We start from the raw sequence: 121,896 nt of genomic DNA, 5'->3' as shown, positions 1-121,896 counted from the left end.
ATCTAACGGTAGGCCCAGGCAACGCGCTGTTTCGATAGAATCGGACTAAAGGGAAAGCGGTGTTAGATGAGTGGAGTTTAGGGGGCATGAAAAGAAGTGGTTAGAGTCATGCGTGGACTCTTTGCATGCGAAACATATATTGAGTACGTCGGGGCTCAGTCTGAATTGATAGTAGTTTAACCTGCTACAGTATCCAGAATAAATTTGCGGGAGGATCACTCTAGTTTCGCGTAACTCGAGCTCTGTGTCTGCGATGGGTGGTGTTTTATCGACAAGCCCTCCCTATTCATCTGTCAATAGCGTTTAGTGCTTGTTGAAAGTCTGTCGCTTCCGAAGTTCTGTCGGTATATTCCTGTATATCGTCGACGTATTTCAGGAAGGTATTCTTGATTGGCTATGGAAGGCGGCTCGGCTTCCAATAAGTGACAGCGGGGGTGGTTTCTGTGAAAACATCCCAAAAGAAACTGTCTGGAGAGCATTACGTTATGCTCCTTCACAGGTAACATACGGGTCTCATTGTGTAAGTACTCCACCGGAGAGATCAAGAGACAATCTGAGGCTATCCGGAGAGCGGTATTTTACCAAGTCTGAAGCTTCCCCAACTTCGTCCTGCTGAAGCCAGGGGCTGCGTAGTTTATGACCGGCCGGCCGATAGCCTGCTAAATTGCCAACAACGTTTATTTGTCTTTACCCCTTGTGCTCCGCTAGCAACTTAAGGATTTGGTTGCGGTTCTGTACCTTAGTAACAATCCCGGTCGTATGGGGAGTGGCAAAGTACAGTTTATCCAGTATAACACCCAAATTTTTCGGGATATTATAATATTAATAGTCGGAATTTTGATACCATCGACAGAAATGTTCAAGTCTTGACTGTACTGCTTCATCCTGTTGATGAATAAAGTCGCTATGGATTTGATAGGGAAGAGTGTTAGGCTCCTAGCAGTTGAGGACCGATAATGTCATCGATTCCTTTGCTCGACGTCATTATCATACAATCATCGGCGTAAGAGGTTTATTGAGGATTACTTTGGTGGTAGAGGAAGATATAGAAGTTAAATAATAAAGGGGAGAGGACACCACCCTGTGGCACCTCTTGTTGGATTCTTCTTTGTTTAAATGTTTGAACTCAAAATTTACACATGATTCATGGTCCAAATCTGTGCGAATTAGAAATTTTTTGTAAAAAACGAAAAAATGAAATAAGTATTAATCTCATATTTACTTTAGTGTTATAATTTTATGTCAAATTATAACTTCTCTAAACTCAAATATCTATATTTAATGCAATTCAAGCCTTGTTCTCATTTAATACTGGCAATGCTGTATGCTGTTCCACTTTCCAATTGAAAAGAGGGCGCCACTCGCAGTTTATCTTTAAACAAGAAATAAAGCTGCCACCCTCTTAACAAAACTACAATATTAGTAAATTCAACATGTGTTGCCTACATTTCAACACATTTCGATGGTAAAATTAAGAAGTCAGATATTATTTCATTTAAAGAATTAAAATATTCAATGATTTTATGCTTATAACTTTGCGTTTCTAGAATAGGCACAATCAGATTGTTTCGCATTTTCCATGCGTTCCGCACTAATAGCAGCTTTTTGGCAACACCACCAGTGCAGACAGCAGCAGTGAAAGAAAACGAAAACGAAAACGTCAACGCGTACGGAAAGAATTTAGCTGCTCTTTTCGTTTTTTATTTATTTATTTGCTTTAAATGCATTTTAAAATAAACAAATTGGATGAGAATCGTTGCGTTTTCGCATAATGCAATACAATCAATTGAAGTGAAATTGTGCAAAATTGTGTGTAGCTATTTTCAAGTGAATTTTTACTTGCGTTTCCTTGCCCATTGTCTCGTCGCATAGTCCGTCTCGTTCGGTTGATTGCAGTGGCAGCGAAGCAGAAGCGCAGCAGAGATAGCGACAAATTGTGCTCCGAAAATTATTTTAATCCAAACTCCGCAAAGATATCAAATAAAATATGCAATTGAGCAACGGTACGTGTAATATTGAATAAATAATCGTAAATAGTTAAAAAGAAAATGTTTAGTTCGTTTAAAAACTTGTGTTAAATTTACACTTGGTATAGTGTGTTGGCAGAGTTTTCATTGCTTATTGGAGTGGGTACGAACAACAACAACAACAACATGGAATACATCTACCTGCGTACGGTGAAGTTTTCCGATTTTATTCGTTGCATGCCTTCGTCATTATTAACCCATTGTGCGTGAAACAAATTGTCACAAACACATTGCATTGCACACAAATAGAGAAAACTCAAAATGTTTGAATAATTGTTTTGTGCTTTTGGTTTTTATTATTCGCACAAAGTTCATCAACTATTTGTTACTGACGACTTAGCTGCCTTATCTTTTGTGTACAATTAACAAAAAGACTTTGAAAACAAACATGTGTGTTGTTGAAATTTACATTTGAATAGTAATTAATTTATGCACAGAGAAACTTAATTACTTCCGTTTTCTCTTAAAAAAAAGAGGTGCCTATTCACCAATCGTAAATTTTGTACGAATAAAGTAATTTCCTTTATTGAGTTTATGTTTTGTGTTTGAATGTTTTTGAAATTTAATGCCTATGTTGCTAAAGAAAAAATTGCATTTTAACCAATTCAAATAAAGCGGATGCAGTGACGCTATGGTTGTAAAATCAGTTCTCCAACTAAACACGGTCAATTGCAAAAAAGTGCAAAATGTTGTGAAAATGGCAAAGGTGTATAAAAAAATTTATCGTGATCTACTTAAAATATATACCCTGTACGAGTCAATGAATTGAATACTTCCATTTTAAGTATCATTACAAAGACATTTTATATTAAATATTACCAAAAAGGTTATTTAACATATATTATGTACCTTTATTCTAAGAATGGCTTATGACATTTAACCAATACATATAATATAATAAAGTTATATGTATAAACAAATTGTTATGGAATATAGTTTAAAGTAAATGTCAGTTCGCCCACTTGTTTTCCCATCAAACAACGATATACATACATACATAAATACTTACAAAAGCATACAAACAACGCCCTCGTTCTGTTCCCCTTTGGACAAGATTTTTATAGCTGTAGTGTTTGGTTCCGCCCGTACCGCACCACATACTGTTCACATGTTGCGCAGTGCGCAAGCCAGTCAGCCAAACTACCAACCAATCCATCGCCTCATTCCATTCATTCATACATTCGGTAGCGCAGCACCAACGCCAGTGTTGCTGCTGTACAATTTAACTCCCACTTCATCTCACATGCTACAAGTTGTTTCTGCTGCCGAGCGGCAGCTGTAACGAATTGCCTGTTGAAATAACATTTTTTTCTTTACACTTATATTGTTCTCTGCTAGCTTTAACGACGAAATAGTGGCACAAAAAAAAAACAAACTTCAATTGCATTAAAATGGAAACCAAAAATTAATTGCACCAAAAGAAATATTTTATTGAGCGCACAATGTGACGTCAGTAAGTTGTAGTTGTGTGAAAAAAAAATTAAATTTATTAGAGTTGCCAATTTGAAAGTGGGTGTAATGACAAAGGTCAAATGTCTTTTTTTCGTTTCATTTTACTGGTGATTAATGTTATTATGCTATTAAATGATATACATGATAATACAAATAATACAATTTGGTTAAATGTTAGTATGTTTTTAAATAAGATGTGGAAATGTAAAATTAATTTTTTCTTTGCTTTAAAAAAAATAAATAAATGACAACTCTGAATTAGAGTGCATTAGATTTTTTTTATAAAATCATAATAAAAATTCAAGTTTAATGCTGATATTATTAATTTTTGTGATTAATATAAAATTAAAACTACATTTTATAAACTGTATATTTCTCATAATAGAAAATAGGCAAACGCGTAATGTTATGAAGCTTGATTTGCTTTGAGAAAATGAAAGTGACAGTGAGTTTGTTGATCAAAGACTTGTATATAAATAATAACGCAAAAACTAAATAAACTCACACAGGACATTTAAATTTTATATTAAAAACAAACCATAGCAAATTCAAGCAAAGTATGCAATCAATGACCAATAAGAAAAACCCCGTATGGCAAAATACAATTAAACCAGCAAGAAATTGTCAACATTTTTTTGATAAATAAGAAATAAAACGAACCACTTAATATAACTAACAATGCAAAAAAATGGAAAGTACATTAGTGATTGTCAGCTTATGACGTAGCTGGTTGTTACTCGTACCATAGCCGCCTCGCATATGTATAGATAATCTGACTATAATTAACACTACCACCACCCCTTTCATGTTGCCTATACACATCAGGTGCACACTGGACGTCCTACTGTTGTCATTGCCACCACGCTGGTACCACTTGTTCATATTGCTTATATGGTGCTGCATGCAGTCAGTCACACTGCGCGCAGAGAGCGTTCAACTGGTACAACTTAGTGGAGGGTACCACATCAAACGAACAGGCTAAACTTGAAAAAATATAGTGATTTTATTTGTAATTTTCTCCGCTGCTTTACACTTGTCTATATGCAGTAGTTGTGAGTTTGGTAAGCTATTTGCCTATTTGGGCGGCAAGTCAAGTGGAATGCCTTGGAATATGTTGATAATAATGCACAATGTGTATAAGCAAAAGCGGAGAGAAAGATTTTTTTTTTAACAATTAAGTATGTGTGTACATACATATGTATGTGTGCTTTGAAATTAGTTTTCAATAACTGCACTTGGAGTAACAAATTCTTGTTAATGCTTTGACGGGCATTAATAAAAGTCTTATGAAAATATAAAAGATGTATATGTGATAAATGTATCAATTGAATAATATAAAGTTCTAGCTTTCAATTTTGATTCCAAATTACATTATATTTTTTATATTTCTTGAAACTACTTGAATACATTTCGCTCATAGTACATATCATTTCAATTGGTATATTATATACAGTGGAACTTCCATAACACGAACTTTTGAATTGGCAAAAGCGTTTAGAAATAAAATTTCATACAAATTTCCTTCCATAACTCGAATTTCTCCATAACTCGAACTCTTGAATTGGCAATAGAAGTCAAATTTCATACAAATTCGTTCCATAAATCGAACTTTTCGAAAAGGGACATAAAACAAGATTTAAAATTGTACTATCAGATGCAGAATTTTAAAAGGGGTTTCCATACCTTATGAAAGTGAAGAACAAATATGATATAATACTTATAGATTGCATAAATCAGATCCAGAAGTCAAGTGCCAAACAATAGGAAACTGCCACAAATAAAATTAAAGAAGACATGTTTTAACGTATTTAAATAAAACGTTATGCAAAGTAAATAATGAAAACTGTGTAAAAAAAATCTATATTTTACACAATTTTGAAAAATTTATTCTCTAACTCGAAGTTTTTTTATGGATTATGGTGACTCAGTTTAGGGGTTTAAAAACAACAACAGCGACCGATATTCTGAGTTTGCTTTTAAAATATTTGAAAAATTAATTTCTCATACTTGAGTAATGTTGATTTTGTTTTGCGAAATGTCGTCATTACGCCCTACATAATTTTAACTGCAATATTTCCATTATAAATCCACATATTCTCGGAAATAAAAATGTGTAATATGTTGTATAATGAATTACCTTAATTAAAGAGGGTCCCTACAAACATGAATACTTATACATACATATTTAAAAAGTAAATATACGACAATGTGTTATGCAGAATATTTAAGCTCATCACGCTAAAAAAACAAGTCATGTTTTACTGCGACACCCAATCAGTGATTGTGCGTTATCAGTGGAGAAAAACAAGGAAACTGAATATTTAAATTGTTTGCATATTGCTGGCATGTTGAACTATATATTTACAAATGTCACACATTTTATACATATATTACCTACATATACATACATTTTTTATGAGTATATGAATATTTCTAAACAGATTTTTTTATTTGTATTTGTATTTGTAATTTTTTTTTTTTTTTTCAATTTCATATTTTATCTCCCCCTATATTTTCCATACATGTCTGACTAAAGAGCCTTGCTTGTCAGTCTGTCAATGTTGTATAAAACTCAGTTGTACAAAGAATCCGATTGAATACAAGCGCGAGCGGTTAATTTTCGCGTGCTGATACATGTGATCCGATATAATATTGTACTAGTTAGTACTAGCGTAATATAAAGTGATTACTTTAAGTACAACATGCACATGTAGATAACCGAAGTATGTGCTTACAAGTGTACAATCGAGTATATGTATATGTGTGTGTATAAAATAGTATTGCACAAGCTATCTAATAAGCTATAAAGTGCTCAAAGTTGAAGCTGGTGTCAGTCAATGTACAATGACCGTTTTTAACATCTATAAGTTATACTTATATATATATACTCGTAGACATACATATGTATGTGTATCATATAATTTGTGTATCGCAATTTAGTCGTTGTGCTTAAAAAATTCAAAAGGAAAGAAAGAAAGCTGTCTAAATGTCTGTTGTTCGCAATTTTTATTTGGCACTGCCTGCCCAAATACACAAAGTCGAGCTTATTAGCGCCCACTCGTATGTCATAATAAATAAACAACGAAGAGTTGCGCTGTTGTATGGTCTTATTACATATTTTTTCATGTGATATGCTTAAAATTTCAAAAGTTTTGTTGCTATTTAGGTATATACGTAATGTATATATTATATACTCTATGATAAATGTCTGAATGGGCGTTTCGTTTTCGTTGTGACAATGAAGGTTAAATAGTGATTTTAAGACATCCATTTACTGTTTAACAAAGTACAGATTATACCAAATTATTATATAAATTGTGTAACCCATTTTATTATTGAAGCTTGTATATTGCGCCATATTTAGCGTCCACTTAAATTTAGCCGGAAATGTTACAAAAAAAATCTTTATTGTTTTCAAATTAAGGTAAATTCAATTTTCCACATTCGTATAGATTCCTGACTCTTTCTCTGACGTCAATATCTTAGTTTCAGCGAAGAGAGAAAGAAAAGATATTTAATTACAGTTGAACTTCCACAACTCGAGCTCTTGAATTGACAATAGAAGTCAAATTTCATATAAATTACCTTCCGGAACTCGGAAGTCCCTCTAACTCGGAACATTTTCAACAAGTCTATTGCAGAATCTTTATTTATTAAAGCATTAAATCATAATTTCGCTTAGTAACTTTATTCATAATTAAATATTATAATATAATAAATACATCGCTCAGAGGTACAATTTTTCACAATTCTATAAGAAGCAAAACATTTTATTTTTTTTTTTTTAAATCAATCAACCTTTGTATATCAGAGTTTTATTTAAACTTCACTCCTTAACGCATTACTGCAAAATATTTATATATCTATTTATAATTTTTCTATTTTTCACTTGTCATCATCTACATATATGAAGCACGCTTCTTGCGTACTATTATTCAAATTTAGCTCAGTGAAATATCAGCTTGCAAAGAATTTCACCTAAATCATTAGAACAGTTACTGAAACCGCAAAACCGCAACAATGTAGTATAAAAATAGTATTATATATTTTATAATCATTTGAATATTTCTCCAATGGTTTGTCACTCCTTTTTAAAATATTTTATTTGCACATATGCATATTTGCCTTATCAAAGTTTGCATTTCTTATGAATTATTGCTAAATTGAATTTCCCACATATTATTATTATTATAATTATCAATACAAATACATAACAACAATTATAGGTAATTAATAGGCAATAATTACTACTTTACACAATATCTTATGTATTCTCATTCGAGGCGAATCACGCAAACCTGTTACGTAAATTGCAGTTAAATAAATCACGTGCTGTTGACTGTTATTATTTTGAATGTGTGGACAAGTTAATGACACATTTAAAGTATTTATTTTTATTTTTTTTTTCAAATTTATTAAGTAAAAAAATTAAATTATAATTAACAAAATGTACAATATCATTAATATCAAGTTTTAAATATTATAAATTACAAATATGTATTGCAAAATATACAACAAAATTGAGGCAGAGATTTTTACTTTTGTCCCTATAAATTTGAAGCATTAAAAATTAATAAAAATATAATATTTTTAATATTTAATATACTCTGAATATTGTCACCGTGATTTGAAAATGCGGCTGAATTGTCGGTCCTTCATCCAGCAACACACTTAAAGGTACTGGAACAGTCTGACCGGCAGAACTGCCAACTCAGCAGCATGTCTCATATTTAGGAAAATTGTTCTATACAATGTAACAACGGTTTCGTCCTAATTACGATTTTTCGTTAGAATATATTTTGTTATTGTTTATTATAAAGGGTTTTTCAAAAGGGACGCTAGAAAAGTAGACCGATAGGGTCTGCAAACGACGCCATATTTTTCCCACTATTTTGACATTTCTCTTCAATAAGGTTTGCCATTTCATCTTTCTACGATGACGATACGATCTTATAACGAGTTGAATACATTAAAATTTACTACCGAAATTCGGAGTCAGTGGCCTCAACTTTAAGGGCGCTACGTCCAATTTATTGTTGTCATAATCGTTCTGTCAGACCAGCAATTAGGCGTTTAGTGGAAAAATTTGAATGCAAAGATCAGTCTCTCACACGTCGTTCTCAAGCGTTGAGCATCTCTGTGACGTCGTTGTGGCGAATTTTGCGAAAAAATCTTGGCCTTCAACCTTAAAAGATCAAATTGACACAAGAACTGAAGTCGCTTGACCATCCAGTTCGTATGTTCATGAATTGGGCTCAACGTCATTGCGCCGTAATTCTGCCGTGATGATCAAGTGTGGCACGTTACTGTGAATGGGAATCGCTACCGCTCAATGATAACCGAATATTTTTGGCCCAAATTAGATGATATAGACTTGGAGAATATGTGGTTCCAACAGGACGGTGCCACAAGTCACACAGCGATTATCACAATCGATTTATTGAAAACCAAGTTTGGTGAACGTGTTATCGCACGAAATGGCCCAGTCAATTGGCCGCCAGGGGTGTGCAATTTGACGCCGTTAGACTATTTCCCGTGGGACTACGTCAAGTCTATGATCTATGCCAACAAGTCAGCGACGATTTTTGAATTTGGTACGAATAACGAACGTGAAATTCCAGCAGTATCTGTCGATTTATGCTTGAAAACCGTCGAAAATTGGGTTCAACGTCTGGTCTTCTGCCAGCGTGCCCATGGTGGCCATGCAAAAGAAATCGAGTTCCATACACAATGGTGTCAAATGTACTTCCACAGAAATAAAAAATTTCATTGAAGTGCTCTCATTGAAAAACCCTTAACATATTAAAAAATATAATAGTATACATTTTTTTGATCCTCTGAAGCAGAACTGCCTCCTTTGATATTCAAAAGGGACTTTTTAAAGTTTACTGAAGATTTTCCACCCTATGTACAACGTCATTCCTCAAAATAATACCGGTAATGATATATGCAACTACAACAACAACCACAAAACAAGATAAATTTATGACAACGACTGAAAGGCAGTTAATATAATTGACATAGGGTCCATCGACAACTTCAATAACAGATTAAATATTCGAATAACTCGCAAAATCCTATCAGAATTGTATTCTGTATTTTGTATTAAACTAGATTTCTTCTTGTTCTTGTCGCTTCTTTGGATCTAACAACCTGTTTCGTAGATAACTTTGATGATGAGACAAAGTACCGAATGACATTACAACAACAGCACCGTAGTGTCTTTGATTTAATATTCAATCTAAATGTCTCTGAGAAGCATTTTTAAAACTTCACAATTCGCAAAGTTGTTGTTATTGTCCGGTATTTTGCTATGCCCTAATTGTCACTGACCGACAACAATACACACTTGGCGCGCTGTGCTTCCTGTGATCTTATGCTCCAGTCAACTGCGCGACAAGCGAAGTACATACACTATGTAATATAGTATATATTGTACTTTACATACATATATGGCGCGCTATATAAATATAAGTACCTATATGTATGTATGTATATTTTTGCTATTTGGTATTACAAGAATGTTGCTTTTGTGATAAAACGGGGAAAATGCAAATCAATGTTGACGCTCCCGATATAGGCGAGAGGAGGTGGTAAACGTGTACACTGCATAGCATCACTCTGCAGGCAGTCAAGTGGCACCAGACAAAAAAGCAATATAGGGTCTGACAAATCTGTAGCTGTATGTGTGTGTGTGTTTGGGTGTAGAGGGATATGTTAAGCGAGTGATGCACATTGGATACCGCAGCAGTAGCTAGACATACTCACTTTGGCACGCAAGTAAAGTATGTACGTATGTACCGTAAGCTCCAGTGTGGGTGGTACTGTTACGGCTGCACAGCCACAAGTGGGCACACACAATATTGCTTTATTTAAGCGCTATTATGATATTGCTCATCACTAACGCACTCTTCCTCAATCGGTGGTATTGTAAATTATGCATTGCAATTTGTCGGCGCTGTCTGTATCATGCGCCTAAATAAGTGTATTATACAATAATCATATTATATCTAGCTATTTACCAAATTAATGTGTTGAATATCTGTATTATTTGTTAATTTGTATGTGTGTTTATTAATTGAAAGCAATTTAATTCGTATTTTTCGCAGTGCTTCAAATAAACAGTCGACGGTCAGATGCATTGCTGACTGACTGCTGAATGCCGCCCTAGAAAGTAAACAATATAAACTAACAACAATAACAACAAAAATTACGACTATAAGTGGAAATTAAAACTGACAATGATGGCCGTAACAGCAGCAGCAGCAGCTGAGGCGGCAGCTTAATAAGAAATACATACATCATACATATGTGAAGTGCAAGAACTGCTGAAGAAAGTCGCGAGTCTCAACAGCAGTCGTAGTCAACTGCATACTAACTGCAACATACATTGAAACATATGTACAAATATACAAATAATCAAGCGTAAAAAAAGTGCGACAAAAGCGCTGTGTAGCTATTTTTTCAAGCCACCGTAGGTGTGTTTAAGTGAAATACATATCAGACACAATTTTAATGTATACGCGTTATCAACGTGGCCAAGAACAACAACAGCAACATAATCACCTTAATTTAACTGCATTAGAAAACGCATAAATTTTAGAAAGAAAAACCAAAAACAGTAAATATTTACATTGTTGGCACCGCAAGTGTGCCAAGTTTGCGACAATATTAAACAGCTAGCGTAATATTGTTGTTGGCAACTAATGGAGCCATATCATCATCATATTAGACAACATGTAAGTAGTTTTATTGTGAATAAAAAAAATCTAAAATCATTAAACTATATTTTATTATATGTGTCACAGTATCCACCCACGCGACCAGAGTTGCAACAAAAATGCAATCGCGGTTCACATTCGAGTGACACAAGCTCAGCGTACAGTGGCAGCGATACAATGGCGTCCGTGTACGGCTCCTCAATGGACGCGGAGGAAATTGATCTGTCCGGTTTGGTGGAGTCGGTGGTGGATTCCGATGAGGAGGATTTGGCGGAGAGCATGGATGTAAGTTGCATGTGTTCCCATCAAATAACTGTATAAGCTAATATTTTCAATTTCATGTACAGAGTTTAAATGTGCGCGATGCAGTGCGTGATTGCCTGGAGAAAGATCCCTCCGAACGCACAGAGGAAGATGTCGAAATACTGCTCGAATTCACACAAGGCTTGAAGGCCTTCACCAATATTACATTGGCGGTGCGCCGCGCGCTCTGCGCTGTCATGGTGTTTGCTGTGGTAGACAAAGCCGGCACAGTGGTGATGTCAGATGGCGAAGAGCTCGATTCATGGTCGGTGCTTATTAATGGCGCCGTGGAGATTGAGCATGCGAATGGCACGCGTGAAGAGCTGCAAATGGGTGATTCCTTTGGCATACTACCAACTATGGATAAATTGTATCATCGTGGCGTAATGCGCACCAAATGTGACGATTGTCAGTTTGTTTGCATCACACAAACCGATTACTATCGCATACAGCATCAGGGTGAGGAGAATACGCGTCGGCATGAAGATGAGGATGGACGCATTGTGATGGTCACCGAGTTGCGTCAAATCGGCAGCAATGAAAACGGTACGGCTAGTAGTAATGCGAGCGCCGCAAGTGCGGCGGGCATGAAGCGTGGCCATGTAGTGATACGTGGCTCACCCGAACGTTTGCTGCAACAGTTGGTGGAGGAGAATTCGATGACTGATCCCACATATGTGGAGGATTTTCTGCTCACACAACGCATTTTCATCAAAAATCCACAAGAGGTAACGCAAAAGTTGCTTGCCTGGTTCGAGTGTGATGCCGAACCGCCCAAAGGTAGCAGCGCGTCGCCGCAAGAGATACGCGATCGTGTGACACGCGTTGTGCTGCTGTGGGTGAACAATCATTTTACCGATTTTGAGGCTGATCATGAAATGATGGAGTTCCTGGAGGTATTCGAGGCTGGTTTGGAGCATACGCGACTGTTGAGTCAATTGCGTTTGCTGCACATAGCGTGTGCGGCCAAAGCGCGCATGCGTAGTTGTACACTGACGCGTTCGTCACGTGATGAACCGTTAAATTTCAATATAATCGGCGGTTATGAGATGCGCGGCATTACGGCGGCCACAGGCGGTGGCGGTTGTGGCATATACATAGCGCATGTAGTGCCCGGTTCGAAGTCACAAGATGTCGGACTAAAACGTGGCGATCAAATACACGAGGTAAACGGTCAGTCGTTCGAACATGTGACGAGTAAACGTGCAATGGAAATACTAATGGGTAGCACACATCTGAGCATAACGGTGAAAAGCAATCTGCTGGGCTTCAAAGAAATGATGTTGGCCATTGAACAAGGTGGCAATGGTAGCAGCGGTGGCAGCAATGGCGCTGGCACACCCATCGGAAGTGGTAGCGGTAGCAGCGGCGGCTCGTTAGGCAGCAAATCACTGCGTAGTCCACGTCGTATATGCGCCAACGACATTGCCAAGTTACATGGACGTTGCATGTTGGATGATATGACCACCACAAATCGTTCGCATATGTTGCGACTCAGCTCAGTTGATATGCTATTGCCCACAGACCAAACGGACTGTTGTCCGCCAGCGACGCCACCACCAATAATGCCGCAACAACCGAGCAGCGGCGGTGGCAATATGGCCAGTAATTTTATGTCGAATCTCCTGCAGAGCGTCAGCAATGCATCCGCGCGCAAGGACACGCAGGGCAATTGCAATGAGGGTGGTTCCAAAGGTGGCGGTTTTATGACGTTGGCACCGAGGCGACGCATACAAAAAGCGTTGGCTAAAATGAATTTGTTGCAGCACAAGAGTATCGGTGGCGCAGGTTTGAATGATTCTGTCGATATAGCTACACCCACGGAAACGATGTCACAAAAAGCCGGCAAATTGACAACTTCCTCATCCAGTTCCTCATCTACATGCGGTGGTGTTGGCGGCGGTAATCGTCTCTACCAATCGCAATCCAATCCGGATTTGAGTTCATCATTGCTCTATGAAGACTCTACTTCTTTAACAACTAGCACTGCTACGGCGCCTGCGCCAACACCCAACTATCTGACTGCCTCTATGCATCGTCCCTCAGCCGTTTCGACCACCAGCTCCGCTATGCTGCCTGATTACCCCGAGCATGTGTTGAAAGTCTTCAAGGCCGATCAGTCATGCAAGTATTTGCTCATCAATAAGGAGACGACGGCGCACGAAGTTGTTATGTTGGCGCTGCAAGAGTTTGGCATACACGATCCCAGCTCGAATTATTCGTTGTGTGAGGTGAGCGTCGGTGAAGGTGGCATGGTGAAACAACGTCGCTTGCCCGATCAACTGCAGAACCTAGCCGAGCGTATAGGTTTTGCCGCGCGTTACTATTTGAAAACAAATGGCAGTACCGAGACACTGGTGCCCGACGAATTGGCACTCGAGTTGGTGCGTGAGTCGAGTGTACATTTTCTGCAATTGAACGCCTATGAATTGGCCATACAATTGACACTGCAAGACTTCGCCATCTTCCGGCAAATCGAGTCGACTGAGTATATCGATGATCTGTTCAATCTGAAGACGAAATATGGCGTGCCAATGTTAACAAAATTCGCCGAACTCGTCAATCGTGAAATGTTTTGGGTTGTCACAGAGATCTGCAGTGAACATAATATTGTGCGACGCATGAAGATTGTGAAACAATTCATAAAAATCGCCCGCCACTGCAAAGAGTGCCGCAATTTTAATTCTATGTTCGCCATTATATCTGGTCTCGGACATGCGGCTGTGTCGCGACTGCGTCTTACCTGGGAAAAACTGCCTTCTAAATATCAACGGGTCTTCTCCGACTTGCAGGATCTCATGGACCCCTCACGCAATATGTCGAAATATCGTCAATTGGTCTCTTTAGAACTGTTCAACCAACATCCCATCATACCGTTCTATCCGATTGTGAAGAAGGATCTCACCTTCATACATCTTGGCAATGACACGCGCATAGAAGGTCTAATCAACTTTGAAAAGCTGCGTATGCTCGCCAAAGAGGTGCGTCTGCTGACGCATATGTGCTCATCACCGTACGATCTGCTCGCCATACTGGAACTTAAAGGTCAATCGCCCTCGAATGCGCTCTTCTCGCTCAATCAGCTGTCCACTTCGCAAAATGCTGGTGGCACCCACAGTACCGTTATCGCCGCAAATGCTGGCCAGTCGACTATAAAGCGTCGCAAAAAATCCACAGCGGCACCAAATCCAAAGAAAATGTTCGAAGAGGCACAAATGGTGCGTCGCGTCAAGGCATACCTGAATAATTTGAAGATCATCAGTGACGAAGATGCACTGCACAAATTTTCGCTCGAATGCGAACCGGCATCCAACTCACAGACGCATGGTGGTAGCAATAGCAGTACACGCGGTGAAAGCGGTTTGGGTCGAGATGGCACTGGCAACTCATCGATACGCAGCGGTGATCAGTTGAGCATCTATTCGCACACGTCATCCTCATCGGCGCCAAACTCATCATTGTCCCTGCGCAAACGTCATCCTTCATCGCCAACACTCTCCACTACCAGCTCAACATCGTCAACCAGTGATCATCATAATCGCCGCAATTTGGCGCACAATAACAACTCAAAATTTGGCATCGCCTCACCTCAAGCCGTCAAAAAAATACTAGCGCTATCTGATCCGACGAAAGTGCGTCCACATCAACCGTTTACAGCGCGTCATTCGGGCATGCCACCACCACCACCACCGCTACTGGTTAATACACCGCATCATATACTTGCGCATGCGTACAGCACCACACCGGCGGGTATGCCTTTAACTGCCGCTACGGCCACTTCCACCACGCCAAGTCCGTGTTCGCATAGACGTCTGGCCTCGGGCAGCAATTCAATGCCAGCAGGTGAGTGTGAAAGCTGGGATCTTTTTTCTCCTTTTACTTTTTATGCTAACAAATTTGCAATTCACACACAGGCAATATGGTACCCGTTCGGGCCATACATGAACGTTCAAATTCGGATACGCCAACGCCACCACTACCCTCGGTCGATCTCTCAGTCGAAAGCAGCAGCGTTACAACATTTCGAGACTTGCCTTTGCGCAAATCGGTGACTTCTGGTAAGCAAAAGTTCTTTTGCGTTTTGTATATTTTTTGGTTGAGTGGAATTTTATTATTACAACTCGTATTGCTTAACTTACTTTCTTGCTTACTAACAACAACATAGTATAGAAAGGCATTAGTGGCTTGAGATTTAAGTAATCGAAAGTAGTTGGCATTTTTGACGGTTGAGGTTTGGGTTGAGGTAGCATCTGTTAAGATTGTTTGCAGTGAAAATGGAATAAAGTGATAATTGATTTGTGTATAATTTTGAATAAGGTGTATTACAATATTTGTATGTTTTTGAACTGCGTACATAATTAAACATATTTTTTTACAATAATAAAATATAAAATAATTTTAGAACTAGTATATATTATTATAATTATTCTTGAAGTGAAGTCTATAGAATTAATGAACTAATCGATCGTTTTGCATGTTCTGGTGTTGGTCGCCCCCTTTATAAAGTAATCAGTACAGTTGCGAGATTATTTAAAACTAAATTCGCAATAAAAAAGATAATTCTTTAAATACAAAGGCCTTGAGATAGGAAACTTCATCCGTCTAACGAAAACCTCTAAATGTTATAATTATAATTATATTATAACAAATGAAAACTATTGGCCCTCATCAAAATATTTGGTTTTAGTCTCTCCTGCTTTACAAATATATGTCAGATCCATGTATAGTTGGAAAGGAAGTCAAATCCCAATTTTTTTAAAGAAAATCAGATTTTCAAACAATAAGTATCTAAAGGCAGTAGTCTGCTTTAGAATCCGAAAAAAACGTTTTTTTAGCAATTTTTTTTTTTTGAAAGGGAAGGAAATGATTACGGTAAACGGAATTTTAAGACGTGTACTATATTTAAGGCTTAAACAACAATTTTTATTATTAAAAAATATTGAAATTTTTTCAAAGTTGTAAGTATTTTTCTGGAGCGCCTGGAGTCTGCACTTGTAAATCGATGCCGGTGATGTAAATCGTGCGATGCATTTGAAACAGTTGAACCAAATTTTTTTTTTAATTCTTATAAGTTTCTCTTCTTTATGAACTAAAAAAAATACCGAAGAAGTTATAAAATTCCAAATTTTTTCGAAGTTTGAAAAAAAAAATCACTTTTTTAAGAAAAAAAAAATTACTTTAAGTTGCAAAACAAGTAGTTTAAATAATACTTTTGTCCAACTTTTTTAGTTCAAATAGAAGATAATTTAAGACTGAAGCTAGATCCCTTTGGTTTTTTCGATCGGACCGGCACCGTTTTCTAACACTTGTAAAAATGAAAACTCGAGAAAACGCGCACCTGCTCAACGCTCGGCCACTAAAACTGCTTTAGCTTCGATAATATGTTGAATTGGCCTCTGGAATTTTAAAGACATATTCTTGGAAGAGATTAAAAAAAAAAATCGATTTTCTGAAGCCTGTAAAGCAGACTACTGCCTTAATACCAACTTGTTTTGTTAACTAATTTTTACCGAGAGTTTGAGTCTGAAGTAAAAAACCTGTGTTCCTCGATTTTCGAAGTTAGCCTCTAAAAACGATATATTTTCCTTCGATGTTCGAAAAAAGACTACAAAATATTAATTACAGGATATACTGTTGAACTTCCATAACTCGGAAGTCTCTCTAACTCGAAGGTTTTTTTTTGTAGATCATGGTGATTCGAGTTAGTGAAGTTCAACTGTAGTTACAAAATAATTCAAAATATGGATATAATCCGAGCTTTCTTCTTAATTCAATGGTGTACAGATGTTATGAGGGGTTAAAGTTGTATGTTCGAAAAAATAAAAGCTCAATATTTCGAAAATACTGGTCCAATTTTTGAAAATTTTACTTTTGAAATTTTGTTTAATTAATAATGTAATACCCAGAAAAAAGTAGATTTTGCGGTACAGTGTAATTGTTCTAGAAGTTTGTAGAGTCAAAAAATAAATATTTGATCAATCCTTAGATGGAACGGAAACCAATCTTAACAAAAATTTAGTTCAGCAGGGGACACTCATAATTACATCTAGCGCCAAAAGTACTAAAATCGCAACACTCGTATAGATAAACTCGTATATAAAAGTCTGTGGAAAAGCTTAAGTAATAAAAAAAAAATGAAATATAATAGGAACTGCTTAAAAATATTTCAGATATTAGTAATCAAAAAAGCCATGTTAAAATGGTCAAAATCTTAAAAATTATTACAGTTAAAACAATAAATACCTTAACCGCCTAAAGAAACTGCTACATTGATAATTTGACAATTTTAAATGTGTCCCTAACGCTGTTCCAAAAATTTAAAATAATTAATAATTTACTTTTTCTGAGGGATACAGGGTAACCAAGATTTTATTTCTCCAAAAAATAATTTAAAAGAATATGAGGGTTATATTAAATAGGGTTACCACCTTTTGATATCTCCAGAAATTTTTAGAGGAATATAATAAATAGAGTTATCAGCTTCGATTTTCGATTTAGAAAAATGTAAGGGTTATAATAAATAGGGTTACCACCTTTCGATGTCTCTCAAATTTTTTTAGAATAATATATTACCATCTTTCGACGATTTCTCCAAATTTTCTGTTTTTTTTCAAAATGCAGTTATTAGTAAACATTTTATTTAAGAAGTGCCCTCATTGAAATTATTAAAATTCCATCCAAAATTGCTATGCTACTATCGAAGTTTTGCATTACTAACTACGCTACATTGCCGCCCATAAATAACCACATAGTATAATAAACTCGTATTGTAGGTGTGTGATTATTATTATTTGCTCGTATTTTTTATTATTTACTATTCTTTTGTTTATTTTGGCTTTTTCCCTCCCATTCCCGAAACGTATGTAGAAGCTGATCACCTAATTTAATATGTATAACAGCGTGTCGGCTTACACACAACCACTACGTATACTCGTAAACTCGTTTACATAAATACATTCATACACACAGTAGTTTTGCAAAAATTGAGACGCAACTGTAGTTGGGTATTTGAACAATTTTTAACTTTTTTTAGTTTACAATACATAATTTTCTGTTGTCTCATCATTATTTCACACCGTTCACCAAAAAAAACCAACCAACCAACCACCAAACAAAAACAAACCAACGAAAAAACGCCAAAAAATTCAAAACAAAAACAAATGCAATGGACAAAATAACACGCCACAATCAAACACAATGCCGCTAACGTGCCAAAAACAACGACAACAACACAACACATACACTGCACTTGCACATATTATCACAACATCAACCATCCATCATAGGCTCGGTGTCATCCAGCGACAGCGGACACGGCTCATATGCGCAACAACATGACACCAGTAGCTCGGTTTACACCGCCGCCGATTGTCGACTGCTACAACAAATCTCCAATACGGCTGCACGCAATTTGAGCGGAAGCGGCAGCGCTAGCAGCAATAGTAGTAGCGGCAGTAGTGGCATTATTAGCCAATGCAGCAACAATAGTACACCTACAACTACACCGATACCACCACCGCCACCGTATCATATGTTGCGCAGTGCCGCTCACAACGCCGCCAATAGCATGTATCACGCGAACGCGACAAGTGCAACGCCATTGCCGCCACCGCCGTACCCGCGTTTGCATTGCGGTGAGACCATGGTTGCGCCGCTGATGCATCCAGCGCACACACGACATTCCAATATGCATGGTAAGTGGCCAGTTGTGGCAGGGGTAGAGTGGGTGACGAAGTGAAAGGACAAAGAAATTTGTTTTTAAAACAACAAGTCATTAACAGTTAGTAAGCAAGTGAGAAAGTCAAGTCAATTAAAGTGAAAAAATTTAATATTTTTTGTTTTGTTTTTTGGCAACTTAGTAACTACTATTTCAATTTAATTTCATTTTACTTCATATCTCTCTAATTAATTTTTATATATACTGTTATGAATTGTTTTTAATGCTCATTTCATTTTATAGGTGGCACTCCGAATTTCGTTGATGGCAACAATAAATGCCCAATGTGCCCGACAATGTCGCCACCATCAAATCTGAATCAGTAAAATGTTTGAAAAACATGTTTGAGATTATGTGTAATTTTTAGAGTGAGTATGCAATCGTTAACTAATATTTATTAAATTTGAAATGTAACTGATAATCTGGGGTAGAGCGACCGTTGCTAAGTTATCTAGATATCGCCATAAGTAATTGTAAAGGATTTTTCAATAAGAACGCTACAAAAGAATATCAATGAAACTCTTTATTCCTGTGAAAGTACATTCGATGCCATTGGAACTCAATTTCTTTTGCATGGCCACCACGGGCACGGTGCTTGGCATACACCATAGACTTGACGTAGCTCCACAGGAAATAGCCTTACGGCGTCAAAACGCAAGACCGATGCGGTCTATTGACTGGGCCATTGTGTGAGATAACACGTTCACCAAACTTGGTTTTCAATAAATCGATTGTGACATTCGCTGTGTGGCTTGTGGCGGCGTCCGGTTGGAACTACATATTGCATGTCCATATCATCCGATTTCCTTTCACAGTAACGTGCCGGTCTTAAAGTTGTGGTCACTGATTCCGAATTTAAAAAATGTCGACTTATTTTTGGATTGCATATCTTTCCATGATGAAATGCCAAACCTTACTGAAGAGAAATGTCAAAAGAGCGGGAAAAAATATGTCGGTGTTTGCTGTCCCTATTCGTTAACTTTTGTAGCGTCCTTTTCGAAAAATCCTTTATATAAAAATGAATTATTCAGTTTAACTTCCACCAGAACACTGTTTCACAGTTCGAATATAGCCAACATAACATATACTGCTAGTCATAGGTTAGACACACCAATTTTTTCCCTTAAAGAATGTGTTATATTTACTATCAGGTATGTTTAAAACATATTTTAGTCGTACTTAACCTTTTTTTTGTCTAAGAAAGATCAATTATTTTCATTAATAAAAAACGGAATCAATTGTTTTTTAGCAATATTTTATATAAAAAAATAAGAAAAGCTAATATTTAAAGCATATTGAACACTTCTTTCACTCACAAGGACTATTGAATCGAAATATTGCCTAACAAATAAAGTGCTTCTCCTGAACTGTTGATAGATATTTAAAAGATCCAAAGGAATATGAAAAAACTTTATACGGCGAAAAACAGCACGATCGGATCATAAAATTGTTAGAATTGATTACAATTCTACTAAGTCAGTATTTAGCATCCGAGAATTAGCCAGAGTAAACGCCAATTTTTCAACCGTTCCGCGTACAATTAAAAATACAAAATATCTGATTTAAAAAAAAAAAAAAAATTGAAAAATTCACTTCTGAATGCCATTCGGAAAATGCATAAAGAAAAACGCCTTCAATTTTGCCTTGACACTCGACTGAATGATTGGCGTTCAGTTGTTTTTATAATTTAGAAGTACCCGATGGCTCTCAATGCTATTTTCATGATTTACGCAAAGAAGAAGTATGTTTAAGCTGCCATTATATGTGGGTAATGGTACGGGGCGTTTTATAGAACACTTGATTTTATTATTATTGATTAGAAAATGAACGGTGAGTACTTCAAAACTACATTGGAGTCAGTTTTTCTATTATTAAAAGTTGTCTGCAGATCTATCACATGAATTGCGTCTAACCTATTGACAAGAAGTGTATTTATGAAGTATACTAATAAAGATTATTTTTTTATAAAATTCTAAGTAAATAATATTTTGTTAAAAAGTTTTTAAAAAAATATGAACGTTATTTATTAAATAATATATATGTTGTGATATTCATTTATTAAAATTTTCTTTTCATCATTTTTTTTTTACTCACTTTCCTCTACTTTCTCTTTTCAGCTTAAGAGTAAAAAACCAAAAATGCCAAAACTACTTTTTTTTTGGTTGTGTTTAATAAAGCAAATAAGTGACAACCAAACTATTTTAGAACAACAAAAACAAAAACAAAAAAAGGAACACACTAAAAACCAAATTGACTGCAAATTATTTATACCCACAAATATAAACCAAACTGTTCTTCCTATTCGGTAATGAGATGCTAAATATGAAACTTTGTCGTCCATTGAAAGTGAAATGCAAACAACAAGAAAAAAAGCCTACTCCGCAAGATGCCACCACCGTTTTTGAACGTAATATACACAAATATTTATTTTCGTACATATTTAACTGAGACTAAAGCAAAGTAGCCAAATGAGAGTAAGTAATATATATAGAAATATATATACATATATGTATGTATATGCTGACAGCAAATTAAAAAAAAAATAATGTTTCAAAATTAATAAAAAAAACATTGCTTGTTAAAGTATATAAGAGGAGTATATAGCTAAAGTAAAAAAGTGAAATGAAAGGAAAAACTACAAAATTTACACACATGCACACACTTACCTTTATAGACACACCCACATAATCAATGGCAATTTTTGCGATTTTTTTATAAAATATATTATATAATATATTTATATTTACAAAAAAAAACTATTTTTGATTTTTAAGTTTTATTACTATGAAAAGTAATATTTTTATACTTTCTACTATAACTTTTTACCTTTTTGAAAGTAAACCCCTAAAAAAACAAAAAAAAAATATTTAATTTGAGAAAAAAAATTCCAAAACTATTTTATTAATAATAAAAACAAGTTAGTTGTAAGTTAAGCAAATAAATAAAAGTGATTTTAATTCTTGATTTACGTACTAGTTTTGGCTTATAATACAAATGAAATATTGCGCTACTTTTAATATAATTAAACTAATTAATTGTCTTTTTGTCGCATTGTATTTTAGGTATATAAGACAAAAACAACAAAAATAAAATACAAATGAAAAACAAAAAATATTTATAGTTGCTAACAGAAAAAAGTGCATATTGTGCAAATATTAAATTATTTAAATAATATATAAATACAATGTATGCAAGTTTCAAACCAAAATAAAGCGTCCCTTACACTTGTATGTGTAAGTAAGCGGTTTTCGCTCAACGGCATTAAATAAACTCACCTAATGCCTAAATGTTGTTTAACGCTCTGGTAACTCATGCATTATTTTTTTTTTTTTTTTTACTCAAAATACACAAAACTATAATTTTACAACTAAGCTGACTGACAATTTATAACTATTTATAATCCCAAAAGCAAATAAGTAAGCTCTGACGCGCACATTTTCATGTCGAAAACCGAAAACAAAAACAACTACAAAATCTTCATAGCATTTACAACGTTTCATAAATAATTTTATTACAAGAACAAAAAATATATTCATTTTTTTTTCAAACATTAAATATTTATAAAAACAAAAAATAAATATTTAAAAATAACATATTTTAATATTTATGTGTGTGTTTATGGTTGCGCAAAAGAAAAAAAGAAGAAATTTGCCTACATATGGGCTATAAAGTACAAGTGTATAGCTTAATATTTATGTGAAGTCAATCAAGCGTGTTTATTTGTTTGTGTGGGCCAGGCCAGTAGTTGTGCGCATCGCCAGCAGCATGTGCGCTGATGATGATTTTTCGTAATGTAACTGTAGCGCCAGTAGCGCTGTCGCATATCAAGCAAGCAAAGAAGAAGCTCTCAATAATACATACATACATTTTACAAGTTAGTATAGTTGGGTGTAAAGCCAGCAGGAAAAGCATGAAATGAGTTTATGAATTTTAATATTTTTTTGAAATAATCTCAAACTTAAAAAAAAATTCGGAAGAAAAATTATTATTTTTTCATTGAGTTTTATATTACTCATTATTTTTTCGTTTACATATTTTTTCCTTAATATTTATTGATATAATTTTAGCCTTCAAAAACTTTTTGAATTTTTTTTTTTCATTATTGTGTGCAGTATATTTATGTGGTTTCTGTTTCTTATTATTTTATTGTTCAATTTATTTTTTTTTTGGCACGCAATATTTTTTAAATATAGTTAATTTAAATTTCAATAATTTCAAAACCGTTTTCGAGAAAAATATTCAAATTATTTTTTTTCCAATAAAGTTTTATAATATTTATTTCATTTATAACTAAAAAATATGTTTAGTGTGAACAAAACATTTGTTTTTTTTTTTTAAAGCACCTAAAAGTATGTAATAAAAGGTACTAAAAAAATCTAATCAAAAATAAAGTTGAATATTATTAATATGTTTATTATTATTTATAACTATTTTCGAAATCTTAAACTTTCATACATACATTTATTCATATTTTTTGTAAAACGAATTCAATTATGATTAACAAAAAAATATATATTTTTTTTCGATTTAATATAGTGTTATACGCGTTTTTCAAAGTCCCTTAATTTAATAAATTTCTAAACTGTACTAATTGAAAACCAAATAGCTAATTGACTCAATTAAGGATTATAAATTATTACTCATTAATTTGGTAAATTACCAATAAAATACTAAATGAAAATCAAATCGCTAATTGACTCAATTAAGGAGCTATCTGAAATTATTTCTGCATTCTGTAGACTTCTACCATAAACCTAACTGGTATTTAATAATCGTAATGAATTTGGTTTCCATTCGTCTTTTTGTTCCATTAAATTTTAATGAATACCTTTTTTTATTTATAATGAGTTTTAAAAAAAATATTTTTTCTCATGACCTCAAATATACTAAAATTTAATTCTTCATAAATCTGTCTAAATTTTATTTTCATGTTTAAATTAAAAATAAATAAATATCAATATTTATAAAGCGAAGCTAAATTCAATTAAAATGTCTAGATGTATTTTCTAACTTTCTAACAAATAATAAAAAAAATAAGTTAGAAGAAAGAGAGAGAACGAAATAAGTGGAACAAACCAACTTCATGCATTTATAATAGAAAGAGGCAGTGAAGCATCCATCTAAATATTTTTGTTTTAAATTCAATTAAATATTTGGTTTAGAGAGCAGAAAAGTGGCGAATCGAAGACAACCATTATTTACGATATGAAAAATTAAAAAAAAGATAAAATTTTTTTTACAAAACGTTTAAATCCTCTTTAATCGACAACGTTATTTCAACAACAAAAACAATTGAATAAAATAAACGTGATAAAGCTGATTATAGTTGATCGCGAAAATATATATAAATATGTATGTATGAAATTTAAGTAATTCTTGTTTTCAAAAACATTCAGAATATTGAAAAATATTATAATTAAAAAATCAGAAGAAATATTAGTGTTCATGATTTTTGTATAGATTTTTTTTAGACAATCCCCTATATAATTTTTATATCTTTTTTATTTTTTTTATTTAATAATTTTATTATTTATTTATTTTTTTTTTTTTTTTAATTTTTTTTCTTTTTTATTTTTTTTATAAAACCCAAAGTTTTTTATTTATTTTATTTTATTTATTATTATTATTTTTTTATAAAATCAAAAAATTCACATATCTTCTCGCTGACTTTACATCCAATGTATACACAAAACAAATAAACATATTTTTAATAAAAAATCATATAAAACTATAAGCGTTAATATAAAAACATGAAAAACAAATCAAAAGTTATTGTGTCGTTCGAATTAAAAAAAAAAAGAAAATAAAATATTTATCGAGTTTATTGAAATTCAATTTTCTTTCGAACAAAATTATACCTGTAAATATTTAAATGTAATGAATTTATTGTTCAGTTAGTTAATTGTCGCACAGCAAATACAAATAACGGAGCATAAAATATTAAAAAAAATCAAAACAAATGCATATATGTATAATAATGTTGAAAAACGTTAAATCATGACTCAAATATTAGCAAGAATCTATATTTTACACATTTATGAAACTCTCAAAAAATCAAAAACAAAAAAAAAACAAGCAAAAGAATTTAAAAATGAATGCAACATATTATTATGTTAAAGTATATATATACATAAAATATAAATATTTATGAAAGTACATATGTAATTTATTAACATTACACACATTTTTTGCCTTTTGTCACTATTATCACTACATACAAAAAAATATTTTTTTTAACAAAATATTATTTTATAAAACTTTTATTTTCAACGCTCGCATGTGAGTTTATTTCCAATGAGAATTTATTTAAAAAATTTTCATTTAATTATTTTCTGTTTCATGCATTATAGTCATTTGCCCTTCATGTGAAAATTCATTTTAAATTAGCTAATTTGTTTAATGAAATTAATTAAAATTTTTAATTATTTTAGTTTAATTTAATTTAATTTAGTGTTTATAAGCATAAGATACAAAAAAGACCTAAGTATATGTACGTCTGTAATATTTTGCTAAACGCGCTCTCTCTCGCCTTCAAACCGCTATCCATTTCGTTTGTAATAGCAATAAGTAAGTTAATCTTTTCAATTCGCTCTCGCTATTTAATTAATTATAATATTGAATAAATCAATAAAAACAATCAATATACAAATATCATAAATGTATTTTCAATTGTGTTTTTATTTAATAACACTGTACAGCATTAGAATGGGTATTAGACAAAGTTGATTTTTTCCAAGAGCATATGTCATAAGTAAAAAAAGTGTATTCTCCGATTTTCGAAGTTAGCCTCCAAAAACGAAGTATTCGGCTCCGAAGAAAATTATTATTAATTACAGCATATAGTTACCAAAAATCCAAAATGTGGATATAATCTACACTTTCCTCTTAATTTAATGGTGTGTAAAACTTTTCGATCAAGCTTATATGACAGATACTATAAGTGTCCAATATTTTTCGATATATAATTTTCTTACTTTTTCGAAGACCTAACTTAGACACTTCATACCAAAACGTTTTGTCGCCCTTTTCTGCAAATCGGATTTCATATTCGGCAAGATAAAAACTATAGCGATTTTGAATCCAAATCAACGGTTTGTTTAAGCAACATTTATTACAATATATGTATTTATTAGAAGAAAAAAAACAAGTAAGGAAAGGCTAAGTTCGGTTGTAACCAAACATTTTATAATTTCGCAATTTATTGATGTAATTTACAACACAATAGAAATCATCATATAGCATATGAGGGCTGAGGTAATTTCTGAACCACGAGGATACACTATATCCAAGACTATACGCTTACTAAATTTTGCAAAGATATCTCACACATTAACCAATTTATAAGGTTTAAGCCCACCGTATTTTTGATTATCCTATAATTAGGTAAATGGGAGCTAGTTGCAGTTATGATCCGATTTTAACCATTTTTGGTACAGAGGCATACTATTAGAAGAAAACGATTTCCTCTGAATATCTGAAAACACCTGAGAGATTTGCCGATATTTTCAGTAAGTAATTACCCTTAGGCACTGAGTTCTTCATGTTCGATATCCGAGGCATTGAAAAGTTATGGTCCGATTTCGACAACTTTTAAATGAGTGATGCCAGTACAAATACAGTATTTGTGTAAAGTTTTATTTCACTATCTTTATTGGTTCCTGATGTATATATTATAAAGTGAACGAATCAGATTAAATTCAAAATTGAACCAAAAATGGACGACGCCACGTTCATTTTCATTTTATTTTTAAGTATGAGTACAGCTTTTTTGGAAAATTGAGTGTTTCTGATAATTTTCATTAGTGAGTTAATGGGTTAGGGGTAGTCAGAGACACGAAAAAATTAGTATTTTCAGTAATTTTTTTGCCATTAGATCATGTCATTTTACAAAAGTAATAATATGGTATTATTCCAGAATGTTTTGACTTGAAGTTACGAAAATTTGAAAACAAAATATAATTTCGAGAGTTATAGCTGCTTGTGTTGACCCAGTTCCAAAAACAGGTCTTTGAGGTGACAATCGTAAGTCCTTGGAGAAAAATTAGTTTTGTATGTAAATAGATAATCCTGGGCCTGATCGAATATTTTTTTATTAACAAAATGACGGTCTCAGGAAATTTTGTTTCTATATTTTCGGAAAAAAATAAACAGTTAATTGGGCTAATAAAATTTAAATTACAAAAAAAAGCTTTAATCAGGCCCAGAATAATTATGTACTCTAAAAGCTGTAGAAATTTTATTAAAACATACTGTGCGGTTTTCGAGTTACAGTTGTGACCAATTAAACGCTTGGGACGATGTCCTGCATAAACTCCCATTTTCAAGAGGTTTCTTCTTCAATGTATGGTTTCATAGTCTACTGCACACATTCCATCTCTTATACAGGAAATAGTTCTGACACCAGATTATGAGAAACATCCGCATGCCATAATCTTACCACCGCCGACTTAACTCTCTTAATAGTGTCTGTAGGCTTACACAATTGTTTTTCAAGACGCCTATTATTACGTTTTCCGTAAGATCCTAGCAAGTTTGGTTCGTTTTACCTTGGTTTCGTCTGACCCACGCATGTTCCTTTCAATTTTGGTGAACCAAGTGCATACTCGCAAATGTTAGCTTTTGCTGTACATTAAGTTTGCTCAAATAGGGTACTCTTCTAGCATTGCTTCCAACTAATCATTTTTTTAAATAGTCCTGGACCGTACGAATTCGAATTGAAGCATTAGATTATTTTTTCAAGACATTGTAAGTTTTAAATGGATATTCCTGGACGTGGTATGCCAACATCTTGTTGAAAAGGGCTAACATTTTGTTCTTCCTTCCTCTAATTGTGGGTGTTATTCATGTGGAGAAAGCCGTTAAATAACTTTGTTTTTACAGTAGTCCATGATGTAAGCGATTTACATCATATTTTTCATTTCATGTATTGTTTCGCCATTATTTTCCAATCAAAAAAGTCGACACATGGGGTGCGGCCCATATTCTATTATTATTCCTTTAATTTTCAAATTCCAAATACAAAATTATTACTTATTTATTTATAATTAATTTATCATTCAACCGACATATTAATAGCCCCCTTTATTTCTATATTTTATTTTTTAAGCAAATTTACGTAGAGCGTCCCTATTATTTTTGCCACCAGTGTATACAAGCACTTTATTTAGGAGCGAGGCCACGCCCAGTTTTCAAAAAATATTACATTCAAATATGCCCTCCCAGTTGAAATGCTCCACACCAATTTTCATTTTCATAGCTTAGATATGACACTTTATATGTTTTGGTTTTCGCTATTTTGTGGGCGTGACAATAATCCCACTTCGCCCATTTGCAATAGCAAGCCTCCCACAGTGCCAAAGAATATATGTACCAAGTTTTATCAGTAATTTTGGTAATATCACTCTCATTCAGTAAATTTCCGCGCAATCAATAGTAAATGTTCAAATATCCCGAAGAATTGCTCTAACCCATCTGCAAAACTAAAAAGCCAGTATTTTTTCGCTATTACAAATTGTATTTATTAAATAATATAAGTATGTATGTATGACGTATGCGCAACACAATATTGCTTTGAATTACATATATGTATATAAAACTGACTGACTATAATGATACGTAACTTTTCATTGAAAAACAAAAAAAAAACAATAATTTTTCTAATGAGCTGCCAAAACAAAAAAAAACGCTTTACTTAATTAATTTTAATATTTTCAAATTTCTCGTCTACGTATGTGTACAGGCACTTAATGCACTTAAACTAAACGTACGCTAACTAAATACATACATATATATATTTGTACATACATACATACAGAAAATACACGTCATACATGGAAAACTATATAACTTTAACAATTACACAAATCATACAATTGCAATTAAGTTTATGTTAATTATGTTGTTGTTTAGGCTTTTTAAAAGCGCACAAGTAAACACTTTATATGTGAGACATAATTTATATTTCTTTATTTTTTTGTATGAAATAATGCAATGATATGCGATTTGTTTCGTATAATTTGTATAAATGTGTAAAGTGATTGCGTTTAATGATATCAATTTGTATATTATATATATAATTATTTGTAAAATGTTGTGATATGCTATAATTAACACACGTTTCGCAATTTAACGTCTGCAGTGAAACAGTAATAACAAGCTATAAATTCCAAATACAATTGATTATCAAAATTTCAACATTTTTTTAACAAAAATTCTATCGACATAATGTGTGTATGTGTTTTAGGGGTGTGCAGTGTATTATCGGTCAGTCACTTTTTTTAGATGGAAGCACCATATATATAACATGTTTGTATATTATAAAAAAATGTGTATTGTATACAATGTTACTTAAAATATTATTACTTTATCGCATATACTTAATTGTTCGTTCACATTGTGTTCTAATTTGTTTTTGTTTCGGTTCTCTTTTCTTTGCTTACATTTGCGTATTTCTTTTTTTTTTTGTATAAATATAAATATCGTTTGTTGCTTAAGCTTAACGGGCTTAACTGTAAATTAAAAAAAAAAAGTTTTTTTTTTCGTTAGCTTTTTGTTTTAAAACTAATGCGATTTAGAATCGCTTAAATTTCGTAATAATGGCCACAAGTGTGTGTGGGGAGTGATTTTTTGTGTGTGTTTTGGAGGGTTTTAGGTTTTGTATTACATATAAGGCACATATTGGCGCTCAAATTAAACGCGTACGCTTTAAATATGTTATGAGTAGACTATAAATAAATTTATACTGCGCTAAGGACGGTATTATGCTATCACGCTGATCACGTAGTTGACCTATAACGCGTGGTATATCCAAATCCTGTAAAAGAAAAACAATGCAAATTTGTATTAAACTATATTTTAAATATATATTAGCATTAAAGGGTTAGGTGGGTTTCAAAATTTCAAAATTTTAAAAGAAATGTATAGACTAATTAAATATTGCAATATGTTTAAAATATTATCCAAAAATATCAAATCAATCCGAGTAATATTCTAAGAGCTATATCCTTTGAAAGTTTCATACATCAGACCACGTCAGTACAAATGTAAACTTCAAACCCATTTATCTCAAAACTCAATTTTTCAAGTCCGTGGGTACGATAACTCAAAAAGTTATGAAGCGATTTGGTTAAAATTTTCCACACATCTTCGGAAGAACATTATCTAGTTAATGAACGTAGGATTTTTTCATATAGTTATTATAACTTTTTTTTTTGACCCAATAAATGCCAAAACTTTACCAAAACAGTTATTTTTTTGGTTAAAAATTCAAATTTCAATATTTTTTTTATCCTTAGATTTACCCATATACTATCGAAATATTTTTGTTTTATTGATTTTGGATTCACCAATAATGAGTTATGATTTTTTGGACACGTCATGGGAGATGAGGTGCCAACGGCTGAGTTTTCGGAATTTTTAAATTTCAAGATTTTCAAAAAATCAATTTTTTGGTTTTTGCATTTTCGTTAAATATAATGTCTTAAAAATATTCTCTGTATATTTGAAGTTGATCCGATAATTGCTTTTCTAGTTATTCAATCAATAGCAAATGGCGCTCGGGCACTCCAAAACGCTCCGGTGAAACTTTAAATGCGTTTTTTTTTTCAAAACTATGTTTTTTGAACTGTAACTCGAAAACCGATCAGAAGATTTTAATGAACTGCTTTTAGAATACATAATAATCCTGGGCCTGATGGAAGATTTTTGTTTTTTTTTTCAAAATTTCGATTTGCTAAGATTTTGATTTTTTCCCAAAAAATTAGAAAAAAAAAATTCCGGAAGCCGGGATTAAGTTAACTCTTGAAAAAATACAAAAAAGCTTCGATCAGCCCGAGAATTATCTATTTATAAAACTAATTTTTCTTGTCCGAATGATTTTAGAAGAATCACCAAGGACTTATGATTGTCATCGCAAGCACCATTTTTGAAACTGGGTCTACACAAACAGCTATAACTTTGGAAATTACAAATTTCTTTTTCAAATTTTCGTGATTTCAAGTAAGATTATTGTGTAATAATGCCATATTATTACTTTTGTAAAATAACATGATTAAAAAGCAAAAAAAAAAATACTGAAAATTCACATTTTTTCGAGTTTCTCCCTAACCACTTAAATGTAGAGTGAATTCCACCAAAACCCACCTCATTATGATCCAGCGTATAGAGTAACAAATCAGCGGTCAACGTAACGCCCGAGCGTCCACCACCCTCGAGACAATGTATCAGCACTGGTGGATTTGTATTATGACCCGGTGGCACTTCATTTGCCGAAGCCATACGCACAGAGTTAAGCTCTTCGAGAAAATCCAAAAAGTGATTCACCTCCAACGGGCAGTTTTGTTCACCCCAATTGGTGTAGTTCAAATGCCAAACGGAGCGATAACGACGCGATGGTATGTGAAAGAGACGCAACTTGCTGGTAATGCAACGATCTGTGGTTTGTGAGAATTCCTGGTATACTTGGAACTGTAAGAAGAGTGGATGTGTGAAAAAGAGTGTGGTGAGAAAGTGAAGCATAATAGTATTTTAACCAAACTCACTTGATCAAACTCGAGCCGCTGATTGCTATTCGGTGGCATGTAATTCAGTCCCTCCGATAGCTTTACAATCAAATAAACGTCTGCTTCCCAGACACATTGCCAGAAAATGTTAGTGGTCAACTTGTCCTGTGGTGATTGTGCAATTATATAGAAGCGTTGATTGGTGCCAACTGTGGCCTGGAATGAGAAAGTAGATTAAATAAATAATTAAAAGTAGGAACATACAGTTTTCAAAGCACAGTTTTAGACGCAATTATAAAATATATTTTTTAGCTTCGCGATATGAAAACAATATAAAAATAGTTATGCTACTATATGATGATTTCTAGTGTCCCGATGGGGAATGTATTGTTCGGATATGGGTGTCTATTGAACTCTAAACCCGCTAAAGGCGCTCTGAATGCTCTGTGTAACGGCCTTTATTGCAGAGCAGCAATACTGGCCTTGGATTCAATGACAGTACGCTCTAAGGTAGTAAAGAAGTGTGTAACATCCTTATCAGCAGCTTTGAACTACTTTGTAATTAGACTTGTGTGGTTACCAGGTCACCGCGGAATCGCTGGAAACTGCAAAGCATGCAAGAGAGGGTACCCTAGCAACATTGACGTTGGTGTGGAATCGGGTGGGTAGTCCGTAGTCCACTTGTGCTAGAGCGCTGCACTCGCTGACTTCGATTGAGCTCGCCAAACGCTACACAACAACCAGCACCTGTGCAGTAACGAGGTATTTCTGACCTGCTGCTTTCGCTTAGGAAAGCTCATCTCTCCGCTTTTATTGGTGTGCTTACTGGTCACTGTCTAATAAGCACACATGCGCTGAGGTTAGGGATCAAGCCAGACGGTAGTTGCCTAAATTACTTTGAAGAAGGCGAAGCGCTTTCTCCTTCAATGTCCATTAACCTAGTACCTTAGTCGGCGCACCCAGCAAAGTGTTTGGAATCGACATTAGTCTACTTAACATTTTTTTAACAGAGTCCAAGGACTTTGTCGAATCATATGGGTCTTGGCGATCCGTCAGGCGTATTTGGGTGTCACAATGAACAGTCGGAGCTGTCAAAATTAGATTCTCTGCAGTTGCGGAGTTCTACCCCTTGACCTAACCTATCCTACCAAATTTGAATATCTATCGAAATGAGACTCTCTGCAGTTGCAGAGATCTACCGCTTGACCTAACCTAACCTACCAAATTTTAATATCTTGTATTTTTAATTGCTTACCGATATGCGAGACGCATTAACATAGCCCGTTTTATTCTCCCACGTCGGCGTTATGCTAACACGATTATAGTCGTATGGCAAAAAGTTTGGATCGGAATTTTTCTTGGCATTCTCTTCCATTAGCGCCCAGTCGTAGCTGGCATTTTCGCAACGTTTTGGTATACTTTCGAATTCCATAAAGAGTTGCGGATCATTCAATTTCTCAGTGAGTATGGGGCACTGAAATTACGGAGAATGGTTAGAAAAAATTATATTAAATAAATTGTTTATTTACTGACCAGTTTATCCTTTGAATACTGTCCGGAAATGGGCTGCAGCCGCGACACACCGGTCGACCAACGATGCATCAAATTCAGATCGTCTTGTGCGAGTTTTATTTTCGCCGCTGTCTTTGCCGCATTCGAAGAGGAGGCCTTCTCCCGTCCGAGTGTGGCGGATTTCTGCTTATCCGGCGTTTTACTGCGCCCCAAAATATGCCATAACTTTTTGCGTTTACCCTCCTTGCCGGTGGTGTTGGACGAATTCGTGGTGTTCGAGCTGTTGGTGGTGTTGCTGGAATTGGCAGTGGTGTCGAGTAACGATGAGTTGTGTGAGCGATGATGATGATGTTGGTGATGCGACGCAGAATGCTTCATTGTGGCTGCTGCGGATACGGAGACATTAGATGAAATCGTAGATATATTCATGGCACTGAATTGTTGCTGCGCTGCATGCAGCATTGAGTCGGTTGAGTCGTCGTGCAGAGACGAAGTTGTGTGAGCACGTGCGCCCGTATTTGTCGGCGACGCGGCCGTTGCGTCTACAGAAGAGGCGACGGACGCTGTGCTCTGCATTAGCTGTGCGGTCTTATGCGCGTTATGATGCTGTCTTGGTGGCGGCGTTTGCATCATAGGTTGTTGATTGCTACTGCTATTATGGCCAACGGCCGGTGCTGCAGAGGCTGCGCGTACAGCGCGTTGCGGCGGCGTTGGCTCTAAGAATTGCAGTTCAGTGCTAGCAGCACGCTCAGCGTATTTATGCATATTGAGAGCAGCAGCTGCTGCGGCAGCCGCCGCTGCCGCTTCTGCTTCAGCTTGTTGCTGCTGCGCATGTGCCTGCTGTTGTTGCAGCAGCGCTTGTTGCTGTTGTTGTAGCGCTTGTTGTTGTTGCTGTTGCAGCTGTTGTTGCTGTTGCTGGTGCTGTTGATGATGATGATGCCGCACTGCAGGCACCGGCGGCATTTGTTGTTGCGGCTGCGTATGCGTACCGCCCGGCGCCGATTGTATTGAAGCTGTACGATTGCGCATTGCTTCACTGGTTGCCGAAGAGCCGGAGGAGCGTTGCTCCATATTCCTTTGCACCACTACTGGCTCTGCAGCAATGTAACGCGCATGTGGCACATTCTCATAAATCGGTTCGACCGAACCGTTTAAAGTGTTGCGTTGCAATGAAGCGTTGGAGGCGTTCGCTTGCAACTGCTGCTGATGGTGTGCTTGTGACTGTGGCACTTGTGGCAGTGGCGCTTGATGCTGCGCTTGCACCGGTGGCGATGTTTGACGGTACATGTTGTTAGCGTTGCTGGCGTTGTTACTTAGCGCATTTTGTTCTGCATAGCTGGGCGGCAAAAAGAGGCAATCCTGCCGCAGTTGCGACAATATGGACGGTTGTTCCTCAATCATATTTAAGTTTTCAAAAGTACCATGCGGCAAATATGGTTGTGAATGCCCTATATGCCCACCACTCATGTAAGCGGAATGAGGATGTATCAGCGCATGATTGGCAGCGGCAACACCGCCCACTGCTTGCGCTGCGCCGACGCTACTGCTATGCACATACGGATACTGCGCATTGGGTAAATTACGATTTGACACCAGATCTGGTGATGAACCCGACACATACGAGCGAAAACCCATGAGCGGCCGATGTGAAGCGACCGCCAAATCGGGTGTGGACGACGAATTCAAGCGGTTCACCGGGTACGGTGGCGGTGGCTTACTGCGCACCATTTGCAGGCGATGTCCCAAATCAATATATGCACCACCACCACTCACACTATTGCTATGGCCACCCGGCGCCATTGTTACGCCCGCCGCTGTTAGATGATGATGCTGCGCATGCATGGCGGCCGCTGGTTGCGCCACATCGGGGTAACGGTGCGGCGCTAATTGACTTAGCAACACACCTTCACCGTAAATGGCGGCCGCATTGTGTACGTCAGGCTGCGAGCCGGCATAATAGATAGCGCCACTAGCGGCAGGCGTGCCAGCCATAGCGACAGCGGACGCGCTTGCTGTCAACTGCGGTTGATAGTTGGCATAACTGTTCATTTGCGGATGATGTAATTCGCTGGATGGTGTATGATATTTCAACTGTACGGCAGTTTCATAGTCGGGCGCTGGGCGATATGTGGGCAACATTGCCTTCAGTCGTTCACGCTCGTGCGCGTCCACACCGTGCAATGCGACAGTGCTGCCGTTGTTCGTGACGCTGCCACCCAAATGTCCATGCACAATATTATTGCTGCTACTGTGGAATGCGCTGCCACCAATGCCGATATTATTGCCATTGTTATTGCTTAGATCCAGACAGGAGCTGCTTTGCTGCAAGCGTGTATCCAACATGCTATTCGATAAGTGCTGCGTCGATGCGTAATCGTGACCATACTCCTACAAATACAATTAAGTAATAAAGAAATATTTATTGAAAATACACAAAACTGTATAGATGTATGTATGTATGACTCACTTTAGCCAGCCAACCGGGCGCTATAGCACCCACACTATGCGAATGCATAGCGCCATTCGGACCGCCACCAGACTGATGACTGGCCGCTAGCGATATGTTCGATGACATTAAAGCATTGGACGCGTTTGTGGAGGCGAGTAAGCCGTGATGTAAGGCGGGCGCTGACATGAATTCTGGATTAACCGCTGATAGTGCGCCACCAATACCGACACCACCACCAACGCCGCCGCTCGTTAACGCATTCGGATTGTAAATGGCACGTTGTTGTTGCTCCAATAGTAAATCTTCACGTGAATCATTAAAGTCGCCATAAGCATAGGCATCCATACCGCCAGCTAACACACCACCACCAGTTACGCTCATCGAATTGTCATTCGCGCTCTCCGTATCGCCCACAGATGACGCCGCTTCCTCATCTATATAGCGTTTAAAGAATTTATGCTGTGTTATACACAATTTCCAAAAGTAACGTGCCGTTTCGGCATCTGGAAAAATGAATGAGCCCACAATCGAGCCATCCGTTTTGTTTTGTTCGATTTTAATGGTACGCTTGTCAATGGACACCGTTTGTGACTCTTTCCAGGGGAAATATTGACGCCCATTGTCAGCCATCACAACCATGCCGTTTATAGCTAGCCCGAGCAGCAGATCGTTACCCAGTGTGTCTTTTGCGGGGAAACGCTCCTCACCGTAGCCATCCAATTGCTGACAACATTGTATGTACATCTCTTCGGCCTTGGATTGCTGCAGATGCTGTATGCCGGCGTTCTGCTGTAACACTTCCATAATGAGACTGTCGAGCAGATTGTCATCGTTGGCGAGTCCTAGAAAATATTTACACAAAATGAAATGAAATAAAGCAAAATCTATGATTAACTGCTGCACCTACCTTGTAAATTCTTCGGCAACACCAGCGACTTCTTAAGATTATCCTTTGTTTGTTTGTCACTTTGATGACTATCGTATTCGGCTTGTCGGCAGTACAGCGCTAGCAGTATGGCAGTGCGTATATCGCAGATAATTTTGCCCTCATAAATATCACTTTTCAATTGCAGAAAGTAATAGGAACGTATCAGGTCATCACTGCGCAATGGATCGACATAATGACGTACACGTAAATATATTTTCGTACTCGCTGCATATTTTTCTAGCTGTCTGCTGAGAGAGCGTTCTAAATCCACCCATTTCATTTCATCCTCTTTACCCTTCACCACATAGCGTAGACCGAAAAATTCGGGTTTTTGTAGATTTAGTCGCTGGCAGACATTGTCTAAACACTCTTGGCCCTTACTCTCTGAACTGATCGTACAATCGACTGTTGTGGAGGTTTCTGCGAAGTAAGAAATTAAAAAAATGTTGAGAATTAAAGAAAATTCTTATTTATTTCTCATGTAGGACGCCCAGAGATGATCTAGCGCTTGATGCCCAGAGTATACTGAGCACTTCTCCCACCTGCTGAATGGCAGTGAAAGTACAACACTTGAAGATGGCGGACCCGATTCCCCATCCGATGACCATGGAACATATGTTCTATTGCCATACCACCTCGAAGAAATTGGAATAGCAATTACCCGCTTGAGAAACAACAGAGGGGCGGGGTCTGATTGATTGCCGGCCGAGATATTCAAATACGAATACAATTTGCAGAATATGGACGGACGAAAGCATGACCGACGATAGGAATCTACGTGGGCTCTGCCCAATTCACAAAAAGAGAGACCCGACAATATGGGCCAATTACCGTGGGATAAATCTCCTCAACAAAGTGATTGGACCTTATCAGTGTGGCATTAGACCTGGAAAATCTACAACTGACCATATCTTCATATCCATAATCTTGTAAAAGACTTGTGAAAAAAGGATCGACACACACCATCTCTTTGTCGATTTTAAAGCTGCTTTTGACATCACGAAAAGGAGATAACTCTATACCGCTGGTTATGCGGAAGATATATGGTCCTTTGAACATTGGCAGCGGTGAATACGATGAGCTGTACCAGTTGATGGAAGCAGAGGAAGAGGAAGACCTACACTCCGTAGTTAAGATCAGGTGAATAGCGACCTGGTTACACTTAGGAGTTCCAACTGGCGCCGAGGGAGAAGAATGACGCGTTTCATTGAATAGGTCAAAGGTTAAAATCATAACTTCAGAATTTCATAATGATTTGAAAAAATTTTGAAAATTCCTGGAAAACATTCCATAGTAATAAATGAATAAACACAACTCATCACAACTGCCTAATAGCTTTTAATGCATTTTTACTGACAGATGGATTGCTGAAGGTGATTTCAATTAAATTCGCAGCTGATAGAAACAACAGAAATGGAAATTGCAATGAAAATGCCGTAATTCGAATTAAGAATTTTCAATAAATCGATTAGCAGTGAATAACGATTACCAAGTTGTACACAAACAAAGACTATATATAGAGATCATATATGATATTAACACTAATTAAATATAATATAATTTAAATTCAATTAAAAGTGTACAATTAAACAAAAAAAGGTTTTCTTTTAACTCTAATCGAATCGTTTATAACTAACCACAGTCATAGATATATTTTTATAGGTCGACCAAAGCACGACAGCTGTTGCGTGAATTGTCTGTCATTCCACGCTGTTGTTGCGCCACTGTCATTCTTTCGCGTTTTGTTTATAACAATAATTGTCATAACCAAAATCGAAAAAAAATAAAATAAATGTTGTTAATATTCCATAAATACTAAAACAATTGCTGACGGTTATTGGCAAATAAACAAATTATACATACATATACTGAAAATAGAGAACTGAATTTTTATATAAAAGAATGTTAGAGCAATAAAAAGTTGACGGCAAAATTATCATTGCATACCAATGAGCAAAGTTCCAAAGCAAAGACGAATGATACTGAATAAATATGGGTGTGCAAAATTATTAGAAAATTGTTTAAGCGCAATTCTTTTAATGGTCTATGACAAAGTGAAAAATTATAAAAAAATAAAAAGCAACAATTTAAAAATAATAAAAAAAATATATAAGAAATTAAAATAATAAAAACAAAAATTAAAAAATAATAAAAAAAATATAAAAAAATTAAATAATAAAAATAAAAATAAAAAAAATATATAAAGATGATTGTTATGTAATGTATTTTTTTACTTTTATTTAATTTATAAATATATTTAATATAAGTATTTTATTTTAAGGGGTTAAGGGGGGTAGTCAGGATTAAAAATATTTTTTTTTTGTTTTTTTGCATTTTTGTTAAGTATAATATTTTAAAAACATTCTCTGACAATTTGAAGTTGATCCGATAATTACTTTTTGAGTTATTCGACAAATAATAAAGAGCACTCGGTCAATCGAATACGTTTAGGTGAAACTTTAAATACGTTTTTCTCAAAACTATGTTTTTTGAACCGGTGACAGATAACTGTAACTCGAAAACAGCTCAGTAGATTTCAATGAACTGCTTTTAGAATACATAATAATCCCAGGCCTGATGAAGATTTTTCTTTTTTTCAAAAATTTTGATTTTTTTAGACCAATTAACTGTTCCCGAAAATCTAAAAAAAAATTCCTGAGGCCGCCATTTTGTTAATTTTTGAAGAAAAAAACAAAGATCAGGCCCAGGTTTATCTATTTATAAAACTATTTTTTTATCCGATTGATTTTAGATGAATCTCCGGACTTATGATTATCACCGCAAGTACCTTTTCAATGAACTGGGACAACACAAGCAGCTATAACTTTGGGAATTTAAAACCTTGTGTAATAATGCCTAACCTTTTCTTGTCACACAGATGTAGTCAGTTTTATGAAAGACATTGTGGTATTTAGGTGTACAGCGTTTTAGAACTGTACATATAAGATAAAAATTATTAATCACGAAATCTAAATAGCACCAAAATCAACAAAAAAAGAGGAAAGAAAAAATAAACAAATGTGACGACAAACAATGTGTGGCGCAAAAATAAAGATACAGATTATTTATGCAAATAAACGCTATAACACTTGACGACACAAAAATGGTAACGGGAAATGACTGCCTAAAATGGCAAAACAATTTGAAATCATTATAAAATATCGAGATTATCTTTTCGTTGTGAGTAATGAGCTCATATAGTACAAATTGGGACTGATGTGATCACTTAGTTATAAATTTTACTTCTATTGTCAATTCAAGAGTTCGAGTTATAGAAGTTCAAGTTATGGCAGGAAATTTTTGAGAAATTTGATTTCTAAACGCTATTGCCAATTCCAAAGTTCGAGTTATAGAGATCTTCGAGTTCCACTGTATTTAAAAATTTCATTTGAAATGCGAATGGCAGGAACCTTGACGTGGCTCAGTCTTGGCTTAGTCGCTCTCAGCCAGCCTTCTAATCGTCGTGCTAGCTCCTATGGGTACTACATGGGGCATCTGACGTCGGCTGTGGGAGGGACGTCGAAATGCCAGGGTGGCGCTGTTGACCTACGCAGGTTTGGCATGAGTGGTGCTACGGTGAAGTGGTACCTAAGGCATCTTGAAGTGGGAAAATCGCCTGAAGCAGCAAAGGAGCTTGTTCTTGGCAGAGTTAGAAGGGACAGCAAGATGTCTCCAGCGGCTGTCTCACCCCATGAGAGGCGTTCCTCTGAGTGGACAGAGCTGGGAACGGAAACAGCAGACATGTATCACCGCAAGAGATGCCCAATTCCAATCGGTTAATGCAAAGAGTGGGCATGCTCAGGTCCAGAAGCCAACGCGGGTAGCAGACAGCCAGCGCAGGTATGCTGATGCTCTAAGAAGCATACGCATAGCGTTACTTTGAATGGGAGTCGCTACCGCACAATGATAACTGAATATTATTGGCCCGAATTAGACTATTTCCTGTGGGGCAGCGTCTTTGGTCGATGCCAACAAGTAAGCGACGATGTCTAGGCTCGCAAAAAATAATTGTATATCTTATACCAGTTGCTTATTCGGTTCGCCAAAAAGGAGTGGAAGAGACGGAACATGCACTCTAAAAAAAAACAGCATTTAGTGAACCTCTTTGTGACACACAGTGTAAAGCGTCATTTATTAAAGGTAAAAATAAATTTCAAAAGAATACCCACTGAAAGCGCAAGATATTCAAAAATATATTTATGAATAAATGTTGGCAAAAACGCATTGCCAAATGTAGCGAACAATGAATAAATTAAATTACTAGCTAATAAATATAATAAAAATAAATATTAGAATTTTAATTAGACATATATGGTGAATTGCTATTGGTGCATAAAAATTTAGATTAGTAGAAAGAGAAACGGCAAGATAAGAGTGTAATATGTTAACATTATGAATTAAATAACAAATTAAAGATAAGTTAAGACACTTGTTTACTTCATAAGAAAATGAAAAAAACAAACTTAAGTACACAGACAGGAAATAGCGGAAGGTAATAATAAAGTTAGGAAACAAGTTGTGGGCCATAAATTCATTGAAATAACACACGCAAAGATTATTAGATTTTGTGTTTTGATATCAAATTGGTTATTAATAGGGCTTAAAGCCATTTTGCTTGCAGCTTAATCATCAACATGTACACACGCACACAATTTTATTACGGTTCTTATCAAGTGCTTTACGCGAATTCCAAGCGTGTGCAAGATAACTGCAAATATTCGTTAGAAGACTTGTAAATTATTTCAATTTAGTGAAGAATTTTGGGAAGCAAGAGATATTTTTAAGTTTTAAGTTTAAAAATACTCGGACATACAATTTTTGTAGCAGCAAGGAAATTTGGAAAATATTTTTTTAACTAATGCTTCCAAACTATCAATACTTGAGCGGCCTGACTCTCAAAATATCGAACTAAAATATCTTTAAGGGATCCTATATAGCACCTTGACAGTTCTTGGCCGGAAAAGAATCCGTGAGAGTAAATCAAAAAAGGTTAACTTGGGATTAACTTGAACATCTTAACCTAAGTAATTACAAGTAAGCTGTAATTTAAGAACTACCAACAGTACTCATGAAAAAAACATAAAGCCAGCTTGAAATAATGTCAAGAAAAACAATAAAACTCAAAACCTATAAAATCAACGTGCCAAAAAATATAACACAATTTGCCAAACAAGTGGCGCTACGCACTAACGCGCACATAAACACGCATACTTGGGTAGATAATAAACTAAATACATAACAATTAAAACGATAAAGGAATTTTCGTTGTCTTATCAATAATAATAATACATGCGTACGAAACCAAGCAACACACACCTCAATAACTGAATTAACCATGTTGCTGTTAATAACTGAATAACAATTGCGTGCAGCAGACCTAAACGACGAATGTCAGCGTCACAGTTGACGTCAACATCCGCAGTTGACGGCGCCTACAATGGCGTTAATGAAGACAGAACACCACAGCACGAATAAACCTAATAATAAACTTCGCTGAGAAAGTGGGAGCATAAAACAATTTTTATCTTAAATTGATTAGCAAATAAAATGCATACAGCGTTAAATGAACGTGCAAAATACAATAACAAACAATTCAAATAAATACAACTGCTATTGTGTATTGGTGTTATAACATCAAACAGTATAAGATGGTACTTATTTTTATTATGCATATGGGTATGCTTAACTAGATGTGACGAAAAGAGTTATAAAACAGAGAATAGTTGAAGTGGAATGCTGCAGAAAAACAAATTGTTGTAAAAATATAAGCGCAAAGAGAATTGAGAGCGTAGTTTTAATGAAACCGAGAAATAATGTGGGTGCAGATATAAAAACAAATAAATAATTTTAATATAAAAGGAGAGATATATAAAAGTTTTTTTCAATAGGGTTACAAAAGTAGAACGATAGGGACAGCAAACGATGCCATATTTATCCCCGCTCTTTTGACATTTCTCTGCAGTAAGGTTTGCCATTTCATCATGGAAAGATATACGATCCAACAACGAGTCGAAATTATTAAAATTTACTACCGAAATTCGGAGTCAGTGGCCTCAACTTAAAGAGTGCTACGTCCAATTTATGGTCGACATAATAATCATGTCAAATCAACAATTGGGCGTCTAGTGGATAAAATTTAAACCCACAGGCATAGTACAAAATGTTCCCTTGCCAGTGAATAAAATCAGTTTCTCATACGTCTTCCTCAAGCGTTGGGCATATCTGTGACGTCGTTGTGATGAATTTTGCAAAAAGATCTTGACCAATATCATTACAAGATCAAATTGGGCAAAAACTGAAGCCGCTTGTCGTGAATTGGGTTGAGCAATGATTCAGATTTTCATCGAAAAATCGTTTCCCACGATGAGACCAATTTCTGGCTGAGGGGCTTCGTCAATAAGCAAAAATGCTTTATTGGTCAGGCAGCAATCCACATGAACTCCATGAGTCAGCATTGTATCCCGAAACAATTACGGTTTGCTGCGGCCGCCGGCGTCATTGGGCCGTATTTCTTCCCTGATGATCAAGGGCGGCACGATAACGGAATATTTTTGACCCGAATTTGATGATATGGTCATGGACATGATGTGGTTCCAACAGGACGTCGCCAGAAGCCACATAGCGAATGTCACAATCGATTTATTGAAAACCAAGTTTGGTGAACATGTTAACTCACGAAATGGCCCAGTAAATTGGAACCTTCGAACAAGTGATTTGACGCCGTTAGACTATTTCCAAGTGTGCCTTTGGTTGCCATGCAATGGAAAATCGAATTCCATACATGATTGCAACGAATGTACTTTTCACAGGAATAAGGAATTTCACTGATATCCCAAACTATTTTTATTTAAACTTTTTAGCGCACTTATTGAAAACCCCTTTATATGTACATATATTTAGTATTTATTATAAAATAATACAAATTGTGGCTTCTAAGCAGCTTAATTTAAATATTATATTTACTATTTATGCATATTGAATCATTCTGAATATGAATGATGTAAATAAAGTACAATTTATATACGTAAAATGTGTAAATGATGTATTAATAGAGACACTTGTGCATCGGCGTAAGCATTGCGTCGCGTCGACAGCGTATTGACGTTAAACTACAAAAGGGGCGTATGAGCATGTATCATCCAATTGGAATAAAAACACATGCGAATGTACACACGTATATGTATGTACATATGTATCAATATTTATCGCACACCTTTCAATCAATCGTCAACACTTAAGCCACTTGCTTTCGCCAAATAAAGGCAAAGAATTTTTATATGATTTTTACGAGTTACGTGAAATTGTGTTTTATCAGCAGTTGAATAGCAAGAAAAAATCCTTTCAACAAGCATGTATGTAGTTACTTGTAAAATAGTGTACACATATAAAGCTTTAGAGATTATTTTTGAAACGTTTTAAACGGATTATGCATAGCTATATGTGTGCATTTGGTTGACACCCCCACAAAGATTTATTATGTACGTACGAGAACATAAATAACTACAAAAATAAAATATAAAAAACTCACCTAATAAATGATGCACTGAGATGACAAACAAGCTCTTCGATGTCACGTTATATTGACGACACTTTTTCAAAAATTTCAGCGGCATTATCATCTACTAATTAGTATTGCTTTACACGAGCACTTTGTTGCTCTACGTTACTTCGTTGCGTCGGTAGCGCAGTCAGCGTCGCAGCTGGAGTTATGTTATTTTGTTTTTTCTTTATAGTCGTTGCTTTTTCACACTGTAGCAGTTGACGTTTTCTTTTGCTATCGGCCACCTTTCACGTTAGCTACTAGGCACATTCAACCCACAATTGGACTTGTTGCGCTCTCGTACTCAGTCACCAACTAAGGTATGACGTTTCTGCCCGTTTGGAGCAGCATTAGCACAAACAATCACAAGCACTTTTTCGACGTATCGTTAGCCATTTGCATATAAATTACACAATTTATATATTTTATTATTTTTTCGCTTGATGTTAGCTTTGGACGTAGAATATGTAAAATTTAAGGCGTTTAGAACTTAAATTAACAGTTGTACACGTACACTTATTTACCGCCACACAAGAACTCAAAACCACAATTCTTATTGCTTTCTTATAAGACACAATTTACCACTTTTTGTTTTATTTAAAAGTGGCAAACCAATTGTATAAGGCTATAACTTCAATCCGCACACGTTAATTTAGCGAAAACTTTACGCACTAACAAAGCGGCTAACAAATATTTGTTGGTAACTAAATTATAAGTAACTTTCGCAAATTTTCCACGCTTTCGCAGTTATCCGACTGTTCTCGTTTCGATTTTTACCGACATTCACGTATTTTTTCGTAGCAAAATATATTCGCTTTCGTTATCCGTTAATATTAGTTGAAAAATAAATAGACACATATAAAAAATGTTAACAAGAAACTTAAATTAATTTTAAGAAAAGAAGAAAGAATTTCGTTGCGTGTTGTGTCGATGACTGAAACCTTTGATAATTTTGACAGTCTACAAATTTTTTAAACGAGCGTATGTCATATCTACTTTATCACATTTTTGCTTTGTCTCAGTATTTTGGTGACCAATTGGAATGGTTGGCAAGTTGGATATAAATAAACTGTTCCCAATTTGATTAGAACTTAAGCTAGATATACATAATATGCATAAAGTATAATAAAGAGTTAAAAAATTTACACAAATTACTTATAGTTGAACATTTCATGTCTTTTTTATTACCAACAATGAATATTATTAATAATATGCACAATGTTATACAATTTTGTTTTGTAGTACTAAATTATTTTTCATATTTTTATAAAACGCCTAAAATATGTAGCATTAACCAAAAAATTAAACCCTTTTTCTTTAAATAAATTCTTGTAAAATATATATTTATTAAAAAGTTAATAAACAATTTTTACAATATTTTTATTTTAATACGTAAATTTGCACAAAAAATAAATGTAATTATTGCACGTATAGTTGGCAATGCAGACAATCTCCACAGTGTTGCCAATGATATCAAAAAGGTTTACATTTGTATATACATTTTTCCAATAAGAAAGAAAGAAAAACAACAACGAATTAGACCAAAAGCAAGTGCATAATATAAAAATATAAAATGTACACAAAAAGAAACGACGAGTAATCGAACGCCAAACCAAAGGGGATCTTCAGAAACAAAAGCGTTTGAATGCAAAGCGTTTTGTACATTCTCTGAGCAAAGTAGTAACTAATATTTCGTCGTATAAAACGCAATAGTGTATAATAAAAACAAAACTATCCAGCAGACATTTCAAATAGCAATAACAAAGCTGTTGCGAACTGAGACGAAATAGAAATACGATAGAAGTGGGCGAAGAAGCAATTGCTGCAGTACACTCAAATACAGAAAAAATTCTAGCTGTGCAAAGAATAAACAAATAGATATTTACTAAAAAAGGTCAATTGCGGTAATTTCGCTAAATAAAAAAAAAGTGTGTTAAATAGTGAAAGTGTACAAGTGTATATTTATAAAACTACCGAAAACAACTAAATAACAGTAATTTCGTGTGTTGTTACAGTTTCGAAGGAAAAGCGCAAAAAAAAGAATAATTATGGCTACCTCAGGATATCAACTAAATTTCAATCAGGATTTTACGTAAGTGCATAAATTATTACAAACAAAAATAAAAGTTACATCAAATTTCTAATTGCAAAACACCATAGAAATTGCGTGCAAACGTATTTGGATATGAACATATGACGCTTGCAAGTGAAACCTTGAAAAACGTAAATAAAAAAAAAATTGCAAATAACAAGGTAAATGAGTGGAACAAAGAGATTAGGAAAAAATTGAAATGGAAGGCTTGTTAGCTTTAGCAAATGGTTTGAAAGTTGAGTTGCTGCTTAATAAACTTTAGCACTGAAAACGAAATGCAGTGGACATTCTTGTTTTATACGTAGATATAAACAAACAAGTGCAAACATAACAATCTCCTTGGTATAACATATTCTTTTCTGAAATGTGATTTTTACTGTTTTAAAGAACAAGTTCTATTTGTTGTGCTTTGTCGGTTGTTTTTTACTTAAGTAATTATTTTTGTTAAACATCTTGTAGGAATAACAATTTCCAGCACAAAAGTGTTTACGTCAAGAGACAAGAAAAACAAAGACAGTCTTCTTTTTGGTAGTAATTTGGATTTATTGTTGCTGTTTCATAGCAGATGGGCCTGGCTTTTATTGCACCTAATTATCAAATATTAGTAAATAATTTGAGTCACCTTCGATCAAACAAAACGATGTATTGTCATTATTGTACAGCTGATCAGTAATTTCATTACATATATATGTTGTTTGGTCTGATTGTTTGACAGTGACTTATTAAAGAATGACCTTGATGTATATATGTAGGTTTCCTCAAAATACATATGCACATATATTGGACAGGGTGCGTTATAGTAATAAATTAACTAAACTTTAGATTATCTTTCAATACAAAAATTTTAGAAAATAATATTTATATTTTTTCTGTGAGACCATTAAAGTGTTTCCAATTGCCAAATTTGTATCTTGCATGAAATAAATAAATATGAAATGCAAAAGCAACCTCAAAAAACACATTAATTAAAGTTTAATTAAGAATTTGACAGAAAAAAAGTATGCTAATGCATAATAGAAAAAAATTACTAAATTTACAGACATTTTAGTTATATTTCTTAATATGTTTTTGCTACTAATTAATAGGCAGTGCCATAAATTAAAAAAAAAATAAACTTCTAAAAACTCTCACTCAGTTGACTAGCAAGTTATCGCCTTTCTACAGCGAATGCACTTCTATAATTAACATTGAAGAGTTCAAGGTTTGCTTTATCTCAAACATACAAACAATTGTTGTTGTTTTGTTTTTAAAATGTACACCTTTTTTGTTTTTAAGCTTAATTATTTATCACTAAAGGCATTATCATTTGTTGGTTGTTAGATGACGGCATTTGGAAACAGAAATTGATTAAAATTAAAAAGTAAAATAAAAAGTAACTTTAATAAAATTTAAAGGGTACGTGATGGCAGTTGAATATTTCTATCATTCTAGTGGGTATATAGTCATAATCAGATCATGATATTACCATTCATTCAACGAATGTTTAAATACATATACATACGTACATAAATAATTAGTGTATATGTTTGTATATATCTGCAATTATTTGCATTGACTGACATACATATTTATTGTAAAAATATAGTTTAATCAGCAAAATATTATTTTTAATAAGTACAAATATATTGTTGATTGCACGTGATTCTTATACCTCACACTGGTGTTCGCTGCAAAGTTTTAAATCATTTAACAGTATGCGTGTACAAAGCGATATCAGTTTTATATTATAAATTTTAGTATCACTCCACATATTTATATAATTTAAGTACTGGGAGCAATGTCCTTTTACCTGCAAAATGATAAGTTTTTACGTATGTGCATTCATAAATGTTTATGTATAAGTATATATGTACATATTTTTGTACATATATGCATTTAATTGGCAATTTTTCACTCACAGCGCACTTTCAACAATCTTGATTTATTGCATTCGAAACATTATCAAATGTTTAAAAATACGATTTCATTTAATTAAATTAATTAAAAGATTATATGTGCATTTATAATATAGGGTGTCACAATGAGATGAAACTGTTACAGAAATGTGATCTTCATCTATAGCTTGAATAAGTTGAATTAAATTGGCGATTTGTTTACATTTCCTTTATTCTTATGGATTATTCACTTCTATTTTTCTAAAAAAAAAACTCAAAATATATTTTTAATTATTAATTTTTTAACATAGTATTTTTAATGAAATCAACATTTTAATAAGAATACTTGCTATTATTGTTTATTTACATAGATGATGAGATTTAGGCTAATATTATCTTTGTAGCATATTATGGAAATAGTTATAAAGAATATTGCTAACGTTAGCTGGTTGATATCCAGATATCAATTCGTCACTCTGTCCTATACATACAGATATATGTATATGCAGTCATGACTATTGTAGGGCTGATCTTGTTCTTATTCCAAGAGATGCTGTTCTTTTAAAATACATATATACTTTCATCTCCAATGACCTCAGTTTTCTACAATTTTAACAACAAGAACGAATATTTTTTAATTAAAATTTAGGAAAACATCATTTCATCTAAAATAATTTTGTTCTGAAAAACATTTTGGTTTTAAGTTTAATTCGAATTTGAAGGAAACCAATTTTTATTCAATATAGCTACATATGGGCATTTCCGCCATATCGAACGGGACAATCGTACACCTTTCAACTAAAATAAAATATGAACTAAAATGTTTTTTAATTTTGACAGTAGGATTTTTAATATCTCTTCATTAGCTCTACATTTAGTGTTAAGGTTGATTTTGGAACGGTTTTCATTTTCAAGATAATTGCAAAAAACCAAGGCATTCGCACAGGACAAAAAATGGAAGTCGTTTTTGGGGTCAACGATTCAAACGGCGATTTCAGCGAATTGTGAGGCAATATTCAAATGTTTTTTATTGTACAATGTTGCGCATTGATGGCCTTTAAAGATGGTATGAATTTCATCCAAAATTAATTTATAGTTTTTTTTAATTAATTATTAATCACATTCGCACGGTACATGTCGCACGGGACATTTTTGCCATCATAATCTTTATGTTGATTTTGTTGTTATAATACGTAATTATTTAAATACAAGTCCAATAAAATGGCTTAAAAAAGTAGTAAATGTATTTATTTATTTATTTTAACCAACATCCAACGAGAAACACAACAAAAATTCTATAGTATGAAATGAAAATAGTATTATGAATGTGAAATACAGTTCCTCGGATATAAAAATTTTTGGATTTCGTTATCTGCTAGACTTTTCATTTGATAACTGCTCCCACTCCATCGACGGCTCCTTGCAAAAAAATTATATTCTAATGAACACTATTTTAATTATTTTATAAAATCAACCAGTATTGATAATATAAATTTGATTTTAAACTGAGAGCAGTTACCTTAAAAAAAAAATAAATATTTTAGAAAAGCAACTAAATGATTTATTAATTTTAGTTAAGAGATTTATCAAGAAAATAATATGTCGTGCGTTAACTTCTCACTTTTAAAGGCAAACGATTTTCTTCTGACAACCTTATCATATAATTTTGCTTGCCTATAATTTTCGCCAAAATCTATTTGAATAGCTATTTCAGTGGAATTTAAAGTGCGGTTTTTGCTCATATGTAAAATATTAATGTAAATGTATATATTTACATACTTAAGTCAATTTTATAAGACAAAAAATAAATTTTAATTTTTAAATTCCACACCTACGATGTCGCACGGGACCAATTTTAAGTAGTTACCAAAACCACAAATCTTCTGATTTTTGAACAATTTTTTTTTATTTTAATTGTATATAAATTTACTGTTTATACCCAAAACGCAGTGGGAACAAGTGTTGTTTTTTGATGTCGCACGGGACATTAAAATATAGGATAATAAGAGAGCAAAAACTTACAGTTATTTGCAATCGCATGGTTTCTTATGCATTTTATTTTGCTCTTTGTACCGTTATAAAGGTTTTACACAAAGCAAAAAATTTTACATGATATGTTTCTTTAACAATTTTGACGAAAAAACAAATGCAGTAGAAAAATCGAAATTAGAAAAGTAGCTCCTATTCGACTTGGCTTTCGTATATCTCGTAATTGGTTATGAATTAATTTAAAATTAATTTAATATAAATAAATTAAAATATTTTCCTATGAAAATATGCAATAACTTTGTAATTCCAATAATGTTTAATATTTTGTCTGTGGTGAACCTTCTGGCGGAAATGCTCATATGTATGTATGTACATATGTATATCCATTTCATAAGCATGTATTTAGTAAATCCATAAAATTTCATCACGGCTGCCGTCTTCATGTCTCATAGCTACTGACATTCAAATGGAAATAGTGACAGATGTATCTGTAAATGTATTTATATTTGTCAGTAAATGCTAAAAATATGTATATAGAATTTACACACACCCTTGTATGTATATTATATACATATATGTATTTGCAAGCACATGTATATTAAAAAAAAAAAATAATTGAACCTTAAAAGTTACACTCAATTGCATCTCCTCACCGCTTTAACCGCATATTCATTAAAAGCTTCTAACGTTTGTCTAAAGTTACCTGAAGACAAGTCATCATTGCTGATTTATACCACTCAACGTGCCTTAATAAATTGAGTGTCATACTTATAAATATAAAGCTACATATACATATACATATGTACAAACAAACACATTTATATTAAAAGAGACTGTGCAAACTTGCGAAATTAAATATTAGACTGTATGACTAGCGGTCTAACTGGCCTAACCACAATGCTATTTCATTAGAAGTGGCAATCAGCTGATTGTTAAAGAACAAAAACTTGTATTGCATGAGATAAAGAACTCGTACATATGTATGTACATATCTACATATGTATCTAACTGTTCATACGTATAAATGTATTTTTATGTAAATGAATTATATACACTTTTTGTGTACATTGTTATCGCTGTTAAGTTAATAATATTTTTTTTTCTAAGTAACTGTATAATTTCGTTTTCAGTCTTCAGCAGTAACATTTTATTCGAACCTAGCTCGCATTTTTTTTCTTTTTTTTAATTATTTGTTTTTATTTTAAAAGTTTTTAAATTTTTTTCTTATATATTTTTTATATTTCTAAATATATTTTTTTTTAATTTTTATTTTTTTTTTATTTCTTTTTGAATTTTTATTTTTTCAATATTTTTTCTATAATTTTTTTTAATATTTTCTTTTATAATTATTTTTTATTTGTTTGTTTGTATTTTGCTTTGACTTCGTGTCAATTATTAATATAATTTTTCTGTTTTCGTTTTTGTTATCACAATTGCATTTTCTATCTCGCTGACACACTGTTTTGACGTACTTTCTAATAATTGCGAACTTATTTGCTTTATTTTACTACACTATTTACTATTTGCTAGTTGTCTATTTATTTACTGTCCATATAATTTTATACAATCGAGCAACGAACTGCGAAATTGATTAAACAATCAAAATATATACAAACGTACAGATATTTTGCACATATGTAATTGTATTTGTTGTTCTTTGATTGGTGATTTCATTGCGTCTAGCAATAAAAAAAGAGAGAGATCCGCTTAATTAAAGCGATAAACAAGTACCAAGTATCATTCGACTTGTTGAAGAGTCGAGTTATTATTAAAATCTCATAAGTATTTCTTTGCTAGAAAGTTATCTAATCAAAAATATTTATATATAATTGCTATTCAAATTAGCAATCAAGTAATATAATTAAAATTATTTAAATATTAAATATTTAAATATAGAAATGACAATTTTTGGCAAGCTCGCAAGCACTTTATAATAAATAAAATGAAAGTTTGTGCGCCACTTTTGTAAACGATTTATTTATTTAAAACGTCACTGTTGTAAACGATTTATGTATTTATTTAAAACGTAGCTCTGCCTTTATTTATTTATTTTAAAGTGATGCAAAAACATATTTTGTTTATCTCCATTGTAATTGTCGCTGTGGTAAACAACAGGTCGTTGTTAACTTACATCAATAAGGCGATAAGTTCATTTTTATTAATTTTGAAATGTTTTTATAAAATATTTGAAGAGTGAGTTTGAAAATAGAGCACCAAAAATATTAAGTTCCTTTTTTGTTGTAATTTATCGCTAAACTAATTTGGAATTAAAAAACTGAATTTTGTCGCTTGATATTTGTCAATCTTTGTTAATTTGAAAATTTTTTTCCGTACCGTATTGTACATATATTTTCATAACTACGACAAGTCATTTAACGTCGCAATCTTTACCAATATAAAAAGACTATACTCAAAGGAAAGTTCGAAGCTAAAGAAGTTCTCATTCCGATTACTCCGATGGCATTTCAGTTTAAACGATTTCAATATCCGATTCGTCTTGTATTCGCTATAAATATTAACAAATTGCAAAGCCATCCATATAAAATTAACTTAATAACATCCAAAATCAGCTCATTTATTCTCTTTAAGGCAGAAGAAAGTTTGACAAATTCAAAAATGACAAATTGCCAATATAAGTTAAGTGAGCGCTCTGTGGCAATATTGCTATAAGTCTACGATTTTATCATAAAATCTTTGTGCTGTTGGTTTCTGAAACAAAATCGTAAAATGTAAAATGAAGTAATAAGACATAACTATATCTCAAATTATCTCAAATTGGTCCAGATTATATGTTAAACCAAATAAATGCTTTGTATTATCAGCTGATTGTGAATTGCGAAAACTTGACATGGTTGCCACTGAAAATGCTCACACATATATGCAAAATTGTCGTAAAATAAAATGAACAGCTGTTTTACGATATTGCTATTTCGCGATATTGCCATACTAATCGTATATAGGTTATTTCATGACTTTTTAAGTACGCAATAAAAAAACTATAACATACACATGTACATGAAAACATTCCATCGTACTTATCTCAAGTGCATTTTAAAATACAGTAAAACTTCAATAATTTATCCCAACAGAATTTAATAAAAAATATAATTCTAAATTAATGGCAACTGGAACGTTTACAAAAATCGAAAGTGTTGCCAAAAATTGTCACCTTTTTTAGTTGCGTAAATGCATGAGATCATTCAAAAAACAAAAAAAAAAACAAAAAACTATTTCACCAAAACACCACTTGTTTACCTATGTGCTGTGTTTTTTTATTTTTTTTTAATGTTTTTTTATCGACGGTTTCGCTTTTTTTGCGAATAACAACTACTGTGAAATAGTAAACAGTAAATATAAACAAAGCGCAAAGGCCATTTCAAATGCCACTGCGATATCCCCAATGGGTATCACAAAACGACGTATATTTGTTGAGTCATGCATAATAAAAAAAAACATAAATAAATTAGTTGTTAATGGGCGTTGTAGTTAGCACTGGGTGATGGCCAAGTCAGAGATAAAGAGATGTACAACTCTCATATCACTGGAAGTGAGAGCGCAATTGTAAACGTCAAAACCACCTAAACTTTGACAGTTTGTCGAGATGAGGAGGTTTTGACGTTTCGCAATTGGGAAACTGGAAAGGCCAGATTGAAATGTTGCAAAAAAAATAATGCGATGGAAACATTTTTAGCCGCCTTGCAAGATCACTAATAAGAACTTAAAACAATAAATATCAATGAAAACGCGTAATTTAAAAGTGGTTTAAGAATATTTTTGTGAATTGCAGCATCGAGAAACTAATTTTTCATGGAAAATTATAAAAGAAATTGATTTATTTTCAGTTGACACATAATAATTGACCATATTTATTACTGAAACTTCGAAAACCGGCTATTTTAATATACCATTTTATCGCTAAATGAAATTGAAATAAGTTATTTTATATTAAACATTCAGTATATAATAATTTTTAACCATAATAAATGTTGGGTATTTTTATTAAAATGCCCAAAAATTAGTATTTTGTCTGATCTGGTAATAATGCAAAATGTTATAAAAAACGCAAATTTTGAGGCGCTCTCACACTGGAATAAGTTGGACATCCCTTTATCCCTGGCCAAGTGTTGAGTGCCGTAAATGGGGGGCCACGCGTAAGCATTTGTAGATTTAAGTGGCGGTTTGCGCGGATGTATTTCAGCTAATTTCCATTTTGCTATGAAAAAAAATGCTTTTTTGTGCGAAACTATAATTTTTTTATACTACGTAGTTATTTATTAGGGTGATCCCAAAGTTGTACGCTGCAATTTTTAAAATAAAAAAAAACTGAAACTGTACTGATGTTGTAAAAGCGATAATCTACATTGCAAAACGAACTGTAAAACTTTCATTGTAAATAAAACCTTCATGACATCACGAAATATATTTTTCTATCATTCGCTCACCAAAAAATGTGACAAAACTGTGGTCATCTCGATTTCATGATTCGCACCAAAGACATTAGTTGTTGCTTGCTTTATCCTCTTTAAGATATTTGTGGAGGAAAGAAAGATATCTGTTGGCCCCAGAAACGTTCAACAAAGACTTGTTAGTAGACAAAAAAAAATTATACAAAATATCCAGGCTGAAATTCACTGATAATGACTGTTTTGTTGTAATAAAGAATTACGAAATCGAAGAAAATCGAACTTTCATAAAATTTTCCTTCAAATGTTGTTCAAATAGGCTATTTTAATCAGTTTCAGAATACTTTTTGGTTTATAATCTCAGGTATTAGATTAATCAATAACATAATCATAACATCAATGAAATAATTTTACTATTATTTTATATCTTGGAGCTCTCTCTTTTAGGTGATTTGGACTTAATATTTATTAGTCAGATCAATGTGAAAAGTTGAAATTCTATAAATCTCGCTTTTTGTCAACATCTTCCATGTGATTTCCCGAAGATTATTTTATCAAACAGTTTAAGTCCCACCCTAATACATACATATATGTATGCATATTTACTCTGTCTGTATTTAGTATGGAGATTTAAACCAGTCTGCCTGTCAGCCATAATCTGTTTATACTGCTAATATACTTTTTAAATATGCACAATGCACAGCTGACGATTGGACTTCAACGAAACAGGGTCACGTGAGATTAACGTGCCCGCGCATTTTTAACTCACACGTTAAACACGTTTGACTTTGTACGTTTACAGGGTCAGTGGTGTTAGTTTCGATGCAAAAATCACTTATAAATACAATATTTAGCAGCTATAGCTTATATAAATACATACATACAAACATATGAAATTCAATATGGAAAACAAAGCAAAACTAATACAGGGTTATTTGACATATAATATGGTATATACATACACACAAATACATATGTACATATATAAAATAGATAGACAACTGTACTTTTGTATATTCATACATTTAAATGTGTTATCGCTTGCGACTGCATCGCTTTTTGGCTGGTTTCAACTTTTTTTAAATACTTCTACGTTTTAAACTTGGAAGCTATCATTCATAACAGGAAGTAGCATAATTATTTATATTTCGCTATATACATATGTAAATATTTATGTGTGTCTATATAATCATATGCGTACTCAAATTTCTCTGCCCTTCGTATCTCAACTTCTTTGTTGTGTATGTAATATATAGTATACATTCAGGTGCAAAATAGAAGCAACACAAAAAATTTGACTTCACTTATAGTTGAAATTACAAATAATAAATAACATAAATGTATCGGGTGATCCTAGAAAAGATATTTTGTTCAATTGCCTATCACCCATTTTGAGACCCTGCGTTAATTATTAGATAATGGTGTGGTTTTTAGGCCAGTGGAATCATCGATCCATATTTATTCAAAAATAATGCCGGAGAGAACGTAACCGCCAATGGCGATTAGCTTACCGATCCAAACAGACATAGATCGTCGCCCTTGGTCGGATAAAATCAGGTCAATTTCGGCAGCGTAGAACCGGCTGCGTTGGGAATTGTACTACTAAGTACTACGAACTTCAATTTTAAGCTTCGATTATCATGATCGCGCTATTATAATCGACTCTTTGACGCCAGAAATTGAAGCTCATGATCTCGGTGACATTGGATCAGTGTATTTTTTCTTCGGTGAGCAATAATTATTCATATTTTGGGCCGGTCGATTAGCCACCAAAAAAGTGTGATATCTTTTCGACTTTTTCCTGTGGTGATTTACATCAAAAACATCACGCGTCTCATTCGCCAGTTACCAATCGAAAATTGGACTAAACAGATGTACCATCTGAGATGTAGCCGCGGCCAACATTCAAAAGAGATAATTAAATGCCAAATAATGTTATTTCGAATAATAATAAACATACCCCATTAAATTTAAATTTTCTTTTTTTTTTCTTTTAAAAAGTAGGGGACCTCGAAATGAATTACTCTTTATATCCAAACAATTTAAATGTATTTAAAAACCAATTTTTTTCGAGGTATTTACAATCTTAAATTTTTACCAATTTAATTTTTTTGGTCTAATCACCCACTCAATTAAAGATTTAATTTTGTCCTACCATTGTTTTGCCCACAACTGTATCCACTTTATATATGCAAATGCTACACTGTGCTCGTCTGTACTTTATTGTTTGTTTACAATTTCGCTCACGTTTTGTTCACGATTCGATATAGGTGATGCACATACTTATATACACACATACATACATATATACTATATATTTATATGCATAGATATATAATTATGTATTCTTACACACGCCTTCAATGTTATTGCAATGAATTACTTTATTCTAAATTGGTTTAGCTAATTACTTGCATTCACGCTATGACTATTGAAGTACATACATCTATCTTTGTGGGTTTAATTAAAAATAAATATTTGTTGTTAGTATGGATGTACATATGTATATGTATATCATACGTACATATACGTATGTATATCAACTCTCATGTTCGTTTATAAATGTCAATATAAATTATAGTATATAATATTATTAGGTCAATCAATTTTAGCTTAACATCGAATATATTAAATAAAAATGTACATATGTATGTTCGAATATAGTCATTTTTGAATTTAGCACAGTTTACTTTAGTACTAACCTATAGCTACATACATATGTACATGTAGCTGTTGAATATTATTTCGTATACATACAGTGACTCACAAAAGTATTTTGCAAATACGGGATAATTAAATAAATTTATGATTTTTATAATTTATTAAATTAAGAATAAATAAAAATTTATTCTTTATTGATGTGTTGCAAAAATTAAAAAATATAATATATTTCAAAAAAAAACTGCAAAATATAATGAAATTCAATATTTATGATTCACAATAGACTTTTGTGCTTACTTTGAGCAGTTCCGCTTGTAATCAACCATTAAGGGATTAGATGGGTTTTCAAATTTCCAAAATTTAAAAAAGAATGTGTCTTATATGCTTAGAATATTCTCACAAAAATTTAATTGTAGCAAAATTCTGAGAGTTAAACCCATTGGGAGTGCGCCTATCAGGCCGCTTTAGTTTCAATTTATAACATTAAAAGCATATATCTCAAAACTTAATTATATAAGTTGGTGAACACGATTTTTCGAAAAATTCAACAAGTTTATTACAACTATTTCCAGCCAATATACATACATATGTCCAAAATTTAGCAAAAATGTGATTTTTTTGTCAAAAATTAAAATTAGTAATAGTATTATCTTTTTTCCTTTAACTAGATTTATCCATGTACTATCGAAATATTTTTGGTTTATTGATTTTTGATGAACCAAAATAGCACCGAAGTTGATTTTACATACATATTTAAAAAAAAATATATAAAAACAACCTCTGAAAAGTTAGGTGGGCCCTTAAGCAAATTAGTATAGAACTTCAACAAAATTATCTAGTTAATGAGCGTTACTTCCATATCTCGAGCAAAACTTTTTCGATTGAACATTTAAATACGAAAAGTAGTCTAATCTATTGTAGTTTCTTCAGATTGCATCATTCCTTAGTTGTACTGTACACTTTAGTAACAGATTGTACCGACGTTATTTAGTTCTGCTTCCCGAAAAAATTTTTACGAGATTAGAATCTTGAATTGTTTTTAATGAGTTGTTTAGTCTGCGGAATGTTCTTTCTAAAGCTTATCGAGGTTTTCTCACATAACTTTACGAGTAAATCTTTTCGATTTTGAAATGTCATCTACAGAAACTTGATGCAACAGCCATTATGTAGGTACTTAAATCCCCGACTTCGGTTTTTCAAAATTTAAAATTTTATTGTGAATCCACTCAGCGGGGAATACAGTAGCTAAAGAACTATTTAGAAAAAATAAACTAACCACTGTCAAATCAGAAATATCGATAGATTCAGACCAAAGTAAAGTTGAACTTCTCCAACTCGAATCACCATAATCCCCAAAACACTTCAAGTTAGAGAGACTTCGAGTTGTGGAAGGTAATTTGTATAAAATTTGACTTCTATTGCCAATTAAAGAGTTCGAGTTATGGGAATTATAAATTTTAAGAAAATATATACGATTTACAATAGTGTTTGTCATCGTAGAAAAATTAAATAGCTGATTTCATCATCGCTTAGCATTTGAGGCCCCATCTACCTACTACCAAAAATCCATACTTTGCTATGTCACTGTTGGTAAACACACACACACTTTTGTATTGTTCTGCCGTTGTACATCAGCCACCACTAAATTATAGTGTACTGCTTGTGTGTAGTTTTTTTTTGTGCTTGATTTTCACATACATACATATGTATATGTATATAGATATTTTGTTGTTGTTTAATGTACATTTATAGCACACTGTCATGTATCAACATTTTGTTCATTTTCTAGTTTTGAAAGTGTACACTTTAGTTCTCAACCACTTTATCAGCAGTTGACATTAAGAGTTTACCTCTGTGGCTGTTAAAGTTAAGACTATACTTCACAGGATCATTTCTGTAGTCAGTCTTCATTTACTTTCTTTGCAAATCGAAAGTATTCGAACCCGCGATGAGGAGGTATATCGTTTTATCTGACAGCGTGAGGTTTATGAACTTCATCACTAATTTTGTCTTATGGCATATTTGCGATGATGTTTCTTCGATGATCGCTCGGTTTACACGGATAAAACGACTTCTGAGTGGTCGAAACAAATTTTAAATTAATAAATATCAAGGGAACGGAAATAAAATTGGATGATCATCATGGTTGCATCATCATATCATGCGGTTTGGCATATTTAATGTCTTGCCCAAATAAAAGCGGCAGCGGTAAATGACTGTCAAAAAATTCTCATGCCCATACCAAAGTGTTTTTTTAAATGAATAAAAGAAAATGTCGAATACTTTCTGCTTAGGAAGCAATTTACTAAGGTTTTGTGCTCCAACTGACAAATTGCAAACAATTTTATCAATAAATATTATATTGTTTAAGATAAAAAAGACGGGTTAATGTAAACAAATACATGAATTGTTTACTATTTTATTGTCAAAAACGGGTATGTCAAATACTTATTTCACTTTGTTGAATACACTTTAATCGTACCCAAATCTACATATAACGGCCTTCCCAAAATAAAAGCGTTGGCGGAACGTTTTTTAACGCTCAGCGTTAACGTCGATGCGCCATCCCTAAATAAAAGCGGCAATTTTACGTCAAATATCAAAATGTTTACTTGAATTGTTGTTGTGAAATTTTATTGTACAGAGAAACTTCGTTTTTTGCAGCCAACTTTACTTCGGAACGCTCTGTCAAAATAGAAAATTTCAACCGCTCAGCGTCGCCGTCGCGTTATTTCGGTATGCGCCTTACAAATTGTATGGACATGAGAATTTTTTGACAGTCATTTGCCGCTGCCGCTTTTATTTAGGGAAGGCAGTAAAACATTTCATAACGTACAATGCAAAGAAAACAGGTTGAGACGGGAATGAATAGTAATTTTGCCATAAAGACTATTTTGCTAGGCGCAGTAGATATCAAAAATGCCAAAATTTTGCGAAAACTTATGTTAATATGCCCCGACTGTTTTTGGAATTACGTTATTTTGTCAGATGAATAAAAACCTGGAGTTCTCTAAGATACTGCAGCCAAAAAATATTTCACGCACGAGCTTTTATTCGTCAGGAGTTGGAAAACTGGTTAAATTTGACTGCAAGGTAACTGGTGAGCTCTATGATGATGTATTAAAGCAAAACCGTTCAAAAGTACTGAGGAAATGTGAGTGATTATATCTTTTAACAGAATAATGACCCCAAGCACAACAGCAGAATAGCGTAGCTGTTTTTTTTATTGAAACAACGATTGACTGGCCACCTCAAATTCAAATATAATGTTATATAAATTTATTTATATTTTTCGAAGATCAAACTTTGACCCTTCTTAGCAACTGAATTGGCAAAATAATTAAATAATATTTTTTTAAGAAATATTTTCGAAATTCCAATTAAAATATTTTGATTTTGAAATCTTAACTTCGAAAATCGGCGAATACAATACCCAGAAAAAGTTTAGTTTTCAATTTTTGGTCCAATACCCAGAAGTAAAGTAGATTCTGTCGTATAGTTTAATTAGCCTCGCTCTCTCTATATAATAAATACAGTGGAACTTCTCTAACTCGAATCACTATAATACACAAAAAAACCTTCGAGTTAGAAAGACTTCGAGTTATAGAATTTTAATTAAAATATAAAATTGTTCAAAAAACTTTCAAATATAGATTTAAACCCTGTTTTATTTATTTTGCTTCGTATAAATGTTTTTGGAAATATGCAAAAAATGTATTCGGTAATTTTGTTTGTTGCAGTTTATAATTATTGGCCCTTCACGTCTGTATCCCATGCCTTTGTTACATGTTTTATGCAATCCATAAGAGTAATATCATACTTTTTGTTCGCCTCCATAAAATATAGAGGGGCTCGTCTTAAATTCAGCCTCGATAGTAAAAATATAAATTTTGTATTATGTCTTGGTCGATTTATGGAACGAAATATGTACATATGTATGAAATTTTACTTCTATTGCCAATTCAAAAGTTCGAGTAATGTAGATCTTCGAGGGTTCCATTGTAGTTAGTAGATATAGTTTAATTAACCTCGCTCTCTCTTAAATAATATGGTAAAAAATTGGAATGAAATGTAAAATTTTACTCATATTGGAATTTTAAGAATTATTTTCACTTTGAAAAGAAAATTAAAAATATAAATTAATTACTCAACTTCTATATCAATAAATTATCTAGCAAAATTTCACCATATTTGAGTGTAAAAAGTAGAAATAGGAATGAAAACCAGATATGAAATAAATACCACGGCTTTACTTTATTGATGCTGTTGCTTAGAGTAGAGTTGCTTAGAGTAGAGTTGTGTTTTCACGCTCGAGGTGTCGTTGGTTCGAAGCCTGGTGAACTCAATTATTTTTAGTTATCAGATTTTGCTTAGTTTTCTTTTTTAAATGTTTTATAAAGAAAAAGCACATAAATAATCGTCTTGCATTGTTCAAATTTAGAAATTCATTTATTTAGACATAAAATAAATTCTTACGCTGTCTGAATAACATACATATGTATGTACATGTCCATCCATATCCACTTTTCAACCTCAAACGTGCAAATTATATTTACAAATGAAACATTTCAATGAAGAACACGTAAACGTTTTATTAATCAGTCGAAACAAACAAAATGCAATATTCCGACACACGCACAAACATAAATACGTAGTCACATACATACATAAGTACAAATAAATTGACTTCATATTTTCACTTTTTGAATTGTTGCGCTGCTGTTTGTGTTTGTTGCCTAGTGCCAGAAATAAACCAAACCACTCACAAAATAACCAACCACCAAACCTAAATTCTGCTCTACCTGCTCACCGCTACGCGTCTCGCTTTGCTTATCAGCTTTTCATTCGGCACAAGCGCGGTTGTGTCACGCACACTGTGTTCGCTTGCAATTCTCATACGCTTAATGAATATGTGCAATGAAGTAACTTTTGTTGAGCGTTGTTAAGTTAGCTTTGCGCAGAGGCGATATCGTAACCAATGAGGTTCTACCGAGGTGCGATTATTGCTAGTTGAAAACTTTAACCAATACCCCGCCGTGGAGGACGTGAAATACCGTCCGCCAAGGCAATTTTTGGAAGCCCGAGAGGGCTTGTTTATTAATACATTTCACATAGTTATAAGAAGAGTTGCATCGATTTTAACATAAGTTCGTTTATGTACTTATTGGAAAGAAAGAGCAGAAAGAAGTGGGATTTATTGTGGATGACGGCATCGTCCATCTTAATAATATTTTTAAGATCTTAAATTGATTAAAATTAAAATACATACGGAAATATTGAAAATCCTAGACTGACCTCTAACGTTTTGACAGGACGTTATGCTGACAGAAAATCAGAAAATGAATGTAGCTGGCTTCCCACACATTGTATGGAATGAAGATAGGCTTAATCGGCTAATATCGAAAAATTAACTAAATTACCGGACTTATGTTGTTGTTGTTGTTGTAGCGATATACAACATTCGCAATTTGACATTCCTTGGACGGATAAAAGTCTGGGTCCGGTTCGGTTAAGTAGAATCGACCATCGTGGGAACGGACTGAGTCTTTAGTAGGATGCTAAACAACCTCATGCCCAATTAACCCCAGCCATGTAACATCCCTTTCCGTTTGGTCGGGCACCGTTTCTTGGTCCTGGTGTTAGATGACTTATTTTTGCTAGTTCAAGCAGAGCTAGATAGTGGAAATAAACACAATCTCAATTTTATATTTAATAAACAATAAAAAATAACTGTATTAATTTTTTCCGACTTCTTCACCACTTTCAGTTCGATTTCCGTTCTGGATGGTAGCGATGGTTTTCGTATCTTCTCCATTAATAGCTGTGACAAGGTTGAGGAAATCTACACGAGCGATGCCGAGCATATTGTCTTAATGGAACGTCTCTTTAACACCTCACTAGTGGTGATGGTCACTGCCGAGAACCCGAATTGCTTGCAAATGCTGCACTTCAAGAAGAATCAGAAAATCTGCAATTGTGTCTATCCCACGAATATACTCAGCATACGAATGAATCGTACGCGTTTGATTGCCTGCCTGGAGGAGAGTATACACATACATGACATACGCGACATGAAGCGATTGTACTCCATTGAGAATATTGCACCCAATGAGTTGGGCCTGTGCTCGCTGTCGCTCAACTCGCATTTGGCCTTTCCCATTTGCAGCACCAGCGGCGATTTGCGGCTGTATAACGCCTCCAAGCTGAAACCGGGCATTGTAATACATGCGCACGAAAGCCGCTTGTCGGCATTGAATTTCTCGCCGAGCGGTCAGCTATTGGCGACCGCCTCCGAGCGTGGTACTGTGATACGTGTATTCTGTGTGAAGACTGGTCAGCGCGTGCAGGAGTTCAGACGCGGTGTGAAACGTTGTGTGCGCATTGCATCGTTGGTGTTTGCGGTGAATGGACAATTTCTCTGTGTCACATCCAATACGGAAACGGTGCACATCTTTAAAATCGATGAAAAGGCTGTGATGATGGCACTAGAGGGTGAGTAGCACACACATCTTTTGTTTTTGTACTCTGTATTTATAAAGTTCATCACGTTGCAGCTGAAGCCTTGAAGGCGGCTAACGCTACTGCTGAGAAGCAGCCGGAAACGTTATCACCAACGTCGTCGAGTGCTGAGGCTAGCGGTTCAGATGTCTCATTATCGCCGAATAGCAGCGGCTGGTCCGAATATCTCTCGAAGGCGGTATCCTCGTACCTTTTGCCCACCCAAGTGAGCGATGTGCTGGCGCAGGATCGCGCTTTTGCCACTGTGGTGTTGGCGCAGCCGGGCATACGTCACATTTGTGGCTTGACGTACGTACAAAAGGATCTGAAAGTGTTGATCGCTAGCGAGGAGGGTTTCCTCTACATACATGAATTCAATGCGGAGGAGGGTGGCGCGTGCAAACTGCAGGCCGTACACGATTTGCGCGGTGCACTCGATGGTGTTGTGGGTGAGTTGGAGTGCTGTTGTTGTTGTATTTGAAAACTAATAATTATTAAATTTTTTAAAAACTTTCATTCATCTTTCTTTACAGAACTGAGTCTCTCCGAGAACAGTGACAAAATGTCGCCAGGCTCATCCAATAAGGAGGCTAGTGGTAGCGGCAATGTGCCCACCATAAATGTCACCGCTGGTAATGCTACACAAACTGCTAGTAGCACAACAAAATCTAGCCAACCAACAACAAGTAAAAGTTCAAGTACAAACGCCAGTAGCGATGCGAAAAGTAAAAAGAGTACCGTTGCACGCTGTATCATACAAAATCCCGATCCGGTGCCGGACAATTCATATGCCGGCATACTTAAGGGTAATCAAAAGCCTGATCCACTAACAGGTAATAACTAAAGCAGTAAAGGGTTTTTCAATAGGGACGCTACAAAAGTAGAATGATAGGGATCTTAAGCGTGTGAGCATCTCTGGGAGATCGTTGTGACGAATTTTGCGAAAAGATCTTGGCCGATATCCTTAGGTTAGGTTAGGTTAGGTTGCAAGGCTGTTTCCCAAATGGAAAAACACACGTAGACTTTAAAATGTAGTCCTTTGTGAAGCCTGGATCCCCCTTAGATTAACAAAATTCGGAGTCGACGAAGCGCCCTGAACCTACTACAAATCTGCAGAGATTCTTAACCTCTATATTCGCTATTTCGCGAGCATGCTCCAAAAAGTAAGAGCCAAGAAATCTCTTTCTTGATCTCGCAAAGGCGGGACATTCCAGAAGAAAGTGATGAGACGATTCCATCTCATCCTCCTCCATGCAGCTTCTACAGCTAGCATCGGGTAAGATTTTTAACCTTACAGCGTGGGCCGATATCCTCGTGAAATGGACTGAGCAACAACTTGAAAATTATCCAGATTTTAATCGAAAAATCATTTCCAGCGATGAGGCTTATTTCTGGTTGAAAGGCTTCATCTATAAGCAAAATATGTTTTATAGGCCAGGCAGCAATCTACACGTACTCCATGAGTCACCTTTGCATCCCGAAAAATTACGGTTTGGTGCGGTTTATGGGCCGGCTGGGTCATTGAGCAGTACTTCTTTTGTGATGTGATTGGGAATCGCTTTCGCTCAATGCTAACCTAATATTTTTGGCCTGAATTGGATGATATGGTCTTGGACAATATGTGGTTCCAACAGGACGGCGCCACAAGCCACCCAGCGAATGTCACAATCGATTTATTGAAAACCAAGTTTGGTCAACGTGTTATCTCACGAAATGGCGCAGTCAATTGGCCGCCTCGGTCGTGCAATTTGGCGCCGTTAGACTATTTCCTGTGGGGCTACGTGAGGTCTATGATCTATTCCAAGGAGCTAGCGACGATTGTTGAACTTCGTACGAATATCGAACGTGAAATTGCAGCAGTATCGGCCGATTTATGCTTGAAGATCGTCGAACATTAGCATTAGGGTTTAGCGTCTGGACTACTGCAAGCGTGCTCGTGCTGGCTATTCAAAAGAAATTGAGTTCCATACATAATGTCATCGAATGTACTTTCACAGGAATAAAGAATTTCATTGATAGCCCAAATTGTTTTTGTAGCGCTCTTATTGAAAAACCCTTTATTATTTGATCTTTGCAATGTTAGAAACACAGATTGCGACAGTCGACGTCAAAAGTTAAAAGAAATGTGAAATTTTTATAGTAAATTGTAAACAATACTTTCATTGATGACGTCACATGCTGTCTAATCATTTTAAAAAATTTCTAGAATGTCACTGTTGTAATCTGTATGTATTTCTAACATTCTTGCTATCTGCCCTCTATTTTGGCTTTAAATTTCAATCATCCATCTCATCTCCACAAAAAATTACTAAATTATTTTCCTTTCCATCCACCACATTTTGCCTTCAAATTCTCTGCAATGGCAATGAATTTGACAACGTCCGACTTCTCTCCATATTCACTTTCAGCAGACTCTGCCAAGTACCGTAAGCTCTGTGATGCCATTGATACGCCATCTAAACTCTTCGATGAACGTCAATTTCCGCCAGTGGCGATTGCAGCACGCGACTGACCAACGAAACGCGCGCGCAATGAGGAGAAGCAACTTTATGCCGTTGTTGAAAGCTTAAATTTGAATTGAATGTAATTAATTGTGTTTGCAAAAGCAAAAATTTTTAATTGTCTGTGAGGCTTTCGCAAAGGCACAGCCGCATTAAAAAAATATTAAATCTAAAAATATAATTAACAATTAAATTAGCAAAATATAAAGCGTATCAATTAGCAAATAATTATTATGTTTAACAACTAATGTCTTACAGTTTAATGCAAAATAAAAACAAAAAAATCTATATATATAGTTACACAACTAATTGTTAGCGCATACATATATTATATACGAGTATTAATATTTAGTTTTAGCATTTTAATTCACACACACATATGTATGTATGTCTGTAAATTTATGTAGCATAAAAGCAATGCAAACAATATTTGTTAGCCAATTAAGCTTAGTAAGCATTTACTTATATACAAACACACACACACACACAGAGTTATATATATACAAACAATATAAATAATTTACTAAACCCTAGCCGGCATGTGTCTAAAAATATTACGATTTTTATGCTTTATACGCTCTCTTTTAAACGAAATTTATATTTATTTGTGTTTTTGTTTTTATTTTTTCGAAGTCACCCAAACGATTTTTTAGTATTTAAAGTTCAACTTATTTTTATTTTATATATATAAACGTTATGTTACTAGCTCAAAATACTCTCGATAAATATTGATTTTATGTTTTAAGTAAACTTTTTGTTTAAACAAAAAAAAAAATTGAAATTTTATTTCGAAATGCTTTCATTGCTGCTTACACATATATGTTTGTAATATTAAATTGTATTTAATTTTTTGCTATTTTTCATTTTAACAACAACAACAATAAAGTACAATAGCACATAATAGCCACAAATATTTTATATATATACATAGCTACATAGTAGTGTACATAACAGAATTAACGTCCACACTTAGCGACAATCTCTCATCCAAAGTCTTAAAAAAGGAAAAGTTTGAAATGTCTGTGTACGTATGTATGTACAGATAAACGATTTGTATGCAGTTAGATTTGTAAGCGGTGTGTTACAATTTGTCAATAAATAGCTACAGCATTGAAAGTGTTAAAACCAAGTACCTAATAAATATATATATTTGAAAACAAACAGAAAGAGCTTATGAAAAAATGAAAAATATAAAATAAATATATATATATATGTATTGTAAACAGTAATGTTGCAATTTTATGTAATAGTGTGGGAGTGAAACTTTGAGAAAGAAAAAGAAAAAAATGCAAAAAAGTATTATTAAAAAAAATTATAACAAAAATTCATGGAAAATGTTAAATAAAATAAAAATAATAATAAAAACAAAACAAAAAATAATAAAAATTCAAGTAAAAAGTTAAATAAAATTAAATAAATTCAAGAAAAATGTTAAAGAAAACAAAAATAATAAAAAAACCAAAAATAATAAAAATTAAAGTAAACTGTTAAATAAAACAAAAATAATAAAAAAAAACCAAAAATAATTAAAATGCAGTTTCTCAAATACTAATATGCATATACTATATAAAAATAAATAAATTGCATTTGCGTAAAAGTAGTTTAAAAGTGAAATACTTATAAAAAAGTAATGTGTTATATATTTAAGAATTATATAATATTTTTAAAATAAACAAATCATAACAACAGGCAAATAAATGTATCAAATGTAAGCAATTGAAATGAATAATGCAACAAAAACGTATACAACATACAATATAAAAAACTTACATTATAACTTAAAATAAAAAAACTATTGGAAACAGTCAATATAACTTTTTGGGAAATTATTTTCATAAAAACTAAAAATTATTTCGAATAGAAAATTGTTTCCGCAAATATTTCAATTATATTAATTTTTTAAATTTTTTTATTAAATTTTGTTCCAATAAATATAAATACAAATATTTCAATTAAATTAATTTTTTAATATGTTGTAATTTATTTTTATTAAATTATTTTCCAATTAATGCAAATAAAAAATATTTTATTGAAAATTATTTCCAAAAAAAATTGTTTCCGCGAATATTTCAATTAAATTAATTTTTTAATTTTTTGGTTTTTTTTTATTAAATTATTTTCCAATAAATACAAATACAAATATTTCAATTAAATTAATTTTTTTATATGTTGTAATTTATTTTTATTAAATTATTTTCCAATAAATATAAATACAAATATTTCAATTAAATTAATTTTTTAATTTTTTGGTTTTTTTATTAAATTATTTTCCAATAAATATAAATACAAATATTTCAATTAAATTAATTTTTTAATATGTTGTAATTTATTTGTATTAAATTATTTTCCAATTAATGCAAATAAAAAATATTTTATTGAAAATTATTTCCAAAAAAAATTGTTTCCGCAAATATTTCATTAAATTAATTTTTTAATTTTTTGGTTTTTTTTATTAAATTATTTTCCAATAAATACAAATATTTCAATTAAATTAATTTTTTTATATGTTGTAATTTATTTTTATTAAATTATTTTCCAATTAATGCAAATAAAAAAGATATTATTAAAAATTATTTCCAAAAAAAATTGTTTCCGCAAATATTTCAATTAAATTAATTTTTTAATTTTTTGGTTTTTTTTATTAAATTATTTTCCAATAAATATAAATACAAATATTTCAATTAAATTAATTTTTTAATATGTTGTAATTTATTTTTATTAAATTATTTTCCAATTAATGCAAATAAAAAATATATTATTAAAAATTATTTCCAAAAAAAATTGTTTCCGCAAATATTTCAATTAAATTAATTTTTTAATTTTTTGGTTTTTTTTTATTAAACTATTTTCCAATAAATACAAATACAAGAATTTCAATTAAATTAATTTGTTGATATGTTGTAATTTATTTGTATTAAATTATTCTCCTTTAAATCAAAAGCAAAATATTTTAAAGAAAATTATATCCAATAAAAAAAAAAATTGTTTCCGTAAATATTTTAATAAAATTCATTATAATACTATTTAAATTTATATATTTTTTTAATTTTTCTAGAACAATTTTCAAACATTTTTATTAAATTTTATAATAAACTGTATTAAATTATAACAACAAACTTAATAAATTATAATTTATTTAATAACATTATTTTGAAACGTGCAACACAACTGCTTATAAATATCAAATTGAAATAATTTAATTTTAATTTTCAAGCTTTTCAAAATTTTTCTTTTCAATTTTAAATAAAAAGATAAAAATTACGAAAATAATTAAATTTTTAATTTTTTAACTTTGTAATATTTCTTTTTCAATTAAGCACAATAGTTCAACAAAAAACTTTTCTTTAACAAAGAGCTCTAAAAATTCAATTTTTTAAATGACCTGAATAATTAATAATTAAAATAAAATAACAACAAGCACAATAGTTTAAAAAGTAATGACCAAAATAATTTTATTTTTCATATTAAATAAATAAAATAATAATTTATATAAAGAAAACTGAAATCAAGCACAATAGTTTAACAAATAATTTTCAATAATTTTTGCTTGAACATAGAATTTTAAAAGTTAAATTAAAATTTAAAAAAATATTAAATTAAAAAATTTTTAAAATTACCAAAATAATTTTATTTTTTAAACGCTTTAAAGTTTTATTTGCGATTTCGTAATATATGATTTTGTATATAATGAAAACTAAAATCAAGCACAATAGTTCAACAAATAATTTTCAACTATTTTTTTCTTGAAAATAGACCTTCGCAATAATATATAAAAATTAAAATAACTGCAATAAATATTATAAATTCTTGTTTAAATTAAATAATTAAAATAATAACAAATAAGAAATATTCCTGTTTATACTACAATAATTAAACATTCCTTATTGGTGCAGCAAAGAAATATGTAAAAATAAGCTCTGTAAGTTTTGAATTTATATTCTGACTATTTAACGTTTTTGCTCGGTGGCAAAACAACAGCTGAAGCATTCCCAAACAAGCATGAAAAATATTTCATCTAGTTTACGCCGCTATCAAAAATAAAATTCGAAATAAACAAAATTATAATATTAAATACATTTTTATTTTTTCAAAAATATTTTTTTATAAACAAAGTTTTGTGCTGCAATAAATCATTAAATAATTTTGAAAAAATTAAAAAAAAAATAAATTATAAAAACATAAAAACAAATATTATTATTAAACTATAATAAATTATAAAATATTCAGTAATAAAAAAATAATAAGTAAATGTTAACATAAATTATGAACCCAAATTTTTCGATAAAAATTTAATTCCCAGCAACATTGGTTCTCCGAATATATTTTTGATTTAAAGCGATACAGATTGAACAGGCAGTAACAGGGTAATAAAAATCAAGTCATCTATTTTCTCTTTTGCAACTGCATAATGTCCAACCTTTACAACAAAAAACGGTTTACTTTTTGAAATTAAAAAATAATGATTATTATAAAAATTTAAATAAAACCCTGCTGCTGTTTTAAGATTAATTTAATAAAAAATTAATCATCATCTATATAAATATGACTATTTTCATAAGCTTAAATGTTGTAAACTTAAAAAAAAAAGAAAGAAAAAAACAATAAAAGCAAATAAACAAAAATATATAAAAAAAAACTCATGAAAAACCAAAAAAATAAATAAAAAACTGCAAAAAGTTCAAAAATAAAACAACCAAAAACCATAAAACCACAAAACAAAAAACGTTTTTTTTATTAATTTGAGGTATTTTTTATGTAATCATTAGCATAATTATTGTGCAGTGTACTAAAGATATACATAGAAGAGGATCGAACTTGTCTTTAAAAAATAATAATTTTTCAGGTCGGGCGAGACTTTGCAGCGAGGAGTTTACAATAAATATTAAAAAAAACATGACGAAATAATGATTATAGAATTTGATTACTTCAGTAATTTCACTCTCGATTAAATTAAATTTTAAAATACCAATAACAATGAAGTATAATTTTAATTAACAATATCCAGTATTTTCACTCCATTGTAGATCTTATGACCTCTATCTAAAACAACAAACGCACGGTAATGTAATTTAACACGACACACAAAAACCGTAACATCAATTTGAAAGTAAACCACCTACTCAACACAAACTAGTTTTTTATCAATATAAATAAGATTGGAAAAATTTTAACCATACAAACCAACCCCAAAAAATTCCCTTAGATATTAACTTGTATGTATTCACAATCGGTTCGCAACCGTAGAGCCGCGAACCCTTCAAAAATTTATTTTAGACTCATTAGAGTGCTCCTCTCCACGGAAATCTTTAGTAAAAGGCGAAAGATTTATTCGACAACTGAAGAGAAGCCAGAGTGAATTTACAACCGCAAACATTTGCTATTAGTATACAAACGAACATGAAGCGGCTGTGAAGTGCAGCAAAAAAATGATAAGCAACGAAAACTAAAACGGGAATACAGCGGCCGTTCACTCGCTGTGCTTGATACCTACCCCAACAAATACACAGTGCGTATGTTTGTTGGTGTATGCTTGTTGTTGTAGCTGAGCATTGCCAACGCATAGTCAACACTCGCATGAAATGAATGATAAAAGCATGGGGAATTATTATTGAAAGAAAAATATGAAATTATATTATTAATTGTTATAAATAATTATAAATTTATCTTTAAATATTAGTTTAAATTTTAAAGAAATGATTATTTTTCGGTGAAATTCTATTAATATATTTAATAATATTAAATATTGTTGCCTTCGAGTACAATACACCGATTATAGTGATCTTCCACCATTTCATTATTAATTGTTACAGAACAAGCGCCTCGTCTCTGTCAGTAAATTTGAAATTATAGTACAGAAAAAATGGAAAATGAAGGAACATATCCGAAAGCTATTCGAAGCTGCCTCGGTGTTATTAAAAATTTAAATCGGGTTTCCCAAATTGCTTCGAACCGCGTCTTCACGACCCACAGTAATACAGTTATGTACAGCAAGAGGTTTATCAGGGCTGGTGGAGTGCTTGCTCAAAGTAGAACCTTAAGAACGTGGTTCCTCGTTCATATCGACGGCTTGAAGACATTCGGGGATTGCTCCACCGACTTCATAAAATCTTAAAACTCCTTATCTTCGTCATATCAACTTTCCGTTTCCTTAGTTAAGTCTGTTTCAGATCAGAAGCTGCATAGTCTAACAATCAACAGTGGCTCACAGCTTATTTCGTGTTTACACTTTTTCTTAAAATTACATACATGAGAATTCAATTAAATTTTAATTAAATTAATATTTCGTATACTAATTATAATTATATAATTTATTGTTTTTTTATTTATTGTATTTTTTGCTCGAGAACACTCCACAAATTTTCTATTATATTAAAATCTGTTAATCTTAAAATTGGTTCGCTTAATATTGCATACTTTCTTGCTTTAAGATAATTTCAAGAATACTGTTCAGTAAAATCCCAAAAAATGCTTGCTATTTCACAAACAAGATGACTTAGTTGTGATAATTAGATGTATGTATGTACATAATTTACAGACCTCTTGAACAATTGGAAAGTGTGAAGTTACATGTACATATTTTATTTCCAATTATGTATCTCAAAGTCAATGGAATTCGATCCGCAGATTTAGCAAACACTATGAACTTAAAAATGTGAGCACCTTTTTTGTTTTTAACGTATGTATATATGTACTCCCAATTATTAATATTTTGAATAAGGAATTTCAGTCGGAATTATGTTTTTATTCCAAATATTCCTTCATATATTAAGTAATTTCAACAACAACAAACTTTCAAACAATATATTTATTAAATATAAAGATACAAAAAATCATATTCATGTATCAAAAATATTTATTTGGACAACTGTGAAGAATATATTAAGAGTAAAACTAGCGATAACGAAATAAGTGAGAATCAAACTAACGTTCTTGAATTTTATATTGAGCTTTAGACCAAATCAAATCGAGATTTGTTTTTTACCGGGAAGACTTGCAGCTTTTAAATATTATAACCCCAAGTAATGCTCTTTTGAAAAAGAATATAGAAATACAACCATTACTTTAAAATTTAGTTCTGTGATCCCGATAAAATAATAACTTAATGGAAGTTACTTGGGTTGAGTGATAATAATTTAAAGAAAGATATGGATATCAAGAGATAGATTTTGGAGTACCGTTAGTTCCAATAAAAATTGTATGAATAAGTTTTGTTTCATTGATTTCTATAAGTTTGTGATTAATCTAATTACACTAACGCATAGTTCAGCCGCTGCAGACCGAAAATTTTCGCAATTTGCACTTATAAAATCAAAATTAAGAAACATATTAAATATAAGTACTTTAAGTAGTATTATACATTGTAAAGAACTAGTACACAAGGATGAAGTACATTATGTATGGTCAGCAAAAAAAGTATGTCTTAGATAAATAATTTATTACCTTTTATATTATGTAATATGTTTAAACTTTATTTAAACACATGAAATGTGTATCTACATATATGTATGTATGTATATGGTTTTTGGTTTGTAATAGTTTCCTTACATCCCAATGATATGTTGTGAAAATAGCCCAACTCGGTTTACAACCACGCCTCCTTCCTATATACCAGAACTTTGAAGACGATCTGAATCGTTAACTTTACAATATATAAAGTAAGCTCTAGTGAAGATATCGATGCTAAACTTTGCACAAATGCTACATTTATACTGTGGCCCTTCTAAAAATCGTCGAAATCGGACCATAAATTTTCAAAGCCCCATATAACGAACATGAGGACCTCTGAGCTTCTATTTTTTTTATGAAAATATACCTTTTGAATAATTAATTGTTTCATAAACAATTATGAAAAACTTGCACCTGTTTTTATTTAAAATTAAAAAAAAAGTATTAATATTCCAATTTAAAATTTTTATAAAAAATTAGATTGATCATACGTTATTTTGATTCAGAAATTAAAGTTCAAAATAACGTAAGACACCTACTATAAAATTAGCTGAATTTTTTTTTCCTAAAATATACTTATAGTTTTGTTTTTTTTTTGTTTCAATATCGTGGTTTTCATTTTATACGGTTTTTTGCTTCTCCTGTAAACCTACGAAAAGTGATGTTACTACGTTATTAGATGATGAAGTTCAATAAAACGCCATGTTTTGATGAAAAAAAAATGGTAGTTTAAAAGGAGATTGGTAGACATTTTGTGGTACGTAAATATTTTTTCGAGTGGTATAGTAAATTACTGCTGTAGTATCTATATTTCAGAACCTTTTAATCACTTGAAATTTGCAAAGTGAATTGTTTATTATTTTATTGTCAAACAAGGGTTGTCTCATACACCTAGTTCACTTTGTTGAATACATTTTGGAATCTTGTATTTATTATGAAATGTCGGGACGGCGCGAACGCCATTCCCGGCTACCAAAAATTACACGCACGAGTTATTCGCATTAGGAATAATCGCGAAGGTCAACTCAGCCGAAGTGCAATGGCCAAGCCTCACTCCGGAGGAACCGCCTTCATGATCACGGTAACCTCTACGCCAGGTAAGTATGCTTTTCTCCGCACACAACCAGCTTCTTGAAATACAACTCATATAAAGTATCTGAGAATTGCACAGCAACAAAATATTGATAAAATAGCGGAACGAAATCTTAGCGTTTAGTGGTTGATTTGAGATATGTATGTATGTATCTTGTACTGCTTGTGCATTTTGCACAATGCTGCAATGTTCAACTCATGCAAAAGGTGTACACCGTACAGTATTCAATTGTCATTGTATTTTTGCAGTTTGTATTTCCATATTTATGTCCACAAAGTGCAGTTTCTCAACTCCATTCGCTGACATTCCGCCCCACACCATGGCTGAATCACCGCCTTGCTTCCTAGTTCAAATAAGGTTGTACGGTAGAAATTCTTAGTTCGTTTTACGCCGTATTGTTTGCTCGCGATCACAACCAAATAAAACGGTATACCGACAAAATCCAGTCGTTTTTTTATAGAATTTAACTGGCAAATTGTTAAACTGAAAAAAAAAAAAAATTAAAAAATAAAAATATAAAAAAAATAATTTCTCCTCATCTGAGATTCGAACTCGAGTCTCACGGATTGTTAGGCCGCGTGGTTAAACACTACTGAAAGCAGTTTCCTTTGTCTTATATGTTTTTTTATTGCATTGTGTATTTGGAAATGGCATTCTATTTTATTAAGGGGTTGGGTGGGGTAAAATTTACAAAATTTGACATTTTTTTATTGTTTATTTAATAGTGCAATATTCTAAGTAATATTCTAAGAGATATACATACATACCCTTTGGAAGTTCCGTTCATCAGACCACGTCAGTACGACTCATTCATCTCAAAACTAAATTTTTCAAGTCGGTGAATACGAAACATTTAATTAGAAGGCACAGAAGTGCTGCACTCAAATTGGTATACAAAATTTTAAATGGATGTGGCTCCGCCCAGTTATGGGTCAGAAACCATATTTCCGAAACTACTCGACTACTGTAACTGTTCGTTTTTCAATTGTATTTTTACAGTGGGTGTTTTCATATTTGTTTCCACAAAGTGCAGTTTCTCAACTCCTAATTATAAAAATTCCGTCACATACTATGGATGAAATACCACATTGTTAAATAGTTGGAATAAGGTTTTCCGGTAGAAATTCTTAGTTCGCTTTTTGCCGTATTGTTTATTTGCCATCATAACCAAATAAGTTAAATTTTCTTTCTTCACTAAACTCTACATTGTTCCGGAATTCTCTTGATTTGACAGTATACTGACAAAATTCTGTTGGTTTTTTGTTGATTTTAGATATTTTCGTGAAAAGAAATATTCGTGAAAAGTCAAAATAGTTATAGAATTTAACTTGCAATTTGTTAAACTAAAAAAAATATATAATTAAAAAATAAAAATATAAAAAAATAAAAATATAAAAAAATAATTTCTCCCAATTTGAGTTTCGAACTCGAGTCTCACGGATTACTAAGCCGTTTGTTTAACCACTACTGAAAGCAGTTTTCTTTGTCTTATATGTTTTTTTGTTGCATTGTGTATGTATTTGGAAATTGCATTCTAATTGCAATTTAGCTGGGGTAAAATTTTCAAAATTTGAAATTTTCTTTATTGTTATTTAATAGTCTAAAAAATTATAAAACTTGATGTTGGAAAAAATAATACGAGCTGCAGGGCTAAATAGAGAAGGTACAATCTTCTACAAGAGTGTACAGCTCGTGGCGTACGCCGATGATATTGATATCATCGGAAGCAACAACCGCGCCGTTTGTTCTGCTTTTTCCCGCATGGATAAGGAGGCGAAGCGAATGGGTCTGGAGGTGAATGAGGACAAGACGAAATATCTCCTGTCATCAAGCAAACAGTCGGCGCATTCGCGTCTTGGCTCCCACGTCACTGTTGACAGTCATAACTTCGAAGTCGTAGATAATTTCGTATACCTGGGAACCAGTGTCAACAACACCAACAATGTCAGCCTCGAAATCCAGCGCAGAATCACTCTTGCCAACAGGTGCTACTTTGGACTGAGTAGGCAATTGAACAGTAAAGTCCTCTCTCGACGAACCAAAATCAAGCTCTACAAGTCGCTTATCATTCCCGTCCTGCTTTACGGTGCAGAAGCTTGGACGATGTCAACATCAGATGAGACGACACTAGGAGTTTTCGAGAGGAAAATTTTGCGCAAGATTTATGGTCCTCAGAACATTGGCAACGGCGAATACCGCAGACGATGGAACGATGAGCTGTACGAGTTATACGATGACATTGACATAGTTCAGCGAATAAAAAGACAGCGGCTACGCTGGCTAGGTCATGTTGTCCGAATGGACGAAAACACTCCAGCCCTGAAAGTGTTCGATGCAGTACCCGCCGGAGGAAGCCGAGGAAGGGGAAGGCCTCCACTCCGTTGGAGGGACCAGGTGGAGAGCGACCTGGTTACACTTGGAAACTCCAACTGGCGCCGAACTGCGAAGGAAAGAGAAGAGTGGCGCGCTCTCATCGATTTGGCTATAACCGGCTAAACGGTTGAACGCCAATCACATACACATACACCTGAACTTAGCACTTCCTTACTTGTTTTTGTTGCATTGTATATGTATTTGGAAATTGCATTCTAATTGCAATTTAGGTGGGGTAAAATTTTCAAAATTTGAAATTTTCTTTATTGTTATTTAATAGTCTAAAAAATAATAAATCAACCCGAGTCTTATTCAAAGATATATACCCTTTGGAAGTTCCATTCATCCGGCCATATCAGCATGAATGTATAACTTCAAGGGGACCCCCCCATTCTCACTTTCAAAAAGTCATTTTTTTTTTAATTTAATTTAATTCGAACCTATAACTATTCAAGAATGTTCCTTTAAGATTGCAAGTGAAAATTTCAAAAACTCTTGATGGTATAGCCGATAGAAGATTGAACGTAGGTAGGTTTTATACCCAAGAATTTGCTTCTCAAAACATTAAACGCGTTTTTCTCGAAATAGTGTATTTACGACTGGCGCATGAGGATACTCCAAACCTATTAATCCAATCGGTTCCAAATTATTAATACGTTATTCTATACATACATATATAGCTGTGGTATGAACTAGTATCAATCAAATCGGTGAAGATCTTCTTTACTTTTCAACTTGATGTGTGGTTGAAAAAAGTCGATTGTCAAAAAAAAAAGTTCAAAGGTCCGCCATTTTGTTAATTTTTGTCCAAAATCATAATCCTAGTTCATACCAGAGCCAAACATATACTCTTTCTAATCCCATTGGAATTTTTGGTTTCAGATGTTCCAGTGAGCGGAAATCACATGCGCCGCCGAAAAGAAGGGATTTAATTTGATCACAAACAACAAGAACAAAAAAGGTATGTAAATTTGTTTCTTCTTTTTTAAGTCTTCAAATAAATGTATGCAAAGTTACAACCCTAAAAAATAATTTATGTTCATTTACTAGTCGGACTGCCGGACTGGCAACAAGACAGAAGTTGTCGAGTAAGGACAATTCTAAGGAGAGAGTTGTCGAGTAAAGTGTAAACAAGTTATAAGTTAGAATTGTAACGTAGAGTATTGAGTAATCAAGTGTTAAGTGGTAAGGAATTAGAATTAAACATTTATTTAACAATCCATTGATCGAGCTCAGGGTAGAGTTTCAGCGTAAATTATTGATTTATTTTATGATTGGTTACAATATACTTACAATGTATGTCATCCTCATTTATGTTAGTCGACGAAAGCAAAGTTCTTCAGAACTCATTTTTCGAAAAACTATACATTTATTTACTGGGACCATATTAACAGATATTAACAGAGTTAACAATTAAAATGTCACATTTCAGGAAAGGTAGATATATAATATTTGATATATATTAACTAGATATATTCATATATACCGCATTAAAAAGAAACACCGAAACATCAAACCTCAGCATTGCCAAAACCGGCGTGACCATTCCGCGAAACTTTACCGTTTTGAGTACGCTCGATGAGCGGTATGGCCGGCTGATGATCTTCCTCTGGCTGCTGATGATTATGTTCGTGATGTTTTTGATGGTGGTGATGATGATGATGATTGTGGTTGTGATGATGATGTGGTTCAACGATTGGTATTTCATCAATTTTCAGCTGTGGTGCTTGCTCCTCCTCGCCGTCGTCTGTGGTTAATGTAGTCTGTTGAGCCACTTCTCGTACCATCGGTGTATGTGTACTCTTATTAACGGGATTATGGCTTTGATGCGAATTATGCTTTAAAGCCGGTGGCGCCTCCAAGTGTACATTGGCGACCGAAGGTTCGGAGCGCGCCGATTTCAACGAAAACATGGAGCTGATCTTACGTAGTTTATCGTGTACAGATAAATCATTCTTATCTGGATCGTGTGTGGCATTTGTGATGCTTTTTGTGCTTTGCGAAATTGAACGGGCATAAGATTTCGATGAACGTTTCGAACGTTTTGATGCGCTGGATGAAGAGGAGGATGATGATTTGCTGGATTTCGTTGACTTGGAAGACGAAGAGGAGGAAGAACCACCACTGCTGGTAGAAGCGGTGTGCACAGGTTTTGTTTGTATCCAAAAGCGTAGCGCGAACATTAGTTCAGCTTTGAAAGCTTCCGAGAGCGAAATCTGCGAGAAATTTGAGAAATGCAAAAATTTTGAAGTATTTGCAGATTCAATTTTAAAAGCAAATTACCTTCTCTTCTATGGCCACCGCTTTGATGTTCCACAAAAACTCACACATGCCAATAAGTATAGCAGTAAGTAGACCAATACCTAATACCAGAAATACACCACCAACATTCTCCAAATCCAATTCAGGCGTATCACCGCCGCTACTCTCCGTTTGCGAGCACGATCCACCGCCATGCATCTCCTTCCACCATTTACGCTTCAACTCCGAGAGCATGCCAGATTCGCCGAGTTTCAATACGGCACCGCTAATCTGCTTTCGGTAGGGAGAGTCTGTGCTCAGAGAAGAAGTATTTATACTTTCTCAAATGAAAAATTATTTTTCGGATTAACTTACTAAATGGCATCGCAATGCCATATGTCTTATAATCCAACCAACCGCCGACTTGCATCAGCTCGCAATTGCGTTCGATTATATACTCCAATGTGGTTGATTCCATTAGAAAGGCATAACGTCCTTTGCCTTTAAGTACACGATCCACGCCTTCATCGTTGTTTTTTGTAAACACCGACGGACGCGCCGTTTCCATTGCGGTCCACATGCGTTGGTATGTGGAGAAGTTGGAGTCCTTTTTTGGCACAAAGAAGAGTAAAGTGAGAGCTTTAGTTGAATGGGCTTTAAAGCTCGAGCAAAAAAATGTAATAAGCAAAGTGAAAGCGTGAAAGCTTTTATGTGTAATAGCTTTAAAGCTTGCGCACTTACACGGAAAAAGCCCATTGTGCTGCCACCTAATAAAGCGCCATATTTGATTTTACTTTGCGCCGCCAAATCTTCAGCACTCTCAATTGAACTTTCCATCTGAAAGGAAAATAAGTCTTAAACTTTCGCCTCACATCTGTTGGTGTTGGAAATATATTACCCGAGACATCGTCAAAAAGGCGGCCAAATTGGCTGTGTAAGAGTTCAACATCATCAAGGCAAAGAACCACCACATGCCGGTAACGAGACGCGTCGAAGCAGCTCTGTGGAATAATAAAGTTTTTTTAATTGTTGGCGGTTTGAGCTTAAATTATAATAACTGTTTCGAAAAAGTTTTTGAAGAAAACCCGAAATCTTCAAACACTTTTTGCGGTAGGGAATTAATGAATGCCTACTGATTGGTGAATTATGATTTTAGTCATCACTTTTAGGTCAAAATTTCAAATTTGAAAATCTTCTGTTAAAACTCCATTAGTGGCCGCGTTCACTTACTTAGGTAATATATCACATCCTTGCCCCATAATGGAACCGACCGCTAACCAAGTCGTATTGGACATGCACCAAGGATTCTCTACTTCTTCGGGTTCCTTACAGGGATGTGGATTTTCCCAGTCTGCAGGTGCCATGCGTGAGAGACCGTAAATCAGTAGCGAAACACACAAATATGCCGTGGCCATATAAACCCAAACATCCAAAGAAAATGGCGATAGGAAAGAGAAGAGATCGGGTGGTGGCTGTTCGGGTTTAGCGTAGAGTATACTAATACCCAATGTCATAAAGGGTGGCGTGAAGTCAACAGCCTGGCGACGTGTGGAAGTCATGGTGAGATCGCAAATACCGAGATCGGCGTTCTGTAAGGTTTAATTGTTGAAAAGGGATAAGCATAAAGTCTACTCTCGGCGCGTTGTTACTTACTCCTTCTAGTAACTGTTTGACTAGACCATCCCAACTTTGCGTTAATTTGTTAAAACTGCCATACTTGCCATCGGGCGCTAAAACAAATTCATACTTGAAGTTCAATAGCCTAGCTATGGCGTCTATCAAGTCCATAGAATAGCCTTCATAGCGTGCATTGCCCTGTAGTATTTCACCATCTTTTGGTTCTCTGCAATCATATTACAGTTATTATATGCTGAGCGATAGCTTCAACGCTTACCTGTTCAATAAGAACGGTGCACCAATACGCGACGTGATTATGAAAGTTTTATTCGAAAGTTTCTCACCCACACGCTTCTCACTAGCGTCCTCTTTTTCAAGCGCATCTACGCCATTCACCGGATCCCAAGTGGACAAGTCAAGAAAACCGGCGGGAGTTAATTCCATAAAGCGTAAAGTGAAAAAGTTGCGCTCGCCATATTCGTTGAAATCAACACGACCGGTAGCGCCTTCTACCGAGCGCTGTGGGTAAGAGTAGAAAGTATTTCAAATGTAATGAAATTATTTCATTCTGAAATATTCACCGCTTTTAAGAACTCTATAATACGTCTGCCATGCGCCCAAGCACGATTTTTGCGACACTCCAACTTCGGTGGATTAAGCTCTTCGGCAATGCCAAGCTCGGCGAGACCTTTCACAAACATTGTAACAGCATCATTAGCTAGAATCATATTTGTCTATAGTGAAGATAGATATAGAACAAAAATATAACGATATATTTGGAAATTAATTTTGAGTACTACATACCTTCACTTGTGAGGGATCAGCGCGGTAATAGCGGCCCTCGCGCTTTTCATGTTCTTCCCAGTCATGCGCCACATTTTTAACCTGATAATCGGTGGGATCCATTAAACGTACGGTGGTAATATTGGCGGTCACTGTGAGCAGTTCCTGATAATCCAATGTATGTGTGTCGAGCACACTGACAAATACGCTCTGTGCATGGAAGAATACAAAAACCTTAAGCTTTATGAATCTTCCGATAGTTTCCAAATATTTTACTTACCTGATACTCTCCCAACATTTTCAATTCATTCGCTTGATTTAAAATCTTCATAACATTATCTGTCGAACAATGCAGCACAATACAGTTATCCGTGGACAATTTGATATTCTTCAGGAATGGTCGAAAATCTGGACCTTCGCTAAGTTGTCGTATACTTGTGGGATTGCTGCTGGGTTCACCCACTTGCAGTATGTCCTGCAATTGCTGGAGCTCTAAAAAGAAATGTATTGTATTATTATAGATAATATAAATTGTACGCCTTTCGATTACCTCGTTCTGTCTCGTAAATGATCGTATAGCTGCGCCAACTAAAGCTTTGTAGTATTTCAGCCAGTCCACGTGATAGTAAAATATTATTCGGGTGTACATTGAGTGTCATCGATGAGTGTTGGCGATTGGATAATGCTTCGCTAGGCGTCCAGTCGAAAACTATATGCGGTATATCGAGCGTATTGCAGATGGATGTTACTACATCTGGAGAGAGTTTTAATTGTTAATGTTTTATAGATAAGTTGTGTATCAAGAGGTTTGGTAGCTAATAGTTTTTAGAATTACTTATATTTGGATCAGATAGAGAGATTACAGATTCACTAAGTCTACTGAAAGTTTTGTAATTGGTTTTGAAGCTGTACACAAAATTTCTCGTGATTATTTTTTATTTAGGGTTGATCTAACGGATGATCCAAGTAGAGGTAATTTTTTCAAAAGACTTTTTTTGACAGATCACGCATGAGTCGTGTCAAGCTGTCTGGGTACTATATTCACATTCTGTAAAGAATGTTTTTGGCGCGCTTGAGATCCAGCATTCATTATTGGATAATATTCGGCCGAATAGACCACTTCCAGCACGCAATGAAGAAAATATAGCAGCCTTAGCTGAGAGTGTACCCAAAGACCGTTCGCAGCAACTCTGACGAGTGAAACGTATTTTACGTCGACACCCAAGCGACCTCTATGGGCTCTTGTAAAGTTCGAAGAACATTCGACGTTTTCGAACCAAGCGATTAGGCTCATTTCTGGCTCATTGGGTATGTAAACAAGCAAAATTGCCGCTTTTGGGACAAAGAGCAATCTGAAGAGATTTAAGAGCTGCAATTTCATTCGGAAAAAACATCGATTTGTTGTGGTTTGTGAGCAGATAATTTCACTTTTTGGGCCGATCAATTGGCCACCAAGATCGTGTGATTTCAATCCGTTAGACTTTTTCGCGCTTCGATTTAGGTCTTGGAGCAAAACGTCATTTGTGTTATTTGCCAGTTTCCAGTCGAATTTATTATTCATGTTATGATTTTATGCAACATACGGTGGTATGGTCCTGTAAATCTTAAGAAAACAACATTAAGGGATTTTGTTAGAAGTTTTTTTCATGACAGAAACATGTTTGGATGTCCATAAAACGGGAAGAAACTCTGGTCCTGTTGTTGTTGGATGTCTGTTATAAGCTTTTGATCAGCTTTTCCTGTACTCAGGCAGTCAATTATTCATTTTTGTACTTAAAGAATGGCTATTACACTTTTGCTAAATGTATGGAGATTTTCTTTCTAAAAATCTATACTTCTTGTGAAAGTTGGATGAATTTGAAGAAAATGCTTTTCCTGGTAAAATTATGCTCTATGGTGTTACTCTGTTGTTAGTAGAATAGTAGAAATAACCATGGTTAGTAATGTATTCGGTTTGATAGTTCCGTATACTACAGACATGGCTCTGAGCACTATTTCCACTTTCGCATACTCAAAAAGTGGCCTTCTGGAAAACGAACCAAGGTAAGTTTTCGAAGCTTCAGACCTCTAAATAAAAAGGTCGGACGTCTGTTATACAAATGCATCCTTCTAGATCTGTATTATGTTGAAGAATAAACTATATGGTTCAACAGCAATAACAACAATAAAAGTTTTTGCATAACCCAAGTTCGCAATATAAATGGGTTTCCAATACAGGGACCCCCAGGGACAGCTAACAACGCCATATTTTTCCCGCTCTCTTGACATTTCATTTCCGGAAGGTTTGCCATCACATAATGAAAAGATATACGATCCAACGAGTCGCAATTATTAAAATTTACTATCGAAATTCGGAGTCAGTGGCCTCAACTTTAACAGCACTACGCCCAGATCAAGAATTGAGCGTCTAGTGGAAAAATTTGAGTCCACAGGCAAAGTACAAAATGTTCCCGTACCAGTGAGTCAAAGGAGTGCCCATAGTGTCGAGAATATGGCTGCCGCTGACGCATCAATTCAGGAAGATCCAAATCAGTCTCTCACACGTCGTTCTCAAGCGTTGGGCACATCTGTGACGCCATTGCGGCGAATTTTGCGAACAGATCTAGGTTCACATCCTTACAAGTTGACACAAGAACTGAAGCCTGAACTGAATGGCTTCGTCAAAATATCGTTATTGGTCAGGCAGCAATCCACACGTACTCCATGAGTCACCATTGCATTCCGAAAAAAATGGTGCCGTTTATGGGCCGGCGGCGTCATTAGTCCGTATTTCTTCCGTAATGACCAAGATCGGCACGTTACTGTGAATGGGAATCGCTACCGCTCAATGATAACCGAATATTTTTGGCACGAATTGCATGATATGATCTTGGACAATATGGGGTTCCAACAGGACGGCGCCACAAGCCACACAGCGAATGTCACAATCGATTTATTGAAAACCAAATTTGGTGAACCTGTTATCTCATGATATGGCCCCGTCACAGAGGCAGTCATGTCGTGCGATTTGCCGCCCTTAGATAATTTCCTGTGCGGCTACGGTAAGTCTATGGTCTATGCCAACAAGCCAGCGTGGATTAACGAACTTCGTACGAATATCGAACGTGAAATTTCAGCAGTATCGGCCGATTTTTGCTTGAAAACCATTTAAAATTGGGTTAAGCGACTGGACTTCTGCAAGCGTGTCCGTATTGGCCATGCAAAAGAAATCGAGTTTCATACATAATGGCATCGAATGTAATTTCACAGGAATAAATATATTCATTGGTATCCCGTTATAATAAACCCGTTGGTAAACCGTTTATAATAATCTTATTAATAAATCGTGCTAATAATATTCGCCACCAGTGTACAGCACGTGTTAAAAGCGCCGGTATTTTGTAGGTAAGTAGGTTAACAAAATTCAAGGGGAGCTATTATTAAACACATACACATATTCAAATATATGTAAATATACTATAAATACATGAACTCAGGCATTTTTATTTACAAACAATCATTTGCTGCCGCTGAAGAGATGAACTTGCTCAAGTGCAAGAAAATGTATATGTATGTGTATGCAGATATGTATGAACAGTATCTATTTGTGTATATATACATATGTATGTATTTGTTTTACAACATGTCTTTATGCACATTGTCGCTTTTATATGTAGCTGCATACATACCTGTGCCGCCTGCTGTGTTTGGGCCGAAAATAGCAATAACGCCTTGCGCAATCAATTTGCAGACTGTTTTGCAGAAAAAGTGAAAATTTTCATGGACAACAACGCAATTTAATTATAATAACGGTAATAAGTTAATAAAATTTCATTAACTAACCAGTTTTCTCGACCATGAAACTGTCATCGGTATCGGCATACTCCACAATGGGCTCCAATTCGAAGCTGCGCTCAAAGACATTGGCGCGTTCGATGGCGGTGCGAAAGGCGATTTCGGTTTCATCATTTTTGCTGGCGAAAATTATGCCTTTTTTGGGGATATAGAGCTGAGTAAAAAACCCTCTTTGGTGTATAAATTGAAGTGTACTACTTACCAACATTGAATTTCGAACGCTCATCCGCTGCGTAGGCGCTGGCGTACAGTAGCGCGCAAGTGATATGCAACAATAGAAATTTCATTGTAATAAAAATTCTTTTAACACCTTTTTAAATAAATTAAAAAAATATTTTAATTATTGCACAAATCCTTTTGTCTCACTGCGTACTGGCACTACGCGCTGTTTAAGAAATCTCGTACACAACCGTTGCATTAAAAGCTTCCAACCGAAATGCAGCACTTAGCCGTTTTTCGCCCATTAATGCTAAAATTAAATTTAGACATTCGACATTAAGACAAATCGACTGCTGCATTGAAAGCCTTAGCTAATTTCGAGCATTTCACATACACCAACGACGGACCGCCGCTGCAGATCGGCGTATGATCAAAACATAAATGTAAATATGTATATGAAAAAGCGTCATTGTCCTCATTTTACTCTGAGATTAACACAATTCTTTTGGGCGCACATTTTCATCTGTCTTTATTTTGCTTCTGCTTCTCTTCACTTCATTGGCATTTACATATTTATTTAAGTTTTGCATTTGACCATGCTGCCAGCGTAGCAAAATACATAAAAGTACCTTTTACAATGTTTCTTCTCTGTTTTGCTCAGTGCTTTCTAAACAAATCGTAAAATTCATGCGCCAAGCACAATGTAAATATAACATCAAATACAGATATAAATATATACATAAGTTTAGATATGTGAGATAATCGTAAGTCCCGCTAAGTAAAAATGCAATAATTTTTTTTGCTGGCAGCCTGCCAAAATGAAGAGACCTTTTTGAACATTGCGGCGTTTTATGTGGAATATTTTTTATAAAAAAAATAAAATCTTTGTAATAAATAAAATACTTGATCCTGTAATATATATTTGCAGGAAAATCAGCTCATCAAAAAATTCATCATTAAAGTTAAACTTGTTGGTTATATCGGGTGATCTAAGTAAACCTTTTTCCTTATTTTTCAACATAATCGGTCGGAGCGTACTATTCGCAACACCATCACCCATCTTGAGGCCCAGCGCGTAGCCATAGCCGAGAGTGTAAACGAAGACCGTGGAGAGTCGATTCGGCGCCTATTGAAGCCATTCGGGCTGATGTATGGAACGACTCGGTGCATTTTATTTCGATATCTTAAATTGCAAGTGTACAAAAAACAGCTTGTGCTAGAACTGAAGCAGCTCGACCTTTCCAAGCGACATCGCTTCGCTCTATGGGTTCTGGAAAAGTTTCCCGAAGATCCGACGTTTTCGAGCCCAATTCTGTTCAGCGATGAGGCCCATTCTAGTTCAATGTAAACAAGCAAAATTGCCGCATTTGGAACCTGAAGAGACTTAAGAACTGCCATTTCATTAAGAAAAAAAAAACAACGGTTTGGTGTGGTTTGTGGGCCGCAGGAATCATCGGTCCAAATTTCTTCCAAAATGATGCCGGTAAGAACATAACTGTCAATAAATACCATGTCGATTAACGATCATGAAACCGACTATTTGATGCCTGAAATTTAAGCTCGCGATCTCGACGACATGTGGTTTCAACAAGATTGTGTCACTTCCCACACACCGCATCAATCAATGGATTTATTGAGAGAACACTTCAATGAGCAGTTAATTTCATAATATCGCGTGATATTACTTCGTCAAAATGTTTCCTGTGGGGATATGTAAGGTCCAAGTCTATGCGGACAATACCGCTTTGATGTAGGCTTTGGAGCAAAACATCATGTGTGTTATTCCGCTAGTTACAAATAGAAATGCTCGAACGAGTCATCGAAAATTGGACTCAACGGATGGACCATTTGAGATGTAGCCGCTGTAGCTGTAGGCCAGCATTTGATAGAAATAATCTTTAAAGGCTAGATGGTAAAGAATATTCTTTCGAATAAAAACAAACATTCCCCCATTAAATTTGAATTTCATGAGTTTTTTCTTTAAAAAAGTAGGGAACCTGGAAATGGATCTAGTAGTATGTGATATTTTTAGAGAAAAATGTGCCTAACTGAGCGGGAGAATGTGTGCTCAAAGGTTGTCAAGGAGTGTCTAAGGACATTATCGCAAGCGTGAAGCTATTTCACAATCAAACTTGAGCGAATGAGCTCGCAAGAAAGGGCACCCGTATTTCACCATGTTGGAAACAATCAGGATCAGGTTGGAAACAATTGACCTCTTGTGCATTAGTGCTCTAGTGATCGATTACTGGAACTCTCGCGAGCTAGGTATACGCTGGATAACAACCAGAACCATCACGGTTGTGATATCCTTTTGGCTTAAAGTGGAACGCAAGAGGTCAGCTGAACTACTTGCATCTAATAAGGATTACCGAAATACTGAGAGCTCTCATCGTACACTACGGTATAGGCATACATGCGGTTTGGCTAGGAATCTTGCCGGACGCAAACTGTCCTCTCTCTGTATAAAGTAGTGTGAGTTTGAAACATCTCGTTAGTAATATCTTTAGCGAACCAAACCATCTTGTCGGAATGAACATTAGGCGCCTCATAAAATTTGTTATAGGTGATAGGCTTCAAAGATACAGAAGGACCTTCTTTGCGGTCCATACTTGGATGTTTTTTGGGATTACAATATGTTAATAATGAAAAACGTTGTCATTTATTGTAACCTCGCTAAAGAAAACAATGAATGCAGATATACGACTTTAATATGAACACAGTGGCTCCAATTCAAAGGGTAGCCTCTTAGGTAAATATCTGAATGTTGACCATTTTCAAGAAACAGTTATAATCAAAATATACAAGAATTATTGCTTTATAAGAAGATTTTAGAAGAATAAATTATATTTTTGGTGGAAGGTAACCGAAAGAGAATGCTAATAGTTTTTCACATCCTGTCTTAGTCTCAGTTTTGTATTTTGTCACGGCAGCGATTTTAGTCGATAACATGTCGCAATGTTCAAATTCCATCATCCATTACCACAAGTATTGGATGATGTTGAAGTCATCCTTCAGAATTACGCAATAGAATTAGTTCGAATTGGGTAAAGCCTTGGCAGTGTAATTTTGGAATCCATCATTTGGAGTTTTATTGAAGTTTTAGAACCATACTTTCCACCAGTGAGCTATAATGAAGTTCTATATAGTAGAGCTCTATATTTGCTAATTTTCTTTCAATAATATGTGAATGTGTATGAACTATGATTTTCCGATTCATTTCGCTTAGACTTTAGAAGACGTTTCCCTCCTTTGCAGTTAAGTTAACAAGGAATACCTAGGAATTTAAACTAAAAACATTTCTTTTGCATTTTTTAACAGCGAAAATAGTAAACGCGCAGCAAAATAAATATTTTATACAATAACATACAAAAAATACATCACATAAGAAATATAAGTTATAACTATATCTTCTTTCGAATTACATGATCATAAAAGATGACATGTCCATACTTTTCCGAGAAATGCATTTCGCGTGTACAATTGTTTGTATACATTTCGCGTAAAATATCGACACAGATCTTTTTGTGATCACCGCGATGCATAAATATCAGACCATTCTCGACATCATGTAGCACCAAATAGTTTTCAGAATTATTATAGTGCACCGTACCCTTGTGCCAATCGTAAAAACTGAGATCTGTTGGTTTGGGGCGCAGCTGTACGCGTTCCTGGAATACACCCAACCAATCCGTGCAACCTTCGACCATCAAATTTGTCTGCTTCAGACTGTGTTCGAAATCGATATAACCGGAAACTTCGAAACCGGACTTTAGGCGATGTTTCACAAATATGATGGTCTAAAAAATTGTATATATTTTTCATTATAACTAGTATAAAACATGAAGAATAATGTAGTCCTATTACCGATATGATTTTCTGCGCATTCGGTTGTTCACGTCTGGCCAACTCGAGCAGCACTGGGTCAATGGAATTCATATTCTCACTGAATAACATTGCCGATTTCTTGGTCGGCCATAACGATTCTTGTACAGCCGCCTTACGTTTCTCATATTGTTCGGGTGTATAGATTTCGGATGCCGAACGATAACCAAGTTCTACGAGCATACGACAAAAGCGTATGTTGCGTAGAAAGTGGATATCATGTCGTGTAATGAATGTATCCAAATAATCCTCATAGGTTGGACAGTCCAGCAAAAACATATCCTGTTGTACGGAACTCATTTTGACGTTGTTGATTTGTTGGCTCTCGTTTGTAGACTGTTTAAAATTGTTCTTTGTTTTTGTTTATTTAGCGAATTTGTTTTTATTTTTTTGACTGAGTATCACGTAATTTTTAGTGGTTTAACTTGATTGACTCATATTTTTTGTTTAAATCATGTAGTTAATTACAAATAATAAATATATACATATGTTGAGATATTTGTGGAACTTTCGAACGTTATTTTTTGTTTTGAAGTATTTTTTATGGAAATTATTTAAATTTTTTTATATTTTAAAATTTTTTAAATTTTTTATGTGCACCAAAACTCGGTGTCTATGTACGGTTGACATTTTATGAAAAAGTAGATAATTTTTTTGGGTAAATTAGATAAAAGTGTGTTGGTTTTCTTTTAAAGCTTATGAGATTGAATACAACCCGTCGCGAGGAATCGATAACCGATATATACTATATTGTTTTGAAATAACATACATAATTCAATGTTGCGATGACAGACGATATCTTATTTTGTTGAGATAAGATAAGCCAATGCCAATGTCGTGATGTTTTGTTCCAAGGCCTGAATCGAAGCGGAATTGTCACAGACTTTCGACTTTACATTTCCACACAGGGAAAAGTCTAACGATCTGGGTGGCTAATAAAAGGCCCAAAACGTGAAATTATCAGCTCACCGAAGTGTTTTCTTAATAAATCCATGAATTGATGCGATGTGTGGGAAGTAACGCCGTCTTGTTGAAACCAAATGTCGCCGAGATCTCAAGCTTCAATTTCAGGCATCAAATAGTCGGTTATCATGGCGTGATAACGGTTGCCATTGCTGGTTACATTCTCACCGGCATAATTTTTGAAGAAATATGACCCGATGTTTCCATACCTCCACAAACTATATTAAACCGTTATTTTTTCTGAAGGAAATGTTTCGCTTGAATCTCTTCAGTTTGCTCTTCGTCCCAAATGGGACATTTTTGCTTGTTTACATACCCATGGAAATGGGCCTCATCGCTGTTTCAGTTCTTACACAAGCATTATTTTGTACGCTTAATTTAAGATTTCGACGTAAAATTTGCCATGTAGTTCCATACTGAACAAAAATAACATATTGTAAAAGTATCTCTACTTATATCACCCGTTAATACGTACGTAAATTGGATTCATTCTGCCCTAGAAGACAGCTTCCACAAAAAAAGATTACTAACCTGAGAAGTCTGAGGATAAACGCTTATAGCTGAATGAATCAGTTAGTGATAATGAATTCGAGCTCATTAAGCCTCACTGTCCACCTCACTTCACGTGAGTCCTTAAAAAACAATATGATCTGATCCCTCTCCCACTCTAAGTACTAATTTCTTGTCTGCAAACTTTTTTGTAGTTGTAAGCTCATCCAACAACCTGTATCAGCTATTTAAACAGAATGACAACACTTATGGTACGCGGCGAGCAGAGAACGGTCGGAGCATTGATTTATATCCTTTTGAAAAAGAGTTGATCATACTAAGAATTTGTAGATCGATAATATACGAGTATTTCTAAGATGACCTTTTTATTTGGGGATCTCCTTCTAGATGTTGGCTCTCATAACGATGTACATAAAAATCATGCACCATATGGAATCTCCAGATTTGGACTTTGCCTTCTATTTCACAAACTGTCTGACCATCAAGAAACAGGTCAATAACCTAGTCGAGCTGATACAAACTATCGGACATGCAATAAATATCGCAAATAGGAATCCCATAAGAGTCCATCAGAAATTCCTCAATAGCTTCTTCTTCCTAGAACGAATTTTAACAACATATGGAGTCGCAGTAGAGGCTGGCAAGGTAAGATAGGTGTTTCAACGACTGCACTAGGTATGGGTTGGTTCCAGACATAAAGCTTAGAATATTTTATACATTATTACCGCATGCCTGAAATAGCCGCTGTTGTTTGGTGCTGAATCATGATACTCAGCGCCTAAAAGCATTCGGCAAACCTACGAACCAACTGCCTTGTCACTCAGGAGCTTTGGAGAATAACAAAGATGGAATCTGTACTGAAGTAAATAAAGCACGGAAATTGAGTTGTATAGACCATACTCTGAAGAAGGTTCAAGCCAATATTATGAGAATGTCGTTTGTCTGGAATATGTAAGGAAGCAGAAGTCGTGACCGATAAAAAATAACTTGGAAAATGGTCTGTACTATGTCTTGAATATCTCTTGAATTGAAGATTACTTCATAGAAGAAGTTTAAAATTTAAATATTTGATGATCTCTGATTTGTTAAACTCATCTAAGAATAGCGAAAGTAACGGAAAGACTCCCTCAATAAAATTGATTTATGTTTATATCCAAGTATTTAGAAAACAACTGAAACGAAATTTGTCAATTTGATTGTTAATCACTCCTTCGTTAGGTGGTACAAAGTTCGTGGGATCAGTTAGCAGAAATAAACTACCGATCCGACTACTCATTTCTCTTACACACGCCATCACTAGCTCTTGTGACACACCTCTCCGAAATTCTCTAAAACTACTAATAGGATTTTAATATGTGAGCAAAAGTTCAGCACACCATCAAATGGCACGAACTTGAATCAGAGAGGTGACATAAAATTTTGAGTGTTACGAGTATTAATTGCTGCCAGGAAGTAAACATTGAAAAGCGGCACTAACTGTATATATTACCATTGCCACGACATCAAAGTGGAATTTCCACTTTATTGTTGTTAGTATTTTTATTAGCCGAAAGCTCGACACAACAAACGACAACAAACGACAGTCACAATAACAACACTATGCCGAAACGAATGCTGAAGAACGCGCCGCGGTGGGGGCGTATGAGTATATGAGACGCAGTCAGTATGTTTTTTTTTGTGTGTGGAGGCCAAAAACGTGCGTGGATCAGTGGCGCTAGGCATTGTGGCATTTCCAAAATACAAACATTGTTCGGTATGAATTTAAGTGTATGCATATTTACTTGTGTTGCCATTTTCAATACACAGAAGCACACATACACAAAACACAGAAAATATAAACAAATATTTATTGCCACGAATCAAAGTGACAGCTTGTGAAAATGAAAAAAAATCATGGACGACAGTCAATGCAACAACGCGCTGTGCGGCATTTTGACAGCAACAACAGCAATAATGGCAAAAAACAACAACCGTAATAATAGCAAACAGAATAGCCAGCGTTAATGGCAGGAAGCATACATTTTTTTAATGAATATACATAATATACTTTTTTCTTTCATAAAAAATGCTTATTTTTAATAATTACTCTTTTCTTGTTACGCTCTCAGCCTGAAATGTCGAAGAGACAACGCAACAGCAGCCGCAGCGGCATTGGCCGCAAAGTGGGAGATCTGAAGTTATGAAATACTTACTGTGTCTATATATACATATATGCTATACATAACTTAATATATTTCCTTGTCGTCGCCATGCTCAGTGTGCGCTAAATTTCTTCCACGACTGGATGGCTTGCTGGTACAAAATTCAAAAATATTTCGAGTGTGTTTTCGTATGGAGGCGGTGACGGTCGCGACCGCGTTGGCAATAAGTAATGTGAAGTGAAGTGAAAAAGTAGTCGCACAAAAATATAATGGAATACGAAATATAAATAAATAAATATTTTATAAAATGGCGTGCAATTAATATTTACGTAATATATTTTATGTGTGAAAAAGATTTGTGGAATTATTGCAAGAAATTTGTCTCAAAAACAAATAATTAATAAACCATTTTCTATGAAAAGTGCCTAAATATATAGTGTCAGTACACTGCTTGAATGTATAACTAAATAACGGTTTAAAACGTGGTTACACGGTTACAAAAAAATGCGTTTTAGCAACATTTTCGGCACATTCTTGTTGCTAATCGTCGTTAAGCTGACGCATGAATACACCAATAATGGCGATATTGAAGTGAAAGTTGGTAATGAAATACAGCAAATATGAGTTTAGAATGAAAAGCTTATAAAAAAAATTATTTTATTAATATCGCTTTTATCGTAATTTATTATGATGCAAAAAAAGTGAAAAATAAATTGTACCGGTACTAGGTAGTATCTTAAAGAAACTTCATCAAAAAGTGTCGAAAATATTTGAAAATTAAAAGCTTTGGTGGAAGCGCTTTCGCAATAAAAAATAAATATTTGAAAGCAATAAAACATTTTTTCCCACTAAAAAAATTTCAAATGAAAAAAAAAATAATTTTTTTTCCACCATTTTATCAATAGAAAGAGCGATCCTAATGACACACAAAAAGTTCTGACATAAAAAGATTTTTCCTTTTTTTGTTGGCAGTTTAACTTAGTCTCGGATGTGGCGTGTCATTTTTTTATATGAGTAATTCGGTTACCCATCGAACTCTGTGGCGTCTAATAATGAATGATTCAAACCAATGAATTTGAAAATTATTTTCCTTGACTTTTCAATATTGCAATTCTCATTCTGCTATACGAATCCAACAAATCGGAGATCATTAAAACTGGTTCAACTATAAATAAATATAATTCGAACCCACACTCCCATTGTGTTACATCTGTCGAATATTCTAGATAAGAGAACTCTTCATAATCGTTTTGCAATAGCTCTTCTTCTTCTTGACTGGCGTAAACACCGCTTACGCGGTTATAGCCGAGTCCAAAACAGCGCGCCACGTATCCCTCCTTCTGGCAGTTTGGCGCCAATTGGTTATACCAAGCGAAGCCAGGTCCCTCTCCACCTGATCCTTTGCAATAGCTGGCTCGCCAAAATACAAGAAAAAATGACGTAATACTTGTTACTTGGCCCGTAGCTATTTATCATGTCAGATCCATCAAAAGTATTCGACTTCAGAATAGAATCAGAGACAGTAAATTTTTCGAAAAGCGAATATGTTTAGTCGTTCATAAGTTTCAAACTAATGACTATCTTGCTGATGTAGGAACAGTGACTTAATGAAAAACTTCGTTCATGAAAGTATTCCAAAAGTGTGAAATAAAAATAAGGGGCTGATTTGTTCATACATAATAACTCCCGGGTGATCCAAATAGAGGTACTTCTTTCAAAAGAAAGAATCCGCTCGACGATCACAAATGACATCGCTCGCTTTATGGGCTCTTGAAAAATTCCAAGAAGATCCGACGTTATTGAACTAAATCCTGTTCAATGGGTATGTAAACAAGCAAAATTACCGCATTTGGGACGAAGAGCAATCTGAAGAGATTCAGAAGCTGCCATTTCAATCAGAAAAAACAACGGTTTGGTGTGGTTTGCGGGCCGTTGGAATCATCAAAATGATGCCGATGACAACGTAACTGTCAATGGCGACCGTTATCGCGGCATGATAACCAACTATTTGATGCCTGAAATTGAAGCTTATGATCTCGGACATTTGGTTTCAACAAGACGACGCAACTTCCCACACATCGCATCAATCAATGTATGTACTGAGAGAAGACTTCGGTGAGCAGATAATTTCAAGTTTTCGGCCGGTCAATTGGCCACCAAGATCGTTTGATATCACACCGTTAGACTTTTTCCTGTGGGGATATGTAAAGTCTAAAGTCTATGTGGACAATCTCGCTTTGATTTAGACCTTGGAGCAAAAGATCACACGTGTCATTCGACAGTTACTAGTCGAAATGCTCGAACGGTCATCGAAAATTGGACTCAACGGATGGACCGTCGTAACCGCGGCCAAAATTTGATAGAGATAGTCTTTAAAAGAACAAATGCACAAAGAATGTTCATTTCGAATGATAATAAACATTCCCCATTACATTACTACAGGGCTGCAGACCTATTACACTGTGATAGTCAAAAAAAAAAGACAAGACAAAATTCGACGGTTTCCCCCTGTTTCGGGTCCTACGAATCGAACTGCATCATTACTTTTTTGAGTTACAATCATGGTTTCATACAAAAATTTTTGTTGAAGGAAAAAACATTAAAATAATGGATTAAATTTCAGTTTTTTCGACATATTGGCTATAAGGACACAAAAAACATTGATTTTGGGGTTTACAGTCATCTAAGAACTTAAAGACGGACTTATTCTGAGAAGCTTTGCCAAAGAAAGTTTACCAAAAAAGTCAACATTAAAAAAGTTAGAGACCGAAGAAAAATGTGCCTTTCTCTTACAATGGGCAACTTTGATGAAAAACTTCAATAAAAATGTTTGTATGAAACCATGATTGTAACTCAAAAAAGTAATGATGCAGTTCGATTCGTAGGACTCGAAATAGGGGAAACCGTCGAATTTGGTCTTGTCTTTTTTTTTTGAAGAAAACTATCACAGTGTTATAAATGATTCAAATTAAATCAAGAATTATATTGTTGTGAACTTAGATATCACCATAAATAGTTCGAAAGCATCACTTTTCTTGTAGATAATTGAATTTCAATCAAAATATTTATTTTGTCAGAGTCATAGCAAGTTTACTTTCTAACCTTGGTATTGTCTTATATTTATGTAATCTCTTCCAAATTAAGATCACTTACCTTAAGGTCTATGACAACAAGAATGATCGTTTGATAGTAGGTAGTTCCTAATATCCGATTTTGATTTCTTAAATATAGCTTAAAATATAGCATGCAATTTATGTTTTGTGCGTTGCGTATTCCTTTTCGTTTACTTCAGTTTCTTCCGTTGTTACAGGTGTCCTTTTCTTCCGTGATGAATACGAAATAGAATTGAGTTTCGATGAGGCATTCCGTGAGATAAATGCTAACAAATTGTTTGGCTTAACTTTCCAATTGATAAAGCGCTTTGTGCCCAGCGATGATAGTTTACTACTACAGCAGTTAAGTAAGTATTTATGCCTATTAACTTTAAAGAGACTAATTTAACTAATTAAGAAACTAAATTATTACTAATAAAGGTGAGTTTCGTCGTCTGTTATTAACTGGACTACACGATTCTTAGCAACAAACGTGGTCGTGGCAATGTTTGAGAAAATAGAGGACGTGATTATAGACTGGTGTGTCTTCCAGACTCGAATTCGATTTCGGTTATTATAACTTATGTCACTGTAAAGGGAGAGCAATGCTAAAAATCTGGCAAACGTAAGCTTTTCTGACTAAGATTTTCCATATCATCAGACCCCAGCTCTAACTGAGTGAAATACTCACATACAAAAATTCATTCTACATTTGACGAATGCTTGCTTTTCTAACTTCGGTTTCCCATTATTACGATTTATAATTGTTTTCTCCTCTCTCGTTGCTCACATAATTCAACTGTCTTTATTGACTTGGTTCCAAAACATATTTTGTAAATTACATATTTTGACATAAAAGTATCTGGAGCAAACATTTTAAATAACCCACTAATATTACATCTTAGCAGAAATGTTATAAAAAACTATTTAATGAAATTATTATTCCGCTTTTTACATTTTCATATCAAATTAAAATCACTGACATATGTGTCTCTTCTAAATATTTCAGCTTGTGAATTGCTTTCAGATGGCGTTGTTGCTATTTTTGGACCAAGTTCAAAGGCGTCGAGTGGTGAGTGTTATAAAATTTGACGAAAAATATGTGAAAATTTGCAACTTTTTCCATAAAAATGTACAAATGTGTTTGTATATATACAATAATTGCAAATCTTGTGCTTTGGGCATTAAAAATATTTAATATTTTATTGTAATGCTTAAAAAAATAAATTCCTAAAAAATTAAATGAATAAAACTATTGAAAAAATTTCTAGATATTGTTGCTGTCATAGCCAATGCCACTGGTATACCGCATATGGAATTTGACTGGAGAATTGAGTCTCCTACACAAGATCGCCTTAATAATAGAATGACCGTCAATGTAGCACCATCAGTTTCGATGATCTCAAAGGCTTATTACAGCATTATCAAAGCCAATTACAAATGGAATAAATTTACGCTTATCTATGAAACAAAGGCTGGTGAGTAGAGCGTAATAATATAGTACAATATTTACTCGTATGTAAATTGAAATCACCATAAATATTTAAAAATTATTATTTGACTTAATTAAGAAGTGTTCAACTTGCTTTTTATTGAGTCAACTATGTGATTCGCCCATAAACATTTTACCTGGAAATTCGCTTATGAATAAAATTATGAGGTTTTTAATTAGCTTTTAATTAAGTCAATTACTTAGTATTATATTACTTACATCTTTAGTATTATATTAATTGACTTATATTTATTATTATAATTAATTAAGAAATGTTTAACTTGCTTTTAATATTGTCAATTACTTAAATGATATCACTGGTATTATAGTAGGTGGAAAACTTACTAATTGACTTAATTATGTTCAACTTGCTTTTAATTTTATCAATTACTTAACTGACCTCACTAGTAATATAGTAGGTGGAAAATTAACTAATTGACTTATTTAAGAACTGTTTAACTTGCTTTTAATTTTGTCAATTACTTAATTGACATCATTAGTAATATAGTGGATAGAAAACTTACTAATTGTCTTAATTAATAAATGGTAAACTTGCTTTTAATTCAATTACATAATCACCACCCACCAATATTATTAAAGTAGCATGTGCTATTTGACAAAATTAAGATACTGCCTGAAACTCCATTACTTTGCCATCTTCACCTTAAGTTCTGTATTTTTTTTATTTAGAATAATTAAATGTATTTTACTTTGATAAAATAGACATTAATTTTGTCATTTTTGAATATAATTTAACAAGATTTTGCTAAATCTCGTTAATTTAATCAGTTTATTTGAGTATTTAATTTAATATAATTTCATATCTTGTTCATATCTCGTTCACACATTTTCTATATCACAAAATGTCATTTATTCGATTTCTTAAGTTATTTTATTTTATTTGTTTTATTTAACTAATTGAGTCAATTAAAAATTTTACTAATTCTGTAGTAGCCTGTTCGCACATCCAAATTATTTCGATAAATTAAGATTATAATTGAGAAATCAATTTTTGCCTTTCCCACTGTCAAATTAATTTGATAAATTAAGATTGTATTTGAGAAACCAGTTTTTGCCCTTCGCATTGCCGGCTTAACGATCGATTAACGATCAGCTGTTATACATTTAATGTAATTCTATCAGCAAACGTAGAAAAACTTACAACTTCAACTCGATTTGTATTGGATTAAAAATCCACTGTAATGTAAATCTAACTAAATCAGCGCTTTAATCCCACAAAGGGGCTTAATTGATCAATTAGCTTCTGTGCGAAAATGTTATAAGTTTAAACAATTTGTTAATTGACTAAATAATTGCAGTTTTCATAACATCAGTTAATTGGATTTTAATTTCTCTTCATTTCTCGTCCGCCAGGTCTCGCCCGCTTGCAGGATCTCATGAATATTGAAGCATTGGATAATGAACTAATCAAGATACGCAATATCGAAGATTATAAAAGTGATTTGCGTGTACTCTGGAAGGAGGCGAGTGAGACCTTACATGAACATAGAGTCATACTCGATTGCGAAGCAGATTCGCTGCAAAGTTTATTGTTGATAGCAAAGGAATTTAAGATGTTGGGTGCTTTCAAGGTCAGTTCTTTAAAGATATGTAATTAACAGAAGTTATACCACTCTAATTTACATTTCACTCACTTTATATAGTACTTGTTCCTGTCCCATTTAAATACGCATAATTCACCATTGCAAAGCATGTATAATGCCGATTACAAGGCGAATATAACCTCTGCGAGATTGAAATTAGTCGAAGGGAATCCTTTTGGGCGTAAGAAGACACGTTTACGGCCAATTGATGTGAGTAGTATACATAACAACAAGGGATTTTAGGAGCTTTTGGCAACAGTTACTCGAAACTTAAATGCAAATTTAATTTCTCAAAATTTATTTACAGGAGATCTTCCAAAATCAAACATTATTGCCGATAATAATGTACGATACGGTCGTTTTGTTTGCGAATGCGGCAAGAAATGTTATTACCAAAATAAGAACATATGTGGAACCGCAAAGGCGTTGCGACTTCTCTTATCCAGGTCGACCTTGGCATATTGGACGCCAAATAGTGCGTGAAATGAAGTCCGTAAGTTGAGGTTATTGCTAATATATGATTTTGTGAATGATTTATCATATCTATACATGGTTCTTGCCTACGCGAACAGATCTCTGAAGACGATGTGGAACCGCCCTTTAAAACGGAGAACCTTAAAATCGACGAAAATGGTCAACGCAGTGTATTCCATTTGGAGATCTACAAACCGACTACCAATGAAATTTTGGGCATTTGGAAGCCTGATGGCACAATTTCACCGCCAACTACTACGCAATTTGGTAGCGATAATGCTGTTTCTGCGCCTGATTTTTCATTAGGCCGTAAAATGTTTATAGTAACAACGCGTTTCGAAGAGCCCTATTTCATGTTGAGGTGAGTTTTGACCATTAAGAGGATACATTCCAGTATGAAATACGAAATACTCATTCCACATTGTTTTATAGAGAAGATTATGAAGCTTTGCGTGGTAAGGATAGATACGAAGGCTATGCAGTGGATCTGATACAAAAGCTCTCAAATATAATGAATTTCGATTATGAATTCTTAGTTGAACGCACTACAGGAAAGTTGAATCCGCAAACAGGCGAATGGGATGGCATGATACGGCGCCTAATTGATCATGTTAGTAATGGAAGGTTTTTGCGATTTTATTATTAGTAATTAAATTAATTTATTGCTCATTTATATAAATATATTTATGTTTTGTAATTTTCAGCAAGCACAAATCGCCATCTCTGATATAACAATAACACAGGCTCGACGTCAGGTCGTCGATTTTACGGTGCCTTTTATGCAATTGGGTATTAGCATATTGTATTTTAGAAGACCGAAGGAAGCAAAGAATGAGTTTGCATTTCTGGAACCCTTTGCCGAAGAGGTGTGGTACTATTTGATGTTGACACAACTGATTATGACGTTGCTGTTTGTATTATTAGCGCGGTGAGTTAGTACCCGAAATGAACTTGTGATCGGAAGTTCGATAAACCGACTAAAAGCGTGACATGTTAAGGGTTTTTTTAAAGGAACGCTACAAAAGTAGACCGATAGGGATAGCAAACGACGCCATATTTTTTACCGATATTTTTACATTTCTCTTCATTAAGGCCTGCCATTTCATCATGGATACGATCCAACAACGAGTCGAAATTATAAAAATTTACTACCGAAATTCGGAGTCACTGGCCTCAACTTTAAGAGCGTTAAGTCCAATTTATGATCGTCATAAGCGTCCTCTCAGATCAACAATTGAGCGTGTAGTGGAAAAATTTGAATCCACAGGCACAGTACATAATGTTCCCGTGCCAGTGAGACAAAGAAGTGCTGACGCTAGCGTATCAATTGAGGAAGACTCAAATTAGTCTCCCACACGTCGTTCTCAAGCGTTGGGCATCTCTGTGACGCCGTTGTGGCGAATTTTTCGAAAAGAACTTGGTATACATCCGTACAAGATCAAATGGAAGCAAGAACTGAAGCCGCTTGACCACCAGAATCATCGTATTCGTGAAATCGGCTGATCAACAACTTGAAAATGATCCGGATTTTCATCGAAAAATTATCTTCTGAGATGAGGTTCATTTCTTGCTGAATGTCTTCGTCAATAAGTGCAAAATATGCGTTATTGATCAGGCAGCAATCCACACCTACTCCATTGCATCCTAAAATAATACGGGGCTGTACTTCTTTCATGATGATCAAGACTAACGTGCCGGTACTGTGAATGGGAATCGCTACCTCTAAATGATAACCGAATATTTTTGGACTGCATTGGACGATATGGACTTAGATAATATGTAGTTCCAACAGGAACGTGCCACAAGGCGTACAGCAAATGTCACAGCGATTTATTGAAAACTAAGTTTGGTGAATGTGTTATCTCACGAAATGGTCTTGCCCAGTTGGCCGTCTCGGTCGCGTGACTTGTGGAGCTAAGTCAAGTCTATGGTTTATGACAACAAGCTAACGACGATTGATGTACTTCGTACGAAAATCGAACGTGAAATTACAACAGTATCGGCCAATTTATGCTTGAAAACCGTTGCGAAATTCGGTTCAGCGTCTGGCTTCGGCAACGTGCCCGTGGTAGCCATCCAAAAGAAATCGAGTTCCATACATAATGACACTCTTTATATTCGATAATTTCACAGGAATAAAAAATTCCATTGATATTGCTAATCCTTTTTATTTTAATTTTGTAGCGTCCCTATTGAAACCCCCTTTATTAAATAGTGTATTTTATGTTATTTTTATGTTTGGAGGTTTAATATTTTTACAAAAATTTTCAGCATGAAAATCTCAATAACAATGTGTTTTTTAGTTTCTCACATTATGAGTGGACGAACCCCAATCCAGGTAAACCCGATCCAGATGAACTCGAAAATATATGGAATAATTCAAACTCATTTTGGTTGATGATTGGTTCTATTATGCAACAGGGTTGCGATTTACTACCGAAGTAAGTAGCAGATCTTTAATAGTTTAAAGAGATAATATTAAATTAATCTATGCTTATACGTGTCATCCATATAGAGGTCCTCCAATGCGTATACTCAGCAGCATGTGGTGGTTCTTCACATTGATGATAGTCAATGCTTATGTCGCTAATTTGGCTGCGTCGCTAACCAACAATAAGATACCGACCGAATTCGATAGTTTGGAAGGTCTTGTCGATCAGAATAAGGTTAAATATGGCACGTTAGCCGGTGGCAGTACATCGGTTTTCTTTTCGGAATCAAATGAGACGGTGTATAAAAGAGCGTGGAATCAAATGATCTCCTTCACGCCATCGGCTTTCACTTCGAGTAATAAGGAAGGTGTTGAGCGTGTACGTAAAGGTAATGGCAGTTATGCTTTTCTCATGGAAACGACTTCCTTGTCATATAATGTTGAACGAAGTTGCAAACTAAAGGCAGTTGGCGAACAATTTAGTGAGAAGCATTACGCCCTAGCGGTACCCTTAGGTAATGTAACGAACACATTTAATTTATATTTTATTTTAACCCTTAAATAACTTTAAACTTCAGGTGCTGAGTATCGTTCTAATTTGAGTGTCTCTTTGCTGCAACTCAGTGAGAAGGGTGAACTTTACACTTTGAAACGACGCTGGTGGAAACTGAAAGAGGAATTGAATTGTGATGATTCTGATAATACCGATGGCGATGAGCTCTCTATTATCGAATTGAGTGGTGTATTTGTTGTGCTCGGCGCAGGTGTGGTGGTAGCTTTTATAATAGGGATCTGCGAGTTTTTGTGGAATGTACAAACAGTTGCCGTGGACGAAAATGTAATAGTGTTGCTATGTAGCATTGTAAAAGTGCAATTTAATATTAATGCCTTTATTGTTTCCAGACTACGCCATGGCAAGCTTTCAAAGCCGAACTCTGTTTTGTTTTAAAGTTTTGGGTTACAAAAAAGCCTGCAAATATTTCGGAAAGCACAAAATCCACGACTTCCTCGAAATCCTCTTCGAAACGTTCGTTAGATCGTTACCGCTCTCGTTCTCATAGTCATGTGAGCGGCCATTCTCGCCGTACAACTAAATCGAAGACACGTGATCGTGAACGCGAGCGCGAACGCAGTGTACATAGCCGAAGATATTATGATTAGTTAGATTATTAGTTTCACATTTTGTTCTTCTCTCTATTAATTTATTATTATTATTATTTTTATTAAATTTAAATAAAGCGATTTTCTGCATATGGGTGATTCTACGATAAGAGGTAACTTGTGCGGCAATCAGCTTAAAGTATTGTTTTTGTCCTTTATGTTGCTATTTTTTTAAATGAATCACATCATATTAATGTAGGGTATCAAATAATATTACAACTTACTGCATAATTAACGCAATTTGTTGTGAAATTCCTTAGAAAGTCTAAAAAAGTATCTTCCCTGGCTTGTCCCCTTGCTACTTTTTATTTAACTTTCGGACAATACATCTATTTTTTGTATGATATGCTAAACCTAAACTAAGTTCAATCGGAAGTAAAATAATTAAAATTAAGTATTGTTAAATAAAAAACAAAATTATTTTGTTTATTTCATATAATTTATAACATAAACTTTTGTCCCAATTTTTTTATATATCTACCCTGCTAAAATTTGTTCCCTTGGTACGACATAAATTCAAAGATCTCCTTGAAAAAAGTGCTCATGGGCTCATTTCAGCCTGAAGTTAACAATACTAATCGCGAAATCCGTCTGAGCGCTGTAGTTTTTTAGTTATTGCGGCCCGATCGTGAGGTGTACTGGATTCGCAACCTGATTTTGTCTCTCCCCTGGCAATTCATATAACGTATACTATTAATTTAATTAATTTGCCTTTCTTGTCCTAAATTATTAATACTGTGATAATTAAAGTGGAATAAATAATTAACCAAAAAATAATTCAGTCAATTAAACCAATTAAATTTTTCATGAAAACGTCTCTCCCCTGCCGTATTCCCCCTGGAAAAATAACTGCCAGGGGAGAGAGTTAGAGACCAGGGGAGTTACTATTCATCATGACACACGGACCGGAAGTCGTAAGCTGCTTGAGTCTTGATACTTTCTTGCGTGAGCTTCTGAACGTGACCCCTTCCCCATCTGCAGCCATCACCAGCATCAGCAAAACCAAAAATATTAGCCTCGCAATCCAAAGCAGAATCGCTCTTACCAACAGATGCTAGTTTGGACTGAGTGGACATTTAAATGTTAAAGCCTCTCGATGAACCAAAACCAAACTCTACAAGTCCCTTATCATCCCCGTTCTGCTTTATGGTGCAGAAGCATGGACGATGTCAACATCCGATGAGACGGAGAAAAAAGTTTTGTGGAACCAGGTAAAAAGTAGTATTTCCAATTGGCGTCAGACAGCAAAAAGAAGAGAAGACTAGCGCAAAACTAGATTCACCTATAATCGCATAAAATTTGCATAGGCCAAATATGTATATATGTATATATAAATAAGATCAGGTTGACCAGACTCTCCTCATGCCAAATCTTCTTTTGAAAGGGCAGAAGATATATTACGTATTTAAAAAGTCAGAAATGTTTTTGAAAGATCTTAAGATTTTATATTTAATATTTGTTTCGTTTATTTATTTAGGATAAAGAATGAATTTATTGATTTCTTATTTTAATTTTATGGTTTATTCGTCTAGGAATGTGAGTGCCTTTAATTTGTAATACTATTTTAAGTTAATTTTTTGCGTTTGGTAAAATAATTATCTACCAGAAACTTTACGTCTCTCCCCTGGCCGATGTATTTATCCTGGTCATCGAAAAAGTAATAAAATATGTATTAAGTGACTTGCCCTTACATGAGAAGATAAATAAAAGGGACATAAATCATAACATAGAAGTTTCATGAAAAAAATCCAAAGTTTTTCTTTGGCCGTTTTCTCTATGCAATTGAAACCTCTTATCTCAGAATCACCCATATACAAATTACTTCTGCTGAGTAGAGCTGGCATTTATGGTTCTCGGGAAGTATATGTTCTTTGTGTTCGAAAATTTGTATGAGGCCTTTTTATCCAAATATGAATTATTTTCAACTTTCACCTGCTTGGTTGGTTAAGCAATGTCATTGAGAAGAATGCCTTTCTGATTGAAGTACAATTCTACAATTTATTGCAGTGCTGAGACTATATCATCCAGTGTACATGTAGAGGATCGCCAGTTAATAGTCGAAATGTTCGAAAGAGACATCGAAAATTGGACTCAATTGGACACTATCTGAGACGTAGCTGCGGTCAACATTTGAAAGAGATAATCTTTAAAAATTAAATGCTAAATAATGTTCTTTTGAATGATAATAAAGATTCCACATTAAATTTGATTTTTTGTGTATTCTTTAAAAAAGTAAGCAACCTCAAAATGAATCACCCTTTATTCTGACTCTTTGTATGTACTTTAAATGCGAACTACGAATCCAAATACTAATAGCACTTCGTGGGAAGGAAGAACTTCGAAGAAAGGACTGTTAAGAGGGATAAAACTAACAATTAGGTGAGACCTCTCATGACCGTCTTTACATTTAAGTCAATTCTATTAACTATTTTTAAAGTGCGTAGGCCGAGTTTGGGTCACCAACTTTAGCATGCCATTATTATATTCTTACAAATCCGACAAAAGCTGTCTAAAGAACATTGTCGTGTGCTTATTTTTTTTAAGATTGCCTAAAAAGAAGATTTATAGAACCTCGCGCTAATCGCTAAGATCGAGCATTGATTATACGAGGTTCCTTTTTGTAACGGGTGATCTAAGTAGAGGTACTTAGAGATGTCAAGCTGTCATGTTATTTGGTATTTTATCAAGGAAAGACTTACGCCTGAACAACGCTTACAAATCATTAAAATTTATGACAGAATACACGTTCTGTAAAGAATGTGTTTTTTGCGCTTCGCTCAACTTATGGTCATCATAACCGGCCTTTTGAGTGTACTATTCGCAGCACAGCTTCTTCAAGAACTGAAGCCACTGAAGTCGCTCGACCTTTCCAAGCGACATCGTTTCGCTCTATGAGCTCTTGAATAGTTCCAAAGAGATCCGATGTTTTCAAGACAAATTCTGTTCAGCGATGAGTCCCATTTCTGGCTCAATGGGTATGTAAACAAGTAAGCTATGGTAACCGACTATTTGATGCGTGAAATTAAAGCTCGGGACATTTGGTTTCAACAATCCGGCGCACCTTCCTACGCATCGCATCAATCATTGGATTTATTGAAAGAACACTTTGGTGAGCAGATGATTTCCCGTTTTCGGCCCGTCGATTGGCCACCAATATCGTGTGACATCATACTGTTAGACTTTTCCTGTAGGTATATGTAAATTCTAAAGTCTATGCGGACAATCCTACTTCTATTCAGGCCGTGGAGCAAAACATCACGCGTGTCATTCGTACCAGTCGAATCGAGTGAATCGAAACATAACAATAGTGACTAATTTGAGATGATATCGGTAGTGCTATGAACGCTATTTACGGTTTCATGTTTCGATCAATCAATTTTTTATGTGGAGCTGCTAGAGATTTGATGTCTTAGGAAAATACTGTGAAATATGGAGTAAGCTTCTGACGCGACAAGCGTTCAAAAGGATTATTAATTTGTTCAGAATATGCGATGGATGGTTACAGATGTTAAAGCAGTGTTGCCTTGTAATTCCATGGAAGGGCAGATTATTTTTGATTCTCAGTTCCAGTCAACGATTAGATACATCAAACTAGAGAAACTATCGTTAGATTCAAAGAAGATAATTTTTTTTGTGATCAAATTAACTATTATTTAATAATAAAGCAAAATGTAGAATTGTCAATTCGAAAATATCCGTAATATGTTTCAAATTCGAAAATTTTAAAGTTCTTAATATTTTTTTAGTTATTCGAGAAAAATATTTTAATTCGAAGAACGATCCAAAATGATTGCCTTGCGATTAGCTCTGCAAACGCACAACGACTATATACGAGTTTGTATATGATATTTCCAACATGACTTCTTCACACGCTACACTACATATGTAAATACATACCTAATATACGAGGTTGAACCGACAGGTACTTAGCCTACAGATGGAAAATTTAAGTCTCCCTTTATTTCTATATATTTGAACCTGGGGTGCTCTATATTAAAACAAGTAAGGAAAGGCTAAGTTCGAGTGCAACCGAATATTTTGTACTCTCGCAATTTATTGATATATTCTTATTATGATAACACACAATTTAACACAATTTGAAAATCCTATAATTAGGTCTATGAGAGCTAGGGGAAGTTATGACCCGATTTTAACCATTTCTTGTACAGAGACACACTAAATCTGAATGCAGCTTCCTTCTTCAATTTCTTCTGTAAAATTTAGTGTTTCTGACGTTTTTTGTTAGTGAGTTACCGCACTTTTAGTAATTTTCAACCTAACCTTTGTATGGGAGGTGAGCGTGGTTATTATCCGATTTCAACTATTTTCATTGTGTGTGGTGGGGTACGTAAGAGAATCGACTGCAGAAAGTTTGGTTTATATAGCTTCATTGGTTTGCGAGATTTATACAAATAACCACGCCCACTTCACCAAAAAAATTGCGTCAAAATATGCCCCTTCGTAGTATGATCCATTTATCCAAATTTTACTTTTATAACTTTATTTATGGCTTAGTTATGACACTTTATGTGTTTTCGTGGGCGTGGCAGTGGTCCGTTTTTGCCCATCTTCGAAAGCAACCTTCCTATGGTGCCAAGAAATAAGTTTGCCAAGTTTTATCAAGACATTTAAATTTTTACTTAAGTTACAGCTTGCACAAACGGACGGACGGACAGACAGACTGACATTCGGATTTTGACTCGTCCTGATCTTTTTGGTATATATAACCCTATATCTAACTCTTTTAGTTTTGGGTGTTACAAACAACCGTTATGTGGTCACGTGGTCACAATTATAATCCTCTCTTAGCAACTTTGTTGCGTGAATATAAAAATAACTAGGTCACTTGTCAACATGGCAACATTTTACTTTGAAAATCTTGAAAGGCTCTTTGAATTTCTAGGGTGTTTTAACTTTTATTTGGGGTAAATTGGAGTCCCTTCTCTAGGTAGTCGATATGTAATATATAAATATATTTTGTGAATCTTTGAGAACGGTACCATTTAAGTTGATAGCATTATCTTCGCGTTCTTAAAACACTACTGTGATGTGTTGTCACGGTTGAGCTAGTAGTTTTCTACGATCGCGCAATGAGGCCAACTACTTATCCGACCGCCCTTTTATATGCTTACAAATAAGTGAAAAGCACTAAAGCGGAAGACAATTCAGCAGCGGGTTGCGGTGTGATGAAGTGGGGCAGCTGCATGGACACGACGCGACTAATGACGATCGCGACGAATTTTCCAAAAAAATATTTTGTTCACATACATAACAAACAAATATAGACAAGCATACACATGTATGTTGTTGTGTTGATTTCAAATTTTTTCGGGGTGTTCTTGGCTTTTTGTATTTTTGGCTACCTATTTTGACTGGCAGACAAATATTATATACGAAGACGTTTCGTAGACAAAACAGACGCTGACGTAGGATAGAGCGATAGCGCCGCTGCGTCCACCTTCTGGATTGTATACTTATACATTGACTTGTGGTTTGGCTGCGCCGGTATACGAAATATTGTATTGGTCGCTTTCATTTTTTAAATAATGGAAATTTTCAAATTCATTCTCATTTTGAAACGCGAGCGCGTCGGTTGGTTTCCTATAGATAAGTGGCTACGGCGCGAGGTTTTTAAGATGTATTTAAATATATATGTATATATATATTTATAATTAACGAAACAAAAACAACGAAATATGTGAAATAAAAGCAGAGCAACAACAACGTGATGATTTTCATAATTCGCCTATTTATTAGTTAACTCGCACTAATTGCGACAGAAAAAAGTGTTATTTATATAAGTGAAGAGTTGTGTATAAAATATTAAATTTTTTGATTAAAATTGTCTTCAATTCTCCAGCTACAAAATCTAATTGTATTGTAGCAAAAATATTCAAAAATTAAAATATTATTCGTACATATTTCATACAACGAAAAAATGCGTGCCTCTAAGTGATGTTCTGCATAAGTAAAGATTTTGAGGTTAGGTTTGGCGCGCTGTGAAAATGAGAGTGTTACTTTATGTTTTACTGTCTTTTGTGTTCTTCGCACAAACTGCGCAGTTTACAAAGGATTTTCAAGTTGTGAAAGTCGGTATGTGTTTGTTGAGTAAAATTCGAGTGTTCTATTTATATATTATATATATACAATGTATATATTATATATTTTTATAAATAATATATGTATACATATGTATAGGTGTGATATTTTTCCACGATGAAATGGAGTTGGTGCAAGCTTTCGACACGGCCATACGTAATATCAATGAACTTGAACTGGATGTACGCTTGGAGCCAATAAAACATTATGTGAGCTACGATGATAGTCTGACATTGCAAGAATTTGGTAAGTAGTTATTCAAAGATTTTGTTAAGAAATTCATTTAACTTATGATGCCAAAGTGATCTGCTCCCTCCTAAGTATAACTGTTTCGATTGTTTGACTCTTTCTCCTGATGACTGCAAAGAGTAGATGTTGTAGTGTCACCACTGCTAACTTGCAAAATCTGGAAAGTTCTGTCGCGCAGTTTTTCGTTTTGTTAAGGGGTTATACTAGTGTGATATTTTCAAAAAATCGATTTTTTTATGGTTTTGGAATGGTTCTAAAGAACGACCGCATGAGGTATAGGCCGCTATATTCGAATCTTTAAACTCATTTTTCTCGAAACGACATTCCTCAAAATTGCTGACATCATAACTAAACGAGAAATTGTATATTTCCTATACAATAATTTTGGTTTGTTGAAAATTGTCAATTTCGCATTAAAAAAACGACAATTTTTTACCTAAAAAACGACTTATTTACGCACTTTTTGTTAATTTTTGATATTTTTCAAAAATTATAGGTAATTGTATGGGAAATATGTTCAACCTTAATAACCTTTTTGAATTTTTTTGTTTCTGCTTCTCATTCGGCCGGAATCGTGTCAGCAGTTGAGGAATCACCAAAAACTCAAGTATGTCCCATTAAAATAGGCGCTGGTACTTGGGCCAGAGATAATTCAAAAAAGCGGATGTATTATTATTTAGCTAAAATATTCTCTCCATATGAAACAAACTACTGTTTGCAGTCAAGAAAGTGAGGAAATCTCAAGTTGTACTAGCAGTGAGCTAAGTGAGGAAATAAAAAACCTGAAAAAGATAAAAAAAATATAAAATCTCCGGTTACGACCTGATTACTGCCGAGGTTCTAAAACAGCTTCCTCCCATAAGTATAGTAAAAATTAACAGCATTATTAATGCGTCTTTTAATCTTAAATTCGTGCCAACTTATTTGAAAATTGCTGAAGTTATAATGATTCAAAAGCCAGAAAACCCAGGATATGATGTATCTTCTTACAGGCCCATATCACTTCTACCGAAGATATCGAAACTTTTTAGAAAATTTTCATTAAACGTCGCAATAAAATCATAGAACGAAAAGCCATAATTCCAGCTCATCAGTTTTGGTTTCGAGCTAACCATTCTACGATTGATCAAATCCATAGAATTACAAATACTGTAGAAAAAGCATGTGAGGAAAATAAACTCAGGAATATTAATTGGCTAATTGGTAACAAATCAGTGTTATCCATCGGAAATAATTTACTTATCTATTAGCAAGTACTCAGACCGATATGGAGCTCTGGTGCACAACTCTGGGGATGTACTAACGAAAATAATAAGAAAGTCATCCAACAATTCCAAAACAAAATACTAAGGCTTATTGTCAAGGCGCCTTGGTATTGTAGATGTGCTAATATAGAGCGTGATCTAAATGTAAACTCAGTCAACGCTGAAATATTAAAAATTGCAGCAACTCATGGGGTTGCTAAAGCATTGTAACGAGGATGTAGTCATGTTAACTTCTAGAGATGGACCACCAAGACGACTCAAACGCGTAAAACCCAGCGATCTTTTAAATTAGCCAAACCTCTCTTCGAAACTTCGAAATATTCGATCGAGTAGTAGTTTCTTAAAAAAAATGCACAAAAATCACACAATTTTTCATGGGTTACACCGTGTCCAGCTTTATTCCTTACTGAGCACTTCTATAGGCTTGGTTATGGCTCTAAAATTAGAATTATGGATAGTTGATAACTAGTTTTTTTTTTTAGTTTTGATAGTTTTGAGCATGCGCCACTATCTCTGAGATAGATGTTTTCAACATTCTTACCATATTTACATTAGTGAGGACAGTGTACCCCTAGTACTAAATATTCTAAAATGAAACTCAATTGAGTGTTTGATGAACAGTTTTGAACAGTTTGTCCTTCTTTGTGGAGGTTTCTTCTTCAACTTTGTACAACGCTTATTTTATTTAATCTTTCCAATAAATTTGTTTTAATTTTTAATGAAATACTAATGAAGTGGGTGAGTTTATAGCAAAACTCGTAACAATATGAGTTTTTTTGCAATAACTATCGAGAAACTGGGCGGCATAGCGATAACTTGAGTTGTTAAGAAATCAAGGAATTTTTGTTTTTTTCGCTAGAATGCATCAATCTTGTTGAACCCAAAACTGTCATTAGCTTTATTTTCTCAACAAATAGACTGAACTAACGTCCACTGATAGCGATCTTCATCGCCAGTTTCGGTTTGAAGAGATTTTTGACTAGAATTGTACAGAAACATGAACCAAAACAAGCCAAGTTTGAGCTAACTGAAGATTCATTGATAAATGTTTTCTTTATTTGTATAACGATATAGAATATGGCTCTCCCTGGAGGAAACCCTTCATTCGTAAATAATTCGTTTATGATCCGAAATAGAACTACTTCTACACGACTGGGTGGCGCTCGAGCCGATTTGACTTCTTTTCGAAAAATAAACTGATTTTTTCGGATATAATTTATAATATGCTAAGAAATATATACTTGTAAATTTTCTATTATATTAATTCTAAGGATTCTGTTTCAGCCTGCGAGTTGATCGAACGTGGTGTCGCCGCTATTTTTGGTCCAAGTGCAAAGGCGAGTAGTGGTAAGTCTTGACTTTGAACGAAATAAATTTTTTTTTCTTAGCGAAAATAACTTGTGTATATTTAAATAAATTAATTAAAAAAAATCTAATGCGTACACACACTCCAACACATTATTTTTGTCGCCAATCTAAATCGTTGTGTCGTCATCATAATTTATTTGCTTTCACTTTTTTATAAATATTTTATTATGAATATCACTGATATATTTAATGCATCAATTGTTTACTTTATTATATACAAAAGTGAAAGGAATATGTTTCCAACTTAATTTGCAAACTTTTTTGTTTGTTGGTATTTCATTTTCTAACTTTTTGTTTTGTTTTGATTTATTTTTAGTTTCCACTTATATGCGCCACGTGTGGCTTTGTTGTGTATCAAAAATATGATAAATGCTTAGAATAGTAGCGCACGATCTTTTAGTTTCCACGCTAGTTAAGTTTTATTAATAGATAAACAAAATTGAACTATTTGTAGTCTTTAAATATTCTTTCACTTTCAATAAGAGCTCATTATCTCACTTAATAGCACTAAAGTAAACACAAATAATGCTTCTGTTTATGAATGTTGTGTATTTCATTTGTTGAAACAATTAATATTTTTTGTATTCAAAAATAATGGCTGGTTCGAAAGTATTCTTTTTTTGTATATAACAGAAATTGTTATAAAAATTTTTGTATTTTGAAGTTGTTCAGTCAAATCCGCAAGGTTATGAAATTATTATTGATTATTCATGGTTATTAAATGAGGAATCAGAGTAGAGGTTTTTTCCAATAGGTTGCAGTTTATAACCTAATTAATGAAAATACTCGTAATAATTGTAAAAAGTTTTCGAAATGCTCAACAGCTAAAATAAAGCAAAATTAACTTTATGAACTTGTTTCATAGACTCTCATAAGTTTATGTTCTGAAAATTCTAATGTGAAGATCTGACATTGAATATGTACATTGTATCTCGCATAGAGAAGACTATCTTCATTAACAAAAATAATACTTCAGTTGAATTGAAATAGCATTTGGTTATTAATCAAGTACAATTTCTTCCATTTTAATTAATAATAAAGGCTTTTCGCATCGATTACCATACAAAATAAAAATCTCTTAGGGCTACATTAATTTTTAATTGAATACAAATCGATGCAATGTAATAGTAATATGCAGGTTTTTGTCAACGCTGTAAATTTTGCTGTGTTTATTGATAAAACAGCACTTCCTGCTGGAAATAATGGTTGTGGATATCGATAAAATAGCACTCAGCTAATGAAATGAACCACCTTCTTTTGAAGAGCAAAAACAAAAATGTATAACAGCTGATCTTTAATCGAGTAGCCGGCAGTTTCTCAATTATAATCTTAATGTATTAAATTAATTTGACTGTGATAAAAAGTTATTAAATTAAAATATTAAACGGGCTTTTGACATTACGTCATAAAATACAAATGAAGCTGAGAAAACAGTAAAAACAGATTTTTAATGCTTGAGGGTCGAGTATGGAGCGTGTGCAGCGGCTTAAAGAACAAAATGTTAGAAATATACAAGATCGTACTAGGGCGTCGAGCTTTGAGCGTTTCCAACGCATTCATAATCGGAGAGAAAGACAACGGACACGAAAGACTAGAGATCATAATCGAGTTTTAGCTCATTGCAAATAAAATATACTACACTTTTTCCTCGTTGCACTAGTATGTAGAGTATGTGAAGTTCCATAATTTCAGAGGATCTTTTATAAAAGATCAATCTTTTATTTGATAAATGACCCGACCTCAGCATTCGCGAGGTAAAATAAGCATCCGCAAAGCCAAATTAATTTAATACACTAAGATTTTAATTGAGATAATAGTTTTTACCCTTCGCACTGCGGCTACTCGATAAACGATCAGCTGTTATACATTTATGTTTTTCTAGAGCCGTTGTTACCAAATTTCCCATGATGTGTCCAAAAAAAAAAACTTTTGCAGTGAACATCAAAACACATTATTAGTTGTAGTAAAATCAATAAACCAAAAATATTTTGATAGAAAATGGATAAATCTAGTTAATGAACGAAGGAAAAAATAAAATACTAAAATTTGTATTTTTGATAGAATTTTTAATGAAAAACTCACTTTTTTGGTAAAATTATTTTGAAAAAATCCTTCGCTCATTATCTAGGTAATATTATTCTAAAGTTTTGTGCAAAATTTGTATGAAATCGCTTCGTAACATTACATAATATCGTGTCCACCGGCTTAAGAAAATTGAGTTTTGATACAGACATACATTCAAACTGCCGTAGCCTGATGGGATTTCTCTTAGAATTTTAGTCGGATTAAATTTAGACTTTTAGATAATATTTAAAACATATTATAATATTTAATAAGACAAAATTTTGAAATCCACCTAACCCCTTAATCAAGCAAAGGGCGGTTAATTGTTAAATTAACATCTGTGCGAAAGGGCTATTACTTATGAACCACCATGTATGCTTCATTATGCCTCATATATTTGTATATTTATGTACACATTCACTTATTATTGTGCATAAACAAAACTCATCTCATTTTATGGCTCGTCTTATGCTTCGATTGCCTCATTTGTTGTATTTATTCATGGAGTGTAAAAAAACATGAATATTCAATAACCTCATTTGTGAATATTTTATGACCGATGTTCAAATTTGTTGTTGTTGCGTGACGAACATGGAAAACAGCATTATGCATAGCTATTGAATATTTAGGAGAACAAAAAATATATATGTGAGTGCATATAACATGCATGCGTACATGTGTATATTGTGTATGAGTAGAGAAAAAATGTTTTTGCTTTTGCCTATTTAATTTTTGATTTATAAATAAAATTTACCAATGTGGCGGCCAGAAATTAATCAGTTTAATGAGTTTAAAATAAGTAATATTTTGAAAGACTAAAAAATAATAAAAGTAAGATTACCACAACGAGTCGGTAGCAGTTAGTATATACATACATCAAATATGCCATGCCGTATGAGTAATATTTATGAGATAGCATTCAATTCATGGTTTATTTTCCAAAAATAATTATTGGTTTGTTTTAATAAACAAAATAATTTCAATAAAAAAATCAAAGTTAGTGAACCACCACGCAGGTAATGGAATTGTAATAAACCAGGGCATTCGGTTAATGTCCATTAAACTATTGCAAATAAATTTGTACAATAAAATTGTGCATTGGAATAATAAACAAAGGTTATTTAAGTAACATTTCATTAAGGCTGGCTACTTGAAATTAATGCAAATAAAACCATTTCACATCCATCACATATCATTGCGAGCATTCCTTCAAATTAGACATGGACAACATTGCAGTGATGACGTCTGTATATTTGCACTTATTGCAATGTAGAATTAGTGAATTTAGTAGGAGGAGGATTGTATTAGGAGCGGGTAATTGTGCAGTTTTGTAAATAAAAAAAACACTGTTTAACTTCACAAAATTTATTTTAATTAAATGTTTTATAAGGCAATATATGTATATTATCTGGATAAGTCCAAGCAATAAAATGTACGGCAGTAATTCTAGAATTAAACTAGTTTTCTTGAATTAGATATAACAAGAAAAAACGTTAACTTCGACTGTACCGAAGCTAATCTACCCTTCACAGGTGCATTTCTTCTAGTAACTATGTGTTTAAGCAAATCTAAAGACATAAGAAAAAGTAAGTAAAAAAGAAAGAAAAGATTTTACTAATTATGTTTAGCCGGGTTGTTTGCTAGAAACATTAAGGTTATATAGTTAACCGATCTGAACAATTTCTTCGGAGATTATATTATTACCTTAAGTAGTAATCCATTTCAAATTTCGTGAAGATACCATGACAAATGCGAAAGTTGCCCATACAATCCCTTGATTCCGATCGTTCAGTTTGTATGGTAGCTATATGCTATAGTCAACCGATCTGAACAATTTTTTCGGAGAATAAATTATTTCTATGAACAATAACTCACACCAAATTTCGTGAAGATATGTAGCAAAATGCGGAAGTTTTCCATACAAGCACTTGATTCCGACCGTTCAGTTTGTATGGCAGCTCTATGATATAGTGGTCCGATATCGGCAGTTCCGACAAATGAGCAGCTTCTTGAAGAGAAAATAACATCTGCAAATTTTCAAATCATATCTTAAAAACTGAAGGACTAGTTCGTATATATACAGACGGACAGACAGACGGACATGGCTAAATCGACTCAGTTCAACATACTGATCATTTATATATACACTTTATAGGGTCTCCGACGCTTCCTTCTGGGTGTTACAAACATCGTGACAAACTTAATATACCCTGTCTGTTCAGGGTATAAACAGTATAAGTCCACCGGAAGATTGAAAATCCGTATATCAGGTATAAATCCATGTTTACTACGGTTACTTTTATGATTTTTTATACAATTTATTTTTGGCGTAGGCTACTGCGTTAGATCAGAGATTCAAATTACTGCATTTTAAAGATGCTATGGCTAAAAGAAATACTTTTTTTTTGATTCATAAAAAATTCAAAAGATCGCGCTGATACAACGGAATCTTCGGATGAGTGTGAAACAGAGTACTCGTTTGATATTTGGAACCAGAATAAACATTTCGTCCACCAAAAGGGAAAATGTTAATGGAGCTGTCAAATTTATCTACAATTACAGGGACGGAAGGTTGCAGAGAAAGTGTATCTCGGCTGTTACCCCTTCCAATCAGAAGCCAAAAGAGTTTGGGTTGACATGAATACTGTGTTTCCGGAGTTGTATAAATAGGCTTATTAATATTTACACATTGCGGCCACTTCAGTGCCGAGGAAACGACCGTTTTCTAAATCTAGGGCAACTATCACGCAGAAGTCAAATCGAAAATAAATGACAGTGAAAAAACTTTCCATGCCGTTGTTTTGAAATTCTGTTATTTATTGAGAAAAAACTTGAACAGACATATACTGCTAAGTGAAATAAAATATATCAACTTAAGACGTACTACATTTCATTTATGCATGCTTCTGCTTCTGTATCCCTTGGCTTTTCTCACTAAATTTAAAATAATTTAAAAGTTCAAAAATACATCGATAATTCATTTCGATGTTTTAGTGGCTGATGCTTTTGATTTCGATGGGTTTTGAAGAAACATCGATACATCGAATCATCGATGTTTAATTTCACGAAGCGGCGGAAGTATAGATCCGATATATCCTTTGAATTTCTTTAGAATAACTATCTGATATCAGCAGTTCGATCGGCATTTCTGCATAATTTAAGATTTTAAGTAATTAGTCTGCGTGTTAATAAATAAATACTAACAACAATAAACCCAAGGATTACCCTCCTTAACCCCAAAGCGAGACGCAAACGAGCGGAATTTGGTGAGTCATGAAAGGCAGAAGCATCGAGATCTTAAAATGATCAGCTACAGAATCCAAAAATTCAACAACTAATTTTTGGAGTCACGTGAAACAAATTTTAAAATTAATAATTTAATATATAATAGAGGTATTCAGACCGAACCGCTAATTTGGTAATTCGTTAACTATGAACATACTTCTTGCTCTATCTCAGTAGTATCTAAGTAGTGGACATATACGCCGAAATGGTTTGTTTAACTCAAAATTTGTTCTAGAATACTTAAAAGTAAAGGTCTAAACCGCCTAGACGAACGAAATGGGACATTTAATTTTAAGGAATGCACTACAAACTAAAGTTTTACTATGAATATTATTTCTCTACGACTAGTGAGTGTAGGTAGATTTATATGTTTTAAATGATAAGAATATAGAGGAAGATTTAACCTAAAATTCCAATACAAATGCCTTAAAGCAAAAAGTAAAAATTGTTTTTGAACAGATTCTAACTTATACGAATGGATTTTGTAACTAGTAATCCATTCCACGGAGATATACTTCAATATAGGCCTTAAATGTTGTAAAACGAAATTTAAATTTATTTTAGACCAACGTTTAACAAAGCTAATGGCGTATTTTGCTTTTAAAATCATTGTATTAACACCAAGTATAAATACATAAGGAAAAGGGTATACTGATCTACATGAGAAGTGAACGTGAAAATTGAAGTAAATGACTTGAACATTTTTACAACGTCGGCATAATAATAAAATTTTTGAATATTTAATTACTGAAGATTTATCTTTAATTAATAACAAAAACAGAATCGGATCAAGATGACTGACTACCTTGTGAAACGGCTGATGAGACATTAATTGAATCTGAAAAAGTGTCATTAAATATTATTTGTTGAGTTCTATTGATTGATTGAAATCTTGGTTGAAAACCAAGTTAACTGAGTTTTTGCAAAATAATTGAGTGGTTTACTTTGGCAAATGCTCTATATAACCCGATGGTACATGGTTAATAAATTCCAATAAATTTGTTACAGTAGATTTCCCTTTATCCAATCCAAAATCCATGCTGAGAATAATAATTGCGAAATTAAGAATGTTGTTTGATCCGTGATAATAGCTTCGAATTCGTTTGGATATTGTGGACGTCTGGTTTTCTATGGATATTTGGGTCATCCAACAATTTCATGTAAAGGAATTATACACGACGTTTTCCATGTTGATGGAAGTACATATGTCTCGTCTCAAATTTAATATTTTTGGTAACGGCAGATAAATATATTTGCTACAATTTTTAAAGAAACAAACCAAGTTTCATTGAAATCGGTCGAGTAGTTCCTGAGATATGATTTTTGACCCCTAAGTGGGCGATGCCACGCCCATTTTCCATTTTGTAAAAAAAATCTGAGTGGAGCTTCCATATGCCATTTATTATGTGAAATTTAGTGTTTCTGGCGTTTTTCGTTAGTGAGTTAACCCACTTTTAGTAGTTCTCAACATAACCTTTGTATGGGAAGTGGGCGTGGTTACAATCCGATTTCCTCCATTTTTGGACTGTATAAGGTAGTACCTAAAAGAAACGACTCTAGAAAGTTTCCTTGATATACCTTCAGTAGTTTGCGAGATATTTACAAAAAACTTAGTAGGGGGCGGGGCCACGCCCACTTCCCCAAAAAACTTACATCCACATATGCCCCTTCATAGTGCGATCCTTCATACCAAATTTTCTTCCATAGTTTTATTTATAGCTTAGTTGCGGCACTTTAAATGTTTTCGGTTTTTGCCATTCGAACTTAACCTTCTTTTGGGGCCAAGAAATACGTCTTCCAAGTTTCATCAGATATCTAAATTTTTACTCAAGTTACAGCTTGCACGGACGGACAGACAGACATTCGGATTTGAACTCCACTCTTCACCCTGATCATTTTGATAATATAACCCTATATTTAACTCGTTTAGTTAGGACTTACAACCAACCGTTATGTGGACCAAACTATAATACTCTCGTAGCAACTTTGTTGCGAGAGTATAAATATTAAATCAATCCCAGTAATATTCCACGTACACGTCAGTATGAATGTTGAACTTTAAACGCATTTATCTCAAAAATCTATTTTTTTTTTTATTTTCCACACATCTTTGGAATAACCTTATTTAGTTAATGAACGAAGGATTTTTTGATATTTTTATTATAACTATTTTTTTCGAGTCAAAGTATGCCGAAAATTTTACCAAAAAAGTGAGTTGTTTGGTTTAAATTCTGTCCAAAATTCAAATTTCAATATTTTCTATTTTCCTTCGTTCATTAATTAGATTTATCCATGTACTATCGAAATATTTTTGGTTTATTGTTTTATGATGTCCACTGCAAGACCTTGTTTTGGACACGACATGGAAGATGAGGTGTCAACGTCTGAGTTTCCGGAATTTTTAAATGAAAAATGAAAGTTTTGAAATTCGCTCAATTGTTTAAATACTCGTAAAATATAATATTGTATATAATAAAAAAATTTTAAAAATTCACTTATTATTAGCCTCTGAAACCCACCTAACTTCTTAAAACACTAGTAGTGTATTTTACTATTAGTTCTTAATTCCCAATCTACCAAATGTACTGCATACTTGTAAATTAATACATATAGTTATGTACACTCTTTTCCCTAGAGGGATATATATTGCGTACCCTAACAAAAGAGCATGAAAATCGTGGAATTTATATGTATAATTTGGTTTTCGCTGAACCACGTTTTATTGCATGTTCTGTTTCCCACCTTGTTTCTAAATAAGCAAACGCATGTCTATGTTCATTTTCGAAAACATTGCGTTTTCTAGGTATTTCGTCCACAGAGTGATCAATAGCGCTTGCGCTATTATATGCCAAAAATCTTCTAATGCGCTCATCACTTTTATTTTGATCAGATAATTCGTAATAGAAAGTATTATAAGTCATTGACACTTAATGTTGATAAATAGAAGCGTGTATATGAATGAAAATAATAATGAATGAGAAGGTGCGCTCGTGCTCGTTCGCTTTATTCTTTCTCTCTCTCGTTTTATTTTTTATAGTTTTTATAGTATTTGTAAACGTTTCACAGATATCGTGGAGGTCATTTGTAATACCACTGGCATACCACATTTACAGTTCGATTGGCATCAAGAGGACGTCCACATTCATAGTCGTAATCACAAGTTAACAGTTAATGTGGCACCTGCAGAGAATATGTTGGCTACAGCATTTTTGGATATTTTACGCTTAAAGGAATTGGATTGGAAGTCCTTTACGATTGTTTACGAAAATAGTCGAAGTGAGTGAACATATAGAAGTTAATACAATACGCTCTTGGTACTAGGTCTCTCTCTTTTTCACTGCTAATCTGTCAAACAAATAACAGTTATTGAATAATGCATGATCTCTTCACTGCCATTAGGCTTGGGTCGCATGGAACATTTATTCGGTTGGCGGCAAGTTCATAAAACTGGCATCAAATTGTGGCGTTTTAATCGTGGCGACGATTACCGTACACTCTGGAAACTCGTGTGTAGTACCCGTGAGAAAAATATTATATTGGATTGCCCCGCCGATATAATTACCGAAGTGCTAAATGCATCGATTTACTTTAATATGACAGGACAATTTAATGTGAGTATACGAATATATTATATATATTCAATAACAAAAAAAAAAATAATAATTTTCTCACTTTATTAGCAATGGTTTCTTACGAGTTTAGACACACATACGAGCAATATACACAGTTTAGATCGTCATAATTTTATGGCAACTATAGTAGCTGTGCGCGTACGTTCCTATATGCCACCGCCGGTTCATGATGAGACGGATGTTTTCGAGGACGAAGAAGAAGATCCGGTAATATTTTTAAATATACAAATATATACATACAAATATTATTTTAGGTTTAAATAAAATATGTACATACTTATATTAATTTTGGTTTAAATCAAATTTTCTAATTTATTGCCAATTTCAGATCAAAACTATTCGCGCCAAATTGCTTTACGATGCAGTAGTTTTATATTTCAATGCCATACGAAATCAAATACGAAGCTCACGTTATCAAGAGCCCAGAGTACGTTGTCAACGTGGCTATTGGCGTTCAGGAATGGACATTTT

The 121,896-nt window shown here is 33.9% G+C and overlaps 7 protein-coding genes and 4 non-coding genes across 23 annotated transcripts in view; 6 read left to right on the top strand and 5 right to left on the bottom strand.

The window, feature by feature from the left end:
• The first annotated feature begins 1,615 nt into the window (after positions 1-1,615).
• On the top strand, positions 1,616-24,231 carry LOC105208473 (rap guanine nucleotide exchange factor 2). 11 transcript variants are annotated; one of them, XM_029037921.2, is made up of 9 exons: positions 1,617-2,003; positions 2,096-2,172; positions 10,589-11,218; positions 11,288-11,485; positions 11,548-15,346; positions 15,418-15,561; positions 18,790-19,197; positions 19,464-19,588; positions 21,338-24,231. In XM_029037921.2, exons 3-8 carry the CDS (start codon positions 11,186-11,188, stop codon positions 19,544-19,546), a joined length of 4,665 nt encoding a protein of 1,554 aa, XP_028893754.1. In that variant the 5' UTR covers positions 1,617-2,003; positions 2,096-2,172; positions 10,589-11,185; the 3' UTR covers positions 19,547-19,588; positions 21,338-24,231. The 11 variants fall into 11 exon arrangements, 9 of the variants coding, with proteins under 9 accessions (XP_011176635.1, XP_011176639.1, XP_028893754.1 ...); XM_011178333.3 differs by lacking the exon at positions 2,096-2,172 and having other exon boundaries at positions 1,616-2,003; positions 15,502-15,561; XM_011178331.3 differs by lacking the exon at positions 2,096-2,172.
• A 4,953-nt stretch (positions 24,232-29,184) lies between these two features.
• On the bottom strand, positions 29,185-45,129 carry LOC105208472 (tyrosine-protein phosphatase non-receptor type 14). The gene is made up of 8 exons (XM_011178330.3): positions 44,138-45,129; positions 36,589-37,029; positions 35,700-36,523; positions 33,254-35,620; positions 32,976-33,194; positions 31,760-31,936; positions 31,362-31,685; positions 29,185-30,033 (listed from the first exon to the last, which is right to left on the bottom strand). Exons 1-8 carry the CDS (start codon positions 44,226-44,228, stop codon positions 29,905-29,907), a joined length of 4,572 nt encoding a protein of 1,523 aa, XP_011176632.1. The 5' UTR covers positions 44,229-45,129; the 3' UTR covers positions 29,185-29,904.
• Positions 45,130-45,672: 543 nt separating this feature from the next.
• On the top strand, positions 45,673-67,586 carry Wipi2_0 (WD repeat domain phosphoinositide-interacting protein 2). Of its 3 annotated transcripts, XM_011178328.3 has the most exons (6): positions 45,673-46,043; positions 46,165-46,241; positions 62,936-63,660; positions 63,723-64,115; positions 64,200-64,499; positions 66,075-67,586. In XM_011178328.3, exons 2-6 carry the CDS (start codon positions 46,198-46,200, stop codon positions 66,176-66,178), a joined length of 1,566 nt encoding a protein of 521 aa, XP_011176630.2. In that variant the 5' UTR covers positions 45,673-46,043; positions 46,165-46,197; the 3' UTR covers positions 66,179-67,586. The 3 variants fall into 3 exon arrangements, with proteins under 3 accessions (XP_011176630.2, XP_054084089.1, XP_011176631.2); XM_054228114.1 differs by having other exon boundaries at positions 45,674-46,241; XM_011178329.3 differs by having other exon boundaries at positions 45,676-46,241; positions 66,078-67,586.
• LOC114803558 (small nucleolar RNA U3) lies at positions 59,038-59,251 on the top strand. Its single transcript, XR_003752040.1, has one exon. It is a non-coding gene; the product is annotated as a small nucleolar RNA U3 (small nucleolar RNA).
• Positions 62,118-62,258, top strand: LOC114803561 (U4 spliceosomal RNA). The gene has a single exon (XR_003752043.1). It is a non-coding gene; the product is annotated as a U4 spliceosomal RNA (small nuclear RNA).
• Positions 67,587-71,409: 3,823 nt separating the features above from the next.
• LOC114803557 (U5 spliceosomal RNA) lies at positions 71,410-71,523 on the bottom strand. The gene has a single exon (XR_003752039.2). It is a non-coding gene; the product is annotated as a U5 spliceosomal RNA (small nuclear RNA).
• Positions 71,524-74,554: 3,031 nt separating this feature from the next.
• Positions 74,555-74,718, bottom strand: LOC114803556 (U1 spliceosomal RNA). The gene has a single exon (XR_003752038.1). It is a non-coding gene; the product is annotated as a U1 spliceosomal RNA (small nuclear RNA).
• Positions 74,719-78,425: 3,707 nt separating this feature from the next.
• On the bottom strand, positions 78,426-86,021 carry Grik2_0 (glutamate receptor ionotropic, kainate 2). Its single transcript, XM_011178324.3, has 15 exons — positions 85,757-86,021; positions 85,543-85,689; positions 85,389-85,451; positions 82,271-82,474; positions 82,001-82,212; positions 81,742-81,930; positions 81,519-81,671; positions 81,215-81,456; positions 80,974-81,163; positions 80,551-80,909; positions 80,219-80,321; positions 80,062-80,157; positions 79,696-79,927; positions 79,363-79,631; positions 78,426-79,295 (listed from the first exon to the last, which is right to left on the bottom strand). The coding sequence occupies exons 1-15, from the start codon at positions 85,839-85,841 to the stop codon at positions 78,591-78,593; spliced, it is 3,249 nt and encodes a 1,082-aa protein (XP_011176626.2). The 5' UTR covers positions 85,842-86,021; the 3' UTR covers positions 78,426-78,590.
• A 2,989-nt stretch (positions 86,022-89,010) lies between these two features.
• On the bottom strand, positions 89,011-90,217 carry LOC105208470 (cilia- and flagella-associated protein 299). The gene is made up of 2 exons (XM_011178325.3): positions 89,578-90,217; positions 89,011-89,510 (listed from the first exon to the last, which is right to left on the bottom strand). Exons 1-2 carry the CDS (start codon positions 89,893-89,895, stop codon positions 89,115-89,117), a joined length of 714 nt encoding a protein of 237 aa, XP_011176627.1. The 5' UTR covers positions 89,896-90,217; the 3' UTR covers positions 89,011-89,114.
• A 2,984-nt stretch (positions 90,218-93,201) lies between these two features.
• Positions 93,202-104,872, top strand: LOC105208530 (glutamate receptor ionotropic, kainate 2). The gene is made up of 14 exons (XM_011178419.3): positions 93,202-93,810; positions 96,520-96,669; positions 97,311-97,373; positions 97,573-97,779; positions 99,168-99,385; positions 99,458-99,607; positions 99,705-99,890; positions 99,970-100,232; positions 100,304-100,481; positions 100,576-100,799; positions 102,175-102,312; positions 102,387-102,817; positions 102,881-103,140; positions 103,206-104,872. The coding sequence occupies exons 1-14, from the start codon at positions 93,714-93,716 to the stop codon at positions 103,461-103,463; spliced, it is 2,823 nt and encodes a 940-aa protein (XP_011176721.2). The 5' UTR covers positions 93,202-93,713; the 3' UTR covers positions 103,464-104,872.
• Positions 104,873-109,025: 4,153 nt separating this feature from the next.
• Positions 109,026-121,896, top strand: part of LOC105208467 (glutamate receptor ionotropic, kainate 1) — a 16,378-nt gene continuing 3,507 nt past the window's right edge. Inside the window, exons 1-7 of the mRNA XM_011178323.3 lie at positions 109,026-109,556; positions 109,662-109,808; positions 112,361-112,423; positions 120,860-121,069; positions 121,193-121,404; positions 121,474-121,632; positions 121,754-121,896. The exon at positions 121,754-121,896 is cut by the window's right edge and continues 16 nt beyond it. Coding sequence (XP_011176625.2) covers positions 109,469-109,556; positions 109,662-109,808; positions 112,361-112,423; positions 120,860-121,069; positions 121,193-121,404; positions 121,474-121,632; positions 121,754-121,896 — 1,022 coding nt within the window. The 5' untranslated portion in view covers positions 109,026-109,468. The remainder of the gene's footprint in view (positions 109,557-109,661; positions 109,809-112,360; positions 112,424-120,859; positions 121,070-121,192; positions 121,405-121,473; positions 121,633-121,753) is intronic.

This window comes from Zeugodacus cucurbitae, chromosome 3 (assembly GCF_028554725.1).
Source record: "Zeugodacus cucurbitae isolate PBARC_wt_2022May chromosome 3, idZeuCucr1.2, whole genome shotgun sequence".
NCBI lineage: Eukaryota > Metazoa > Arthropoda > Insecta > Diptera > Tephritidae > Zeugodacus > Zeugodacus cucurbitae.
Note: the sequence above shows the minus strand (reverse complement) of the source record. Positions and strands in the feature narration are given on the sequence as shown.

Coding starts and splice junctions, on each gene's coding strand:
- LOC105208472 (XM_011178330.3), bottom strand. CDS start 44,228: ATGATAATGCCGCTGAAATTTTTGAAAAAGTGTCGTCAATATAACGTG. Junction 35,621..35,699: donor CGCCCGGTTGGCTGGCTAAA/GTGAGTCATACA, acceptor TTGTATTTGTAG/GAGTATGGTCACGATTACGC. Junction 31,686..31,759: donor AGCGGCTCGAGTTTGATCAA/GTGAGTTTGGTT, acceptor CTCTTCTTACAG/TTCCAAGTATACCAGGAATT.
- LOC105208470 (XM_011178325.3), bottom strand. CDS start 89,895: ATGAGTTCCGTACAACAGGATATGTTTTTGCTGGACTGTCCAACCTAT. Junction 89,511..89,577: donor ATGCGCAGAAAATCATATCG/GTAATAGGACTA, acceptor ACAATTTTTTAG/ACCATCATATTTGTGAAACA.
- Grik2_0 (XM_011178324.3), bottom strand. CDS start 85,841: ATGAAATTTCTATTGTTGCATATCACTTGCGCGCTACTGTACGCCAGC. Junction 79,928..80,061: donor GCACAATGGGCTTTTTCCGT/GTAAGTGCGCAA, acceptor GTGCCAAAAAAG/GACTCCAACTTCTCCACATA. Junction 79,632..79,695: donor TGGCATTGCGATGCCATTTA/GTAAGTTAATCC, acceptor CTCTGAGCACAG/ACTCTCCCTACCGAAAGCAG.
- LOC105208530 (XM_011178419.3), top strand. CDS start 93,714: ATGCGTTTTAGCAACATTTTCGGCACATTCTTGTTGCTAATCGTCGTT. Junction 99,891..99,969: donor TAGTGCGTGAAATGAAGTCC/GTAAGTTGAGGT, acceptor CTACGCGAACAG/ATCTCTGAAGACGATGTGGA. Junction 102,313..102,386: donor GGTTGCGATTTACTACCGAA/GTAAGTAGCAGA, acceptor TCATCCATATAG/AGGTCCTCCAATGCGTATAC.
- LOC105208473 (XM_011178331.3), top strand. CDS start 11,186: ATGGAGCCATATCATCATCATATTAGACAACAT. Junction 11,486..11,547: donor ATTTGGCGGAGAGCATGGAT/GTAAGTTGCATG, acceptor TTTCATGTACAG/AGTTTAAATGTGCGCGATGC. Junction 15,347..15,417: donor CAGCAATTCAATGCCAGCAG/GTGAGTGTGAAA, acceptor ATTCACACACAG/GCAATATGGTACCCGTTCGG.
- Wipi2_0 (XM_011178328.3), top strand. CDS start 46,198: ATGGCTACCTCAGGATATCAACTAAATTTCAATCAGGATTTTAC. Junction 63,661..63,722: donor TGTGATGATGGCACTAGAGG/GTGAGTAGCACA, acceptor ATCACGTTGCAG/CTGAAGCCTTGAAGGCGGCT. Junction 64,116..64,199: donor TGCACTCGATGGTGTTGTGG/GTGAGTTGGAGT, acceptor CTTTCTTTACAG/AACTGAGTCTCTCCGAGAAC.